General features: G+C 37.2%; 1 long non-coding RNA gene across 1 annotated transcript; it reads left to right on the top strand.

Annotated features, from left to right (window-relative positions):
- The first annotated feature begins 52,213 nt into the window (after positions 1-52,213).
- Positions 52,214-121,314, top strand: LOC137763835 (uncharacterized). The gene is made up of 3 exons (XR_011073856.1): positions 52,214-52,284; positions 55,788-55,854; positions 121,205-121,314. It is a non-coding gene; the product is annotated as an uncharacterized lncRNA (long non-coding RNA).
- Positions 121,315-144,179: the final 22,865 nt, after the last annotated feature.

Genomic DNA, 144,179 nt, shown 5'->3' on the forward strand with positions numbered 1-144,179 from the left:
CTGATGCTAAACTTTTCATAAACGATAGGGTTTGTGGTGGTTTCCTTTCAGCAACATATTTCTTGCTATGCAGGATACAATTATAAATAACTTATTATTCTGCACACGTATGTCCTTCTTTTTCTTTCTCTCCCTCCTCATTCATTCTTTCCATATCTTCAATCTACCTCCCACTCGAATGCCCCATCTCCCATGGCAGAAATACAAGCACATAGTGAGAAAAGCGCAGAATTTAATGACCTCAGAAATGTCTACGTTTAAGCTCAATTTTTAGAATCTAATTTTTAGGTTGGAGTCTCTTCTTCTAATCCACATGGAATTCAGAAAATGTCATGCCCAGAAATATTGAATACTAACCACATTTTGTTGGTGATAATAACTATGATAGCAAATAGCATGAAAATGCATTTTAATTACCAATTCTTTCCTTTAATTCATCAAAAAGGATATTAATTATAACAGCCAACATTACTTGGGTGCTTACTATGTTCCAGGCAGTGTTCTAAGTGACTGATGTGTATTATCTCATTAAATCATTGTAACAGTCCTATGAGGGATCGTTCCCACTTTATGGATGAAGAAAGGAAAACCCAGAAGAGCATTGACCTGATTGACAAGCAACAGTGCCAGAGTTGGAACAGAGACATCAACCCCCCAAAGTCTGGATTCATAAGGAATAGACTATAAGACCTCTCCACGTGACTGTGTACTGTATACAGAAAGAATCATTAATCAGGGAAAGTTAGAATGAAAGGAGCTAAGAAACCCACTAGTCTACCCTCCCCCCACATGGAGAAATGGAGGCGGCCTACAACGTCCCTGAGAGGTTGCACCCAGCTTCTGTCGAGCTGACATGTTTGAAATTCAGCTGCTATTCTATTTGGTCAGCCTGAGCCAGCTCTGGGTAGTATCAAAACAAGGTGGAAGAGGTTTCCTGGCAACTAGAACAGTAACCTTGGCCTAACAGCCCCAGTGCTCAATTTTTCTTTCCCTCAATTCACTCAGACATGTCTTCCCTTTCTTTTTCAAATATCTTCTTCTTGATTTCCACAAGATAAAAGAAGAATTAAAACTTGTTTTATGAGGCCAGAAATGAGTTACCTTTAGAATTTGATATTCAATTATTGTTATTTTTTTAAATGTTATTTTTTGAATTTCCACCCCTCCACTTCTTAACAGATATAGGCTGCATGTTTTTAAAAAGTAAATTAAAAATTGTATTCCTTTCTGCTTATCCTTTTGGAAAACGCGGGCATTCCCTTTGAGAAAAACTATTTTTCTGAAGCTCAGGTCAAGGGTTCCCATTCTAAGGTCTACTTCAGCTGGAGGGTCGTGATCCCACTTCACCGGGTTACCCCGCGGCGCCCAAGGTGAGTTAAAATGGAGTCAAACATCCAGGACAAAAGAGGCGCCTTAGTCCTGGTGCTGTTTTTCTTCCAGGTAAAATGAGAAATCAAATCCTCGCCTCTTCAGGCAGCAACTGTCCTCTCTGAACATGACGTTAACTTCCACAAACGAGCCTGGTGGTAAAGGGGGTGATTAGCTAGATAGGCCTTAACAGCTGGGCTCCCGGAGCAGGCAGCGGGGTGGGGGAGGGGCATCACCAGGCACCAGGGCTTGTAGTTCTATCGGCAGCAGCGGCGGCGGCAGCAGCAGCAGATGAGAAGCTTCTAGAGGTGGGGGCAGGGGAAAGCCCAGACTGTAAACATCTCTTGCCTGTTGCCTAGAAGCAGTGGCAGCAAACAATCCAAAGACTGCTCCCAGATTTTCAACATTTCCTTTATACACAGGGCTCTGTTTCTTTTTAAGATATGCGGCCATTTTATAAGGTCATCAGCACACATGTGACATGTTTTAATCACTTCCTAGCCACCCCCGGGGAATTGCTTACCTAAAGTGGTCAATTATTGTTTAGCAAAACCTTGTTAATGTTAGTATATTAATTCTGGGGCTTTTATAAGCCTTTTAATGACTACTCTCTATTAGGCACTCATATTAGTAAGAATCAACAGAAACTTAAAAATATACTGCTTTGTTTAGAGGGAAAATTTGACAGTTCCTTATTAATAGTTTTCTGAAACAAGCTGTGACGAAGGGCAGGAGTTATGTATTATAAATTTGTTGAAAATGTGATAACAGTAATGCTATAGACTGTCTTGCAGAAATGAACTATGAAATATCTCACACACACACACATACACAGCAAGAAAAGGGCAGGGTAGTAATAGTGGAAGATTTTAATTACCTACGCATAGGACAGGATTACATCAAGTGGAGGAAGTAGGGCTGGATCTGGTGCAAAGCTGCTTTCTAATTTAATGTGTACATCAACCTGAAAAGGGAGGAAAGAATGCCAGGTCTATGATTAAATAATATTTAGGACTCAAAGGAAAGAGAATGTGGAAAACAGTGATTAAACCTCATTAAGCATAGGATTTAATCCCAGATACAAGCTAGAGGTGTTTAGAGACAACATGGAATTTTAGGAAGACAGAAAATTAAATACAGCATATAATCATTAACTCAGAAAGAGACATGCCACCGAATTAAGGTCAGGGTAAATAGTAGGGAAATGGTTTTTAAAAACACAGCATCACCCAGAATGCCAGTCCCACTAATAAGCAGTAAATTTGTTTAGCCTTTTCCAAGATCACAGTGGAAAAGTAATGTTTCTAGAATGAAGCAGCAAAGAAAAGGCTCCCCTACCCTTTTCCAAGATCCAGAAATCTTAAATAGAAAATCAAATCCTCTATACTTGGAAGGGAACTCTAAAAGGACCCAGGGGAGAAAAGAGAGGCAAAAAAATTACCAACTCAGAAGACAAACTTCTTTTATGACATTAAAAGCACACAACCCAGCAAGGCATCCATAGGGCCATTAAGGGGATGAGTGGGAAGTCAGTGACAGACGAGGCTGCCTTTGCTGAGAGCCTGAATGAATTCTCTGCCTGAGTATTTACCAAAGAAGCTGAAGGTCACATCCCGGAAATCGGGATACATTTTCTTGAGGGGAAAAGTGAAATGTTAAAAGGATTTTATGATCACACAAGAGCAGAGAGTTGGACAATTAGAACTATTAAAAGTTGACAGGTCACAAGACCCAGATTAAGTATGTCATAGAAATCGGAGAAAAGTGCAAAGGAAACAGGAAATGCCTTCAGCAGTGTTTCTTGATAGCTTGCTCAGAGGAGACTGAAGAATTGAGCTGGGAGCTATTCTAGGACTAGGTGTTTAAAAGAAATCCTGGGAATCTTTAGAAATCCAGCCAACAATAATCTGAGTCATGGTTACAAAGCAGATAGGCCCACCCTCGTTTTGCAGTTTTTAGAAAGACATTATCTGGTGAAGAGTTAACATTAGCTTTATAAATCACAAACAATTGGTATTTTTCACAGAAATGGGGCATTTATGCACTATTCCACACAGGTTAAAAATGGAATTCACTTAACTGCGTCTACATTTCCTAAATTCTTTCTCATAATTTCATCTATAATCTGTCTGCATTAAATGCAGTAGTATGAGAGTAAATCCAAACTATCCCTAGACTCAAGGGAATGTGTATATGTGAAATGGAAAGGAAAGCTTTTGGAAATTACTGTCCGTTGTCACTTTCATCATCACCATCACTGTGCGATCATTAAACACATACTTGTGTACAATACTATAGCTAGGGAGTGGTTTGAGGGGGAGTCATTCTCTGTCTCAGGGTTTGGATCTCACACTGATTCATCTATGCTTTTGGTCATTGTCTTACCAACTATCATGGCATCGTATTATTTTTAAAAACAAACAATAAGAACAGTCCACTTTCTGAGGATGCGCTCAGAGTGGACAACTGCTCCATGCGTCAGCCTCCAGCTGTGTTTCCATGAACCCATCAAAATAATGTAAATAGTCACAGAACTGTGAAGTTAAAATCGGAAGGGCAGGTGGCATTACTTAGTGTTCATTAATCACTTAAAAACTGCATTTTCTTTTCCTCTTGCCCTTCCTCCTCTCCGTCTGCCTGCCTTTCTTTCTACCCTCCCTCCTTCCTTCCTGTCTGCAAATGTTTATTGAATCTCCTAGGCCAGACTGTAATATTTAACAATAACAACATGCAAACATGTATTACTGCCCTCAAATAATTCCCAGAGTAGTGGCAATAGTAGTGTGATAGAGGCTAAAAGAGTAAAAACCCAAAGTGTCCAGAATTATACAAGAGAGTACATAACACAGCCACGGGCTAGTCAAGGGAAAGGTGGGCTGTAGAGGAAACAAGAGGAGTTAAGTGAAGGAGAGGTGAGAAAGGATGCTGTAAACATAGAGTATATTTACAAAGGTTTAGAGAGGAGACAACACAGTGAACTGCAACATCATGTGACCAGATTATTCTCTCATTTTGTATTTTTATATTTTTTCTACCAAACTCTACTACACTAACTGCGTTTATTTATTAATTTTTAAATCAGTTTACTGTTTTTATTTTTTTTATTTTTATTTATTTATTTATTTTTGGCTGCGTTGGGTCTTCGCTGCTGTGCACGGGCTTTCTCTAGTTGTGGCGAGCGGGGGCTACTCTTTGTTGCTGTGCGCTGGCTTTCTCATTGCAGTGGCTTCTCTTGTTGCGGAGCACGGGCTCTAGGCACACGGGCTTCAGTAGTTGTGGCACACAGGCTCGGTAGTTGTGGCTCACAGGCTCTAGAGCACAGGCTCTGTAGTTGTGGCACACGGGCTTAGTTGCTCCGCGGCATGTGGGATCTTCCCGGACCAGGGATCGAACCATGTCCCCTGCATTGGCAGGCAGATTCTTAACCACTGAGCCACCAGGGAAATCCCACAGCATTTATTATTGAATTTAATTTCTTATATTTTCTTAGGAAGAAAATAGCAAAAGCAGAAAATAGAACAAAGTGAGTAGAGAGCTGAGTGATTTAGAAAAAGGATATCAAAAGTGTTCATAAATTTCAGGAATACATGTACTTTGTTTAACCTTTTCATTAATGACCAGGAGGGGTCTACTTCAAAAGTGAAATTTTGGTGGCTTACCAAGAAAATAAGGATGGTGAAGAGAGGTGGTGACATTGACATGATTGAATACATCAGGCTCTGTGGACCTAAAAAGAGCAAGAATATTTTATGCAAGAAAGAGGAAAATCACATAGCAAGGGCTACCTAGATGCATATGGAATAAAGAGAGCACAGTGGAAAATATGGACCAGGGTAATACAGTGAAGGTATGATCAACATGAAAATAATACCTCTTAATTTTTCTTAACAAGCCATCCCATTAGAAACTGGTGAAATCATTCTTGCAGAAGTACTGAAAAATCACTCTTGTAAATCACTCCCTTCTAGCTCTAAAGCTGTATTGCAGTTCAAGACCTGAACACACACCCACTCTTCCTCTTCCTGTGCCTACCGCAGAGCTCAAGCCAGGGAACTGGCTTTGCACTGATCACATTAACTTTCTCCTTTACCATCTTCATTGGAATCTACAGTCACTGTACTACTCACATTCCTCAATCTTAGTGAACGACAGCAAGCAGGACTCTCAGAAAATGCGAAGTTTTTTAGTACCCCCAAGTCTCCCTTTCCATGTTTCACATTTTGCTTAATATTTCTCTAGTTTCCCTACTACAATGTAGCAAACCCTGTGTTTTAAAGAAATACCTCTAATAATCATTTAACCATAGTGTATGGTATGCCTGGGTCACAGGGTAACCATGTTTGTAAATCAAACTTATTTCATCTCTCTTACTCAGAAAGTAGTCTCTCTACTGCAAAGAACATAGCCGGCACGCAAAAGAACAGTTTTTTTTTTTTTTTTTTCCCCTGATTTCAAAGCCTGAAGTAGGTTATACCAAATAGTAGTGAAGTTTTAAAAAATGATATATGTCAGATGATTAATTGATTGATGATTTGCAAATAAAAACATGGTCTACGTGTCACTTTGATTCTTAAGGAGGCAGTGGAGGAGTAAAATATGTCAGCTGATCAATGCATACAGATGATTAAGAACACTGAGCTGATTTCAGCAGATTGGAGCTCTGGGCCAAGAACTGCCTTTGACTTGCTTTCTGACCTCTGGCAAATCAATGAAAACTCATCTCTACGCACTTGCCGCACTTTTAAAAATAGAAATAAAAAGATTCTCTGCCTACTCACCCAAACATTTGCTGCTGCAAAATAAGAGATGAACCTTAAAAATAACCTTGCGGTAAGTACCATGTGACGGGTATCCCTTTAAAGCAGTGACATATACGGCAGAGGAGAACCCTGTAAATATCTGTGAAACAAGTATAACTTTCTGGAAACAGTACTTGAATAAATTTAAAAAGAATCTCTTGGAAGGAATGGAAACCTAAAGTCAAACTACTAGAGTAAAAATACTGGAGACATTGACACATATTTAGGCATGGTTTCTGAAGGAAAAGTTTCCATTATGAGGGACAACTTTTCACTTATTTTCAATCTCTCTTTCATACCTCTCCCTTGTTTGCACTCCTGGCGATCACTGCTGCTGATAAGGCAGGATGCAGGATGATGCTTGAGTATTTGTATGTTCATTTCTTCAAAATATGGTTTTCCAGCAAGTACCATGAGCTTTGGTCATTTAATATCTCTTCCAAATTTATACTTTCTTTACATCGACATTGGACACACTTTACTCTGATTTTATAAAGCAACAATAATTCATTTTCAGATCCTGAATGGTATGTGCACATTACAAAAAAGAAATGATGTGCTCAAAGCCTAAATGCAGTTAAAGTTGCTTTAGAAATATTTTAAAAACAATTTTATAAATTCTCCATAGTTTTTAGCATCTGGATATATATAGATAGTCCATTTCAACTTATATTCCAAATGTCAATTGTGTTTATGAAAATTCCTATATAATTTACAGATATTTCTCAGAATTCAGAGAGTAATATTAGGAAAATAATTCATAACCGTATTCTAAAAAATAGCTAGGAATAGTCTGGGAGAGATGGAAAAAATAAAAGGCCAGAGTGGACAGTAAGCCTATGAACGTGAACAAAAGTTGCTTGTATTTATTTATTTTTAATTTTTTATTTTATATTTCAGTATAGTTGATTAACAATGTTGTGTTTCAGGTGTAGAGCAGAGTGATTCAGTTATACATATACATGTGTCTATTATTTTTCAAGTTCTTTTTCCATTTAGGTTATTACAGAATATTGAGCAGAGTTCCCTGTGCTATACAGTAGGTCCTTGTTGGTTATCTATTTTAAATATGGCAGTGTGTATATGTCAATCCCAAGCTCCCAATCTATCCCTACCCTCCACCCTTCCCCCCAGTAACCATAAGTTTGTTCTCTAAGTCTGTGGCTCTGTTTCTGTTTTGTAAATATGTTCATTTGCATCGTTTTTTTTTAAAGATTCCACATATAAGTGATATCATATGATATTTGTCTTTCTCTGTCTGACTTACTTCACTTAGTATGAAAATCTCCAGGTCCATCCATGTTGCTGCAAATGGCATTATTTCATTCTTTTTAATGGCTGAGTAATATTTCATTGTTTATATATACATCTTCTTTACCCATTCATCTGTTTTGGACATTTAGGTTGCTTCCATGTCTTGGCTATTTTAAATAACACTGCAGTGAACATTGGGGTGCATGTATCCTTTCGAACCATGTTTTTCTCCAGATATATGCCAAGGAGTGAGATTGCTGGATCATATGGTAGCTCTAGTTTTAGCTTTTTAAGGAAACTCCATACTGTTCTCCATAACAGCTGTACCAATTTACACACCCACCAGTAGTGCAGGAGAGTTCCCTTTTCTCTACACCCTCTCCAGCATTTATTGTTTGTAGACTTTTTGATGATGCCCGTTCTGACTGGTGTGAGGTGATGCCTCATTGTAATTTTGATTTGCATTTCTCTAATAATTAGTGATGTTGAACATTTTTTCATGTACTTTTCATGAGGTTTTGACATACCAGTCTATATATATATATAAACATATATATAAACAAGGTCGTTTCAAGTTGCTGGTCTTTTAATTTCAAATGCATTTCCAATATCCTGCATTTGTGCTCTCCTCTTCTCACAGTTGCTGGTTTTGATATCATATTTGTGTGGATGATTTCCTACCTTTACTGTATGTTTGCCTTTACTGGTGAGTTTTTCCATTTGTAATTTTCTTGTTTCTAGTTGTACTCATTGACAGCCTACAGGAGGGCTCATGCCAATGAGTATTCCCCAGAACTACCGCTGCCAGTGTCTTTGTCCCTGCAGTGAGGCATAGCTGCCCCCTGCCTCTGCAGGAGACCCTCAAATACTAGCAGGTAGGTCTGGCCCGGGGTCTTACGAGGTCACTGCTTTTTCCCCGGGTTCTGGTATGCACGAGATCTTGTGTGTGCCCTCCAAGAGTGGAGCTTCTCTTTCCCCCCGTCCTGCGGGATTCCTGTGATCAAACCCCACTGGCCTTCAAAGCCAGGTTCTCTGGGGGGCTTCTCCTCGCATTGCCAGACCTCCAGGCTGGGGAGCCTGATGTGGGGCTCAGGACTTTCACTCCTGTGGGAGAACTTCTGTAGTATAATTATTTTCCAGTTTGTGGGTTGCCCATCTGGTGGTTATGGGATTTGATTTTATTGCTATTGAGCCCCTCCTACCCTCTTGTTGTGGCTTCTTCTTTGTCTTTGGATATAGGGTATCTTTTCTTGGTAGGTTCCAGCGTTTTTTTTGGTCAACGGTTGTTCAGAAGTTAGTTGTTATTGTGGTGTTTTCATAAGAAGAGGTGAGCTCACATTCTTCTACTCTGCCATCTTGTCTCCTCAACAGTTGATTTTAAAGTCCATTGATATCCACCTCCTTACATACACACACACGCATGCACACACACACATAGATCATTTGGGTTGCGTACTATGTTATTTTAAATTTCATTCTACTTTGTATGTGATACGGTTTTAAGAGCAGCTTTGAAATTAAGTAAAGTATATGTTGCTAATGTAGTATAGTTAAATAAATGCAGGACATACGAGTCAACTGTGTTTAGGTATAATACTTACAAGTATTTTGTAAGGCTCCATGGGATTGACTTTGTAAACCCCAAATTCAAGAAGTTACAACAAATTTTTCAAACTATTTCACTCTCTCATATTGTTAGAGAATGTTTAAAGTCCTTAAAAAATATTCTACCACATAGGAAGTTAATTTTCACATTTATCTGGTCTCAGAAAGACCCCAGTGTAAGGAAAGGTCAAGGAAGGAGGTTAAGGTAAGTTGTGGGAAAGATGGCACATTTTCTTGCTCTAGACATAGGTCTCTATTTGAGTGAATGGAGGATCTTTCTTAATTGGCCAAACCTGGATGAAGGGCACAGAATTAGCAACTGATCTCAAAAACAAGGTAGAGAATGCCATTAGATAATATCTATTAACATGGAAAGACACTTACAGTGTACTGTTAAAAAGAGAGAGGCAAATTATAAAACAATATTTACAGTGATTAATCATTCCTATGAGCAAGGAATAAAAAATAAAATACGTAGATATAAGAATGAATTCATAACGATTATCTCTAGGTTATGGAATTGTGGAAGTTTTTTTGCTTTATCTGAAATTTCTAATATTACTCAATGAACAAGTACTATTCTGCCATGAAAGAAATGGTATTTTTAACTTTTAAACAAAAAATCAATTCCTGTTTTCTGAGATATCTCAGATTTGATATTCTCTCAGATTTTGATTCATACATATTTGACATTTAGACATAAATTTTCCTTCATGTTACATGCATGTTTGCATGTAATCTATAGAGTACATAGATAACTGCATCTAGTAATTAATAACAGATTTAAGTTTATATAAAATTAACAAGACCTTTTAACCTAATTATTCAATGGTAACAAATTTTGCTGAGACTTTTAAGTTAATTTATTACATGCTAACAATAAGAATATATTTTGACTTATAAAATTAATAGGGTTGTGTAAAATTAATTGTTACTGGTTTGTTTCTCCAGTTACATGCAGAGAGTCTTAGAATCATATAATGGTTTAGGGCTGCAAGGGATCATTCAGCTTAACCCATTAATTTTATAGATAAGGATGCTGAGGTTCAAAGAGACTAAAATATTACCCAAGGTCACTCGTTTAGTTCATGGCAGTGAGTATTATGACCAAGTCTTCTGATGTTGAGTCCATCTAAGTTCACAGTGTATACAAAAGAATGTATACAGATAGAATTTACTTCTTTCTTCTGAAATTCTTTGCTTTACTGTATTTGAAATTCTGAAGTTGCCTTTATTTAATTTTAAAGTACTTAGTTTATCTCTTTAGAACTTGTCTTTTAATATTAATAAATTTAGATTTATTTGAAGCAATTTTAGGCACTCATAGTTGTAAAAATATATATTGAATGTAAAAGTATGGCTTAAAAAAGTTTTGACTTTAAATCCTGATTCCACTTTGCTGATTTGTTGAATTTTCAAGAGCAGTTTTAAATATTTCAATTTAGAGGTCAAGTAGTGTAAACTCACATGTGTCTGACAGTAATCCATATGAATGGTTCAAAAATACCTTAGTGTTACACATATACACACACGAAAGCACACACATACACACATATACATTCAGTTCATTTTGATAAAACGATATTGAGTATGAAAATCTATTTTAACTAATATTTCATATGAGGAATCATTTAAAACATTGATCACATTTAGGAAGCAACATGGCACAGAGGAAGAGCTTAGGCATCTTTGTTGTTGTTGTTGTTTTTATTTTGTTTTGGCTTTGGAGTCTTAAACACCAAAGTGGAGTTCCAATCCACCTACCAACATTCAGAGCTTGAGGTAAATTGTTCAACCTTTCTGAGCCTGTTTTCTTATCTGAAAGTAGGATTTAAAACTTTGTAGGAGTATTTTTTGAATGATAAGAAATGTTATGTAAAGCACCCAGATTACTGAAGGACACAGAAAACACTCAGTACATTGTACCTTATTTTTAAATTAGAATTTATATAAAGAATGCATGAGCAATGTCCTTTTTAAACTCCAGTTAATCTATAATTTCCTTCCATTCATACTCATCCAGTTGCTCACTGTTACCGTAATAGGTTATAGTCTCATCTTATTCCACAGCTCAGCAGACCATGAAAGAGTAGATTCCAGGGAAAACTTGCTCTTCTCTGAGGAGAATAGGAACTTTCAGAAAGAGGATACAGTATTTATTTTATTTTTCTGGGATCATCTTTTCTAAAAAATTATTATTGGAGTATAGTTGATTTACACTGCAGCGTTAGTTTCAGATGCACAGCAAAGTGATTCAGTTACACACAGACAAATATCCATTATTTTTCAGATTCTTTTCCCATATAGGCCTTTACAGTGTATTGTGTAGAGTTCCCTGTGCTAGACAGTAGGTCCTTATTAGTTATCTATTTTATATACAGTAGTGTGTCTATGTCAACCCCACAATGTATATTTTATATTTAAGAAGTTCAGTCATCTTATTCCATGCACAGAAACAACCAGATTGTAAACAGTTTCAAAAATCTCAGATTTATAAGATTTCTTAAAAATTTTTGTTACTCATCAGACCTTCACATGATTACAAACAATATATGTTACTGAGGATATAGGTGTTAACTGTCTGTATCTCTGGAAAAGAGCAAACAGCAGACCATGGAAGACACAGCATCTACCTTCAGCTATTTGAAAGGCTGTTGTGCTGTATCAGCCAGGGTTGCTAGTTGCAAGCAACAGAAATGGACTTTGAATTGTTTAAGCAGAAAAGTAAATTGTGGAGTAGTTCACAAAATCACTGGTAAGGCTATAGAGTCAGGCTTGGAAATGGGCACGAACAAAGAAGGTTTAGTAGCAGCCAGGATCCCATCCCAAATCATCCCACAAAACCAGCCCAGTAAGCACATAGTGCTGCCACCCCACTGGACATGTGATCTCATGGCTTGTATTGCTGTCACCCTGGCTCTGAACCCTGGACACCACTGATGGTCTTCTGTGCTACTGCCCCTAGAAACACAATCCTTCAAGCTCTCTTGCCACTGCTTGCTGCTACAGTGCATTGTCTTTGGTCTGTTTTTTTCTTGGGTCACTAACACCAGATTTAAAGTTGAGCTAAGGAAGACTGGGAATAAATATTTCTGCTTTTGCCTTTCCCCACCCCCACTACCAGATTCACAAATTAGTGAATTCTCTAAACAGAGGAAAGGTTCAAATGTTGGGCAGCCAAGGAAATATACAATGTATCCACTCTCTAAGTGGAAGAACAGGCAGAGTTTTTCTGAGTTGCCACAACAGAAAGCAGGACTAAGAAAGAAGATGTCAGGGGAAGGGGAGGTTTGGTGTTTGCAGATTTAAACATGATTAAGAAACTTTCCACGAAATAAAATTGTTAAAGAATGAGATAACTGCTCTAAAAAGTTGGGAACTCCCTGCTACTACTGAAATTTAAGTAAATGATATATGGCCATCAGAAAAGAGAGCTATAGAAAAAAATCCACAACGTTTCTATGATTCTGTCCTTCTGTTGAGATTGGGATTCTGCCTCAGATTATGGTTTTTTGTATATTTCCACCATATTCTGTGTTATGGTCTTGTTGCAAATATCGCTGGGGCGTGGGACAGACAGAACTCCCCACTGACCTGTGCATCTCAGTCAACTTAGTGAACTCCCAACTGATCCCAGTGAGCTGAAAAAATAGTATTTTTAATATCTGCTGTCACATGGATATGGTTGGGAAGCTGACTCTGAGGAGATAAAGATAATTATTTTTACAAACTTAACAATATATATTTCTGTGGTCAATATCTCTATCTATATATATCATATATACATACATATGTTATATGATGTGATATCCATGATACTTGATATCCGATATATGCTATATATATATATATATATATATATATACATATATGTATAATATTTTCTACTTAAAAGTAAAAGTGCTAGTGGGAGTAGATCTGCAAGTAGACAGTATAGGTTATAAATAGTAACAGTAAAGCTAATAGATTACCTACTAATATTTATACAAAAAGTACAATCATACCCCTGACTTTTAGATGTGACTGGTATTTATGAGGTTTTGTAATTACTTTTGCTTCTGAATTTTATTAATAATAATAATGGTACTGTTGATAATAATATAATTATTGTGCTGTTAACTGCTTAAGTATATCATCTAATTTAAACCTCACAGCAACACAATAAGTTTGTTATCCTCATTATCAGATGAAGGCACAGCCTCAAGGCTGTTACTTATGTTGTCGAACTTCGCAGCCCTGGCTGATGATAGAATCTGGGATGGAACCAAAGCCAGTCTGACTGTAGCAGCCCTGCTCTTAGCTACTGCCTCTCTAGTCACCGATGCTTTTGCATCTTCAATGATAAGTGTGTCCCTATTCTTCCTGCTTTTTCCTCTCAGCCACCATTAGCTGCTCTATTTCTTGATGTATAAATTCAGTATGTGCTCAGTGTATTTCTGATGTCCACCTGCTTGCATCTATGTAACAAATAAATATTCAGGTTTGTAGCGATCATTTACCTATTTGTACAGATCTCTCCCAACAGAAAACAGTGCAGTAAGCCTCCCTTTAATTTTGGGAGATCAGCTGGGCTCCAGATCCTCAGAGTGGGATGTCCTGATATTCAACACAATCCAGAGACAGGGCGGATGCAACATCTCATGAGGCTGCTGGGGTGTCAAAGTTGAACCTTAGGAATCCATGAGGAGAGGTTTTAGAGGAAATCAGGATGTTTAGTAACAGAAGACAGAACCCTTAGCAGTAGCACACGATTTTGCAAAGATTAAATGCAATTATGGTGGTTTTAAAATGAATGTTGTCTTTGGAGAAGAGCTAACACCTATCCTTCTCAAACTCTTCCAAAATATAGCAGGGGGAGGAACACTCCCAAACTCATTCTGCAAGGCCACCATCACCCTGATACCAAAACCAGACAAAGATGTCACAAAAAAAGAAAACTACAGGCCAATATCACTGATGAACATGGATGCAAAAATCCTCAACAAAATACTAGCAAACAGAATCCAACAGCATATTAAAAGGATCATACACCATGATCAAGTGTGGTTTACTCCAGGAATGCAAGGATTCTTCAATATACACAAATCAATCAATGAGATACACCATATTAACAAACTGAAGGATAAAAAGCATATGATCATCTCAATAGATTCAGAAAAAGCTTTCGACAAAATTCAACACTGATTTATGAAAAAAAACCTCCAGAAAGTAGGCATAGAGGAACTTACCTCAACATAATAAAGGCCATATATGACAAACCCACAGCCAACCTCATTCTCAATGGTGAAAAACTGAAACCATTTCCACTAAGATCAGGAACAAGACAAGGTTGCCTACTCTCACCACTATTATTCAACATAGTTTTGGAAGTTTTAGCCACAACAATCAGAGAAGCAAAAGAAATAAAAGCAATCCAAATTGGAAAAGAAGAAGTAAAGCTGTCACTGTTCACAGATGACATGATACTATACATAGAAAATCCTAACGACATTACCAGAAAACTACTAGAGCTAATCAATGAATTTGGTAAAGTAGCAGGATACAAAATTAATGCACAGAAATCTCTTGCATTCCTATATACTAACAATGAAAAATATGAAAGAGAAATTAAGGAAACACTGCCATTTACCACTGCAACAAAAAGAATAAAATACCTAGGAATAAACCTACCTAAGGAGACAAAACACCTGTATGCAGAAAACTATAAGACATTGATGAAAGAAATTAAAGATGATACAAACAGATAGAGAGATATATGATGTTCTTGGATTGGAAGAATCAACATTGTGAAAATGACTATACTACCCAAAGCAATCTACAGATTCAGTGCAATCCCTATCAAACTACCAATGGCAGTTTTCACAGGACTAGAACAAAAAATTTCACAATTTGTATGGAAATACAAAAGACCCTGAATAGCCAAAGCAATCTTAAGAAAGAAAAATGGAGCTGGAATCAGGCTCCCTGACTTCAGACTATACTACAAAGCTACAGTAATCAAGACAGTATGGTACTGGCACAAAAACAGAAATATAGATCAATGGAACAGGATAGAAAGCCCAGAGATAAACCCACGCACATATGGTCACCTTATCTTTGATAAAAGAGGCAAGAATATACAATGGAGAAAATACAGTCTCTTCAATAAGTGGTGCTGGCAAAACTGGACAGCTACATGTAAAAGAATGAAATTAGAATACTCCCTAACACCATACACAAAAATAAACTCCAAATGGATTAAAGACCTAAATGTAAGGCCAGACACTATAAAACTCTTAGAGGAAAACATAGGCAGAACACACTGTAACATAAATCACAGCAAGATCCTTTTTGACCTACCTCCTAGAGAAATGGAAATAAAAACAAAAATAAACAAATGGGATCTAATGAAACTTAAAAGCTTTTTCACAGCAAAGGAAACCATAAACAAGACGAAAAGACAACACTCAGAATGGGAGAAAATATTTGCAAATGAAGCAATGGACAAAGGATTAATCTCCAAAATTTATAAGCAGCTCATGCAACTCAATATCAAAAAAAAAACAAACAACCCAATCCAAAAATGGGCAGAAGACCTAAATTGACATTTCTCCAAAGAAGACATGCAGATGGCCAAGAGGCACATGAAAAGCTGCTCAACATCACTAATTATTAGAGAAATGCAAATCAAAACTAAAATGAGGTATTACCTCACACCAGTTAGAATGGGCATCATCAGAAAAATCTACAAACAACAAATGCTGGAGAGGGTGTGGAGAAAAGGGAATCCTCTTGCACTGTTGGGGGGAATGTAAATTGATACAGCCACTATGGAGAACAGTATGGAGGTTCCTTAAAAAACTAAAAATAGAACTACCATATGACCCAGCAATCCCCCTACTGGGCATACACCCTGAGAAAGCCATAATTCAAAAAGAGTCATGTATCACAATATTCATTGCAGCACTATTTACAATAGCCAGGACATGGAAGCAACCTAAGTGTCCATTGACAGATGAATGGATAAAGAAGATGTGGCACATATATACAATGGAATATTACTCAGCCATAAAAAGAAACGAAATTGAGTTATTTGTAGTGAGGTGGATGAACCTAGAGTCTGTCATACAGAGTAAAGTAAGTCAGAAAGAGAAAAACAAATACCGTATGCTAACACATATATATGGAATCTGAAAAAAAAGAAAATGGTTCTGAAGAACTAGGGGCAGGACAGGAATAAAGACGCAGATGTAGAGAATGGACTTGAGGACATGGGGAGGGGGAAGGGTAAGCTGGGACGAAGTGAGAGAGTGGCATGGACATATATACACTACCAAATGTAAAATAGATAGCTAGTGGGAAGCAGCCACATGGCACAGGGAGATCAGCTCGGTGCTTTGTGACCACCTAAAGGTGTTGGATAGGGAGGGTGGGAGGGAGACACGAGAGGGAAGAGATATGGGGATATATGTATATGTATAGCTGATTCACTTTGTTATAAAGCAGAAACTAACACACCATTGTAAAGCAATGATACTCCAATAAAGATGCTAAATAAATAAATAATAAAAAAATAAAATGAATGTTGTCAAGTGTCACAGGCCCCACAAGTAGGGCATGCCCTACCCATAGGATTATCTCTTTCCACCCGAAGCAAAAACATCCTCTACAACACCCATGACAGATGGTTCTTCACCTCTGCCTGAACACTTTTGGAAATGGAGAACTCTAGCTTATTTTGTATTGAATAAATAGCTTCATGTTGCTGCTGGCACTAAGTTTTTCAGGCCTAGAAATGTGAATTCATCAGCTCACCAGGGAGCTTCAGAAAACAGAACCATATGCCTGCTATTCTGGGCACCTTTCATTATCAAGGTATCTGGAAACTAAATGAATAATCAGAAGGATGCTTTCTAAACTTAGAATAATAGAAAATAAAATTACATATTATTATGAAATTTTCCCCTCAAGTCATGGAAAAAGCCTCATGAATTATTCCTGTCCAGCCACAGAGAGAGCATTTCTGATAAGTGGAATGTACAAGGTCTATCTCTCTCTCTCTCTCTTTCCGGAAGAATGCTGAATAAATTCAATCCAACTTCTCAAATAACCAGTTTTTATCAGCCACAAATCCATCACCTCATGCCAGAATTTTACTAGGGTGATAAAGAACATGCTGGTGAAGATGGGTATTAGCACATTGAATATCTGGTAGTGGCCATATTTTGCAGGTTGGTACTAGTAGTAGGAGATGCTGTTACAAAACTGGGCTCCCTAGTAGCAAGGGGGATGATGGGATCTAGAATATCAGAGACTAGGGGCAGCACTTAACTTCAGAAGCAGAGTGGACAGAATTACTTTAAGTGGAAGCAATGTAAAAGGGTACTTTACTGTAAAAGGGCAGTACCTGGAATGGCAGTTGGGGATAGGGGTGAGGGGCTGCTGACCTTCAGAAATCTATTGAGGTGGCTCATAGGACATGATGTTTCTAAAGGCAAGAAAGATGAGAACTGCCTAATACATAATTAAAAGAGATCAAGAATGAATGCGCAGAAGCCTGAGATCAGGTGTCCTCATGAAAAGTCACGATCCTTCATCAGTTTCCAGATTTATACCAGTTCTAAGACCAAAAACCTGTCAACCAAAGATGAGGCAAGATCTTCATGAAGAAGGGCCCTGAAATACTATAGCATATATTTAGAAGTGCTTTCTCCTTTTTTTCTTAAAGGGATCTATGGTCATTTACTCAAGAAACCGTACCCAGGGCACAGAGCCTGAGCTCAGCTCATGAGTGGCATGGCGTGCGGTACAAGCAGAAAAGGGACTGCTGTTGCACTGTCGGCCCTACTCAAGAATAACCTCAAGTGACAGCAGTGGAGAGTTATCCTCCCAAAGAGCAGACCTTTGAGCTATACATCTGTTCATTTTCTTCTAGTGGAATGAAACGTTGCCTGAGGTTACAGTCTCATGGGCAGTGGTGAATGACTTAACTTGCTGGTCAGGGCTGTTGAGAGGAGCAAGATTCCAAGACCAGGAAAAGGCAGTTCAAGGAAATAAGTAAGTGGCTGGACCTATGGTTAAAAGCAAAGAGTATTAGGATCTCTGTGCTACACATTAATGTTCATAAAAGACATCCACTGAGAAAGAGGCGTGGAATAACCGAGCCACAGGATGATTTGGCCAGTAGGTGTCAGCCAGCCTCTCTCCTTGCCCATTTCAGTGCTTATACAATAGGTTTATGAATAGGGTAAGCAAGCATGGGGGAAAAGATGGAAGCTATTTATGAGCCCAAGAGCACAGGCTTCTTTTCACAAGGGCTGATCTAACTACTACTACTCATAAATGTCCAACCTGCCAGTAACAGAATTCAGTATTGAATTTCCCATATGGTACCAAACAAAACACTGAAGAAAAGTTGATTACATTAGGCCCTTTATATCCTAGAAAGGGCAGTGTTCCATCATGGCCTTGACTGACATATATCTGCATATGAGTCTGTCTTCCTGCATAGAGTGCCACTACCAGAAACCTCCAAAGACTCACAGAGTATATGAGAAATTGGCATAGGGTCTATCATAATATCATCTTAAATTGGGGAACTCATTTTATGGCAAAGGAAGCATGGCATTGAACACATGACCATGAAATCCACTGGTCCTAATCACATACCATAACCTTCAGAAGCTGACTCCTGAAGGTTTTCCTGAGGGACAGCTAAGAGGTGACATCCTTCAAGGATAAGGAGGTATTCTTCAAGATATGGCATATACCTTAAACCAATGGTCATTATTTGGTACCATATACCCAATAAATAGAACATATGGGTCCATGAAACAAAGAGTGGAAACAGGAGTGGTGCTGTTTACCATTCATCCACTTAATTACTTTGGAAAATTTTGTTTCCTGTCTCTTCAATTTTAGGCTCGGTAGGTCTAAGTTTCCTGATTCCAAGGGAAGGGATGCTTCCACTGAACTTTTATGCTGTAGCTACCATCTTAACACTTTAGGCTCTTGTGCCAGTTAACTAGTATTGAAAGAAAAAAATATTATCTCTGGCAGGTATAATTGATCCTGATCATCATGAGGAAGTAGGACTAATCTTACATAATCAGGATGGGAAGGAATATATTTGACACTCAGGTCATCCACTGGAGAGCATTCGTTGTTGTGCCCATGCCCAGTTGTAATCTGAGAAGGTAACCAGATCTTAGACCCTTCAGGGTCAAATGTCTGGGTCAACCTACCAGGCAAGCCACTTAGACCAGCAGAAGAGGAAGATGATGAGTAGTAGTCTTACACTCAGGACCAACGGAGCAGTGAGAACTATAGTTTTTCTACTAACTCTTCGTATAAGCTTTCCCAGAAATTGTGACTAATCAGAAAATCTTGAGAAGCTGTACCTGAATTGAGTAAACTGAATTAAGAAGCAAGTGGATCTGAGTGTTTCAAGGTGGGGACAATAGTAAATGCTGTTGGTGACTCACTCTTCTTCATTAGCCACAGCTCCCATTCCGCATATGATATCATCTGATAGCTGCTCTGAGTGTTGGCTAATGACAACTCACAGCTGTCCCTTCAGAGACTGGTTTTTGGTCAAACAGAAGCTACCACATCCTGGACCTATGACCCACATGGGGGAGGACAAACTTTTGCCAGTGATTGACATTACTGATTTACTGAATTAGTTTTGTCAATTTGTACAAGTCAAGTAGAGGTCTTCCTTTGAAATGTCACTGGTTAGGACTATTGTCCCAGATACCTACAAGAGCTTCCTAGCTTGTTGACATTTCCATAGTACCATTCCCCTCTAGCTCATCTTGCAAACTATGTCAGATGCATCTCCCTAAACCACATTTTCATCATGTCAGCCGGCCCTTCAAGAATCTATAATGGTCGTTTAATTTTACCACATTAAGACTACTGATCACTACAGGTAAATTTAACAAATATTAGTTGAATATAGGCACTAAAGACACAAAAATGAATATGAAATGGTACTTACCTTCACATTTTCACAATCTGCTAGGGAAAAATGGACTGCTTGTGTCTTAGAGGAGGACCAAGCTTTGCCAATATTGGTATCCTAGCTCATAGAAGACAGTGCCGCCTGAGAAACTTGGGGATGGTCTCAAGAAGGAGATGACAATTGACCCTTATCTTAGAGAATGTAAGAATAAAAGTTTTTCTTATGTAAAGTTTTTCTTATGTTTTTCTTTCTTTTCTTTTCTTTCTCACTGTGGTGTTGAGAAGTGCTTTCAATGAAGAGATTCCTGTGTGAGCCTGGGTGCAGAGAAAAGGGAATGCAGTGACTTCCTGAGTGACTGGAGCAACAGCTGTCACTCTACTGCATACACACTGAAAGGCTGGGTGGCAATCATTTGTCAGGTGTGATGTAACTTGTTACTAATAATATTTATTGATACGTGCTGAGGTTTGTGACTGACTCACCTATTGAAACAAATTAGAGAGAATTCAAAGCTCTCCCTCAGTACTTTATTCCATTCTGACCTTTTGTGTAGTAAAGATTTGGGTTTGTCCCAAAGAGTAGCCTGGCCATCGTTCCTGGCTCCTGGGAAGTAATCTCTCTATTCTGTGTCACTCTATTCCTGAATGATAGGAATGTCTTTGTTATTCATGGTGGGCTTCTCAGACAAAACCTGACAGATTTATGCTAACAAGAGGATTCCTGGTAAACCCTTTGGGTCACGTGATATCTGCCCAACCTCTAGTGGAACTGAGGGTGGTTGAAGACAGAGTTTAACTATTTGGACCATCAATCAAACAATCACGCTTACATTATGAAGTCTCAATAAAAACTCTGGGTACCAAAGCATGAGTGAGCATTTTAGGTTGGCAGTACTCTCTGTGTATTATTGCTTATCGATGCCAGGAGGGTGGCACATCCTAAGAACACTGAAAGCTTTGCATTTGGGACCCTCCCCATGTGCCTCTTCCTTTGGCTGATTCTAATTTGTACCTTCCTTATAATAAGCCATAACTGTGAATACAATAGGATCCATTGAGTTCTGTAAGTCTTTCAAGTGAATTACCAAATGTGAGAGTAATTTTGGGAAACCCAATGTCAGAGGTTAGGGTTGTGTGGAATCTTCCCTCTAACTTTGTAGTTGGACCCTAACTACTTGCAATGTGTCAAAAGGCTTGGCCAGACTTGGAATCTGGAGGATTATACCTTTAATCCCATGGTTTGGCTCACTCTGGGTACTTTCTAAATTGGAACAGATGAGGATAAAGTCAGTGTGCCAACTGATAATTATACATAACCCTGGGTCATTCATGAGCATGCCATCCATCCTGTGTGTCCTGCCCAAAAAGTATGTGTGTGAGTAGATGTGGCAGAAAATGAGGTTACCAAAGTAGGTATTGTCTAAACTAGTAATTCTTATTTTATATAATAGGATTTGAAATGGACAGTCACATAGTCTGGTAAAAATCTATAATCTAGAAAATGCTGATTGTTTACTGCAAATAAAACAGTATTTGAAATCAGAGACCTACATGCTCTTTCTAGCTGTGTGGGTTTTAGCTTCTTATTTAGTAACTGACTTTGTTTCTTTATATATAAATGAGGGTAAAGTAAGGCATAATTTAGAGAATTATGCAGTTTGGATAGAAATTCACAGCATATGAAAGTGCTTTATAAAGCTTAAAATGTTGATGATGTTAGTAAATAAGAAGGGTTTTGCTCCTCTTCTTCCATCAAATAGTCATATGACAAAAATTTAACTTTCTTCATGCTTAGTTTCCTGATATGTTAAAATGATAAGATCACTTCCACTTCTCTGAGTTCATCTTAGAGGAAGATACTTTCATTATAATCTTTCTTTTAGGTATCAAAATTCTGATGTATTTTCTTTTTTTTAGAAAAGTGACTTCCTCTGAAGCCCAATATTCCTGATAGAGAGGAGCAATCGTAATGGAAAATTGATCATTAGGTTTATAACCCTCTATTTGTCAAGACAAGCGTCATAATCTGGGCCAAAAACATGCTCAGTAGTAAGAGATATATGTTGCCTAAGGGAGTGAAAAGTAATATAAAAATTTGCCAAGCAAGAACTTTCTAATTAACTATTTGGGGAAATATTAATTAACAAATTATATTCATATAATAATTATATAATTTCACACATCATTTGTTGTATTTTAAAGAAATATAAGTAATGAAATCGATACAATTTCAGTTCCTTGTTTCCTTAATTTCTTCATGGGAGCCAAATTGTTGCATTTTCAGGGAACAACACGTTGTGGTGGAGAGAGTCTGCAATTGATGATTAGTGATTCTGAGAACAAGATAAATTCATTCTTTCACTTAGCAACTCTTTATTGTAGCTGGATACTGTTTTGAGATAAAATGTCTTTCCCTCTATTTTCCCATTTCCTTTCTCCTAATTCAAACATGTGAGACACTGCTTATTGCAATGAGGAATGTTTGTGGCAGAGTGGAAAGCAGCAAAAGCAGCGTTTGTTTCTCAAACCTAAGGCCCAGGAGGGAAAGGGAGTTATAGATAGAGGCAAATGTCTTTAAGAAACTTAAAAGAGAAAGAATTCTTTCAAACTAAAAAGGGATTCCGTGTGTTGGGAGGATGAGGGGACAAGAGAGGTGTATTGGCCTGCTCTGGCTAGGGCCTGGGGTGGGAGGGGCACCCTGGCTTCCTGGTAGCCAGCAAGGCTCAGGTGGGAATAGCTGTGCGTGATCAGGGTCTCAAGTCTGTACCAAGATTCCTGTTCCCCAAGCTTGGCACAGAAACAGCAGAAGTTGGAACTGAATGGCCCATTAGGCAGGGGAAATAGATGCCTGCATGACAAACTGTAAGAACAGATACAAGATTAAAAGGCTTCCCTGCAAAAACCCCAGTATATTATCACTGAATATGATCCTGGAAGTGTGATACAACTACAGTGAAGTCCCAAGGTTATTGCTACTGGGGACTTAAGTATCACACCAGACCAGCAGGAATTGAATTTGAAATATTTTTAAATACTTCAAGAGATGCATTATTTCAAGTGCACCTGGGTCTATACTCAATATGATGAATAAAAGTGCTCAATGTTAAACATTTCAGAAGTAATCAATAAATTTAAATCCCCAAATATTTGTCCAAATCAAGTCCTTAGAAAAAAACTGATTAACTTATTTCAAATTTTCCTGTTTTATTTTTCCCTTAGCATCACTTATATTCTGCTGTATAAGAAATAGTAAAATTATCAAAATCTGGGCAGCAGTAGGGAGAAGGTGAGGAAGCCAAAGACCTAGAGAATAAATACTCTAGATGTCCCTTGAGTAAATTAAAATTAATTGGTAGCTTAAATGTTGAAGCAAAGGCTACTTTTTGGTAGAAATTGGTTTTGTGCTTTTTTTTCATTTGCATATAGGCACTGATACATTTTATGTATACAGATTTATATTTTATCATTCACTTAATGAAGATATCATCTTTCCATGCCTTTTCTTCAGTTTTTACAGGCACATGCCTACAAACTTTCTTCCAGGAAACATCAAGGCACTCACAGCCACTGTGCCAGTCCTATGACCTAGAAAGATTCTATTTTTTTAGCTTGAAGTTTCAAATAAGAGAGAGAGGGACTAAAATAGAAAGTGAATTTCAAAACTGGTATGAATACTAATATGAGATGACCTCTCTTTTTTCCCTCCCTAGACTATAATGCCTCATTTTAAAATATATTCTCTCTTTTCCAGTCCTTTATTGTTTATTGAATCCCAGCTAACTGCCAGACACTATAACATGCTCCAGGAATACAAATCTGGAAAAACCAGGATGCCTGCCCTCAAAGAATTCAAGTCTAGAGAGTGAGCAAAACTAGGTACACAACTACTTGTATCGACATAGAGCAATCTGGAAATTAATATGATAGAAATATGTTCAAACTGCTGGGGGACCCCAGAAAAGGGCATGTTTGCTTCTTCCCAGAAGAATGAGTGGCAAGAGGGCATCAGAAGGAGATTCATATGGTGGTTGTTGTCTGGGGCTGGTCCTTGAAGAATGCAATGTGGGAGTCGGTTGTGGTTATGGGGAAAAGTATTCCAGGTGTGAAAACGTGCATAGCAAAAAGGCAAGGACACAGATGTGAAGATGAACATATTTGGGGGATGTTGACGAAACAGGACATTTATGTGACCCAGAGAAAGCAGGTAGGGCAAGACAGATGAATGAGGCAATACAAGGCTGGAAAGACAGAGTCTGGGTTTAAAATTACTTTGTTTCATTTCCAACATTTATTTCTCACTGTATGTTTCCATATATTAGAGCAGTTGACAAATTTTAGGCAAAGAGGAATGCCTAGTTTAAAATTACTTAGGCCAATTTTTCTCACTTGGCATACTTCCTCTTCGGGCATTTTCCGAGGTCTGGCAAGGCAGGGACAAAATTTTCCTTAGACCTTCTTCAGTATTGATTTGGGAAAGCACCACACATTTGAAGCCTGGTCACTGTTTTGTTTTGTGTTTTATTGAAGTATAGTTAATTCCCAATGTTGTGTTCATTGCTGCTATACAGCAAAGTGACTCAGTTATGCATATATACACATGCTTTTTTCATATTCTTTTCCATTATGGTTTATCACAGGATATTGAATATAGCTCCCTGTCTATACAGTAGGACTTTGTTGTTTATCCATTCTATATATATCAGTTTGCATCTGCTAATCCTGAACTCCCAATCCATCCCTCTCCTACGCCTTCCCCCTTGGCAACCATAAGTCTATTCTCTATGTCTGTGATTCTGTTTCTGTTTCATAGGTAGGTTCATTTGTGTCATATTTTAGATTCCACATATAAGTGGTATCACGTGGTATTTGTCTTTCTCTGTCTGACTTAACTTCACTTAGTATGGTAATCTCTAGATCCGTCCATGTTGCTGCAAATGGCGTTTTTTTTTATGGCTGAGTAATATTCCATTGTACGTATGTACATTTTCTTTATCCATTCATCTGTCGATGGACATTTAGGTTGTTCCCATGTCTTGGCTACTGTGAATAGTGCTGCTATGAACATTGGGTGCATGTATCTTTTTGAATTATAGTTTTGTCTGGATATATGCTCAGGAGTGGGATTGCTGGAACATATGGTAGTTCTACTTTTAGTTTTCTGGGGAACCTCCATACTGTTCTCCATAGTGGCTGCACCAATTTACATTCCCACCAACGGTGTAGGAGGGTTCCCTTTTCTCCACACCCTCTCTAGCATTTGTTATTTGAAGACTTTTTAAGGACGACCATTCTAACCTGTGTGAGGTGGTACCTCATTGTAGTTTTGAATTGCATTTCTCTATTAATTAGCGATGTTGAGCATCTTTTCATGTGCCTATTGGCCATCTGTATTTCTTCTTTGGAAAAATGTCTATTTAGGTCTTCTGCCCATTTTTTGATTGGGTTGTGCATTTTTTTGTTGTTCAGTTGTATGAGCTGTTTGTATATTTTGGAAATTAAGCCCTTGTCAGTCACATCGTTTGCAAATATTTTCTCCCGTTGTCTTTTCACTTTGTTTATGGTTTCCTTTGCTGTGCAAAACCTCATAAGTTTGATTAGGTCCCATTTGTTTATTTTTGTTTTTATTTCTATTGCCTTGGAAGACTGAAGAAGCCTGGTCACTGTTAAAAATGACTGTCATTTATTAAATCTTATCAATTTTGTTTTGATATGGCATTTCTGTTTCTATTCTTACCAAACACACATATCCCCCTTTCCATAAACGAGGCCATCTGTAATTCAAATTTCATGGCTGAAATGGCTTTGGAAAGAATTTCCTGATATAGGAATCTCTTGCCTTTCATTCTATGCTACTCTAGCTGTTAGAAAAGACTAACAGTTATGTCTGTCTTATGTCAGAAAATTGCTTATACACACACACGTCAGTACCACACCATTTTTTTGTATTTTTCATTCCATTGAACTTGCAGTCATTCTGTCTTTACCACTGAATTGTAACCTCTGTAAAGATGAGTCTCACTTTACATTTGAGTCGGCTCCAGGGTGCCTAGAACAGCACCGGACAGACAGGGTTTCCAAAATATGTATGCTGATTGATTATTTGATCCTTACCCATTCTTCCTGTCTTTTCTTTCTTGTTTATTTTAACAAATGAATGCAAGGAAAGATAAGGAGATTTAATATGCGTCCAGGTTTGTTTAGGCAGTTTAGCTTTTTAGTTTTATTGTTTTTGTTATTCCTCCCCCAACCCTGAAAGTAAACACTTAAAAATAGAGGCTGAGAGAGATGAGCAGGTAATGGTATGAAAATGGATATAGGAGAAATTCTGGGTTCCTATTCTTCTGTCTGGGAAAAAGTCAAATAGCCTTACTTTACTTATTTATGCACATACTAACTTAAAGTTCAAGTAAAGGAAAAAGTACTGGGCTTTTCACATTCTCATTGGGATTTGAAACCCCAAAGAAATTCCCCACAACACTCAGCAGGTTTGCTGCGCCTGGCCTAGTTTGGAATGTTATTAAGTGCTTGACTCTTTCCGAGTGCTCTGCAATAATTTATAAACCGCTTTTCGCAAAATCCTAAGGGAAAGGGAAGACGTATTGTGGCTATTTTTTAACTTGCCAAAGAAGAAGGAATGTCAGAGGAAAGAGAAGGAAACTTACATTTGGGGTGCCTCCTACCTTCCCTCATTTTTTCTTCTGTGGCTTTCCATTTCCCTCTAGGTTCATGCCTTTTGAGAACATAAGTGCATATTAACGTACAAACTACACACGGGAAGGAAAAATCACCGACATGTCTCCCAATTGCTCAGAGTGGTACAGGTTTTAAGGTGGCACACCCCATCCTAGCCTTCCTTGTCATCTCTGCTCTCTGAACTACAGGCACTTAGAGACCCAGATTCTGGAACTGTGGAGTCTCTGATCCAGCCTCTCTGCACTCGCCAAGTCAAGGCCTCCAACCTCCTTTTTTTTTTCTTTTTTAACATCTTTATTGCAGTATAATTGCTTTACAATGGTGTGTTAGTTTCTCCTTTATAACAAAGTGAATCAGTTATACATATACATATGTTCCCATATCTCTTCCCTCTTGCGTCTCCCTCCCTCCCACCCTCCCTATCCCACCCGTCTAGGTGGTCACAAAGCACCAAGCTGATCTCCCTGTGCTATGCGGCTGCTTCTCACTAGCTATCTATTTCACATTTGGTAGTGTATATATGTCCATGCCACTCTCTCACCCTGTCACATCTTACCCCTCCCCCTCCCCATATCCTCAAGTCCATTCTCTAGTAGGTCTGTGTCTTTATTCCCGTCTTGCCACTAGGTTCTTCATGAACTTTTTTTTTTTCCTTAGATTCCATATATATGTGTTAGCATACTGTATTTGTTTTTCACTTTCTGACTTACTTCACTCTGTATGACAGACTCTTAACTCCATCCACCTCACTACAAATACCTCCATTTCGTTTCTTTTTATGGCTGAGTAATATTCCATTGTATATATGTGCCACATCTTTATCCATTCATCCGATGATGGACACTTAGGTTGCTTCCATGTCCTGGCTATTGTAAATAGAGCTGCAATGAACATTTTGGTACATGACTCTTTTTGAATTATGGTTTTCTCAGGGTATATGCCCAGTAGTGGGATTGCTGGGTCGTATGGTAGTTATAGTTTTAGTTTTTTAAGGAACCTCCATACTGTTCTCCATAGTGGCTGTATCAATTTACATTCCCACCAACAGTGCAAGAGTGTTCCCTTTCCTCCACACCCTCTCCAGCATTTATTGTTTCTAGATTTTTTGATGATGGCCATTCTGACCAGTGTGAGATGATATCTCATTGTAGTTTTGATTTGCATTTCTCTAATGATTAATGATGTTGAGCATTCTTTCATGTGTCTGTTGGCAATCTGTATATCTTCTTTGGAGAAATGTCTATTTAGGTCTTCTGCCCATTTTTGGATTGGGTTTTTTTTTTTTTTGTTACTGAGCTGCATGAGCTGCTTGTAAATCTTGGAGATTAATCCTTTGTCAGTTGCTTCATTTGCAAATATTTTCTCCCATTCTGAGGGTTGTCTTTTGGTCTTGTTTATGGTTTCCTTTGCTGTGCAAAAGCTTTTAAGTTGCATTAGGTCCCATTTGTTTATTTGTGTTTTTATTTCCATTTCTCTAGGAGTTGGGTCAAAAAGGATCTTGCTGTGATTTATGTCATAGAGTGTTCTGCCTATGTTTTCCTCTAAGAGTTTGATAGTGTCTGGCCTTACATTTAGGTCTTTAATCCATTTTGAGTTTATTTTTGTGTATGGTGTTAGGGAGTGTTCTAATTTCATTCTTTTACATGTAGCTGTCCAGTTTTCCCAGCACCACTTATTGAAGAGGCTGTCCTTTCTCCACTGTACATGCTTGCCTCCTTTATCAAAGATAAGGTGACCATATGTGCATGGGTTTATCTCTGGGCTTTCTATCCTGTTCCATTGATCTATGTTTCTGTTTTTGTGCCAGTACCAAACTGTCTTGATTACTGTAGCTTTATAATATAGTCTGAAGTCAGGGAGCGTGATTCCTCCAGCTCCATTTTTCGTTCTCAAGATTGCTTTGGCTATTCGGGGTCTTTTGTGTTTCCATACAAATTGTGAAATTTTTTGTTCTAGTTCTGTGAAAAATGCCAGTGGTAGTTTGATAGGGATTGCATTGAATCTGCAGATTGCTTTGGGTAGTAGAGTCATTTTCACAATGTTGATCCTTCCAATCCAAGAACATGGTATATCTCTCTATCTATTTGTATCATCTTTAATTTCTTTCATCAGTGTCTTATAATTTTCTGCATACAGGTCTTTTGTCTCCTTAGGTAGGTTTATTCCTAGATATTTTATTCTTTTTGTTGCAATGGTAAACGGGAGTGTTTTCTTAATTTCACTTTCAGATTTTTCGTCATTAGTGTATAGGAATGCAAGAGATTTCTGTGCATTAATTTTGTATCCTGCTACTTTACCAAATTCATTGATTAGGTCTAGTAGTTTTCTGGTAGCATCTTTAGGATTCTCTATGTATAGAATCATGTCATCTGCAAACAGTGACAGCTTTACTTCTTCTTTTCCAATTTGGATTCCTTTTATTTCTTTTTCTTCTCTGATTGCTGTGGCTAACACTTCCAAAACTATGTTGAATAATAGTGGTGAGAGTAGGCAACCTTGTCTTGTTCCTGATCTTAGCAGAAATGGTTTCAGTTTTTCACCATTGAGGACAATGTTGGCTGTGGGTTTGTCATATATGGCCTTTATTATGTTGAGGAAAGTTCCCTCTATGCCTACATTCTGCAGGGCTTTTATCATAAATGGGTGTTGAATTTTGTCGAAAGCTTTCTCTGCATCTATTGAGATGATCATATGGTTTTTCTCCTTCAATTTGTTAATATGATGTATCACGTTGATTGATTTGCATATATTGAAGAATCCTTGCATTCCTGGAGTAAACCACACTTGATCATGGTGTATGATCCTTTTAATATGCTGTTGGATTCTGTTTGCTAGTATTTTGTTGAGGATTTTTGCATCTATGTTCATCAGTGATATTGGCCTGTAGCTTTCTTTGTTTGTGACATCTTTGTCTGCTTTTGGTATCAGGGTGATGGTGGCCTCGTAGAATGAGTTGGGGAGTGCTCCTCCCTCTGCAATATTTTGGAAGAGTTTGAGAAGGATAGGTGTTAGCTCTTCTCTAAATATTTGATAGAATTCGCCTGTGAAGCCATCTGGTCCTGGGCTTTTGTTTGTTGGAAGGTTTTTAATCACAGTTTCAATTTCAGTGCTTGTGATTGGTCTGTTCATATTTTCTATTTCTTCCTGGTTCAGTCTCGGCAGGTTGTGCATTTCTAAGAATTTGTCCATTTCTTCCAGGTTGTCCATTTTACTGGCATAGAGTTGCTTGTAGTAATCTCTCATGATCGTTTGTATTTCTGCAGTGTCAGTTGTTACTTCTCCTTTTTCATTTCTGATTCTATTGATTTGAGTCTTCTCCCTTTTTCTCTTGATGAGTCTGGCTAATGGTTTATCTATTTTGTTTATCTTCTCAAAGAACCAGCTTTTAGTTTTATTGATCTTTGCTATTGTCTCCTTCATTTCCTTTTCATTTATTTCTTATCTGATCTTTATGATTTCTTTCCTTCTGCTAGCTTTGGGGTTTTTTTGTTCTTCTTTCTCTAATTGCTTTAGGTGCAAGGTTAGGTTGTTTATTCAAGATGTTTCCTGTTTCTTGATGTAGGCTTGTATTGCTATAAACTTCCCTCTTAGAACTGCTTTTGCTGCATCCCATAGGTTTGGGTCGTTGTGTCTCCATTGTCATTTGTTTCTAGGTATTTTTTAATTTCCCCTTTGATTTCTTCAGTGATCACTTCGTTATTAAGGAGTGTATTGTGTAGCCTCCATGTGTTTGTGTTTTTTACGTTCTTTTCCCTGTAAGTGATTTCTAATCTCATAGTGTTGTAGTCAGAAAAGATACTTGATACGATTTCAATTTTCTTAAATTTATCAAGGCTTGATTTGTGACCCAAGATATGATCTATCCTGGAGAATGTTCCGTGAGCACTTGAGAAAAATGTGTATTCTGTTGTTTTTGGGTGGAATGTCCTATAAATATCAATTAAGTCCATTTTGTTTAATGTATCATTTAAAGCTTGTGTTTCCTTATTTATTTTCATTTTGGATGATCTGTCCATTGGTGAAAGTGGGGTGTTAAAGTCCCCTGGTATGATTGTGTTACTGTCGATTTCCCCTTTTATGGCTGTTAGTATTTGCCTTATGTATTGAGGTGCTCCTATGTTGGGTGCATAAATATTTACAATTGTTATACCTTCTTCTTGGATCGATCCCTTGATCATTATATAGTGTCCTTCTTTGTCTCTTGTAATAGTCTTTATTTTAAAGTCTATTTTGTCTGATATGAGAATTGCTACTCCAGCTTTCTTTTAATTTCCATTTGCATGGAATATCTTTTTCCATCCGCTCACTTTCAGTCTGTATGTGTCCCTAGGTCTGAAGTGGATCTCTTGTAGACAGCATATATATGGGTCTTGTTTTTGTATCCATTCAGCCAGTCTGTGTCTTTTGGTGGGAGCATTTAATCCATTTACATTTAAGGTAATTATCGATATGTATGTTCCTATTCCCATTTTCTTAAATGTTTTGGGTTTGTTATTGTAGGTGTTTTCCTTCTCTTGTGTTTCTTGCCTAGAGAAGTTCCTTTAGCATTTGTTGTAAAGCTGGTTTGGTGTTGCTGAACTCTCTTAGCTTTTGCTTGTCTGTAAAGCTTTTAATTTCTCCCTCAAATCTGAATGAGATCCTTGCTGGGTAGAGTAATCTTGGTTGTAGGTTTTTCTCCTTCATCACTTTAAGTATATCCTGCCACTCCCTTCTGGCTTGCAGAGTTTCTGCTGAAAGATCAGCTGTTAACCTTATGGGGATTCCCTTGTGTGTTATTTGTTGTTTTTCCCTTGCTGCCTTTAATATGTTTTATTTATATTTAATTTTTGATAGTTTGATTAATATGTGTCTTGGCGTGTTTCTCCTTGGATTTATCCTGTATGGGACTCTCTGTGCTTCCAGGACTTGATTAACTATTTCCTTTCCCATATTAGGGAAGTTTTCAACTATAATCTCTTCAAATATTTTCTCAGTCCCTTTCTTTTTCTCTTCTTCTTCTGGGACCCCTATAATTCGAATGTTGGTGCGTTTAATGTTGTCCCAGAGGTCTCTGAGACTGTCCTCAGTTCTTTTCATTCTTTTTTCTTTATTCTGCTCTGCAGTAGTTATTTCCACTATTTTATCTTCCAGGTCACTTACTCGTTCTTCTGCCTCAGTTATTCTGCTATTGATCCCTTCTAGAGTATTTTTAATTTCATTTATTGTACTTTTTATTGTTGCTTTCTCCTCTTTAGTTCTTCTACGTCCTTGTTAAATGTTTCTTGCATTTTGTCTATTCTATTTCCAAGATTTTGGATCATCTTTACTATCATTATTCTGAATTCTTTTTCAGGTAGACTACCTATTTCCTCTTCATTTGTTAGGTCTGGTGTGTTTTGACCCTGCTCCTTCATCTGCTGTGTGTTTTTCTGTCTTCTCATTTTGCTTATCTTACTGTGTTTGGGGTCTCCTTTTTACAGGCTGCAGGTTCGTAGTTCCCGTTTTTTTTGGTATCTGTCCCCAGTGGCTAAGGTTGGTTCAGTGGGTTGTGTAGGCTTTCTGGTGGAGGGGAGTAGTGCCTGTGTTCTGGTGGATGAGGCTGGGTCTTGTCTTTCTGGTGGGCACGTCCATGTCTGGTGGTGTGTTTTGGGGTGTCTGTGGCTTTATTATGATTTTAGGCAGCCTCTCTGCTAATGAATGGGGCTGTGTTCCTGTCTTGCTAGTTGTTTGGCATAGGGTGTCCAGCACTGTAGGTTGCTGGTCGTTGAGTGAAGCTGGGTCTTGATGTTGAGATGGAGATCTCTGAGAGATTTTCACCATTTGGTATTACGTGGAGCTGGGAGGTTTCTTGTGGACCAGTGTCCTGAAGTTGTCTCTCCCATCTCAGAGGCACAGCCCTGATGCCTGGCTGGAGCACCAAGAGCCTTTCATCCACACGGCTCGGAATAAAAGGCAGAAAAAATAGAAAGAGAGAAAGAAAGAGGATAAAATAAAATAAAGCTGTTACAATAAAAAAATTATTAAGAAAAAATTTTATTAAGGAAAAAATTTTTTTTTAATTTTTTAATTTTTATAATAAAAAATAAGAAAAAAATTAATTAAGAAAAAAATAAAATTTTAATTTTGTAAAATAAAAAATAGGAAACATTTATTAAGAAAAAAATTTAATTTTTTAAAATAAAAAATAAGGAAAAAAGTATTAAAAAATTTATTAAGTAAAAACATTTTTTAAGTAAAAAAAAAAAAAAAAAAAAAAAGACGGACCGAATCCTAGGACAAATGGTGAAAGCAAAGCTATACAGACAAAATCTCACCCAGAAACATACACATATACACTCACAAAAAAAGGAAGAGGGGAAAAATTAATATTTCCTGCTCCCAAAGTCCACCTCCTTAATTTGGGATGATTCATTGTCTATGCAGTTATTCAACAGATGCAGGTACATCAAGTTGTTTGTGGAGCTTTAATCCGCTGCTTCTGAGGCTGCTGGGAGAAATTTCCCTTTCTCTTCTTTGTTCGCACAACTCCCGGGGTTCAGCTTTGGATTTGGACCCGCCTCTGCATGTAGGTCGCCTGAGGGCGTCTGTTCCCCGCTCAGACAGGACGGGGTTAAAGGAGCAGCTGCTTCGGGGGCTCTGGCTCACTCAGGCCGTGGGGAGGGAGGGGTACGGATGCGGGGTGAGCCTTCGGCGGCAGAGGCTGGCGTGACGTTGCACCAGCCCGAGACGCGCCGTGCGTTCACCTGGGGAAGTTGTCCCCGGATCACGGGAGCCTGGCCGTGGCGGGCTGCACTGGCTCCTGGGAGGGGCGGTGTGGAGAGTGACCTGTGCTCGCACACAGGCTTCTTGGTGGCGGCAGCAGCAGCCTTAGCGTCTCATGCCTGCCTCTGGGGTCCGCGCTTATAGCCGCGGCTCACGCCCGTCTCTGGAGCTCGTTTAGGCGGTGCTCTGAATCCCCTCTCCTCGCGCACCAGGAAACAAAGAGGGAAGAAAAAGTCTCTTGCCTCTTCGGCAGCTGCAGACTTTTTCCCGGACTCCCTCCCGGCTAGCTGTGGTGCACTAACCCCTTCAGGCTGTGTTCATGCCGCCAACCCCAGTCCTCTCCCTGCGATCCAACCGAAGCCCGAGCCTCAGCTCCCAGCACCCCCCGCCCCGGCGGGGGAGCAGACAGGCCTCTTGGGCTGGTGAGTGCTGCTCGGCGCCGAGCCTCTGTGCGGGAGTCTCTCCGCTTTGCCCTCCGCACCCCTGTGGCTGCGCTCTCCTCTGTGGCTCCGAAGCTTCCCCCCCTCTGCCACCCGCAGTCTCTGCCTGCGAAGGGGCTTCCTAGTGTGTGGAAACCTTTCCTCCTTCATGGCTCCCTCCCACTGGTGCAGGTCCCGTCCCTATTCTTTTGTCTATGTTTTTTCTTTTTTCTTTTGCCCTACCCAAGTACGTGGGGAGTTTCTTGCCTTTTGGGAGGTCTGACGTCTTCTGCCAGCGTTCAATGGGTGTTCTGTAGGAGCAGTTCCACGTGTAGATGCACTTCTAATGTATCTGTGGGAAGGAAGGTGATTTCCACGTCTTACTCCTCCGCCATCTTGCCCAGACCCCGACCTCCTTTTATTCTCTGGAAAATTAATGCTCCTTCCTGACCCTCCTTTGACTTCTGGCTGAAGCTGTTCCTGCTGTGTCGCCTGTCTCCTCGCATCAGCTGGGCAGAGTGCCTGAGAGTTCCTTGGGGGCTTTGCATTCCCACCTGGCTCGCCTCTTCCACCTTGATCTGGACTCGTCTGGGAGCTGACTTAGGGGACAGCTCCCTCCTGGTGAAGTGCCTGCACTCCCAAATCTCTCTGTTCCTTCTCTTCCCTTTCTCTTGGAAGCTGGCTTTCTGAAAAGCTCACATAGGACTTTAATTCTCACGCGTCTGTCACACCACTCCTTGCTTGGGAAGTTCTCATGGTCTTTCTATAAACGTATAAAATATGAAAGCCCTACGTGGCCATTTTACCTCATTCACACACTCCCCTTTATCTGAGCTTATCCCTCCATCCAGACTCACAGTTTACTTACTGACCTGTCGTATTCCCTCCCATTTTAGAACCAAAATAATCATTGGTTTTTTAAGATAGGTATATTGTTCTCTTTAATACAGAGAAGAATCATCTCTTGCTAACTAATCCCAGTGAGAATTTGCCGTGGGAACGAGGGTGTGGCATCTCAGAAACTAAAGGACAGAGCGGTAATAAAGGGGAATCACTTCCTATCCTCAGTGTTGGGGGTTTATACAGGAAACAGGAATTACCTCTGCTTTCCTTTTCTCCCTTATACTCTGTTGCTCTCAGGACATAAAATAGGCTGCTTTTGTACCTGAGCTTAGGTCTAGATTAAGGAATGCATCGCTACAGACACTGCAGGTTTCCAGGACCTTGTGGTGCAACTAGGCATGACTGGGTCATGTCATTTGGCTTCGATCTTACTAATCAACAAATAGCCTCAAAGAGCAGCACAGTTTGCAGCTCAGATTAGCACTTTGCCCCCATCTTTTCCTACTTATTAAATTACATCCTTACTGAATCACCTGTAATTTTGAAATGTTTTCATGCATGTGCATTCATTCAACTAGAAACATATTGTCAAGTACTGTGGTAGATAAAATTCGTGGTCTTAGTTTTTCACACCATTATAGTATATAATGCATACTTATCCTTTTCATGGCCTAATGGTGAGAGGGGTGTGCTTTCATTCCCCCTGACTTTTGACTTGGCCATGCTTCTTGCTTTAGACAATAGGATACAGTGGTCATGATTTAATTAGTGCTTGTACTGCTGCCACTTCCATGAAAAGAATAACCACTGTTTCTCTATCCAGTGGACCTCAGAATGTGATATATGGGGGAGGGTGTGTGTGTGTGTGTGTGTGTGTGTATACACACATATGAAATATATATATATGTGTGTGTGTGTGTATACACACATATGAAATATATATATATGTATGTGTGTGTGTATATATATATTATTCAGCCATGAGAAAGAAGGTCACCCTGCTATTTGTGAGAACATGGATGGAGTGACTATCTTTTTTTCTCTTTTTTTAAAAAAATTTAATTTTATATTGGAGTATAGTTGATTAACAACGTTGAGTTAGTTTCAGGTATACAGCAAAGTGATTCAGTTATGCATATGCATGCATCTACTCCTTTTCAAGTTCTTTTCCCATTTAGGTTATTACGGTACATTAAGCAGAGTTCCCTGTGCTCTACAGTAGGTCCTTGTTGGTTATCTGTTTTAAATGTAGCAGTGTGTATATGTCAGTCCCAAACTCCCTATCTATCCCTCCCCTGACTCTTCCCCCCATGTAACCATAAGTTCATTCTCTAAGTCTGTGAGTCTGTTTCTGTTTTGTAAATAAGTTCATTTGTATCGTTTTTTTAAGATTCCACATATAAGTGATATCATATGATATTTGTCTTTCTCTGTCTAACTTACTTCACTTGGTATGAAAATCTCCAGGTCCATCCATGTTGCTGCAAATGGCATTATTTCATTATTTTTTAAGGCTGAGTAATATTTCATTGTTTATATGTACCACATCTTCTTTATCCATCCATCGATGGACATTTAGATTGCTTCCGTGTCTTGGCTATTGTAAATAGCACTGCAGTAAAAATTACGGTGCATGTATCCTTTCGAACCATGGTTTTCTCTGGATATATGCCCAGAGGTGGGATTGTTGGATCATATGGTAGCTCTAGTTTCAGCTTTTTAAGGAACCTGCATACTGTTCTCCACGGTGCCTGCACCAATTTTCATTCCCACCAAAAGTGTAGGAGGGTTCCCTTTTCTCCACACCCTCTCCAGCACTTATTGTTTGTAGACTTTTTGATGATGGCCATTCTGACTAGTGTGAGGTGATATCTCATTGTAGTTTTTATTTGCATTTCTCTAATAATTAGTGATGTTGAGCATCTTTTCATGTGCCTCTTGGCAATCTGTATATTTTCTTTGGAGAAATATCTATTTAGGTCTTCTGCCCATTTTTTGATTAGGTTGGGTTTTTTGAGGTTTTTTTTTTTTTTGTATATTGAGCCACATGAGCTCTTTTTAAATTTTGGAGATTAATCCTTCATTGGTCGCATTGTTTGCAAATATTTTCTCCCATTCTGTGGGTTGCCTTTTCATTTTGTTTAGGGTTTCCTTTTGCTGTGCAGAAGCTTTTGAGTTTAATTAGGTTCCATTTGTTTATTTTTGCTTTTATTTTCATTACTCTAGAAGGCAGATTGAAAAAGATATTGCTGCAATTTATGTCAAAATCTGTTCTGCCTATATTTTCCTCTAAGAGTTTTTATATTATCCAGTCTTACATTTAGGTCTTTAATCCACTTTGAGTTTATTTTTGTGTATGGTGTTAGAAAGTGTTCTAATTTCATTCTTTTACATGTAGCTGTCCAGTTTTGCCAGCACCACTTATTGAAGAGACTGTATTTTCTCCATTGTATATCCTTGCCTCCTTTGTTGTAGATTAATTGACCATAGATGCCCGGGTTTATTTCTGGGCTTTCTATCCTGCTCCAATGATCTGTATTTCTGTTTTGGTGCCAGTACCATACTTTTTGATGACTGTAGCTTTGTAGTATAGTCTGAAATCAGGGAGCCTGATTCCTCCAGCTCCGTTTTTCTTTCTCAAGATTACTTTGGCTATTCGGGGTCTTTTGTGTTTCCATACAAATTTAAAAATTTTTTGTTCCAGTTCTGTGAAAAATGCTATTGGTAATTTGATAGGGATTGCATTAAATCTGTAGATTACCTTGGGTAGTACAGTCATTTGGACAATATTGATTCTTCCAGTCCAAGAATATGGTGTATCTTTCCATCTGTTTGTGTCATCTTTGATTTCTTTCATCAGCGTCTTATAGTTTTCTGCATACAGGTCTTTTGCTTCCTTAGGTAGGTTTATTCCTAGGTACCTTATTCTTTTTGTTGCAGTGGTAAATGGGAGTGTTTCCTTGATTTCTCTTTCTGATCTTTCATTGTTAGTGTATAGGAATGCAAGAGATTTCTGTGTATTAATTTCGTATCCTGCAACTTTACCAAATTCATTGATGAGCTCTAGTAGTTTTCTGGTTGTATCTTTAGGATTTTCTATGTATAGTATCATGTCATCTGTGAACACTGACAGTTTTACTTCTTCTTTTCCAATTTGGATTCGTTTTATTTCTTTTTCTTTTCTGACTGCCATGGCTAGGACTTCCAGAATTATGTTGAATAAAAGTGGTGAGAGTGGATATTCTTGTCTTGTTCCTGATCTTAGAGGAAATGCTTTCTGCTTTTCCCTCATTGACTATGATGCTAGATGTAGGTTTGTCATATATGTCCTTTATTATGTTGAGGTATGTTCTCTCAGTGCCCACTTTCTGGAGAGTTTTTATCATAAATGGGTATTGAATTTTGTCAAAAGCCTTTTCTGCATCTATTGAGATGACCATGTGGTTTTTATTCTTCAATTTGTTGATGTGGTGTATCCCACTGATTGATTTGCAGATACTGAAAAATCCTTGCATCCCTGGGATAAATCCCATTTGATCATGGTGTATGATCCTTTTATTGTATTGTTGGATTTTGTTTCCTAGTATTTTGTTGAGGGTTTTTGTGTCTATGTTCATCAGTGATATTGGCCTGTAATTTTTTTTGTGTGGTATCTTTGTCTGGTTTGGGTATCAGGGTGATGTTGGCCTCATAGAATGAGTATGGGAGTGTTGCTTCCTCTGCAATGTTTTGGAATGGTATTTCAGAAGGATAGGTATTAACTCTTCTCTAAATGTTTGGTAGAATTCACCTGTGAAGCCATCTGGTCCTGGACTTTTGTTTGTTGGAAGATTTTTAACTACAGTTTCCATTTCAGTACTTGTGATTTTTCTGTTCATATTTTCTATTTCTTCCTAGTTCACTCTTGGGAGATTGTACCTTTCTAAGAATTTGTACATTTCTTCTAGGTTGTCCATTTTATAGTAGCATATACAAGCATATAGTTGCTTGTAGTAGTCTCTCATGATCCTTTGTATTTCTGTGGTGTCCATGCTAACTTATTTTTCATTTCTAATTTTATTGATTTAAGCCCTCTCCCATTTTTTCTTGATGAGTCTGACTAAAAGTTTATCAATCGTGTTTATCTTTCCAAAGAACCAACTTTTAGTTTCATTGATCTTTTCTATTGTTTTCTTCATCTCTATTTCATTTATTTCTGCTCTGACCTTTATGATTTCTTTCCTTCTACTAACTTTGGGTTATGTTTGTTCTTCTTACTCTAGTTTCTATAGGTGTAAGAATAAGTTGTTTATTTGAGATTTTTCTTGTTTCCTGAGGTAAGATTGTATTGCTATAAACTGCCCTTTTAGACTACTTTTGCTGTGTCCCATTGGTTATGGATGGTTGTGCTTTCATCTTCATTTATCTCTAGGTATTTTTTGATATCCTCTTTGATTTCTTCAGTGATCCATTGGGTGGTTAGTAGCATATTGTGTAACCTCCATGTGTTTGTGGGTTTTTTACAGTTTTTTTCTTGTAGTTGATGTCTAATCTCATAGCACTATCATCAGAAAAGATGCTTGATATGATTTCAATTTTCTTATATTTACTGAGGCTCTCTTTGTGGTCCAGCATGTGATCAATCCTGGCGAATGTTCCATGTGCCCTTGAGAAGAATGTGTATTCTGCTGCTTTTGGATGGAATGCTCTATAAATATCAATTTAATCCATCTAGTCTAATGTGTCATTTAAGGTGTGTGTTTCCTTATTGATTCTGTGTCTGGATGATCTGTCCATTGATGAAAGTGGGATGTTAAAGTCCCCCAATATTATTGTGTTACTGTTGATTTCTCCTTTTATGGCTGTTAGCATTTGCCTTGTATACTGAGGTGCTCCTACGTTGGGTGCATAAATATTTACAATTGTTATATCTTCTTCTTGGATTGAGCCCTTGATCAGTATGTAATGTCCTTCTTTGTCTCTTGTACCAGTCTTTATTTTAAAGTCTGTTTTGTCTGATATGAGGATTCCTATTTTAGCTTTGTTTTGATTACCATGTGCATGGAATACATCATTCCATACCCTCACTTGTAGTCTGTATGCGTCCCTGGGTCTGAAGTGGGTCTCTTATAGACAGCATATATACAGGTTTTGTTTTTGTATCCATTCAGCCAGTCTATGTCTTTTGGTTGGAGAATTTAATCTGTTTACATTCAAGGTAATCATTGATATTTATGTTCCATTCTGTTAATTGTTTTGGATTTGTTTTTGTAGGTATTTTTTCTTCACTTCCTCTTTTATTCTCTTCTCTTGTGATTTGATGACTAACTTTAGTGTTGTGTTTGGATTCCTTTTTCTTTTTTGTGTGTGTATCTATTGTAGATTTTTGGTTTGTGGTTACCATGGGGTTTTGATACAGCAGTCTATATATAAACAAGATCATTTTAAGTTGCTGGTCTTTTCATCTCAAATGCATTTCCAATATCATTCATTTGTACCCTCCTCTTCTCATGATTGCTGGTTTTTGATATCATATTTGTGTGTGGATGATTTCCTAGTTTACTTTATGTTTGCCTTTACTGGTGAACTTTTCTGTTTGTAATTTTCTTGTTTCTAGTTGTGGCCTTTTCTTTTCTGCCTAGAGAACTTCCTTTAGCATTTGTTGCAAAGCTAATCTGGTGGTGATGAATTCTGTTAGCTTTTGCTTTTCTGTAAAGTGTTCGATTTCTCCACTGAATCTGAATGAGAGCCTTGCTAGGTAGAGTATTCTTGGTTGAAGGTTCTTCCCCTTCATCACTTTAAATATATTGTGCCACTCCTTCCTGGCCTGCGTAGTTCCTGCTGAGAGATCAGCTGATAACCTTATGGGAATCCCTTGTATGTTATTTGTTGCTTTTCCCTTGTTGCTTTTAATATTTTGTCTTTAATTTTTGTCAATTTGATTACTATGTGTCTTGGCATATTCCTCCTTGGGTTTATCCCTCCTGGGACTCTCTACACTTCCTGGAATTGGTTGACTGTTTCCTTTCCCATGTTAGGGAAGTTTTCAGCTATTATCTCTTCAAGTATTTTCTCAGGTCCTTTTTCTCTCTCTTCTCCTTCTGGGACCACTACAATGTGAATGTTGGCATGTTTAATGTTGTCCTAGAAGTCTCTAAGGTTTTCCTCATTTCTTTTCATTCTTTTTTTTTTATTCTGTTCCACGGCAGTGATTCCACCATTCTGTCTTCCAGCTCACTTATCTGTTCTTCAGCCTTAGTTATTCTGCTATTGATTCCTTTCAGTGTATTTTTCATTTCAGTTATTGTATTGTTCATCGCTGTTTGTTTGTTCTTTAGTTCTTCTAGATCTTTGTTAAACATTTCTTGTATCTTCTCAGTCTGTGCCTCCATTCTTTTTCTGAGATCTTGGGTCATCTTTACTATCATTCCTCTGAATTCTTTTTTTGTGTGTGTGTAGATTGCCTATCTCCACTTCACTTAGTTGTTCTTCTGGGTTTTTATCTTGTTCCTTCGTCTGGGACATATTCCTCTGCTGTCTCATTTTATCTAACTTTCTGTGATTGTGGTTTCTGTTCTGCAGGCTGTAGCGCTATAGTTTTTCTTTCTTCTGCTGTCTGCCCTTGCTGGGTGAGGCTGTAGGAGAGGCTTGTGCAGGCTTTCTGGTGGAAGGGACTGTTTCCTGCCCACTGGTGGGCAGAGCTGGGTCTTGTTCCTCTGGTGGGCAGGGCCAGGATAAGGGGTGTGTTTAGCAGGCAGCCATGTGCTCAGGAAGACTTTAAGCAGCCTGTCTGCTGATGGGTGGGTCTGTGTTCCCACCCTGTTGATTGTTTGGCCTGAGGCATCTCAGCACTGGAGCCTACTTGCTGTTGGGTGGGGCCAGATCCTGGTGAGAAAATGGCAGCCTCCAGGAGGACTCATGCCAATGAGTACTCCCCAGAACTACCACCACCTGTGTCTTTGTACCTGCAATTAGCCATAGCCACCCTCCGCAGGAGACCCTCCAATACTAGCAGGTAGGTCTGGCCAAGGCACTTCTGAGGTCGCTGCTTTTTGCCCTTGTTCCTGGTGTGCCTGAGACCTTGTGTGTACCCTACAAGAGTGGAGTTTCTATTTCCCCTATTCCTATGGGATTCCTGAGATCAAACCCCACTGGCCTTCAAAGTCAGATTCTCTGGGGGCTCCTCCTCCTGTTGCCAGACCCCCAGGCTTGAGATCCTGATGTGGGGCTCAGGACTTTCATTCCTGTGGGAGAACTTCTGTGGTATAATTATTTTCCAGTTTGTGGGTTGCCCACCCAGTAGGTGTGGGATTTGATTTTATCATGATTGCACGCATCCTACCATCTCATTGTGGTTTCTTTGTCTGTGGGTGTAAGATATCTTTTTTGGTAGGTTCCAGAATTTTTTTTGGTCAGTGGTGTTCAGCAGTTGTTATTTTGATGTTTTCTTAAGAAGAGTTGAGCTCACATCCTTCTACTCTGCCATCTTGTCAAATCCAGCCTGGAGTGAGGGCATTATGCTACATGAGATAAGTCAGACAGAGAAAGACATATACTGTATGATATCACTTATATGTGGAATCTAAAGAAGCTGAACTTATTAAAATAGAGACTAGAGTGGTGATTACCTGGGGCTGGAGGGTGGGAGGAATGGAGAGATGTTGGTCAAAGGGTACAAATGTTCATTAATAAGATGAGTAAATTCTAGGGGTATAATGTACAGCATGGTGACTAGAGTTAACAATACAGTATTATATACTTGAAAGTTGCTAAGAGAGTAGATCTTAACTCATTATTGACCGGGGGATTTTTGCAGAAACTAATGCATGTGGCTGGCGATTTGTCATGTAAATGAATATTGAAACGTGTCTGGTCAATAGCATTTGGGTAACAAAAGATGTATTAATATGTCTCTGGTCAATAGGTCAATAATTTGTTAAATGATCTCACCACCAAAAAGAAATGGTAATTATGTGATGTGATGCTACTGCTATGGTGGTAATCATTTCCCAATATATAAGTGTATCAAATCAGTACATTGTATGCCTTAAACCTACACAGTGTTATATGTCAATTATATCTCAATAAACCTGAAAAAAATTTTAAATTAAAAAAAAAATTTAAAGAATATGGTAATATGGTACAGAGATGTCCTAGCCAACCCACAGACCTGCAGATTAAAGCAGCACCCTCCCAGCTGATCCACAGATGCATAAATAAAAAATAAATATTTATTATTACAGCCACTGAGTTTTGAGATGTTTATTATGCAGTATAGCATCATTTTAGCAGTAGTTGACTAACAAAGACTAAAAGCTAGAGACGTAAGACACAAAACCAAATACGTGGATTTTAACTTCCCCAGGTTCACAGTTTATTAACAAAGATATATATATATATATATATATATATATATATATAAAACTCATAGCAATAAAGTAATTTTTCCAAGAGGTATGAAAAAGCACATGGGAACACAGAGTTTAGAATACTTAATTCTGTCAAGAAGTTGGAGGAAAGCTGTCCATAGGAGAAAACAACATTGGACCATTTGGATAAAGAAGGGATAGGAAGAGTGAAGATATTCCAGGCAGGAGAATATAGGCAGGACAGGGAGCCACTGGTTAAATTAGGCACACGCAGATCATAGAGACTCCAAGGGACCTTATCAGAGCTATAGTAAGGGGTGGTTTTGAGTATTGCTCTAAAAAGGGTGCTGAAACAGGGCAAGAATTCATAAGAAATAAAGGGTCAGTTAACAAGAGTGAGGGAGTCCTCATATAACTGGGAAAATATAAATTGATCTCATTGCTGCCAATATAGACAGGGACCTCAAGTGGGAAAAATAAATCCTTGCAGCATTGACCTTATCGACCTTGGCTGTACTGAATACATGTTGAACAATTTTTGAAGATTATCAGTTTGAAGGACTGCCAAATCATTTGGCAAGGAGAGATGCCAAGTCTTGGCCCGGCCTTGGTTCTTAGAGACTATCTAACTCAACCTTTTTATCTTATGGATGGGAAAACTATGACTCCAAAGATTGAAATTTACTCAAAGTAAAAAACCTGAAGTCAGAACCCCAGTCTGATTAATCACTCCTGACTTCTTTCCATCATACTATACTTCCTGCCATAAATTTGCTATAGCATGCAGGGAACTGGGAAGTCTGCACTAATGGAAGAATCAGAGTTGAAGCTCAAGAATATGTATCACTTAAGAAAGAAATAGGAGATTTAAGAGAACAGAGAAGTTATACATGAATGGAGACATCCGTAATATCATGGCATATTTATTAGGGATAAAAGGGGATGGGGAAGAAATTGATAGGTGCAGCTCCAAAGGAGCTAACCAGGAAGAAGCTATGGAACTAAGCTCTTACCTGGTTCTAACAGAGCAGTAGGCAGTACGATGCCTTCTAGTAAGACACACACAAAGAAGAAAACTGGACAAAATAAATGGAAACAACCTGGAAATCGTATCCTTCTGGAAAAATACAGACGATATAAGGTACTACCCTATGCTTTTCTCTTGAAAACATCCAGTATCTTCTGTAAGGTTAAGTATTTTAGTAAAGGAACCAGAGCCCTCTTCAATAGCATGATAGAATATTACCTAATCTTACAGATGGTTTTAGATCCCTTCAGAGAATCCTTGGGAACAGAGAACAGGTTTTCCCTAAGCTGTAAAATCCCCAGTGATATATATTATAGTGAGGTACACTGAATGAACAACAAATAAGCATTAACTGAGGAAAAGTGCCCCCAAGATGGGGCATATGCCTTCCTGTTGCTGTGACCGGTTCACTTCACATTGTCATAAGGTAGATTCCCTGCCTTTACCACACACGTCCAGTGGAGCTTGTGCAGGTCCTGAACCCTCATCTCTAAATGAAAGCTGAAGTTTCAATAAGTTCAGTCTGCACAAAAGCCAAGGCTAGTTCATTACAAGAGAAATGACCTTAGATTTGAGTGAGTTAAATCAAAATAGAAAATTATGAAGAACTGCTGTCAGTACACTAGAATGTTGACTTTTAAGAAAGTGGTCTTTTTCCAGAAAATAAAGTTTGAATGAAAGTGTTTATTGGTGAAAAAAAAAGTGGAGGCAAGCAGGAGTACTTAAATAATAGATATTGATCCGGAGCATACAGATCCAGGCATATCTTTAAGACTAAACTTCTGCTATGTGTTCCTTATGAGCCTGGTGAACCCCAGTAGGTAAGCTGTTATATTTTAAACTTACTTATCCCTGAAACAACCACAGAAAGGTTCACTCACATCCTCCTTTTGTCTCTAACTTTTGGCCTCAATGTTCTGTTCTAATTAAACTTTCTTCATCAGGTGTGGTTTTCTCAGCTTTATCTGATCCTTCTGTAAAAAAAAGACTCACAGGTCTACCTCAACAGGGCCAACCTTTCTGATGCTGCTCTGAATCTCTCTGTGATCATTCCACCACCAAGTCAAATTCAATGTATTCTACAAATACCAAGATGGTGGACTTTCTTGTCCCCCATGGCAGCTCCCAGCATGATTTCCTTAGAAAGGGTCCATATCCTTCTGTCCTTTACCTGACACTACCTCTTCATGGCTCTCCTTCTAGTTCATGTCTTCATGTCTTCTTGACCTCTTCTTACCCTCTGAAGGTTATTATTCTCCATCTTTGTCCTTAAATTTATTTTTCTTCTCTTTACATTTTCTTCTTGACATTCCTTGACAGTCTAATGACTTCAATTCCATGTATTTGGTAATTAGATTAATATCTTCAGACTTTTCCTCTATCCTAAGTTTTGGACCCACATTTCCAGTCATCTGCTAAATATCACTACCTGGCTATTCCACTTACACATGAAACCCGATAAGCCAAAATGGAACTTGTTTTTCTACACAAACTTTATCCTCACTGTTTCCGTCAATGTTTCATGGATTTGAAACTTCAGCACTCTGAGTGATTGTTTTTTTCCCTTGCTCCATGAACCCCACAATCCAATCCAGCCATTTTCTTAGCACTTTTTAATCTACATTTTTAATTTTTCCCTCATCCACCCTCCTCTCTCCAATCTCATTGCCTATATCCCAATTCAGGTCCTTATTATTTCTCTCAAGTTATTGCAAGAACCTCCTAATGGAAGCCTCCTTTTATACTAACTCATTTAAAATATGGTCAAAATATTTCTAAATAATATAGTTCTCTAATACTGTCATTCCTTCCTCTTCCCTCAAATCTCTCAGTGTGGCTCCTTTACGTTCCTTAGCCTAACATTTAAAGCATTAAGTCTCTCCATGAGCTCATTCCCAAGCTTATTTCCCACTAATTCTCCTCATATAACCACAAGATAAACTAAACTTAACCACTGGATTGTTATTTGTTAGGATATAAAGCTGAAAGTTGAATGTTATTATTATATTGGTCATTCTGTTATACATGTTCTATCCCATCATCTTTCTATATCCAGATACCAATAATTCAGCAGGGCCCAACTCATTTGCTTCCTTCTTTGTAAATGCTTCCCACAACTGGAAATAACTCCCACCCCAAAATACAACAGTGTTTTTCTGTCCCCCTGTTTTGTATATTTTGGCTTATCAAGTGTATCTCTCCTAGAGCATAGCTCCTAAGAGTAGAACTACTTCTAGTGAGCAATGCATTCCTCAGAGAAAATACTCCAGTGCCAATAACTCGATGTTCCTGCCAATAGCAGGAATACAGTAAATGTTTGCTTGCTTAATGTACAAATGAATAATCATAGCTAACTTTTTTTGGAGGAGTGGACACTTGCTATTTCATGGAAGTGTGACTTATTTTTTCTTAAGAAATTGGACAACAAAGACCCTGAAGTTCAAAGTGGTTAAGTAATTTGTATAAGGTCACACATTAAATGTCAAGACTAGACTCAAAATCATACTTCTAACATAGACCTCTCCTTGAGCTCCAGTTCCATATATTCAACTGCCTTCTCTACATTTCCACTTGAGTGTTTAACACTTTTTTTGTGTGGCAGCTCTAATACCTATCTCTTGTAGTCCATTCTCTTCCATTTGGTATAGACTATCATGGACTCATATCAAGACTACTGATTTTGTTTAATAACTGGTTCCTTTACCCCATACTTTTATTCAACTTGTCCTACATTTATCTTTCTAAATCACCACCTGTAATATTGCCACCATCCTGCTCCAATATTTTCAGTGGCTCCCTACTATGAAAATAAACCCCATCTTCTCTGTCTGGCAACCAACAAATTGGTCTCAGCTGTGTCTCCAATAAATTTCTCCAAATACTCTCCAACTTGTAGCCTCCATACCAAACAAACTAGTCTCTTCATTGCATTTGAATATACCATGTGTATTTTTGCCTTTTTTCAGGAATTATACACAAGGTTCTACTTCAGTGGAACGCACTTCTTATTCTGATCCACTTATTAGAACCTAAAGTGACTGTACAATTTATCTTCCAAACGGGGACCCTTTGGTGGGGTTGGGGTGAGGCAGGTAGGAAGAGAAGTGATCACTCAGGGACTGTCTCAGGTAAACCAGCATGTATAATTAACCTATTAATATCTATGTATATTTTCATATCTATATCAAATGATATCTATATCTATATCAAATCTCACCTTTCCAGAAAAGTTTTTAAACTCCTTGGGCTTAAGTAATCATTTTCCCTTTTTAGAGCACTTTGCACATACAAGTCGGAACCCAAAGATGAAGACCTGAATCCCAGCTCCTCTACTTATTAACTGTGTGATCAGGAGCAGGCCACTTAAACTCTTTGGATTTCTGTCCTCATTTGTAAATAGGACTATTGTCTTCATTTCTTTTCCTCCCTGTAGTAGGATGATACATCCACATCCTTTGCCTTGTGACTTTGCATTGCTTGCCACTGTGGGTGGAATACACTTCCTCTTTCCACTGATGTTGGCCTTGGCCATGTGACTTGATTTGGCTGATGGAAGGTTAAGAGACATGACATAAGCAGATACTTTAAGCGTGCTTCCATGGTTCTGTTTGCCTTCCTTTGTGCTCCTATGATCCACTCTGTGGTTAACATGCCCCAAGAAGCTATAACTTTATCCTGGGCCTCAGAATGAAGACAAATGAAGCTGAACCAAACCTAAATGGAAGCCTGCAGTCGAGAGTAACCCACTCAAAGCCAGGCAAGCCCACATGAGATCAGAGAACCAAAACCAACCCACAGATCAAATGTCAAGAGAAAAAAATGCTTGAGGTTATAAGCCATTGACATTAGAGGATTGTCACATAGCCTAGTTTCAGGCAAAACTGAATAATATAACCATCTTATATACTTTTATAAAATAATATATTTATGTGAAGATGATTTTAGAAATTGAAAATCACAATTCAAATGTTATTTATGATCATTGCTCCTCAGTATTATGAATTATTTTATATATATACTTCTCATCTCCACATTCTAAACTGTAAAATATTAGAGATAAGACCATTTTATATAAAAATAAAATAATTGTATATTATATAAGAAGTATATATTACATAAGAATAACAACTATGTGAGAATTATATAAGAAATATAATTATTTCATATATTTGCCAAGGTACCCTGCACAGGGTATGTCGAGCGTACTGAGAAGTGTTATACGGCTACTGTTGCTATTCTTCCTCCTAATTACGTTTGTTTGTGTCTTTGTTTTTGCTCTTTTAGATCTTTATTTTTTTATATTTTCACAAGGCAGTATAAGATATGAAAAGGGTAGATTATCAAACCAAACAGGTGGATTTGAGACCTGCCTCGATGGCACCTTGGGCAAGTTGCTTAAACCCTCAAAGCTTTAACTTCTTCGCTTATAAACCAAATAATAATAGTAGTAGTAGTAGTAGTAATACATTTCTAAATTAAAATTACAATAAATAATTTAACACAGTGATTGTCACATCTTAAAGCACCCAGTAAATAGTTTTTATTATATCATCCATATATACTCCTTTCTCCTCTCCAGAAATTTCAAAGCAGAATTCTCAGACAATCCTACATTCTCTAGACAAGTGTAATTCTCTTTATTCTAGACAGACAGACACTTAGACACACACCCCTAGAACTCACAAGATTTTCCATAATTAGGTGGGGGAAAGGTGACAGGAAAAAGACGTCTTGAAAGTTCTGTGTTCTCTCTTTGCTCTGTGGCCTTGTTCCTGATATTTCCAATGCCCTGAAATAATTCACATTTCTATTTACCTAACTAGTGCTTAATCAATCTTCTGAGTTCAAAAAAAAAAAAATCCTGGTAGAGGGCCCTTAAACAAGGAATTGAAATTGCTTTTTTATTTTTTTAAATTTATTTTATTTATTTATTTTTGGCTGTGTTGGATCTTTGTTGCTGAATACGGGCTTTCTCTAGTTGCAGCGAGGGCCGGGGCTGCTCTTTGTTGCGGTGTGCGTGCTTCTTATTGCAGTAGCTTCTCTTGTTGCAGAGCACGGGCTCTAGGCACGCGGGCCTCAGTAGTTGCAGCACGCGGGCTCAGCAGTTGTGGTGCATGGGCTTGGTTGCTCCGTGGCATGTGGGATCTTCCTGGACCAGGGAATTGAACCCGTGTCCTCTGCATTGGCAGGCAGATTCTTAACCACTGAGCCAGGGAAGTCCAAAATTGCTTTTTGACTTGTCAATCTTCCCAACTGTACTACGAGGTCTTTGAGGGCACAGGCCATGTCATTACTTTTCACCAGCCCCTAGCACAGTCTTGACACATGCTAAGTGCTTAAAGACATGAGGTAAAAGAAAAACTGGAAGAAAGGAAGGGAGGAAAGGATGGAAAGAGAGAAGCAGAGGCAAGAAAGAAAGGAGGAAAGAAATAAAAGGTTATTTTTATTTTCATTCTTCCCTGAAAAGAGTGTTCCAAGAACAAGACAGTTACTACAGCATCATCAAAACTCATCTCCACCCAAATCTACATTTTGCATCAAATCCCATGTGAGTGTGTTCTCTTCCTCTCATCAGAGTAATAGGATGTTTATTTTAAAATGTCAACTCATCATAAAACCTATTTGGGGCAAAATGGACTCCAGGGAGATTGACTGAAATTCCAATTCTTCTCCTCCTGGTTCTCTTCCTGCTTCCTGTTCATTTTAGGAAAAGGCTCTGATCTGTTAAAAAAAAAAAAAAAAAGGTTGGGGGGGAGCCTCTAGCAAGAGACACATATAGAACATGTGTTTCACCTGCTTTTTAATATTAAGTACAGGCAATTTTGAGCTTCGTTCATTTAAAATACTTACTTGTGCTTCACATTTATGGCTAGGTATTAGAGATGAGAAGCCCAGATGTGGTTAGTAATGGGGGAAAAAGATTAAAAATAGAGCCACAGAAAAAGAAAGATGATCCAACGGAAAGAAGAAATAGAAGTCATCGTCTTAGAGTAACGTTTGTTCAGAGCTCTTCAGCTGTTTTAATCCTAAACTCTAAATGCTCCCTCTGAGCATGAACAGGAGAACAATCCAAATGATTCTCAGGTATGCGCTGGTACTGAGGAGTGGGACTGGAGTGATATCCTTCTGGAATTTGATGAAATCAAGTTGAAATTAAGATACGGTTATCAAACCAGCAATTCACATCTTTGGCTAAGGGGACGTTAATCAATAACATAAAGTAATAGGCTTCACCGTTCTTAATTTGACAAGTATTAGATAAGACTTCTCTGTGCTGCCTTTCTATTCTAATTTTTTAAATAAGCATCTTCAAAACTGATTCAAAGAATTCAAAGAAAAAGGAGTAGCAAAAACAACTGGGGAATAAAGGAAGAACTCAGCAATTTTAATTGTCCACATGGGTCATAAAAATGGATTTTTCTAAGGGACAGCTATCCAGTGCATTGGCCACGAAATACACAGATATCCCTAGTGATGCTATGTCAATGTACATTAACTTCTGCTGTATAGATGGACTCAGTTCTCCTCACATACTTACTTCTCTGGTGTGTGCCTGGCAAACAGAAGACTCTCAACAAATGTTAGTAAATGAATAAATACAAGATTGAATTAGTGATCTGCTTATTTATTATTAGGGCCAGGGCTGTTGCTGAATCCACAATTTGTACTCATAGTTGATTCCTCTGATAGAGGTAAAACTTAATGAAGACAGCCTCACAGAGGAAGAGAGACAGTTCCTGCCTGCTACCTGACAAGCTAAGCCACTTGTCTAAACCAATTCTGCAGCAACAAGTGCCCAGTGGATGGGGAAGGCAGACGTACAGATGGCAGCCTGGATGCATCACGGGACGGGATTGCCACTACAGCCCATTGTTACATTTATTGCTGACAGTGTAATTAATTGGCTGACTCCTTGTTTTTCAATTGGTCACCCTCAATGGACAGCTGCACTGGGGGTTGTACTAATCGTGCCTGGGACGAGAGTATGCTCCGCGGGTGGGCCCAGCTCTGCAGCAGGGGCTTTGTGACGTCAACCCTGGACTGCTGTACAGAAGCCCGCGCTTCACTCTCCCAGGGCCCTGAACAGGCGTCCTCATGCCCAGGAAACACAGCACTTTTCTTTCTGAGTGTTCCTCTTTCTGAAGTATGATACAATGGAAACAAAACAAAACACTTCTTAGTTTCCTTTTCCAGTAAGAATTTCTTAAAAATAGACTGAAATATCAGCTTTAATACTCACTGTAGAAAAAGATTACAGTAACTTCATTAGATTTTATCCAAATTATCAAGTAAAAAGAGAAGCTAGAGTTCATGTGGAGGCATCAAAAAGCTCTTTTAACTCATCTGTGTCCAGCAATCATGTATATATTTTGATTTTTATACTGTGGGAAATTATCTTTATTTTGTGTACAGTATGATGAGGATTAAATAACACTCGTGGGATATTTTCATCAAAGAATTCTAAGGGTATTTTTACAGTGAGAAAGCCTCATATATCAAGCACAGGCTCAGCAGGTAATAACACAAGACTGGAGTCATGGCTCAGGCAACCATCTTTCCACTGGTCTCCTGCCCCTCTTTCTTCACCTGTAAAACGAGTCATTGCACTTCACTGACCTTACTTCCACCTGACTAACTTCCAGAAAGTCATGTGGCAGCTCTGTTCCCTAGGGTTTAATCTGTAAAATCAGAGAACTGAACTCAGTGAATCTCTAACATTCTGTGACCTTACCTGGATATTGAGGCAAATAGAAATTTCAATATATTCCTCAAATTAATAAAAATATGTGCATATACCTTATAAGGGCATGCATTAACTAAAAATGCAAGTAATTCTTGACTTCTTTTTTAATCACAAATATCAGTGTCCATGATTTGACAGCTTGCTTATGAAAAAGTCCCTTACATGTTCCTTTTTCTGTTTTGCTAATTTTCCATTCTGTATTCCAAGGCAGACCAATAATTGTAATGAAATCAGGTTAAACATTGATCTTCCACCCTGACATTGCATTAACTTTTCTAATAAACATCTTCACTGTGTCAACCAGCACTGTGTTTACATATTGAGCCCAGCAACCAATTGTCTTGCTTCTTTTAGATGCTTTTGAATTCTGGAAGGAATCTTATCTGAAAGACTAGAATCGTGCATCTTCCGTGCCTTTCAATTTTGTATTTCAGATTAACTGCTCCTTTTCCTCCACGTTCTGAAGGCCTTCTAAGAAATTTCCTTCCCAGTTCATCTGGTAAGTGCCTGCTCTGGCTGTTACTCTTTAGTGAATTCATGTCTTTTCTCCTATGTTTCTTGTGCCACCCTTGTTATCTGGAGTCAGGATTCTGAGCTCTGACCTCCCTCCTTGTCCTGCTGCCTAGGAGAATTGAAGGCAGACCCTCAGACCTCTAATATTCTAGATTTTTGAAGATCCAGCTTTGGCTGGGTTGAGGCCAGGATTGGGGTGGAAATAAGCACTGAATTTTTTTAAATTTACAGCCTTCTGAAAATTAACTATTTCTGTTCAGATTCAGGGGCTGAGTAAAAGTATTAACCAGTAGATGTGCCTAAAGATCCCTGATCAAATACTCTATTTTTAATGTTGTGAAGAATACATGCTTAGGGAATACTTTTCCTAGCAAATTGAGCCAATGCTGCTTGCTTCACTAGAACTACAGGCAAAAGATGATTACCAGAGAGGCTGGGGAGAAATTGACCCATGATGTGAAGCAAAGCCTTCATTCATGAATGATTTCTTGTCTCTGAATGTGGAAGAAATAGATCATAAAGTGTGGGGCTGGGATTCTAAAGGATATTTAATACCTCATTCCTGGAGATATGGTCTAAAATTTAAAGACTGTGATCACTGGTCAGGTGAGAAAAGATGCTCCAAGATTCCCCTTATTTTAATATTTATTTATTAATTTATTTATTTGGCTGCACCGTGTCCTGGTTGCAACATGCGGGATCTTTGTTGCTGTGTGCAGGATCTTTTAGTTGCAGCATGAGGGATTCTTTAGTTGCAGCATGCGGGATCTTTTAGTTGCAGCATGCGGGCTCTTAGTTGCAGCATGCGATATCTAGTTCCCTGACCAGGGATCGAACCCGGGCCCCCTGCATTGGAGTGCATAGTCTCAACCACTGGACCACCAGGGAAGTCCCTTCCCTTATTTTAACAAGAGTATCTAAGAATATCTGCCAATATCATGGATCTCTGGGAAAACATCCTATCCAGACCCACAGAATCAGATCAACCAACCACAAATCAGAGTAGCTATAATGAAAAATTCATTAGACTAACTCTCACCACTTGCCAAGAGGGTATTTACACCAGGCACTGTACTAAGTGCTTAACATATCTCATGTGTGACCCTCATAAAGCTCTGTCAGGTACACATGGTTATTCCTATTTTATGGACAGGAAAGAAAGACTCCGATGGACTAAATAACTTCTCCAAAGTCACACATCTACCACACTTACCAGGATTAAGCCCAAATCTGCACGACTCCAAAAGTTCCTAGCCATTCTATGCTCCTGCAGAATAGCCACGCCAGTAGAGAGCAGAGGAGAATAGGGGCGCAGACACAATGGGAGCCTTATCATAGCGTCCCATATAGGCAGAGGTTCCTTATTCCAAGCGAGCTTTGCTCCTACCCTCATAGCACCTTGCATAGACTTATGTCAGTACTTGCAATTCATGGTATTGTGGTTTGTAATTTGGGGGCTGGAGAGAGAGAAAAATGAAAGAATGGATTTCTAAATATTGGCTCTCTCATTTTATTAGCTTGCCTTGAACAAGTTACTGAATCTCTCTCATCCTAATATTTTAACTACAAATGGGAATAAAACTACTCCTCAGTGTGTGCTTTTAAAAAGATAATAAAATCGAAGGACTTTAGACTAATCCCTTTGCACGTGTAGGCACTTCTTTAATGACCCCCTTCTTACATTTCAATCTTGCCCAATGTCCCATGACCTCTTCAGAGTAGGGACCATATAATATCCACATGCATGTCTCCAGATAAAATGCTTAGCACATAGTTGGTGCTCAGTGACTTAAAATGATTGGTATATATTGAGAATTAGTTTGTTTGCAACTCTAAGAGCTGTTGTAAAACTTTAGGTTTTACTGTATATATTTATTGATTTTTTAAAATATGCATTCTTCGCATTCTCCCTTATATATTATGGTCATTCTCTTGGGCTCTCTAGAAGAGAGCGTTTTCCAGCTTTCTTTGAGTCTCAAGTCAAGAGAATTAGAACACCCTATAAAAATAACACAGGCATCTCTGACAAAGGACCTGCTTCCGCCAATAGGTTGATTTTGCATTTCACAACTAATTTCACATATCAGTTTATACTAAATCATTTATTCATCCATTCATTCACTAAACACCCATCCATTGATGTCTATATTATCCTAGTGATAACAATGTAAATAGGACTAATCTCTGCCCTGGAAATGTTTATAATTTAGTGATATGAAACACATATGAACAAATCATTTAAAATTGAGTATAGTAATTTCTACAACATATATGAAAAAAGGATTATGAGAGAAAAGGGCACATGGTAACACCTTCAAACTTTGTTTCACTTCTGTTACTGAAAGTTACTTTTTCATCCCAGAATTACATTTCTATTCTTCCCCCTGCCCCCATATTTTTCAGTAAACTTTTGATAATCTTCTCTTTTTAAAATAACTTATATGTTATTTTAAGGATTTTTTCCCTTCTTTTTGTGCTTTTTCTCTTTAAATAACATAGAAAATTTGGCTTTTATCAAGTATCACTAAACTCTTCTATTTTTCTTTGCACATTAGGTATGCAACTGCACTGTGAAGAGATGCTTTCCAAAATTGTGTCTCCTTTACTTTCAAATACCTAAAATGAAAAAATCTGTATCCTGTATGAGGATATTTTATTTAACTAGGATACATATATTAGTCATGTATTTATCTTAAATTCCCTTTGCCATCGTCAGCCTAATATGTTTACTTCTATACTGGACTTTACCAGTTTCACACACTGGTCAACTATTTCCATCACATATATATTTATATATCAACTGCTGCATAGAAACTTACCCCAAAACTTAGGGACTTAACATTCTCTCACCATTCTGTGAGTAGATTGGACTCAGTTGGATGGTTTATCCACATGACGTCAACTAGGGCTATAGTCATATGGGGGCTTGAATGGGCTACAATATCCAAGGTTGCTCCCTCACATGGCTGGCAGCTGTTGCTAGCTGTTGGCTGAGAACTGCTGGCAAGTAGGTCTCTTAAGTTTTCCTCCATATGACCTCTCAATGTGTCTGGTTTCTGAAAGGGAGTACCCTAACTGTGACATTTCAAGGGTAGAGAAGCAGAAACTGATGGTCTCTTAATGCCTCCTTTTCTGCACTCTGTTGATCAAAAGCCATCCCAGATTCAAGGGGTGGAGAAATAAATGCTCCTCTTAACATGATATGTGGTTCATGGAGAGGAGGGAGTGGTTGGTCATTTTAAGATTGACTGTTATATCTATATACTAGTTAGCTTCTAGTATTTTCTTCAAAAATGATTCCCTTCTCCATTTTCCTTCTGTACATTTTCCTTCTATATGTGAGAATTTAAAATCAGTGATCTCTTTCTCTGTACTAACCTAAACATGTAGTTGATTGTGTTTGTTTTATGTCTTTGATGAATATATTATGTTTTACATTTAGAATTCTAAGCTCTAACTCCCTCTTTATCTTCTGCTCTGGAATTAAAGAGAAGCCTTCAGACCTGAAATATACCAAAGGCTGCAATGTATGGGAGGTGGACGGTGAGATTTTCTTGTAAGTATTACTTTTCTTTTTCAGTTCATATATTTTGAATTCTTAAAAAAATGGATATAAAATGCTTTATTACATTTCTATTATAATCTCAATTATAAAAATAAATACCCAAACTCTAACAAATTTGGCTAAGTAAAATATAACACTAATGCACAGGAGGTGAGGAGAAGGAGTACATTCTGGACTTCCCTTCTCTTTAACTGTTTTGAAGGAGAACACTGACTGAAAGTCTGAGTGACCCAAGCATGGACTTCATTGGAGTAAACCAGTGAGCAAGATGTATAAAAAAATGCTATCAAGATAATCAGATAAAATTATTAAAGAGGAAAGAAGATATTTTGTATCTCATTTGCACAGAGAAACATCTTAAATAAGCCCTCTGAAGCCTGAGAACCCCTAGGTGAGGAGAATATGCATTATTCCAGATCAGAACTAAAGATTCAAGCAAGGAGGATGACCTCATGTGGCTTTCCTGTCTAGAGATATGTAAAAACAAATGTTACAACTATGAATTTGACATTAATCATGGGGAAATTTAACAAATGAAAATTACACATTACTGATGGATCTCTTTGTAAAACTTGTTGGATTTCCATGCCATTTTTTCATTCACTGATCATACAGTAAGGATACTGGGTCATTAATTATAGGCATACACAACAAGAGGTGTTTCTACTGTGTAGGTTCTTTCATGCTTTTTTTTTTTTCCTAATGGGTAAATTATACCTGGATATTATTTAAATTGAAAATCTGTGTTAGTGTATTGAAGCAACATTATGTCTGTTACCAGTATGGTAGTTATAATTAGAATTTTGTTACAAGTGGACAAGAAGGAAGTATACATTATCATTATATTTAGACATGCAACCTATACAATAAGAAAGACAGTGATGATGGTAACTACATACTTCTTAGCATTGATTTCTTATTTGCTGCAAGGAGGGAAATCTAGAGGGGACTTAGAGATGGAAGCTGGGAGATAAGAAGCCCACACAGTAAAAGATGAGATCTTGATATGAGGAGACTGGTCATTCAGCATTTGCTTTTACTAGACTATTTTAGAAAAGACATGATGATACTACTGGTGGGAACAAATATAGCATAGTAATTTAGGGCACTGGTTCTGAAGACTACCAAATCACTTACTAACTCTCAATGCCTCTTTGAATGTCTATAAGATGGAGATAAAAATTCGGACCTCAAATTTTACATGATGTAAGGCGTATGAACAAAAATTGCCAAGATATTTGCTATTTTTAAATAAGAACTGTAGAATCACAAATGCTTCTGTGTAACATATCCACTTTAAAGAGGGAAAATCTTGAAAAAAGCCAGAGGAGAGGAAGAAAAATAAACCTTCCTTACAAAGGAACAAGAGTAAGAATATATAGCAAATTACTTCAGAAACCATGCAGGCAAGAAGAGAGTTGGGTAATTTTTTTTTTTTAATTTAAAATGTTGAAAGAAAAAAATCACTAACCTAAAATTCTATATCCAGTAAACTTATTTCCCAAAAGTGAAGGAAAAGTAACATCTTTCCCAAACAAACAAAAATTGAGGTAATTCCTCTCCAGCAGAAGAATAGTGCTTACCTCATATTGTATGGGAACCTGAGGGAGTTGACATGTATTGGAAGATGTGTTAGAAGACTATTTTAGGAGAAAGAGAGTGATATAGGCAAGAATCTCAACTCTACATAAAGAAAGGATAAAAGTCAGAGAAGAAATAATGAAGGTAAAATAATTTTTTTTCTCAATTGAGCTACAAAAAACTTTATTAAAGTAATAACAGTAATAATGTTTTGGGTAATTATAGCCTGTAAATAAATAAAAACAGCAATATCACAAGGAATGGGAGGGAGGAATTGTGAATACCCTAAGTTACTCGTACTATACTTGAAACAGTAGTGTTATTTGAAAGTGGAATTAGATTGGTTAAAAACCAATATACAGATATGCTAATAGAGGAGAGAAAATGGAATCATATATAATGCTCAATTAAAACAAGAAAAAGGCAGAAAAAGAGAGGAAAAGAAGAAAAAAAGAATGAATGTAACAAATAGAAAATAATTATAATCATGGCAAATATTTATGCAACTATATCAGTATTACTTTAAATGTGAATGGTCTAATAACACCAATTAGAAGACAGATTTAGAATATATAAAAAATAACCTATTTACCATCACATCAAAAAGAATAAAATACGTAGGAATAAGGCTACCTAAGAAGGCAAAAGACCTATACTCAGAAAACTATAAGGTACTGATAAAACAATAAAAGATGACACAAATGAGAGATATACCATGTTCTAGGATTGAACTATACTACCCAAAGCAATCTACAGATTCAATGCAATCCCTATCAAATTACCAATGGCATTTTTCACAGAATTAGAACAAAAATTTTTTACAATTTATGGAAACACAAAAGACCACGAATGGCCAAAGCAATCTTGAGAAAGAAAAACAGCTGGAGGATTCAGGCTCCCTGACTTCAGACTATACTACAAAGCTACAGACATCAAAACAGTATGGTACTGGAACAAAAAAACAGAAATATAGATCAGGGGAACAGGATAGAAAGCCCAGAGATAAACCCATGAACTATGGTCACCTAATCTATGATAAAGGAGGCAAGAATATACAACTGAGAAGACAGTCTCTTCAATAAGTGATTCTGGGAAAACTGGACAGCTACATGTAAATGAATGAAATTAGAAGATTCCCTGACACCATACACAAAAATAAACTCAAAATGGATTAAAGACCTAAATGTAAGACCGGATACTGTAAAACTCTTAGAGGAAAACATAGGCAGAACACTCTTTGACATAAATCACAGCAAGATCTATATCCAGTAAACTTATTTTCCAAAAAAAAGTAAAAACAAAAATAAAGGGAACCTAATTAAACTCAAAAGTTTTTGCACAGCAAAGGAGACCATAAACAAAACAAAAGGACAACCCTTGGAATGGGAGAAAATATTTGCAAATGAAGCAACCGACCAGGGATTAATCTCCAAAATATACAAACAAACAGCTCATGCAGCTCAATATAAAAAAACAAACAAACAACCCAATCCAAAAATGGACAGGAGATCTAAATAGACATTTCTCCAAAGACATACAGATGGCCAAAAAGCACATGAAAAGATGCTCAACATCACTAATTATCAGAGAAATACAAGTTAAAACTACAATGTGGTTATTTCCTCACACAGGTCCGAATGGCTATTATCAAAATATCTACAAACAATAAATGTGGGAGGGTGTGGAGAAAAAGGAACACTCTTGCACTGTTGGTGGGAATGTAAATTGATACAGCCACTATGGAGAACAGTATGGAGGTTCCTTAAAAAACTAAAGATAGAGCTAGCATTTGATCCAGCAATTTCACTCTTGGGCATATATCCAGAGAAAACCGTAATTTGAAAAGATACATGCACCCCAATGTTCATTGCAGCACTATTTACAGTAGCCAGGACATGGAAGCAACCTAAATGTCCACCAACAGAGGAATGGATAAAGAAGATGTGGTACATATATACAATGGAATATTACTCAGCAATAAAAAAGAATGAAATAATGCCATTTGCAGCAACATGGATGGACATAGAGATTCTCATACTAAGTGAAGTAACTCAGACAGAGAAAGACAAATATGATATTGCTTATATGTGGAATCTCAAAAAAAAAGAAAGGTACAAATGAACTTATCTACAAAGCAGAAATAGAGTTACACATGTAGAAAACAAACTTATGTTTACCAGGGGATAAGGGGAGGGAGGGATAAATTGGGAGATTGGGATTGACATATACACACTACTATATATAAAATAGATAGCTAATAAGGATCAACTATACAGCACAGGGAAGTCTACGCAAATCTCTGTAATGACCTATATGGGAAAAGAATCTAAAGAAAGAGTTGATATATGTATATGTATAACTGATTCACTTTGCTGTACAGCAGAAACTAACACAACATTGTAAATCAACTATACTCCAATTAAAAAAAAAAGTCCCACCTGTATGTCTTTACAAGAAACACACTTTAAATATAAGCACTCATGTAAATTAAAAGGAATGAAGAATGGTACATCATCTTAACACTACTAAAGAGAAAGCTGGATTATCTGTTTTAATTTCAGACAAAGCAAATCTCAGAGCAAGAAAAGTTATCAAGGATAAAGAGGAACACTACATACCGATAAAAGGATCATCTCCAAGAAGATATAACAATTTTTACTGTGTATGCACCTAACAACAGAACATCAAAATATGAGGGAAAACTAATAGAACTGAAAGTAGAAATACACAAATCCACTATTGTAATTGGAGACTTCATCACCTCTCAGTAATTGATAAGATACCACAGGCAGAGAAACCAATAAGAACACTGTTGATCTAAACAACACTATCAGTAAATTTGATCTAACTGACATTCATAGAAAACTCTACCCAGTAAGAGCAGAATACACATTTTTGTCAAGCTCACATGGATCAGTAAGATAGACCACAGTCTAGGCCGTGAAATGCACCTTATTAAAGTTAAAGGCATAAGACTCATACAAAGTATGTTCTCAGATGACAATAGAATTATAAATCAATAACAAAAAAATCCTCAAACATTGGAGATTAAATAAACATATTTCTAAATAACACATGGATCAGAAAATCTCTAGAGGAATTAAAAAACATTTTGAACTAAATGAAAATAAAAAATACAACTTATCAAAATGTATGGGATTCAGTGAAAGTAATGTTTAGAGGGAAATTTATAACATCAAATGCATATATCAGAAAAGAAGAATGATTTAAAATCAATAATATAAACTTTCACATTAGAAAACTAGAGAAAGAAGAGAAATTTAACCTAAAGCAAGCATAAGAAAAGAAACCATAAAAATAAAAACAAACTATTGAAATATTAAAGAAAAACATTAGATAAAACCAATCAACCCCAAATCTGAAAAGGTTAATAGAATTGATAAAACTCTAGCCAGGCTAACAAAGAAAAAAGGAGAAAAGATGCAAATTATCACTATTAGAAATGAAAGAGAAATCACTAGTGATCTCATGGACAATAAAAGGATAACATGAATATTATGAACAATTCTATGCCCATAAATTTAATAACTTAATGAAATGAACTAATTCCTTGACAACACAAACTACCAAAACCCACACAAGAAAAAGCAAATAATATAAATATTTCTATTAAGTAAATTGAATAGTTAATAATATTTCAAAAAAGATAACACCAGTCCTAGATTGTTTCACTGGCGAGCTGTAATAAACATTTAAGGAGGAAATGATTCAATTCTCCACAATCTTTTCAAGAAAATAGAAGGAGAGCAAACATTTCCTAAATCATTCTGTGAGGCCAACATTACCCTAATACCAAAACCAGATAAACACATTATAAGAAAGGAAAACCACTGAATGATATCTCTCATGAACATAGATGCAAAAATCCTCAACAAAATGCTAGAAAATTGAATCCAACAATGTATAAAAAACTAAGTACTATGACCGAATGGGATTTATTTTGGGTATGCAAGGCTGGTTCAACACTCAAAAATCAGTCAGTACAATCCACTATATCAATAGGCTTAAGAAAAATCATATGATTATCTTAATTGTTGCAGAAAAAGCATTTGACAAAAATCTAACATCCATTCATGATTAAAAAAAAACCCTCAGCAAACTGGAAATAGAGAGGAACTTTCTCAGTTTGATAAAGACCATTTATAGAAAAACTAGTATCGTACTTAAAGGTGAAAAACTGGATGCCTTCCCACTGAGATCAGGAACAAGACAAAGCTGTCCTTTCTCACTACTCCTATTCAACATTGTAGTGGAAGTTGCAACTGGTGCAATAAGATAAGAAAGTGAAATAAAGTTTTATAGATTGAAAAGTATGTAATAAAATTGTCTTTGTTCATAGATGGCATAATTGTCTATGTAGAAAGTCTCAAAGAATCTACAAAAAAATTCCTGGAATTAATGAGTATAGAAAGGTCACAGGATACACGGTCAAGATACAAAAGTTAATTGCTTTTCTATATTCTAAAAATGAACATTTAAAATTATATATATGAAAGAAAGTACTAATTACTAGTATCAGGAACAAATAGATGGATTTCTTTTACAGATTTTATTATAAAAGATAGAAACATGCAATAAACAACTTTGTTCTATATCTATTCAACAAATTGAAATTGAAACTAAAATCTTCCAATAATATCAAAGAACTGTAAGAACCAGACAAATTTATAGTGATTTCTTTCAAATATTTTAAGAAAAATAACAACTATCCATACAGGCTAGTCCAGAGAAATAAAAATTAAAAAAAAAAAAACAGTTCACAAGTCACTTTTTAAGGCTGATGAAATCTTGATACCAAATGATTAGTTCATTTTTAAGAATGAAAATTTACAAACCAATATCTTTCATGAACAATGCAAAACCTGAAAAAAAATGAGCAAATCAAATTCAAATATATATTAAAATATTATATTACAACAGTTATATTTATTCCAAAAAGCAAGTTTGTTTTAGCATTCTAAAATTAAAATAATTAACTGCATTAACAGAATAAAGAAGAAAACTCATATGATGATCTCAATAGCAGCAAAAGAAGCATTTGAAATAATTAAACACCAAAATTAAAATACCTCAGAAAACTATAATTAGAAGAAAACTTACTTATGTGATACAGAGTATTTATAAAATTATATCTACAGCAAACCTTGTATTAATGCTATATAGTATTAAAAGTTTTCCCCCTGAGACTAGGATGAGATAACATGTACACTATCACCCCTTATATTCTCCTCATGTTGAAGGTCCCTACTAGTATAATAAAGGCAAAAACAAAACAAGAGAAAAAAGGAAGGGAGGGAGGAAAGAAGGAAAGGAGGGAAGAGGGGAGGGAGGAAGAGAAGAAGGAAAGAAAGGAAATGCTCAAGAATGGAAAATGAAGAAATAAAACTCATTCACAGTTTACATGATAGTACATTTAGAAAATCTAAAATGATATATAGCTAAATGATTAAATAAGAGACTTTAGCAATGCCTTTGCACAGAAGGACAATATAAAAAAATCAAAGGTATTTATATGTACTGTACCACCAGTTAGAAAATGAAACTAAAAATTGACATTTGAAATAGTATCAAAAACTCAAACAACAAAGAAATAGGACAAAATATGTAAAATTTCTCAACACATAAATCAATAAAATATTTTGAGAAGTATTAAAATGACCTAGAAAACTGAGAGGTTATGTCAAGTTTTTGGATTGGAAGACAGTATTTATAGGTTTCAATTTTCTGCAAACTGATTTCCCTATTTTATGCAAACCTGTAAAAATTCCAACAGATACTTTGTTTTTGTAAAAATGGACAATCGGTTTTAATGTTAGTGGAAATGTAAAGAGCCACAAATAGCCAAATTTTGAAGAACAAAGTTCGAAGTCTTACACTGCTACCTTAATTGAAGGAATGTGGTATTGACATTTAGACAATTAAACCAATGGAGCAAAAAAAAATCCAGAAACAGATTTTCACCTACACCAACACTTGACTAGGGCAAAGATGACACAGCACTGTGGAGAAAGGATGGACTCTTCAATAAATAATTCTGGGTTACCTGCATGTTCAGAAGAAAAAATGATTCTTGCACAATTCACACCACCCACAAAAATCACTTCTAGTTGGATTATAGATATAAATTTATGAGAGAAAATATAGCTTCTGGAAGATAAGAAAATAGCTTTATAATTTATTAGAAGCCAAAGATTTCTTTGACAGAACACAAAATGTAGTATTAGAAAATTATTGATAAATTGTATTACATTAGAATTTTATGGATTACATAAAATTATTTTAAAAATTACATAAAAATTAAAAAGCTCAGTTCATTAAAGACACTATTCATTCAAAGGCAAGTAAATAAGGGGGAGAAAATATTTGCAATACATACAACTGATAAAGGATTTATGTCAAGAATATTTTTTAAAACCTTACAAATTAATAAGAAAAGGACAACACAGTAAAAAGAAATAGGCAAGACTTGAAGAGTCCTCTCATTAAATAAGTTATTGAAATGTCTGTTAATCCCATGAGAAGGTGTTCTTCCTCATTAGTCATCAGGAAAATACAATTTAAAGCCACAATGTATTGATGATGTTCTGTTTATTGATGTGGATGGTGATTACAAATGTGTGTTCATTTTGTGAAAATTCATCAAACTGTACATTTATGATTTGTGCACTTTTATATGTATATCATATTTCAATAGAAATGTTTCTTTCTACGAGAGATAAGTGGATGTGGTAATAAGGGGAATTTGGCTGGTAGAAGGCAGAAGAAAAAAGTCTGAATGGTACTTAACCTCATATTTTCCACACTATTCCCTTTTCTCATCCTTACTCTTTTCTCTTTAACACACAGTCTATATTGGCAGTGCTTCAGTAGAAGTGTCAGCTATGGCAATTAAGATCAGGATTAAAGAAGCAGAATGGAGTTTACTTCCCCCTCCCCACCCATTTCCTCACATTTTAATTCTATGTTCCCTTCTGCATAATTAATACTACAGCAGAAGGAGTTGGAGGATTACAAGTGGGAGCTTAAAGTGGAAGCACCAAACTTTTCTTTTATTCTATCCAAACCTCATCAATTATTCTTGCTGCTAGATGAACACTGGGAAAGATAAGAAGCAGGATTTTGGTTTGGGGAGTCACAGGCCGTTACAGGATCCATTGACGTGAAGGGGAAAAGTTAGAAAATACCTGGTAGTGGCAGTAAGGAAATGAAACACCTGCGGACACATCTGTGTTGTACGTAATGGAAACAGGATAGCCCAACAGTGAAGATCATGGGCACCGGAGACAAATAGACTGGTGTGTGAATTCTGCCTCACACATTTACTATGTGATTTTGGACAAGTTACTTATTCTCCCTAAGCCTCAGTTTTCTCATCTGTAGTTTGTATGAAATACCAATGCCTATTTCATAAGATTGTTGTGATGGTCAAATAAAAATTATTCACAGAAAATGCTTAATGGTGCCTGTTGCAGAATAGGCACTCAGTACATGTTAACTAGGATGACGATGATATTGGTGTTTTAGAAACCTGCATCAACAGTCTTCCATTTTATGACCTTTTTAAGTTAGCTTAGCTCTAAGGCCAGCAATGTCTTCTTGGTTAAAGATAACTCAGTCTCATCTAATAGAGGTCTCTTCAGCAGAACTATACATTCATGAGGTTCATAAAGTATGACCTGTTCTAGGTATCCAGTAATAAGACAATTCCACTGATGGTAACTAATATTTCACCATTTAACACATCAAAAAGGCTTTATCAAAAGCCTGCCCTGATTCCTTGCATCATTGATATGCTGTAGTACTTCTTCTAAACTTTAATTTCTTAGGCAACTAGTATTGAGCACCTATTATCTACCAGGTACTCTATTAAGCCTTGATAATTCAGAGTTAAAAGATAAATTCGGTGTTCTCTGGTAAGACAGATAAACTAAGACATGAATGCAATATTGGATGATAATGTCTTATGACAGACAAAAGTACACAGGAAGAATATCCAAAATCAAGTAGCTGAATTGGGCAGAAGAATATTAAAGAAGGATGCCTGGAAAATGTGATGGCCAAGCTGAGTTTTAACAGATGAACAGGAATTAGCCAAACTAGAACAAGGGGAGAGATCTTTCTAGGGAGCTTGTGTGGAGGCAAAGTGGCATGAGAGAACAGGTTGCATCTGGGAAACGCAAGTATTTCAACAAAGCCTCCTACTTGCATTTTGAATAATGGATGCTTAAATTTTTTCAAATTTAATATTTTACATCCAAAGTATGATATGTCCATTTGTAGAGTTAAAACTGCATATGCTCTTATTGACCCATCATCAATAAAAGAGAGAATTGATAGCGCATACATGATTTATCAGACCAACTAAATTCCATTGTGAACAGGAAGTGGAATGTTTTTAAACCTTACTTTTGCATTTTGCCTGGTAACCACACTCCTAATCAGTTGAGATATCCTGGGAGGCTAGGTGAGGAATATTTAGATTGCACTTTAGGAAATGCAGCAATTAGCTCTTAGGCCCAGTCTGTCAAAGTGGTATCATATTAAACTTTTAATTCTGTCCCCAGCAAAAATGATACCACTGGGAGGGAGAGTTAAGGAGCAGACCTAGGGCCAAGTTATTTCTGTCATTATTTTGTTCTGTGACTCTGATGCATTTTCAGAAAGAACAAAACAGAAATTTCATCCTGGGAAACTTTGAGTGATTTTAGGTACAAAAACCATAGACTACAGCCTGTATTATCCTATGCATTCAAGGATTCTGTGAAACCCACCCAGAAAATAATAAACTTTATTCCATTCAAACACCATTCAGCTGGAGTAATTGTTACCTGTTTTTCAAATCTAAGCACCTGAATCCTAAGTGTAATTTTTAGTGTGAGTTTATGCAATTTAAAAACTCTCCTTATAAATACCTACTTTTTAAACCCTTTTTTTTTAATCAGGATTTTTTTTCTTAAATCCTCAAAATTACATGAGAATGAATAATTCCACAACACAAAATACAAATTATAAAAACTACATACAACTTATTAGGAGTGATAGATTTTCAAAAATTAATTGGCTGTATTTTCAAGAACTAGGAATAGTATATGCAGAGTGATTCTGCATTAACTTCCAGGCCATCCACATTAGGGAGCTGTATTCTAAACCAGTTTTGTCTGAATGTTTACATTCTGAGTCTATATGTGTGTACCATGCCAATCTATAGTGAACGTTGCCTAATTTCAGTCTCTCTGGCAGAAAGATCTCAAACTTCAGATTTCACCAACAGTATTTCTATAGTTCTATGCCTGGTCCATGTCATCCTGAAATGTAAGGTGTACTTTATTTCAATATGCTCTGCAAAATGCCAACCATAGCTGCTTATTTCCTGGGGATGACATCTCTTGTGCATTTTCTAATCTGCTCTATGGCGTTGAGTATGTGTTCACATAAGCACCTGGATTTTTGGCAGAGAGACGGTACCAGATTGGCAATATAGCACCTGAAAATAGCTCCTCACTGTCAAAAATTTTGGATTCCATGATGCTTCGTCTGTAACACTATCAAAGATACACTTTCACTACCATCTCTTCTTACTCCAAACTCTACCATGTAATAGTTCAAAAGTTTAATGTCTAAACTTTCATGCCTGCTCAGCAGAATTCACTACACCTGTATAAACTCTGTATTTACTAATCGAAGATAAAACAGTTAAAATACCATATCTCAGAAGAAAATTACATAAACCAATAATAACTTGTAATTTGCAAAGTTGCTCAAATTAGAAGAAATAAAATAGGTATGTTATAAATCAAATATGTCATTTTGTATAGTTTACTTCAGCAAATTTGAGAAATATGAATGTACGTGAATAAGGATGCTGATTTTTTTATTCCATTAGCAAAATCTGTGACTTATATTATCCTTGCCCTAATCTACATTTGGACCGTCAAAACATACTTCTGATCTGATCACACACCCTACTGAGGACAGATGGAGACAATGATATTTTTATGAGTTTGTAGACAGAGAAAGGAAGGTGTTTGTTTTATTTTGTTTTAAAATGGAAAGGAGGCCTTTTAACACTGCAAATCCCTTCAGCCTAGTGAGGATAATTTGCATTGTTTACTTTTATTGGCCTCATCAATAGACCCAACTGTATTTCTGTTTAGCCCCTTTATTTTTCTTACTCACTTTCACCTTCCTGATCCGGTCCTTACTGATTTCATTTAGGTTTTTAACAATTACCTTATCTCTGTGATTAAAAAACTAATAAGAATTTCTAAGTGAAAACTGTATAGTGTTAAAATCAATTATTAAAAAGATATACAATTAACATTTGTATCTCCAGTAAGACAATTTTAAGTATGCACGATGATAGCTGTGATCTACATAACCAAATCATAAGATTCATCACTTTAAGGCCCTCTGCAAAATGTAAATGTGTTAACAGTTTACTTATATGTTCTCTATTTTTCTATGATTCTGTTTTTGGGGGATACATACTTCATACTGCTTAAATCCTGCATGTGTGGACATAAACCAGAATAAAAGGAGGGAATGGCAATAACTTTAGATAGCTGATCCTTTAGTCTAGAGCAAAAGGCCACTTTCATGTCTTTTCACTAAGGGAGCAAGAGCTAGTCCACGAAAACTGCTCCGTAGCCATCCTCCCACCCTGAGCATGAAATACTAAGGTAGGTTCAGGGAATGATCAGAACATGTCATTATTTTGCTTTCAAATCACAAATTTTGCCACTTTATAGCCACAGAGGCAATCAGTACAGCTGAGCATAACTTCAGGAAGGCTGGCATAAAGCATTTAAAAAATCACTTTCTAGTCTGTATTAAATTCTATGAGAACACTTATGAAGAAACAGGAAGTAACTTTCCATCCTTCCTCAAGAACTGGCTCATGAGAAAAGGTAAAATATACAACTTGGGGTGTTCTAAAAATCTTTATACTCTGGCCAAACAATAAATAAATCACCTTCCTGGTAATATAATTTTCACTTTAGGGTTTCTTTAACTCTTTAGAGCCTCTTATTAACAGCACACTTTCTTCAGTTTTCTTTTTTCTTAATTTTCCATGACTAGTGTGTTTATTATCTTAATTTTCTATGACTAGTCTGCTTATTCTAACTCCAAGTTTATAGAACAAACCAACAAAAATCTTGGGATAAATCTCTGAAACAAGGCCCTCTTTACACTAGGGACCAAGTCTCTCTGACTAATTTTGGGATTACTGATGGCCACACACCCACTTCTCTATCCAACCCCAGCTCTTGGTCTTTCCAGTCCTACACACAGGCATGTGCACACCCTGGCCTGCTTGTTTAAGCTCCATTCACACCTATGGCAACAGTTACTTCAAGGCCAAGGGGTGTGGTGCACACTGGACCAGTTCTTGAAGAAAGGGGTCCCATGGGACCTGGAAGATGGCTTGGGCAACTTGAGCATAAAAGTCCAGGGTCCTATGTAGTGAAATGTGATCAAGAAAGCAGTGCTCACAGCAAAGGAAACCATAAACAAAATGAAAAGACAACCTATGGAATGGGAGAAAATATTTGCAAACAATGCAATGGACAAGGGCTTAATTTCCAAAATATACAAACAGCTCATGCAACTGAACAACAACAAACAAACCACCCAATTGAAAACTGGGCAGAAGACCTAAGTAGACATTTCTCCAAAGAAGACATACAGGCCAACAGGCACATGAAAAGATGCTCAACATCGCTAATTATTAGAGAAATGCAAATTAAAACTACAATGAGGTACCACCTCACACAGGTCAGAATGGCCGTCATTAAAAAGTCTACAAATAACAAGTGCTGGAGAGGGTGTGGAGAAAAGGGAACCCTCCTACGCTGTTGGTGGGAATGTGAGTTGGTGCAGCCACTGTGGAAAACAGTATGGAGGTTCCTCAGAAAACTAAAAATAGAATTACCATATCATCCCACTCCTGGGCATATATCCAGACAAAACTATAATTCAAAAAGATACATGCACCCCTATGTTCATGGCAGCACTATTCACAATGGCCAAGACATGGAAACAACTAAATGTCCATCAATAGAGGAATGGATAAAGAAGATGTGGTACATATATAATGGAATATTACTCGGCCATAAAAATGAACAAAATAATGCCATTTGCAGCAACATGGATGGACCTAGAGATTATCATACTAAGTGAAGTAAGTCAGAGAAAGATACCATATGATATCACTTATATGTGGAGTCTAAACTATGACACAAATGAGCCTATCTATGAAACAGAAACAGACACACGGACATAGAGAACAGACGTGGTTGCCAAGGGGGAGGAGGAGGGGGGAAGTTTGGGGGGGGGAGCTTGGAGTGGGAGGTTGGTGTTAGCAGATGTAAGCTTCTATATATAGAATGGATTACAACGTCCTACTGTATAGCACAGGGGACTATATTCAATATCCCATGATAAACCATAATGGAAAAGAATATTAAAAAAAGAATGTAGATATATGTATAACGGAATCACTTTGCTGTACAGCAGAAATTAACACATTGTAAATCAACTATACTTCAATTAAAAAAAAAAAAAAGTGAAAATACACACAAAGAAAGCTGTGCTCAGGTGTGAGTGAGCACATCCCCTTGACCTCATGCACTCTGATCCCATCGATGAGGTCAGCAGAGAGGCAGGGTAAGGACCTCTAAGTGCAGGGCTCAGAGCTGGGCCCAGTGTCCCGGGTCACAAGGTAATACTGGGGAGAAGCCTGATGGATACTCTACATGTTAGAGAATAATCAATATTATAAATAGGATTATTCCTAGCTATGAAGGACAACACTAGGCAGCCCATGTTTAATTATAAATGTGGAGTCGGAAAGGCAAATATGCGTTTCATAAGCAATCATAAGCTAAAGAAAAAAATTTAATAAGACAGTCCAAGAAAAAAGTGATACTTTCATGACAATGAAGATGCTTTGAGAATTTTAAGCTAGTATTCACTCATTCTGTGAATATTTTGTAGGTTAACTATTATGTCTCAAATGCTGTACTAGGTGCTAGAGATAGAGCAATGAATGAATGTGACAAAGTTCCTGTCCTCATGCAGTTTTCATTCTAGTGGGAGAGACAAACATTAAAAATGTATTTAAAAAGCAATCATGTGTATTATTGAAGTAATTAGAAATATCGATAAGTTCAAAAAATAATCGGTGGAAGATGAGCATTCCAGGCAGGGACAAAGTCAGTGCACAGGTTCTTTGGCGGGAAATGGCTTTTCATGTAACAGTAAGAGAGGAGGTTGGAGGCAAGTATATTCAGTACCTTGGAGACTAAGGTTATGGGTTTTATTCCAGGAAGCATAAGAAGTCATTACACGATTTTAGGCAGGAAAGTTCCACCATGTGATTCACATTTTTGAGATGATGGCTCAGGCTGTGAGGGGAGAGTGGCAGGGAGACTGGAGGCTATAGTATCATCTGTGAGGGATGAGAGTCAAGAATGTCATCATAGAGAAGAGAGCACAACAATTTATTCAAGAGTCTTACTAAGACAACATAGCATGTTTTTGGATGTTGCCATTTGAGTACCAGATCTTAAAACTCCGCATGAGCATTTCAGAATTGTGTTCGTGCGCTGTTTGTGCGCGTACAATGTGCTTGTAGGAAGAAAGGCCAAGAACAAGTTAGCCTTCCTTCTCAGCCTCTGCCAATATGGCTTGTCAGCTGGAGAAGTGACAGGATTAGAGGGGTAGGACGGAGTGAGCTGAGCGGATTTAAACCAAGCCTCTAGGTACAGAGTTTCTATGATCGCACTTTCAAACCCACCTAAAATAGCTGCGTTGGGACACAGATTTCAGCCAAATAAACAGACAAAGCTAGGATGAGAAGAACAGAACACAAGGTCAAATGTGCAAATGGTTTCAGGTCTAGCTGATCCCAAGGTCCCTTAATTTTTTATGCTCCAACACCTGTTCCTCCCACCATCTCTTTTTATTCATTTTCCTGCCATTTTTTTCTGAATCTGTGATGTTACCTGTTCTAGCTTGGTCCAGCCTGGGTCACTGCTTCAATTTCACTGGACTCCAGCTATTTGCAAAGCACTATAGCTTTTCCATGAAATCCCTACCTGGGCCTTCTCTTTTCCTTTTCTTCAATTTGAATGCAGACATTTCTGTTAAACTGTTTGTTAATTCAATTAGAGGTAGTGAAAGAAGCCCAGGGAACAAACTACAAGCTGCCTTGTTTCAGCAAAGTCTCCTAATAGCGTTCTCAACTCTAGAAAACTGTCAGCTTCAACTGACGGTGCTACGAGGACACGTACAAAAGAGTAACGCTAGAGCAGCTGAGAATGTGACAGTGAAAAAATACACTATTTCCAGTCACTGAGAAAAATAATTATTAATGTGTACCCCATAGCCACTGTCGACAGTATTATGTACTGTATGAGGATGCAGCAGTAAATGATCTGGTGTCTGCTCTCATCCCATTTGCCCTGAGAACACAGCCTCATTAATTCCAGAAGGCCCCATTAAAAAGGTGGCAATGCTCTGTAACCTTGTTTCCTCACCCATTAACCACAATGCCCTGACCACAAGATGGCCTTTTTCATGTAGGATTACATGACACCACTCTGACTTGCCCAAACATAGCTCGCGTAGTATAATAAGAAACCACTGGCTTTGGCCAAATGAGGCTTAGCCGTCTCCAGCCTGAGTGACACTCCTTCTTGTCACTAGGGAGTAATGATCTAGTTGGGGAACCAAAAAAAAAAAAAAAAGTACTTCCATGAAATACTCACTGAACAATTCCAGGCAACATAAAAATAAGATCTCTTTGTCCATTAATTTAGGCTACGAGAAGGACGTCTCAAGTGAACTCTTATTCTTTCTAGGCTCATCACACGCTGCTAATCAAGTTGAAACAGTTCAAAGACTGTTTCATTCCTTAGGTCAAGTCCCCATTTTTTTCCCTTGAGGAAAGTCTAGAAAGATGCTGTTAGTAAAGCTCTCAGGACAGCTGGAGACCAGACCTCCATTACTCATTGTGCTGCTCTTCCAAACACAACCTTGATTCACCGTGGATAAGTGAACACAGAGGCAGCCAGCTTAGGGAGTGAAACTTTGAAATTAGATATGATCATTGCCAATAAATCTATTTTGGCAACTTAACCTCTAATATAACCCTCTCACAAAGACAGATGCTATAGATAGAGATGTAAAGAGAGGCATAGATATAGATGCATAGATATGGCTTAGATACAGATATAGTGCCTACCACACATACAAAGCTCTGAAGCTCCAACAGGGAATAGAAGAGGCACACTTCCTGCCCATTCTGTGAGGGGAAACCGGCATTAAGTAAATAAACATACAATTAAGTATATAATATTATGTGCCTTGAAGAAGAAATACAGGTGCTTTGAAAATGTATAACGGTGTTTTGATCTAGTCTTGGGGACCTGAATTAGCTGTTAGGATTGAGTTCCAATACCAATGAATGAACTTCTCATTACTCACCTGGAATTATTCTGCCTCTCTGCCTGGCAATGACTCCTCTAGCCTACACACTGGCTACAGAGGAGCTCTGCCAGGCTTCTGTAGGACTCTCACACTTCATCTTCTGAGCAACTGGGGGAGACTGGTCACCAGAGGGAATATAATCAGGACTGTCAGCCTCATACCTCACCTTATCAGTTTACCTGACTCAGCAGAAGCAGCCCAAATCTCGCAAGTTATTCATCATTATAAGGACACTTGTCCCTCTCTGGCTGTGTACATTCCCTAAAATCTGACCCAGTCTTCCTCTCCTCTGCACCTCCCTAAATCCATGGCTGGTGCCTTCCAGAACTGAGTCTGTCATCAGCTAAGCTCTGTATCTGCAGCCTCTGCTGAGCATTCACACTTCCGTACTCTCATTGAAACTTGACCCTCCCTAAGGTCACAGCTTCCTCTGAAGCTTTCTCAAGTGGCATCTCTTTTCTCTCCAACACCTCATGTCTTGCTGGGCCTTGCTCTTTATTGCTCATTCCTGGATGATCCCTGATAAAAACATGCTTACACGCTTACACACACACACACACACACTCTGAAAATCCCACCTCTCAGTTTATTCCACACGCTAATAGCACTTATATATTGATTACTCTTTGCCAGGCATTGATCTGATTTAATCCTTACAACAAAGCTGTGAGTTATGTGTATTGCTTTCCTTATTTTACAGATGCATTTGAGGTAACTGGGATGTTAAGTTAGCCGTCCACAGTCAGAGAGCTAGAAAATATGAGAGCCAGGATTTGAACACTGGCAGTTGGGCTCCAGAGTCCATTCTCTTAATAACTGTGTCATATTGCCTCCCGTCACTTGGTGCCATTATCTTCCGTCTTTCCAGCCACTGCCTCTCATTCGGTGAAGATTTTAACTCTTAGCTCACTGTTTTTTTTTTTCCCTTGCATTATTAGTCCTGTCATCAGTCTTGCTGATTGCAATAGATATGGGAAAGATCCCTTCAGTACCCCTTGATGCCATCCCCTCTACCATGCACCTCTTTGAGTGCCCACTAGATTTTGTCATTACCACTAATTGCCCCATCTTCCCAATCTGTTTCAAATGTCCCACAGTGTAATCACTACCTCTCATCTTTCCACTTCAAAGTTCTAGGACCTCCACTCCCACAATTTTTCTACCACACCACTTCCCTACTTTCTTCTTATTTGCTTGGATTCCATGCATTATTATAACAATTGCTCCCTTGAATACACCCTCTATTTCCTTGCCCCTTTCTTTCTCAATCTTTCTTGCTTGACACAATTCTAATCCCAGTTGAATCTAGTTCTTCACCTACGCTTACAAGCCTGTCAAGCTGAACCTGAAGAAAAAATGTAGTTGGGCTTACTTTAAATGAAGGCAAACCTCAACACTGTCTAGTAGTTCTACATTTTACTAATCAGTTCTCTCTACCAGTTCAAGATAACGATTTCATTGACTTTCCTTCCTCCACAAACCTGAAATATCACCTACTTCATCCTGCATAGGTGATAATCTTGCCTCTTGTTTCCTGAACAGTAAGAATCCATAAAAATAGACCATCCTCACCCTCCTACCTGCAAACCTCCAACCTGTTTGCATCCCTGCACACTACTCTGCCTCTATTCCTTTCAAAAGGGATGGCAATCTAAGCCCACTTCCAACCACATTTTTTTTCTATTTCACAATATAATTGACTCTCAATATCAATTAGAAATCCAACTATATATCCTAAAAATTTAGACAAAACCAAATGAACCTATATCCAATGTTTTTTTTAAATTTTCATCTGTTACTGTTTTCCTCTCAAGATGTATCCCAGTAGTTTTATTCTCCCCAAAGTAACTGTGCACCTATCAGCACAATTGATTGCAGAAATAAGTAATAGACGTAACATCTTCACTTTCTTATTGGATTCCCATAATGAATTCTGCATTCCTCAGCATATTGAGTTTTTAAATTATTAATCATATACATAGTCCAAAACTACATCCATAACATACGACATATAATATAGAGAAAGCAAACTATTCCCTGGTTTCCAACGTTTCTGGTGGCAAGACAAACCAGAAGAGGAAAGCTTGAGCTGTCTGCACATGTCACCCAAGATTAAAAGATGAAAAGAATATTTAAAAGGTAAGGGATCTTATGCAAACTTTTATGCATATTTACCTTCTGGATAGTTTGCTATGATCAATAACAAATAATTTCTTTCATTTTTCCATCCCATTCTTATAAAAGGAAGCATTAGTTAAGTTCTTCTAGAATGATGGTCCATGGCTATTTAAATTAATATTAACACCAGTGTGTGATCAGACCACCCAAGATGGCTTTTTGCTTTCTCTCGGTACATCCCCTGCCCAACCTGCACCTACACCCCACTCACAGGACTGACCTCTCCCCTTAATTGTAGGGCCTAATCAGTTAATGCCTACATACTTGTCCCCCGGCCCCAGCCAATGATTGTTTTAGTCTTTAGATCAGAATGATAGTTTAACAAAGGGAAGACTTCCGCCCCATGAAGGAACTTAGCCTGAGGGGCTAGGAGGGCCATGCCCCTCTGCTGGTTTCCCTGGTAACTAATGAGCCAACCTGAGGTAATTCCCCGTATAACTGGAAATCTCCCCTTCCCTCTGGGAGGGAAGACTGCTGCTGCGTCCTGCCTGCCATCCACCTGTCCAAGGAGGGTTGCCCCCTTTCGTGCCAGATGCGTGAGATCTCCCTTCTGTCTAATAAGGTCAGTATCCTCATAGCCATGTGAAAATCTATGTTTTCTGAGCCTTCATAACGCTTTTTTTCTCACCTAAGCAGCATTCTTCACCACTTCTGCCTCTTAAATTTCAGCCTGTCCTTCAAGACCCAGCTAAGACCCACTATCTCCATGTTAGCTTCCCATTTGCATCCCTTGTTTCCCTCTCCTCTGTGCTTCTGTGACACCCATGGCCTGTACCACAAAGATGAGCACATGTCCACCAAACTTATTCAAAAGCTCATTCAACCATTTTGGTTCCTCCAATTATTCATTCCTAAGAGGCAGGAACTATATTTTATACAGATTTCATAGCACTTGCTCAATAATGAATACATAGCTGGAATTTATAGATAGACACCTAGGATGTTTATAAACCCTCTCTGTGCTGATTTATGTTTCCTAAAAAGTATACATTTAAATAAGTTAGTATAAAAACATTTATCTATTGTTTAATATAATTTCAGTATGTTATTACACATGAGTATGTAATATAAAACAAATTTATAGTCTTTATTTAAAGGATCTTTCTGGAACTCTCAAAAGAATCTAATAAGCACTTAAAGTGATACTTTTTCTTCTCTTTTTCTTTCTGTATTAAAGATCTTAGCAGTATCCTGGATTCAGTACTAAGAGCAAAAGCTAAGGGAGGTATTTATTATGTGGCCTCCAGATAACAGAAAATGTACTGCACTGAAAACTTATGATTTACTTTGCATCTTAGACAAAGCCAGACAGGTAAGATTTTCTCTATCATTGTGCCTAGCACAGGCCTGGGGGTGTAAGTGCTCAATAACTTCTTGTTAATTGATTGAATTTTTGATAATTCACTCAATAGAAGAGTCCATTTCTGAAATATGCTCATAATATCTTCAGGAATTAGATCTAGGTGATCACTTTGAGAAGTGATGTGATTAATGGGAAAGTGATATTCTAATTTCCCATTTTTAGATTTGACTATTACCTTGAGAGGTAGCAGGTCAAGAGTCTTGCTGCCACACTTCCAGTAATTTTCCTTGGGTGGCAAAAAGTTTTAGAGCTGGAAACAGTTTTAGAAGCCATGTATTCTAACTTATTCACTCTTCGGATGAGGATGCAGACCCAGAGAAAACATAGATCAGGTCATATAGAGAATCCAAGGCAGGAATCAAGCTCTCTTAATCAGCAACTACCTTATCTTCATATAAATAATGAAGGATGGCAAAATACCATCAAATCCTGGAACTGAATACCACTTACAGATGGTTCATTATTCTTTGCTTTAGCACTTCCAATAATTGGCAAACAGCTCTTTCTACAATGGAATGCCTCTAAAAATCAGAAATGTTCTTTGAAAGAGTAATTCTCAGTGTCTTATATTAAGTTAAAATTTGCCTTTCCACAACTCTGTAGCAATAGTCCTAGCCTTGCATTCTCGAACAGAAACAACAATCCACTCTCCCTTCCATGGGGCAGATGTTTCTAAACAACACATGTGACTTAAGTTTCCCTCTTCTCGAGTTCTTCTAAACTTTCTTTGTATGGCATGGCCTTCCTCTGTTCTGACAAGAATCTTAGAATTTTGCCCTTGGACTTGTTAGAATGATTTCAGTTAAAGGTGATCAAAGAACAAACAAACAAAATACAACAACTCAATTTGGCTTAAAGAATAACTAAAAACTCCAGCCTCAGGGCAATTTAGGCATAGTTTGGTCAGAGCTCTGAGTCCATTTTCCATTGCTTTGCTCTTCTCTGCCTTTATCTCTGTGTTTGTGAACTTTCTTCTCAGACTGATGACTGCCCTCATAGTTGTTGGATGCCTGCCAGCAGCAATTAGTGCTGCCTGATGCCTCATTCAGTAGGAAGGGCAGGTTGCTTCCCGTTAACTGCTGGGAAAAAGAAAACACTGAGATTTACATCAATTGGCCACCCCTGAACCAATCCCTAAAATCAGGCAAATGCCACACACTGATAAGCTTAGGCCTGGATTAATTAAACCAATTACAGTGCAAAGGAAGATGGAATTTTCCTGATTGGCCTTCGTTGGACATTGCCTACCCTTGAAGCTGGAGTGAGGTCAAGCCCACTCAAACTTTACTGCTGGTATCAACAGGGCAGGTGGAATGGACATTGAGGAAATAGCCATATCTTGCATCTGTAACTGTATGTGATACTCAAGATGAGTCTGACCAGAGTCCAAGTTCAGTGAAATATTCGAAATCAGTCTTATTGCCACTCCCCTCATTTGGAAACTGTTCCTCTATTAATACAGTCTTAGCTTGAATTCACTTTTGTTTAAGCAGGTACAACTTTTGGATTTTGTGGTTAACAAAAGGACCTAGAGTTTCATTTTGCTTTGTATTGCTTTTGAGATGAACTTTAAAAATCTCTTAGGTAACTGATTGTCAAAGCCAAAACTTTACCTGCATTTCTGTTGCTAAATCTCAAAGTCCAGATTTTTATGTGTTGTTCTAAGGCATTTTTGAATTCTGTTTCTATCAGTCAATATATGAACTTCCTCCTTCCAGACTGATGTCTCTTCAATCAGATTAGATTTAAAAATGAGACCAAGACAACGCCAAGGACAAAGCCATGAAACACAGCCTGAGAAATCTCCCTGCAAGCTAACCCCAAATTACTAATTACACACAGTGTTCAACCAGCTACATATCCACCTACCCCTACTGACATATTTCTATACCACTCCACAAGGACATTCTGAGTGATTTCATCAAAATCCTCACTTAGATACAAATAGTGCAACCTCCCAACCTCCTGAAATCTCCCAGGTAACTCAACCTATGGAAAACTAATGGATCCTACAGGTAGTTTCATTATTTTCTAAATACTCACAATTCCTTGTTAGAGTAATCCATTCTAGAATGCTATTAAAGATCAACACTGCTGATCTAATAGTTTCTAGAATCTACCGTTTTACCTTTGAGAGAATTGGTATGACATTCACTCAGATCACATCTCCTGGCAACACTCCCTTCCTCCATGATTTCTGTAGATTGCTGGCAACCATTCTGCGATTACATCTGTAAGCCCTTTCAAAACTTTGGGATGTAATTTATCTATGGCTACAAGCTAGAATTCATTTAAAATGTCTGGGTGACTTGATAATCTATTTTTTTCTGGGACTGCAGTTCACTTTTAATGGTGTTTTTCTTTTCATTCTAGTTTGATAATAACTTTTCCATAATGACAAGGACAGATGCAAAATAGGAGTGGAATGATTCTGCCTCCTGTCTCTATTTGCTAGCATCTCACCATCTTTTCTAAGCAGTGGGAAGATCTATTGTATATTCATAATTATGATTCCTAGCCTTTACATAAATCCTCTTCATTGGGAACACTCTTCTTGTTCTCAACCTTCTTGTTATCTTTTATTCTTCCATCAGACCTTAGAAATAATCTCCTTGAGAGGGCTTCATTGATCCTCCAAACCTAAACTAAGTACCTCTCCTACATCTTACATTCCCTCAGGATAGCCTTCTGTGAAATTTAGCACACTATATTGTAATTGCCTGTTATCGTATCTGCATTCCCCATTTAACAATAAGACATTAGAAGGCAAGGCCTTTACCTTATTTTTTTTTTCTGCAGAGATTTTTAGTGCTTAGCACTTAAGAGGTACTTAATATTAACGATTATTAAATTAATTGAAAATGTAAAGGTCCTTGTTAATGTTAGCGTTTTTCCAATTCTTATATTTTTTCCCAAGACTTCTTTTATGGCCATGTCACCATGAACAAGATTCCTTGGTGATCAAAACTAAATCCAGTGTAACAATTTATTCAGAGCTTTTCCCAATAAAAGGGTACTTGTTGGGCCTCTAAGGTGTTTATCAAAATAATATTTCTTATGAAAAAAGAAAGGAAAAAATCTAGTATCCATACCTAGTCAATCAGAAAGCCATGACTCATTATAAATTCCTTTTTGAGGCATGTGAAGTGTATCCTTACAAATGGGAACATATGAAAACAAAAATGAGGTAACCATTTCTGCAAAGACAAAAACGAAACAAATCTCCTGGTTTAGAATTTTTTAAAACACTTTTCAGACATTAAGACAAATTTAATATTTGAAAGCTTGAAAAATACATTTTTTAATCAAATGCTCTTGGTAAATTTTACAGTCTTTAGTTTTCCTATTTTACCGAGGGTATTTCTTACTGATACACTTTTCTTACAACAATAAACCTCCTTAGCTTATCCAAATTGTCACCTGTTCTCTAGTTTATAAAATTTTAAAGCTAACGGTATAATAAACTCAAATAATGATATTTCATATTTATAAGTGCATCCTGGGATTAATAAATAATGAAAACACAGTCAGTTTCTATTAAAAGTGTAGGGTGCGAGTGTTTAAGAAGTTATCTACCAACAGGAAAGTGGAATAGTCCTGATTTCCTCTGATTTTAAAATTTAAGTAGATTTCAGCCAGATCGGTTCTCGAACAATTGACAAAAATATCCTGTTTGGTTACTTTTTTTTTTTTTTTTTTTTTTCTGTTCAACACTGGCATACAGCAATTGTCTTGATCTATTGCCACAGATCACTTGCTCCAGTATCTTTTCAAACTATCTTGGGCTATGTCTACATGCTTGATGACAACTTGCCTGACTATACTAATCAGTCAAAGGCCATTTACAAGCAACTACAATTGACTGAGACCCAGAAGTATGTTTCTCTGATTGGGGTTAAGAGAGAAAAATTGTTGCTGATTAGTACAATTGAAAGTTATTGTACAAACTATTCTGCAACAATTCTTTAGCCAAGTGTAATGAGTGATTCCAAAAGAGAAGACAAATAAGTTGTCTTTAATTTTTTAAGTATTACTAATATATTTACAATTCATTTTGTACCTCGTGCTAATACAACCATGAATTATCTGGACAATCTGGGGCAAATCAACCTCTCTAGGTCTCAATTTTTCCATATAAAACATTAGGCTCTCCAAAAGTTGCAATTTACGAACTTTGTAGTAGGGAGTCCTTGAGTTATTTTTAATATGTCAACAAACTCTTAGGAACCTTGTACTTAACCACAATGGAGATTTACAAGCCCAGTATAGTTTCTGATACATTAAAACCACTCCATAATTAATGAATTCAGGAATGAATAGGAGAATGAATGAAAAAAGTAAACGAATGAATAAAAAAATTAGAACATTGGCTTTTGTCTACATCAACCCTGTAGTCTATTGTTAATTTTTTGCTGATCTGATGTCCAATTATATATGCCTTTGACTGTGGAAAAGTGAATTGAGTTCTTCTTAAGTTTGAGGAATAAAATATTTTTAATACCCAAAGTTGTGGGTATTAATAATAAAAAATGATCCTTGGTAGCAATAATATTAGAAACTACTGAAAGAGAGGAAATATTTCCACCTATACAAGTACTGTTAATCCTTTTCATTGTCTCTATTACACCTATGAATTCTTAAACCTTTTCACAGGGATCTTTGTCTATTACTTTCATCACCCTGTGACTTTGATCCTATTTGTAACTCCCGCTTAGCCTAAAATCTCAACTGATCCTTGAAGAAAATCAATAAAAAAATTATTTACATACTAGTTACAACTAATATAAGCTCAATGTTACTTCATTTAAAGCAACATTTTCCTCAACAGTTCATTCATTCATAATGATAGAATCCGAAAGCGAGGCATAATTCTTCCCTCCACGACAAGAGATTCTAATTAAATGAGAAAAAGGTAGAAAGTTTTCTATCCCTCTTTTACTTAGGTCAAATTATTTGACATTCTTTTTATGTAAATGAAAAATTAACACTTTTTTCTTGTATTTTGAAGTTATAAATTTTTAAAAATTAGTGCTCTTTGTTCTAACTTGTCCCTAGATATGTTCCTGAATCCATAACTCTACACACTCTTTATTTTTATTATAGCTGAGTGGGTAATAGGCTCCAATTTTGTTGTAATTTACCTACATTCGCTGTCAAAGGCCTTCATTAAACTGTTTTCTGTTTTGTTTTTTTTCTTTGACTCATAGAATTTATTTCCTTGTGTGTCTGATATTTTTTACTACATTCTAGACATTGTATTTGAAAAATTATTTGGGAAATATTTTGAAGACTACAATAATGGTACTTTCCTCCAAGGAGAGCTTGTGTTTGCTTGGGGGTACTGCCAGTTCAAGTCCAGAGATTGCATAAAAACTCATGACCTGGGCTGTGACTTACTACAGGCTGTGTTATTCCAATGAATCTCACCCTGAGGTGTGGCACTTCGACACTTCAGCTCACTGTAGAGAGAGTCTCTTGTTTGACTCTGAATTTTATCAGAGATCTAAGCTTTGCTTTTGAGTGCTTTATTTCCTAAGCATCTTATAACAAAGGTTTTCACATTCCGGGAAAATTCAAATGCAGTTGGAGCAAAAGACACTTCTATTAACAAGATTTTGCACTAAATGAACAAATAGTACAATACCCATTTAGAAACAAAGGTTTTTGTATGTTATCTGATCTTAAGTACATGCCTTTGGTGTATATTTGTACAAACTTATAAACTGATTTTTTAATTTTCGTACAAGTGAATTGACTAATATCCTAGTCAGTTCAGGCTGCTATAACAGGTTGTCTATGTACCATAGACTGGGTAGCTTATAAATAACAGAAATTTGTTTCTCACAGTTCTGGAGACTGGAGGTCCAAGATCAAGTTGTCAGTATGGTCAGGTTCTGGTGAGAACCCCCTTGTGGATTGCAGACTGCTGACTTCTTGTATCCTCACATGGGCAAAAGAGAACTAGAAAGCTTTCTGGGGTCTCTTTCATAAAGAACTTATCCCATTCATGAGGGCTCCACTCTCATGCCCTTACTCCCTGCAAAGCCCCACCTCCCAATACCATCATATTGAGGGTTAGGATTTCAACATGTGAATTTGGGAGGGTACAAAAACATTTAGTCCATAACACCTAGGATAGTTGTCCTGTTTTAAGAATCTGAGTGCCGTGAAATTTAAGCTCTGAGCAGTTCTAAATCCTGTTTAAAATAATTTTAAAAATTATTTGTGTTTAGAACTTCATGCACTATAATAGACTAAAAAAAGACTATCCAACATAATCCTGTTTTCTTAGTTTATAATTAAAAGTGAGAATTTAGTGTCCTGTCAAAAAATATTAATTTAGCCCTTAAAGTAAATCAAAATAGCATGAATGAGATTGACACAACCTTATCATCTCTGTTTTCTATTGTCTAGCACTCTGAGCCAGATTGATCAGTGCACTGACCTCAGTTGTGAAACTTAAATCTTTGCAGGTCAATTTACCTTTAAGAATGAAGTTGAAAAATACTAGTTTTCATTCATAATCTCAGAGTAGAAGCAGAGATAAAATTCAAGTACAAAAGAAAATCCAATCAATAATGAACATCAAGTCAACAAACTGTAAACACGTGATAGGCAATATGGAGTTTTCATCCTAAAAATTATTTGGTTCCATTGCCTTTGTTTCATTCTTCTGAGGGTGAAAGTAGAGTTGTAGAACAGTCCAACAAAAACCCAGATCCACAGTTTAGTCAATCTTCCTAAACAGTAGTATTAAATTCCTTCACTATATGGCCCAAACTGAGAGTAGCCTTTGGAAAAATTCCAAAATAATAAAAGCCTTCCTACTAGAACCTAAGCAGCACATTTTCTGTGATAAGCAGCAATAGGGTGGACTCCTTCTAAACAGCTTAATGAGATAAAATTATACCATAATATTCACTCATTTAAAGTTCAATGGTTTTTTAGTTTATTTACTGAGTTATGCAATCATCACTATAATCTAATTTTAGGATATTTCCATTACCTCAAAAAGAAATCTATACCCATTAGCATTCACTTCCCATTTCAACCCCAGACAACCACTAATCTGCTTTCTGTCTTTATAGAATTGCCTCCCCACTGCCAACCTCCCCACCGCCAACTCCAGACAACCACTAATCTGCTTTTTGTCTTTATAGAATTGCCTAGTCTAGACATTTCATGTAAATGGGATCATGCCCTCTACGGTCTTTTATGACTGGCTTTCTTTACTTAGCATACTGTTTTCAGGTTCATTCACATAGTAGCAGTTATCAGTACTCCATTCCTTTTCATTGCCTAATAACATTCCACTGAAGAGATATGCCACATTTTGTTTATTCCTTCAGCAGTTGTTGGAAATTTGGGTTGTTTCCCCTTTTTGGCTATTATGCCTAATGCTGCTGTGAACATCTGTGTACAACTTTTGATGTAGACATATGTTTCTTATGAGTAAATACTTAAGAGTGGATTTGTAGATCATATGGTAACTCTACATTTAACATTTTGAGGAATTGCCACACTGTTTTCCAATGTAGCTGCACCAGTTAACATTCCCACCAGCAATGTTTGAGGGTTTCAATTTCTTCACATCCTCACCAAATTTTTACTGTCAGTTTTGTTTTTTTTTTTCTACAGCTATTATAGTGAGTTGTGAAGTGGTATCTCACTGTGACTTTGATTTGCATTCCTGTGATGACTAATAATGCTGAACATCTTTAATGTACTTATTAGATGTTCCTGTATCTTTTTGGATATTTTCGAATCCTTTTTTGTTAATGAGTTTTATATATTCTGGATACAGGTCTCATCAAAAACAGGATTTGCAAATATTTTCTTTTCAATTTTTTGATGATGTCATTTGAAGCACAAAAATCTAAAATTTTGATGCTATTCAGTTAATCACTTTTTCATTTTTTTGCTTGTGCTTTTCATCTCATAGCTTAAAAAATCATTGTATAATCCAAAGTTACAAAGATTTATTCATGTGTTTTCTTCTACAAACTTTATAATTTTGGCTCTTACATTTAGGTCTTTGACCCATTTTGCGTTAAATTTTGTGTATAATGTGAATTAAGCATTCAGATTCAATATTTTGCATCTTGATATCTAGTTGTCCCACCACTATTGATTGAAAAGACTTCTCCTTCCCCATTGAATTGCCTTGGCATCTTTGTTAGAATCAATTGACCACAGATGTAAGTGTTAGTTTCTGGACCCTCATTTCTATTTCATTGATCTATATGTCTATGATAGTACCACACCTTTTGATTACTGTAGCTTTGTAAATAAGTTTTAGAACTGTGTTCTACAACTTTTTTCTTCCGTTTCAAGATTGCCTTGGTTAGTTTTGGTCTGTTGAATTTACATGTGGATTTCAGAATCAGCTGATGGACTCCTTTAGAGCAACATTTATGTGTTAGCTCACATAAATTCAATTTCAGTGCCATACCTTTTTCAAAATATTTTCTAATCAAATGTTTCATTTATTCAACCTCCACCTTTCCACTGGCCTCTTCTTATTCTCCTAACTTCCATAACTAATCATGCTTAGTTATCCCCATTCTTGAAAAAAGATCATTTCTTGACATTGTCTCACTCTTCACAGTCCAAATTCTTCAAAGAGCAGTCTCTAGTTTTACTTTTAAGTCTCTCTTAAAGCTGTATGAAGAAAAGTTATCAACGACATTCTAACTGCCAAGCAGAACAGCACATTTTCAATCCTTATTGCAACATTTTATAGCAACGACCCTTATATTTTTCACCCTTTTCTCATTTGTTTTTATGATACTACCATAGTCTCCTCTTATCTAGTTCTATTTCCTCTTGTCTATGTTTATTTTGCTCAACTCGTGCTTCTACTCCTTACATGTTGTTTTTACCCAGGATTTTTTCCTCAGCTTTCACGTTTTCTCATTTTGTAAAATTTTACCAATCTCTAAACTCTAATCACAGACTCCCTTTTACAGGTTTTATTTATCTTCACATGGTTATTCAATATGTGTCTCAAAAATGCAAAGTTGAACTCAATATCTTTCTTGTCAAAACTTGTTCCTCATTCTTCCTTCCATATATCAATAAATAAGCTACCTAAATTTAAAAATGAAGGATTTTGAAGTCATTTCTAACTCTTCCCCCTGCCCTTTCTCACATGTAAATGGTAAACTTGTCTTGTAAATTGTATCTCTAAAATTTGTCTCTCATTCATCCACTCCTCTTTATTCTCTGACTCAGCTCAATTCCTCATGATTTTTTTCTTTGGACTCCAATAAAAACTTGCATGCTATCTTTCATGGTTCCAACAATTTTGCTGTAAAATATAGAACTTATCACATCACTCCTATTCTTAAAAATCCTTCACTGACTTCCCATTACGTGGAGAGTAACTGAATCTACTTAGTTTGGTGTTAATGATGCTGCAAAACTCAGTCCCAGCTTAATTTTTCAATCTTATGCCCAATGACACAATTGCTCCTTTAACAATCCCTACCTTCTCTCTGTTGTCTTATTTCCCAAATATACCACCAAATACACACACAGCTGTTTTAGCCATAAAAGACTTGCTCACTGTAAACCTCACACATTGCTCATATGTTTATATGAAAGGGAAGCAGGAGAGGGAAGAGAAGAAAGCCAAGCAAGCGTATAATCTCAGACAAAGACCTGTAGAGCATAGCTTCAGCCTGATCCTACAGAGGAACTCTGAAGTTACACTTCTCAGATGTCTAAGGCAAGGAAACTAAGCTGTCATACTCCTGTATCTGTCAGCCACTGGGCAAGGGCTCTACAAAAAGGGACTAAATTCCCAGAGACTTCTAGATTTCTGCATGTGTGGACAAAGAACCTCAGTAGAGAAAGTGGAGTTCCTATAGTAGAGGTATATTTCAAACTTGCCAGATTTTAGTCAAAATAGCTTTTGTACTTGCTTACTTCTCTTGGTTCTTATTTTCCCTTCAATTTTGGCCTGTTCTTATCAACTCTTCTGGGAATATAAAAATAATTTTAATATTTAATGTCTTTTTTAGTTGTCTACAATGAGAGGCTTGGTTCTAATAACCTAATACATTTTTTTTTGTAATTTTAAGCCCCGTTTTTATTCTCAATTTTCACTATCTTTTATTTGAAGTGTTTCTTTTATATTTTGTATATTGTTGAATGATGTTTTTCTAATTCATTCTAAAGATCTGTTTTGTCAGTGAATTTAACACATTTACATTTATTACAACTGTTGCTAGCACTCATTTCTACCTTCATATTTTATTGATTTCTTTCTATTACACATTTTCTATACATTAATTCTCCTTTCATGCCTTCCATTGGACATATCAAGTTTCTTCTTATTGTATAGAAGTTGACATTGCATTCAATTTCTTATGTTGGTTACCAGGAAAATGACATATGTCTGCATTAATTTTTTTACTTTCTACCCATTTGTTATGCCTATCAATGTCTATATCATCTAAAGTCTCTCATGACATGCTCTCCTCACTCCCACCACCATGTTTGTATTTTTTACATTTTTAACTCTGAGATTTATGGATCTTTTATGGATTTTAGGTTTGTTTTAGCAACAAGAAAACTTACTAAGTTATTTCCTCACCTCTATATTCCATAGAGAGTAGATCTTCCTAGGTTTATTTGACAACTCACTGGTACACTTCTGAAAAAGTTTTCAAAAGAGCCATTTGCTTAATGAAACTTGAGTTGTTTGTCTAAGAATATGTAAGTATATTTCCTTTACATTTAAACTACTGTTAGTTGAATATGGTAGTCTAGATTTAAAGTTCTTTTATTCTGACTCTTTAACAATGTTACTCCTCTTATCCACAAAACAAAATGTTATATGCATTTTGCATATAAGATTTTCATTGAGAAGTATGTTACTGTCCATTTCTTGTGTCTTTTTAAATAATCTGCTCTTTCTATTGGGAGCTTTAAGAGACGTCTTTGATGTTTTAAAATTCACTCTAATATGTTTGTATTTTTTGTTGTCCTAAAGCTGTGGTACTATGAAACTTGTCAATGTTTACTATGAAACTTGTCAATGTTTATCTCTCTTTAATTCTTAGAAATTCTAGGTCATTATTTCTTCAAATATATCCTCCCTGCCATTTTTTTTTCCAATTGGTTTTCTGGAAAACCTTTAATGTGGAAGTTAACACTTGCACACCCTTCCTTCACATCCCTAATTTGTTTTACTATTCTTTTTCTTTGTCCCTTCCTGATAACTTTTTTGAATTCCTCAACTTAATCTTTAAAGTCACTCATTTGTTAACCAGTTGTACTCATTCTCATGTTTTAACCCTTCTACTGAGTACTTTATTTTATTTTTTTATTTAAAACGTTATTCTGCTTCTCTTTTCCAACATTCTCCTTTATCTCTTTGAGAATGCTGATTATGCTTGTGTTATACTTAATTTTTCATTTATATTAAGTTTTTGGTCCACTAACTCTCCATTATGTGGTATTAGGTGGAGGGATTCACCTCAGGTTTGAGATTTTCTAACTACAATCTGAGCTGAACCACTCTTTGCATATCTCTCCCCACAGTCAACAACTCCACTCTTGGGGGATCCTCCTTTCCTCCTGTCTGGTCCTGACAGGGATAGTGGGGAAGAGGGGATTCTCAGGAGGCAGCCAAAATGCCTGAGAATCTGTTGTTATTCACCTTCTACCCCAGCTAAGCACGAGTTCCATTCTGCTATTTTCCCACCATCTGTCACTGGTGCTGGGCTGGTGGTACTATTTATTTATTTTTCTTACTGTAGACAATAATCCATGCAGTGCAATGTGAGAAAAGGTAGGAATTACAACTTAAAATTCCTCCTCAAAATTCTGTTGTCCTTCTACCAAGCTCTTTTCATATCTAGGTTGTCTTTCCATATATGAAAAGTAATCAGCTTATGTCTTCATCAGAATTCTCAGTCTGTTAATTTTAGTTTCTCAGAATCAACCATACCATCACTTCTTTAACACCTACAGAATTATATCTAGGGAAAATAATCTAGCAATATCCATTCATTTATCAAAAACTGGGGAAGGTTTTCCAATTATTCTATATTTTACCCTTATAACAAAGATCAACTTTGCCGCTGTATCTCCCTCTTCAACACTCCATTTTTGGCTATCTATTACAAACTAATTCAGTTCCACAAGATTCTATGTAACTAGCACAGTGCATTGGGCAAAAGTGTGTATTATGATCCCAGACTTCTAAGAGAACTTGCTATTTTGCTGGAGAGGTCAATTTATCAAGACATATAAATCTCTGAGGAATAACAAAGTTGTCGAAGTTGTAAGTTAAATAGTCCTGAACTTAATATGATGAAACCCCTCAGTATTACACATTCAGGTAATAAGTAGACAAGAAATAAGTAAAGAGCTTAACCAATGCATCCTATGAATACATAGGAGCAGATAAGTGAGGAAGATAGAGTACCATGAGTCTTCTAGCATCTCAATATCACACAAGTGCTGTGAAGTAGTTCATGGTTTAGCAGTATCTTCCCTGAAAGAGAAGAACAACCTTAACACTGACCTTGAACTGCTTTCTAATTCTCCAGAGTACATTATAAAATGTACTTAAATAAGTTGAAAATTGCTTCTCTATCTCTCAGGAAGATTAATACAGATAAAGTATTCCTTTTAAATCAGATTTATTTATATACATTTACAAATGCCCATTTTTAAATCATCCCAGAAAATTTTACCTTTTACCTTTTACCTTGATAATCCCTATGTCATGGCAGAGCTGTATCTGTTGATATTGACAGTAATTAACTTGAAGAACTGTTGTAAATTACCTCTCCCATTCAGAAGTCTGTAACACCTCTAAAATGAGATTGTTTTCCTCCTACATGCAGCGTTATTTCTTTTAGCTCCTCAATACTTTAAATCCATCTATTTGGCCACTGAAGACCTTCCAGGATTAAATGAACAAACAATTTGGTGAAGACTTCTGGGAAATTACAACAAAAGACAAATCATAGTAGGTGGTTGCAACAGCAGAAACGCTCTTTTAAGAAAAGACTTTCAGGGACTTCCCTGGTGGCACAGTGGTTAAGAATCCACCTGCCAATGCAGGGGACACGAGTTCAAGCCCTGGTCCAGCAAGATCCCATATGCCGCGGAGCAACTAAGCTCCTGCACCACAACTTACTTACTTACTTGGTGAGCCTGCACTCTAGAGCCTGTGAGCCACAACTACTGAGCCCGTGAGCCACAACTACTGAAGCCCACGTGCCTAGAGTCCGTGCTCCACAACAAGAGAAGCCACTGCAATGAGAAGCCCACACACTGCAACGAAGAATAGCCCCTGCTCACCACAATTAGAGAAAGCCCACGCGCAGCAACAAAGACCCAACGCAGCCCAAAATAAATAAATAAATAAATTTATATTTTAAAAAAAAAGAAAGAAAGAAAAGGCTTTCTGCAGACTCTAAGAGTCAGAATCTCCTACCGGTTTTGCAAATAGCAGCTCTGGTTGCAAATCAAAGGCCCGACTGTAGGTACACAGAGCTCAGCTCAGGTGGTAACTGGCACAAAGGGTCAGCCCTAAATGAAACTGTGAAGTGAAATTCATTTCAGTGCACACAGTGGTATCTTCCTCCTTCACCTCTCTTCCTCTGAAAACTTTCTCAATGCTTGAAGCTTTCCCGTTCTCTGACTACACAAACTCATTTAATCATGTATTCATTCAATGAACAAGTTGTAAGAGTCAAGTGCCAGATACTAGACTTATTAAGACACTTAAGGCATAAAGTATAAACTTAATAACTCATAGTGTAATGGGGAGAAAGATACAAAATAACTGATATGATAAATACAATACTTAGAGTTCGATACTATGCATAAACATGAGTCAGAAGAAAGATATCAACTTCACTTAGAAGATTCAGAGAAGGTTTTAAATGGGAAAAGACACTTAAACCAGGTATTGAACCATTAGGTATGGGAGAAAGAGTATTCCATGGAAATTAACTGAATGTTCAAAACAGAAAAAGTTATAGCAAACTGCTTCACGTTGAGGTGTGAAATTGCTAGGATAAAAGGCAAAATTTTAGGTCTAAGGAATAAATCCCTAAAATATGAACTTATGGAACCTGATAAGTTAGGAATATTATTTGGCTTTGCAGGGAAACCTGTCTAGAAACCCAGGCAAATGATCATCATCAGTCTTCACAGTTTGTGCGTCTGTCTCTCCCTCATCTCCATCTCTCTGTTTTTCTATCTTTATCTCTATCTCCATTTTAGAACATAATCACATACACACACTCTCACTCACACACATTCACACAAGCATAGTAATCAACACCTGAAATGGACACAGTACTATAGATTATGTCATTCTACCAGGTTGAAAAGAGTGGTCAGACCATCTGTTTGCCACCATGCTGACAGAAAAAAGTCTAATCAGATTGTTTTCCTGCTTTGATTCTTGGACAGAGTTAGGGAAAGGCCAGGAAAATCTAGAGAAGAAATGTTTTGAGCAGCCTGAAAATAGCAGGCATGACTGAACACTCTCAGTAAATCCTAAGATGCTGAGAATCGGGGTCTGTGGCTTCTCTCATTTAGGGCCCTGTTACGCAAACATGTCCCCTCCCAGCAGCTATCCAGAAATGTTCCCTCACACCAGGTCTGGGCTGCTTTTAAGATTTTTAACAACTACTGTCACATGTACCAGTTTATACTTTGTTATAACTTCCTCTCTGTTTTGCTGTTAAAGACGCATAAGCTAATGGTATGATTTTGCAAGTCTTTTTCTTTCTATGTACAGCCATATTTTATCATCTCCTCTGAAGACTATATCCTTTATGAGGTTCTGGTTAATGCACTCATCATTGGCTGGTTCATTGTGGATCTTAAAAAACACAGAAAAATAGTCCAACTACAGAGTGTTTAGTATAAAAGTAAGCGAATCACTTCTTTATTTCACTGCAACGTTTAGCAGTTTGTATTGAGCCACATGTGCTTTGATAGAAATTTGCTGACCTGTGCATTAGGCAGATAGACCAAAAGACAATCCATTTGCACTGGAAACTAAATTGCTTATGCCGCTGAATCAAGAGTAAGTTCAGAACATATCACTGTGCAAGACAACCAGATATCAAGGAGTCTGCTAGTTTTTCATTTAAAAACATATGGTGTATATTTCCCACATTAGCAAGTATCAATCTTAAAAAATCATTTAATGGTTAATTAGCATTCCATCATATGCTGTTCATACTTATTTATATACATTATATAAATAAATATATTGGGCATATGTGTGTTATTGTCCGTTATTTTTTATAGGCAAAATAAACAATGTTTTGTATTTAGTAGGTATTCAGTTAGTGTAGATCAATTGCAAAAATGGTTACAATAATGATGTTTTACCACAAGAGGGGATAAGCCAGTGGATTTAATTATTGGTATTGCAAAACTTCAATTTTATACTGATAATTTTCTTTTACTAAATGTTCAATTCAAAATGACTCCATTAGGAACTGTTACCTGATGCTGTTATTCAGAATTGTGGAACTGAGACTGAAATGTAAATTTCATAATATTTTTCCTAATAAGGTCTTAATGGGGTTAAGGGTTGATAAATATTAGATCTCACAGTAATGCACCATTCCACAATGTAGAATATTCAGCAGTATCCATAACAACCATGATTCTTTAAAAATATTTTAATTGCAACATTCTTTGGAATTGTTGATGGTTTATTGTGACAAAATGAAGACAACTTAAGGAAGACTATTTATTGATAAATGGGTTTCTAACCAAGATGATGGAGAATAAGCTTTATATTCTGCTTTTCTGACAAGGCAATGGTTGTATCTGAAAGGAAAAAAGATGCAAGATATTGCTTCTATGCTATCTATTTGAGGAAAAGAATTATGTCAAGCATATGAAATAAAAAGAATGTCACCTTCAGGCCCCAAACCACTGAATCTAGGAAACCTTAAATTTAAATATACATATATTGATCAATTAGCCAGAAAACAAAACACTATAAAAAATCAAAATCATTTCAAATTAGAAAAAAAAAAATTCCGTTGTAAAGAATTCATGAAAAAAGTTTACTTTGGGAAGAATAACACCAAAATCTGTGCTAAATGTAATTGCTTGATGTAAACTTTATCAACATTTTTCCCTGATTAATAAGAATTCCCCAAAACTATCTTGGTAAATGATTTTTATTTCTATATAAAAATTTATTTTCAGTTTCTAGGAAGTAAATTTGCTTCAGACAATTTCATTATTATTGGTACAGCCATAAGATAGAAACTTCATTTTACATGGTCCCTTGAGTATTCATTTTAGCATATAGTTCACATTTCACCTTTTGTGGCCAACTGGCTAGATGTTATCAGTCCTGCTTCCTCCCCTGGCACATAGGAAGACTCTGTTGCACAAACTTCCTTGCATTCAGGGTAAGGTTGTGTTCCTGCCTCCTGTTGGAAGAACATGAGTGGGAGTATTCTATACCTCTTCCAGGGCTGACCAAGATCTCCTCTCACTCACTCTTTGCTTGTTGCCAGTTCAAAGCAGAGAAACCTATGGAGAACTTTGAAGAAGGCCTAGAAGACAGCAGTGCCACAGATGGAAAGGGCTAGGATCCTTTAATCATCATGCAAAAGGCCACACATCAAATATCCAAACTGTGATATAATCCAGAAATAAACACTTACTTCATTAAGTTACTGAGATTTGGGGGTTCTTATGGCAGCTAGCACTGATCATCCCTGAATAACAAACCTGCCCTTAAAAGTTTTTCTGTTGACATTACTGGTTTTGTGTTTAAGTGTTAGGTTTGGTAGTTTGAGGAGCATTTTGTGCCGATTGTTCTCTGCAGGAATTTAGGAGATTTTATTATTGAGTTCAAAAGAAATAACTAAAATAATAAATGGGTTGCTCACACCATATTATTAACTGAACTACCTTGTACTCAACCAAAGACGCTGCGTATTTATTCCTCCTGAGTATCAGTTCTCTAAACTACCTCAAGACTTGAATATTCTGAAATATGTTGCTTCATTCAGTTCACAGCTAAGTGATGCTAGTACTCACTAGTGCTTTGATTACTCATCAAAGCCAGCAGCTTTACGGAATAGAGAGAACTGCTTTCCTTTTTTTTTTTTTCAAATGGTCAAATACTGTATAAAAGAGAACTGTAAATATTTTGGAATTGGAGTGAACCTTAAAGACTATAGAATTATGACACTTTTCAGATAAGCAAACTGTGCTTTATGAAAGGTTAAGAGATTTGAATAAGGACTCAGAGCTGGTTGGCAGCGGAGCTGAGATTAGGACTATCATCTCCTGAATGCTCAATTACATCCTACCTGCAACTGTTTTTTGACAGCAGTGTCAATCACAGGACTTCCAACACCCACAATCCATTCTAAGGGATACCGGCCAGCCCACAGACAAATCTTGTTCAATTTGACTCACTGGCACTACACTCCTTTCCTATTCATCCCAGCTGAGTAGTCAAAGGGTGGACCCCAACACAAGAACAGCCAATCTATATATTGACCAGCAATTTAGATTGAGATCTGGTATATAAAGATGAAGTGGGCCATGGTCTTTGGAATCTGAATAGGCAAACATGGAGAGCTTCAGTCAGCAAATGTGAATAGTCTATATAAAGAGAGAGAGAGAATGAAGTAAGTGGAGGTCATGTTGGGATCATGACGAGGCCAAGTTATAGGGGGGAATTTATACTTGGAGATACTTGAAATTCCACCAGAGGGAGATGCTAGAACCAGCTGATTGCCAGAGCTCCCTACATTCCTAATGTCTACCTTGACCCATTCTAGTACCAGTCAATAAACCCTCTGTATCTCACGGTGACCTAGATGAGAAACTGTCTTTACAACTGAAAAAAAAAAAAAGTTATATATGAATGAGAAACACTTAAATACACCCTTCAACTAAATGCTTGTGAAAAAATATATAATTCTATGTGGAAATAAATCACAAAATAAAATAGCAAAATAAACATTTACATTTTTAAATTTAACACATAGCAAAAATATAAACAAAATTTAAGGGCATACAAATTGAGTATGAATATTTACTAAAATCATATCACAAAAAAGGTAAATAACTTTACTGTGTAAAGAGAACATACATATGGATAAGAAAAATACTAATGCTGCAATTGAGATAATATGAAAAGATAATGGACTAATAGTTCATAAAAGATATAGAAAAAGCTGACTAGCATATGAAAATATGCTTTAATCTCACTAATAAGGAAATGAGAAATAAGTCAATTAGGAAATATTTTTACTTATAAAATTATCAAATATTTATCAAATGTTAATAATATGCTAATAGTGGTTTGGTGAGAAATGTGATCTCAACACACTCCCAATGCATTCGTGAATTGAGAGAATCATTCTGGAAAACCATTAGGCAGCACACAGCTAAAGTCTTCAAAATGCTTTTTCACACTGACCCAATAATACATGATTAGAAATGTAAACATAGATTTATATCAACATTATATTAGCATTTATCATATTTTAGTGTACTTGTTTGCGTTTATAGGCTATCCTCCTCGTTTATTCACTTTGGTACCTCCAAAGCCCAACACAGTGCCTGGCATAGGGTACCTGACACATAAAATGCGTTTGATAACAATTTGTTGAAAGAACAAATAAAGAGGAGGGAAGACAGTTGCCACAGTACTATTTGAAACAATAAAGAATTAGGAAAAAAAAGTATCCTATGAATGGTTCAATAATTTATAGTACACAAAATATATAAGCATCAAAATTATGTTTTATGAAGTTCTTAATACAATAAATTACTTAAAAGTAAAGGGTAATGAAAAGGTAAAATATAGCACTTTATGTATCATATGCTCTCAACTATGCTAAAACGTGAATGTTTATATGAAGAGGAATAGAAATGTACTAATATATAAATACTGGTCAAATTTTGGTCAAATATTATAAATAATGGTCAAATATAGGTGAGAGTCTTCTGGATGACTTTTATTTTCTTCTTTATGCTTCTCAATATTTTCCAGTTTTTTATACTATTATATATTACTTTCTTAATTAGAACGTAGCTATAAAATTTATTTTTAAACTGCCTGTAAGGCAGTGCCAGCCCTATTCAACCAATTTAACAGAATGTTCACACTGGCAATTTTTCTGTGAATATTTGGTAAGTGCTAATTGGTGATGATGGTCATTAATTTTTTTTTTTTTTGGTATGTTCAAAATGACAGACTTTAAAATTGCAGGGACTTTCAGCACAGCTTAAAGGGCAGAGAAGACATTATCAGGTGATACTTCAGAGCAGCTTTAAGACTAGTGTAGGAAGAAAGGGTTAAAATGGCTTTTTTATTTATTAAGATAGAATATGTAGAATACATGACAAAGTGTAGCACACAGCATACATTTAATACATATCAATCCTGTTTCCTTATTTGCCCTCTTGCTAATCAATTTAGTTACAGCTTGATCCAAGACTCTCACTGGTCTCATTGACCTCCTTCCCATACCTCCCACCCTTCTACCTCCCAAATACCAAGTCTTGTACAACGATATGTATATAAGGCAGTGCCACATCTATTCAACCAATTTAACAGAATGCTCAGAATTGTAGTCTTTCTGTGACTTATTGATTGATTATGCTAATTGATAATGATAGTTATTAAAATGGCCTTTTCTTGGTATGTATGTCAGTATGCTCAAAATGAGAGACAAAAATATTCCACGGACTTTCAGCACAGAGGGAAATAATATATCCCTCCAGAACCGGGCACTGGGAACTCTGGAAGACGATTGGTTAGAATCACGGAGCTCAGATTTAGATTGTGGATATTATCCTTCAACATGGTACCTCTGTAGGAACCTGCATTTCCCTTACCATTATGTGTGTGTCCTTTTGCAAATTAGCTGCTACCCATAGTGTTCAGCTTTTTAGCTATGTGGGTGTGATACATCACTCCAATTATCCCACCCCTATATATTTGACTACATTTCTTCTGCATAATCTGTTCCTTTGTTTCCAAGGCATCTAACTTCATCTACTCACAGATTTATACTTAGTTGAATGTACCATTACTTTTCTCCTGTTGTGTGTCAGATATTCCACGTGAATGTCTATAAATAATCTCTGTTCGATAGACTTCTTTTAGAAAGAAAATGTCTTATTTCTTCCTAATGCATTAATGGAAAAAATAATCATGATTAATGACACAGTTGTCCCAAATATTCAACATGCCAGTGGTATCTGATGCCATCTGTGTCTATTCACCCAACTTGAAGCATGTAACCATGACCAGTTGCCTTACCTTCATCATTCTAGATTGCACCCTTGATTGAAATTCAGTACAAAATGACAGTTGTTTTATCAATATGGAAAAAAACACAAATAAGCACTAGAATATTATTCATCATGGATGACGTTGTCATCATGCCACCTCTATCTACTTCCCATTCTATCTGCCCATCCCCATAAATTTGACTGTTCATGTTGTCACTTGTATACATTTGCACTGTTTAGCATACAAAATTTCTTTCCTTCTTACAATATTTTAGCTATGGTATATTGTCTTCTTGGTAAATGGTAAGTGTTATTATTTTAAAATCGTGATAAAAGTCTACAAATTTCTTCTCCTGGCTTTGCGTACAGCATAGCCTTTATCCTTTTGTTTCTCTCTCTCTGGGTTCCCTCCATTCCCTTCCATTACCACATCTTTTATTACCTGGCTTGAGAAGTTGAAGTGACATCACTGAGATCCTTGGCTTAGAAGAAATGGCAGTACCCATTGCATACTTCTTCATTAGTACAAGGAAGAAGGGTATATGTGCCCCTAGGGGAAGGCCCTCAGCACCAACTCACAGAACACTTCAATTCCTTAACCCTAATCCTGTAACCCCAGTTAACTATATCCCAAATGCTTGCCATTGTTCAAAATAAAGATACTCCAAAGGGAGTGTACAGACAAGGGAGAAATGCCTATGTAGCCAAGAAGGAGGGAAAAATCCTCCTAGAGTCCTATCATCAAGAGCTTCCTGTCTATCAAGAGTGGTAGGTGTCACTGCCAGAATCCCTCACGTACAAAGGAAACTTCCACATGTAGTTGGGTCATCACATATGCAATATATCCTACTAGAAAAATTGTAAGGCATGGTTCATGAGTATCCTCAACATAAAACTCCTACTTAGTCAAAGCTTAAATAACCCATAAATAGGCATATTCGGCTCTCCCTGAAGCATTTCTCAGCTGTTGTTATGACTCCTTGAGCATGAGAAGAATTGTTTCCCCTAGGTTGAGTTCTGGGAGGGTTAAGTATCTATCCACTGATTTATTGTGGCTTATATCAGAAGACTGAACTTTTGGTAGATTATATTCAACTAGACACTGCCTGCTGAAAATTTAACAGCCAAGCAATAGATTGGTCTGTAGTCAAGGCCTTAGAAAAGTGAGTGGTGGCCTTGTAGAGATGCAAGCCACTTAATCAATAAATAAAACTCTAGAAAGCCCAACAGGAGACAGCTGGCACCTTGACATTCTATTTTGATAGTAGTTTCATTAAATTTTGGAAAATGCATACTTGACTTAAGCATTAGTTGTTGAGAGTTGAATGAAAGAGGCAAACACACTATGTTTGCTTTGTGCTAAAAAAGTATGTCTGGTGAAATACCTGATTCTGTAACAATAACCGCGGTGTACACCCAGATGTGAAAATGAGTAGTTAGGTTTATAGGTTAATGATAAATATGTGCAGAGAAATTAGGAGCTTAGTTAGATACTCAGCCCACACATCACTTTTCTTTTAACTAACAGGGCACTTGTTGAAACTCCTGCAAGCATGTTTCCTTGAGTTCCTATTGAAAATAATTTGGTTCATTTTCTAATTTACTTTTCTCACAAGTCAGAGGAAATTTACCTTGCTAAGGAAATCATACTTACCGTGCTAAAAAAATACAATATACAGGATAAACTGAATAATCACCTATTCTTTAGTAAAGGAGAGAGCTTTACTAAATAGGATTGAACCAATGTACTTTTCAACCAAACATTATATTTATAATATTAAGAATATGAATACGCATGAAATCTATAGGTAGCTAAAGATTGTCCACAGTTGCTAATATGTTTTGACAGGACTATAAGTTTGCTCTTCCTTGACAAGAGTTAGGGGTAGTCATGAAGTACAAACTGTGGGTTGGCTACTTAATATGTTGTACAAAGAAAAATAGAAAGCAGAACAATCTCATTGAATCATGATGAAAAAGCATAGATTAAGCGTATTTATTCCTTAGAAATGTGCTAGTTCTCAAAAACACTTTAAAAAACTGAAAATAAAGCTAATTCTAATTATTCATTTGAATGAAGAAGGATTAATAGTTAAGGTAAATTTTAACAGTTAGTAGATATGCATAATTATGTATGTCTTGTATTGACTTCTATATGCTCTTATGAATGCAGACAAGAACGTGCAGAGTTCATTTCTCTTGCTGAATAACATTGATTACACAGTTACTGGTATTTTTATATTATCTCACTTTCATATTAAAAATCAGTGTATTTTTCCTTTTTTTATCATAAAAATAACACATACAAGTGAAAGTAGTTAGAATATATATACAATATGAGTACAGTTGTTTATCATCACGCTAAATTCTTATTTTTGCACCAGGATCTCTTAGAATGAGAATATTCCTGAGTTACATAAGGGTTAAAAGATGGAAATACTCTAAAAAATCTCTCTTCCCCCCCCCCCTTTCTCTCTGAAGTAATCAGAAAACTTATCACCTGTCAAAATAAACATGTAAGGTTAGAAAGGATAGCATTGACAAATGGTATACATTTCTTTTTCTGGACTAAACAACTTTAAAGACATACTTAAATTCTTGGCCATTATTCAATTCACCTTGGTACTGACTTATTCTCATATAAAAGGACCTACTTGACAGTTGCACAATTGTGTAAAAACATTAAAACTGCTACTACTACGAATAGCTAATATTTGAAAATGTAGCCTATGTCAGGTACTGTGTTACGTACTCTACATACGTCTTGTTTACTCAGCCAAACACACTATGAGGCGGCACTCTTATTATCCCCAATTTGTATATGAAAATATTTAAAATATAGAGTCTAAATAACTATCACAATGTTACTCTACAGAATCTAGTTAGAATCTAGTCTTGGAAATTCACACAGTCCAAGGGACTCCAGGATCACACTTTCAACTACTGTGCTATCATGTGGTAGATAAAATATGCTGCAGATACAATATTTAAATGTAAATAAGCATTCACTTAAGGAATAAGCTGCACTGAAGTTGTTTTCGGATATGATGAAATTAAGAATGATGAGACCTAGGACTTCCCTGGCAGTCCAGTGGTTAAGACTCCGCACTTCCACTACAGGGAGCAGAGGTTCAATCCCTGGTCGGGAAACTATGATCCCTGTGCAGCAAGGCCAAAAAAAAAAAAAAAAAAAAAGGAATAATGAGACCTCAAATCATGGAATCTTAGAGTATTAGGGGCTAGAGAGGTAACCAAGACCAACAAAGTTTTACTGATTCTCTGTCATGGGTCAGACATTGTCCTAGGAGTGGTAGTGATTAAAACAAAGTTCTGCTCTCATGAATCTAATACTGTAGTTAGAAAACAAGTAAGTAGAATGGATGATTTCAGGGAGTGATCATGGTTATGGGGAAAAGTAAAATAAAGATAAATTACAATGACAAGGGAGAGTTCCTTTGGCTTGAGTAAGGCCTCTCTTAGAAGGTGACATTTAAGTTGATGCTAAATAACAAGCAGGAGTCAGCAGCGGGAGCATTAGGGGCCACAGCCAGTGCAAAGGTCTGAAACTGGGAAGGAGTCTGGCGTGTTCCTAGAGAAGAAAGATGGCCAGTATGGTGGGAACACATGGAACAACAGGGAAGAAGAGGGCAAAAGGTAGTAGGCAGTGACTGTGTCGTTTAGGGCCTTGGAGGCAATGGAAAAGAACTTGAATTTTATACTTTCATACTAAGTAAGAAGATACTAGAATGGGTTTAGGCAGAAAATGCACAACATGATTTTGTTTTTAAAAATATCTCTCTGGCTGCTCTTTAGAGGGTGGATTAGAGTGACAAAAAGAGTAGAAGCAGAAAGACCAGATAGAAGTTTACTGATGCAGTTGGTGTGAGTGATGGTGGTGTCTTGGCCTGGGGAAGGAAAGTGGAAAGAGCAGAACATGCGGTAAAAGTTGAGTCAGTAGGATTTGCTTCCTTAAATTGAGTTACGAGGGTCTCCACATTATCTTCACCCACTGACTCGGTCTGAACCTCTAAGGAAATGCAGAATAGATTTAATCCCTTCAAGTATGGAAAAGCAGTACACATGACCTTCCTGAAATCTCCTTTCCGTATTGAAGAGCCCTCCAACTATCTTCTGATATCTTTTTAATACTCCTGAGTAACCTGAACACCTTCTACTGGTTACTTCTTGTTTGACAATGCCTCCTTTAAAAAGTGGTGCCAGCACTGACAGAAGCATCTTTTGGGTGTTTCCTGACCACTGTAGAGGACAGTAAGGCTACTTCCTCCCGATGTACTGCATTTCTTTTAACAGATCCTAATGCACATGAATTGCATGCATAGTGAAGAAAAGAGGTGAGGGATATAGCTTGAAGAGTCAGAACCAGGACGATCACTTGTCATCCTGTTGTTGCAGAATACCTGTGAAACTGATTCCCGGAAGGTAAAGGGAACAGAGCTGGGGAGATGATGGTTTTCTCGGCAGATTATCATCTTAAGAGAAGGTGCTAAACTGATAATTAAATGAAGCTGATGTTAAAAAGATCTGCTGGGTGTGGGGTACAGTGAGGAGAGCAGAGAGAGAAGCAGGATAGGAAAGAGAGCAAAGCAAGTTAATCGTGAGAAAGCATTCTGAGGTTTTCTGTTCAAGGAACAGGGTGAGTGAAGTGGAAATTTCAGGTGAACAGAGAACAATGTTTTTAAGTTGGAAGCAACGGTAAACATGATTTTTGGAGTAAAGTTCTCTGGGCTCTTTAACGACGTTAATTGGTTTGACTCCTTGTTTTGCTTCAGTCACAAATAATATTACGTGAACCAAATTTTAATCAATCACTACAAAGGAGGTGTCTTAACTCTGTTTCAGCTAACTTGTTTCCTTATCAGTTCTTTCTGTACCAGGGTGCCACAGGACATACAATAAGTCTATTAACTTTGCAGCCGTCTTAGAATGTGAGAATTTGTGCCATATTAGAACTGTCTCCCAAATGCCAGATCTGATTTTCCATCTTTGTTACATTTTGTTTTTGTTATTCCATGCAGAATATTGTCCTATTCTGTGAATGAGCATCTGAAATTAGGGGAACACCATGAGATGGTGGAGAAGGACATTTTGAAGAGGAAATTAACTTAATCCTTAAGAGGAAATGTGCCATATTCAATGAATGAAAATACGTCATTCCATTTATCCTCCTCATTCAGAAAGGGGGACATTATGCACACAGTTCTCTTCTCAATAAGAAAAGGGATGAGAAGGAAAAATAAAATCATAACAGTTAATATTAAACTCTCGTATTTCTTATAATTCATGTTGAGAATGTTGAGTTGGAGGTAGAAATAAATAGGAAGGCCACAAACAGGGCTTCCAAAACAGTCCTCTTTTGAGACCAAATAATCCTTTTGATATTCACAATCTAGATTGTAGAATACAATCCAAGAACCAAAAGACATATCACTAACAAGAACCAAACAATAGCAGAATCTCGTTTTTAAAATGTTTTCTAGGATTACTGAGGATTTTACAGAAATTAATGCATTCATTTTTACAGCTTCCTGAAGAGTAAATTTAAACAAAAAAGAATAGTTATAAAGGCTAGTATCTATTAAGAGCTTACTATGTGCTAACCTCTGTGCCTAGTGAATTGCCCTGTTGCCTTACAGACCACCGTAATCCATCCTTAATCCACCACTTAATCCACCGTAATCAGACCTAAAGAGACAATATTTCAAAACATTTATATCAAAAAAACATCATCTAAAGTCCTTGATAGGATACCCACGTACCACATTTCATTGGACTTCCTGAATAACCAATGCATCTATTTGTTAAATTCTACAGCTTTACCATGCCACATCAATTCAATGTCTGTAAGGAGACTTTATTATTGGCTAAAGCCTTACAGATGTTAAAGGGTAAAACTAGGCTCTTATATAAGGGAAAAAAACATTGAGCTTAATGTAGTTAAATATTCAAAGTATTTTTGGCAAAGCTCTGTCCCAAAGGTTGAGTCGGAAACTAGTTGAGATTTACAAAATAAAGAGTAGTTAAAGACTTTTGTTGGGACTTCCCTGGCGGTCCAATGCAGGGGATGCGGGTTCCATCAATCCCTGGTGGGGGAACTAAGATCCTGCATGCATGCCGCATGGTGCGGCCAAAAATATAAATAAATAAAATAAAAATAAAGACTTTTGTTATTTAACCTGAACGGGGACAATTTTTATTTAACCTTTTATAAATTAACTGGAGGGAGCTCGTGAGTTACAGATAACACTAAGCTCTTCTAGTTAGTGATGAAAGATGGGAGTATGTTGTAGCAAGATAACGTGAGACTGTGAGATGGCATAAAAATGGTAGCCAAGCTCCTATGGGAGCAATTGCAAAGCAATGCATTAGCCATCAGTTACATCCTTTTAAAAATACTAGACCTGAGTATATGTGCACAATAGTCAAGACATTGGAACATGGTTAAAAAAGTAAAATCAAAGAGCAAATATTATTTTACCCATTTATAAAGTAAGACCTATCCTTTACTGAAATGGTATACAAGGCAATAAGTAAATATTGTTCTACTGAAAATAAAGTCAATGTGTTACTTGGTAGTAGGATATGTGGTTTCCAGTCCTGGCTCAATTGCTTATTCTTTTACTCAATAAATCATTCATTTAGTCATTCATTCAAAGCAAGATTTATTAAGTATTTATTATGAGTCAGATACTCTGCTGGGTATAAGGAAATGATGTGTAGATGATGAAATTACATTCCCTAAACTGAAAGATCTCATAATCTAATAGGGGAGATACACAAAATAGCAAACAATTATAGTGGTATATTAAGTGATTAAACATAAATTTATGTACAAGATGAAATTATTTCAGATGAGGGTAGGAAAGGTTTTGCTAGTAGTTCAGTGTGGTCAAAATTTAAGGTGGAAGCAGACTGGAATAGTGTTGATAAAACTGAGATAAAGCAGGGAAGAGCTGGATTATGAACAACCTACTGTGCTAGGCTAAAGTGTTTGCTTATTTGTTCTAACAACTGTAAGGCAAGCAAGTCAGAAAAATGTAAGGAGAGATGGGTGAAAGGCAATTGTTAAATTTATGTTTCAAATAGATCAATAATGTTATGGAGACTAAATTGGATGAAATTGAAGTCTGGAGACAGGAAATATTAGGATACTACTGAAAAATCGGGGTAAGAAATAAGAAAGACTGTTTATGGTGATGAAGAGAAAATTGGTGGATTTGACGACCTATTGGAATGGGAGGTATGTAAGGAAGGAGTCAAGGATGAACCACATATTTCTGGATTGGGCAACTGGGTAGATAATGAATATAATACTCATCAAAATAAGAAGAGTAGATTTGTTATAAATAATTTGGAGACCTATTAAATTTGAAGAGCCTTTGTGACCTCCAAGAAAAGAAGTGCAATAAATATTTGAGTGTACACAAAAACCTGGACATAAAATAGATATCTATCCTGCAGAGACAGGTTTTACAGTTCTCAAAATGTACACGATAGTTGTAGCCAGGAGTCTGCATAAGAATGAGAATAGAAGATTGTCTGGTGATGGAACCTTAAGAGTCCTCAACACTCTACCAACAATAGCACCATAATATAGATACAAATGTGTTTATACACACATTTTTCAATTCCACATTGGAAATTCATACAAAGTATGTTCTCAGATCATTATGGAACTAAAGAAGCAGTCAATAACAGAAAGATACATAGACGGCTTCCCTGGTGGCGCAGTGGTTGAGAGTCTGCCTGCCAATGCAGGGGACACGGGTTCGAGTCCTGGTCTGGGAAGATCCCACATGCCGCAGAGCAACTAGGCCCGTGGGCCACAACAGCTGAGCCTGTGCATCTGGAGCCTGTGCTCCGCAACAAGAGAGGCATGATAGTGAGAGGCCCGTGCACCACGATGAAGAGTGGCCCCCACTTGCCGCAACTAGAGAAAGCCCTCGCACAGAAACGGAGACCCAACACAGCCAAAAATTAAATAAATAAATAATAAAATTTAAAAAAAAAAAGAAAAGAAAAGAAAGATACATAGAAAATTCTAAAGTATTTGGAAATTAAACAATATAATTCTATGTAACACATGAGTCAAAGAAGAAATCTCAAGAGAAATTAGAATATATTTTGAAATGACTGAAAATGAAAACACAACATAGCAAAATTTGCAGGATGCAGCTAAAACAATACTTACAGGGAACTTTATAGTATTAAATGCTATATTAGAAAAGTAGAAAGTTCTCAGTCAGTAATCTAAGTTTCCACTTTAAGAAAGTAGAAAAAAAGAGGAGCATACTAACCACAAATTAAGCAGAAGGAAGTAAATATTAAAGTTAATAGCAGAAATCAATGAAATTAAAAACAAAAAATAGAAAAAAGAACAATGAAAACAAAAATTAATACTGTAAAAATCAATAAAACTGATAAACCTGTAACCAGACTTTTAAAGGGAAAAAAGAGAGAGAAAATAGAAATTACAAATATCAGAAGTAAAAGAGGTGATATTATTACAGACTCCATAGACCTTAAAAGAGAATACTAGAAAAATCTATATGCACACATTCAAAAACATAGATAAAATAGGCCAATTTCTTTAAAGACACCAACTATCAAAACTCACTTGAGAAGAAATAGATAACCTTTTCTACTGAAGTTTAAAATCTTAAGAAAAAGAAAAGAGCAAGATCCAGAACATGCTTTCACCACTGAATTCTACTAAACATTTAAGGAACAAATAATTACAATTCTATACAATCTCTTCCAGAAAATAGGAGATAACAACTCACAACTCATTTTGTGAGGCAAGCATACCCTAATTCCTGAACCAAACAGGCATAACAGGAAAAGAAAACTGTAGACCAATAAATCTTATAAATACAGGCATTAGCAAATTAAATCCAATAATATATAAAAAGGATAATATATCATGGCCAAGTAGGTGCTTTTTCCAGGAATGTAAACCTGGTACAATATTTAAAAATCAAACACCATAATTCACCGTATTAAGAGACTAAAGGAAAAAATACATATGATTATCTTTATACATGGAGAAAAAGGTTTTAATAAACTTCAACATCCATTTGTGATAAAAGTCTCAGCTAACTAGGAACAGGGAACATTCTTAACCTGAAAAAGGCTATCTCGAAAAAAAAAAAAGTTACCATGATACATATGAAAAACTTAATGTATTCTTCTTAAGATCTGGAACAAGGTAAGGATGTCTTCTCTCATCACGCCTATTCAATAACACACTGGAAGTCTTAGCCAGTACAAAAAGGCAAGGAAAAGAAACAAAAGATATCCAGCCTGAAAAGATGAAATAAAATCTGTCTCTTTTTGTAGATAACTTCTCAAAGAATCTATACAAAAACTCCTAGTAAACGAGCTTAGAAAAATTGCAGGACACAAGTTCAATATACAAAAAATCAACTTTATTTCTGTATGCTTGCAATGAATTTGAAATTTTTCAAAATACCATTTACAGTAGCACTGAAAAAATAAAATTTTAGATAGAAATCTAAAAACATAATCTCAAGGTCTGTATGCTAAAAATCATAAACACTGATGAAAGAAATCATAGACCTAAGTAAGTGGAGAAATATACTGTATTCATGTGTTAGAACACTGAATACTATTCTATTTAATTTAATCCACAGACTTAACACAATACAAATGAAAATTGTAGTAGACTTTTTGTAGATACCAACAAGTTGATTCTAAAGAAACTAGAATAGCTAAACAATTCTGGAAAAGAAGAACTAAATTCTGGGAATCACACTATCCAATTTCAGGACTTACTATAAAGTTACATTAATCAAGAAAGTATGATATTGGTGAAGGATAGTCATATAGATCAATGGAACAAAACAGAGAGCCCAGAAACAGGCCCTCACAAATAGTTAATTGATTTGTGACAAATATGTAAAGGCAATTCAATTGAGAAAGATTAGTCTTTTCAATAAATGGTGCTAGAATAGTTGGATATCAACAGGAAATCCATACCTCACATCTTGCACAAAAATTAATGCAAAACATATCATTGGCCTAAATGTAAATATAAAACTTTAAAACTTCTGAAAGAAAATATAAGATCTGAATGACCTTGGTTTTGTTGATAGAGCTTTTAGATATACCACTAATAGCACAATTTGTAAATGAAAATATTGATAAATTGAATTTTATCTAATTAAAATCTTTTGCTCTGCTAAATATACTGTTAAAAGAATGAAAGGGAGAAAACATTTGCAAATCACATTTCTGACAAAGAACTTGTGTTTAGACTATAAAACAAATTCTCCAAACACAACAGTAATAAAACAAACAGCCCAATAAAACAAATTGGCAAAAGATCTGAACAGGCACCTCACCAAAGAGAATATGCGAATGGCAAATAAGCAGTTAATTAAGGAAATGCAAATTTAAAACTATGTGATACCACCCATTCTTATTAAAAAGGAAAATAGCACTACCAAGTTCTGACAAAGATGTATAACAACTGGAGTGCTCATACATTGCTGGTGGAAATTTAAAATGAACTATCACTTTAAAAGACAATGTGGCAGTTTTCTTATAAAGTTAAACATGTATATACCATATGACCCAGCAATCTCACTTCTAGGTATTAACTTAAAAGAAATAGAAACTGTTTCACACAAAAACCTGTATATAGATATTTTTAGCAGCTTTTTGCATTATAGCAGATTTTGAAAGACATAATCATCCGTATGTCTTTCAAATGGTAAATGGATAAACAAAATGTGGTACATCCATACAATGGAATACTGCTCAGCAATAAAAGGGAACAAACATGCAACATAGATGAATCATAAATTCATTTTACCAAGTGAAAGATACCAGACCCCAAAGACTATAAACTGAATGATTCCATTTATACGACACACTGGATAAAGCAAAAATACAGATACAGAAAAGAAGTAAGTTGGGAATGGGGAAGGTACTGCATATTAGTTAAAAAGAGACAACAAGAGAATTTGGGGGTGATGGAACTCTTCTGTAAGAAAACGTGGTGTCAGATACCTGACTCTATGTCACACAGGGAACTCTACTCAATACTCTGTAATGACCTATGTGGGAAAAGAATCTTAAAAAGAGTAGACATATGTATATATATATAGCTGATTCACTTTGTTGTACAGCAGAAACTAACACAGCATTGTAAATCAACTATACTCCAATAAAAATTAATTAAAAAGAAATAGAGAACAGTAGCATGAACACTGGAGTGCTGGAGTCATAGCCGTCAGTATGGACGCCTGGATTTTATTTAAGATAGATGCATAAAGAAGCATATATTAGATGGGCAGATGATTGATAAATAGATAAACAGTGACATATGTTTATGCCTGGATTTGTATACATATACACATTTCCTAGCTCTATTGACAAGAAGTATTAGAAGCAATGACATCCCTGTGGCCGTGAGAACAACTGGTATCCAGATGTTTTGGTTTCTAACTATTATTCTTCAATAAAAGCAACCAGAGATTCTTGATGAAGTGGTTGTTTCCAGGGCTGGGGCAGGGAAGACACAAGAGGAACCTGAAGCATCTTGTGGTACCAGGAAGAAAAAAAAAGTATGAAAAAATAATTTTTTTTTAGAATGAGGGTATATCCTCCCTTTGGCTCTTATTGCTGAGACAAAAACTTGAGTAAGAAAATAAACAACAATAGTACTGGATTCTAACTCATAAAATAAAAGAAATATCCATGAGTTCATACTAATATAAATAAAAATGTGAATAAGTGAGATAAAAGGTATAATGCTTCCTTATAAAAATTACAAGTAATAAATGAGGAAAATTCAAAATCACCATTAGAAGAGCATGGTACTAATTATGCAGGCAGGATTCACCTATGGATGAGAAAAGTCATGGTGAAAATTTAAACAGGGTATTTGCAGATTCTCAAAGCAGCTTCCTCCATATGTTTATTCATCAAAAAGGGGAAAACAATAAACTTACAATGAAGAAACTGGCACACACTTTAACCAAATGATCAAAGTTATCATCAAGATGAATGTATTTCAACATCATTAACCTGATTTGATGCCCTGAGAAGGGAACATCATCCCTGCAGCTTTCTTCCCAAGAATGCATAACCTTGATCTAATTATGAAGACATATTTGAGAAACACAAATAAAAGGATATTCTGCATACGAATCCACCAGTACCTTTTAAATATGAAGATCATGAAAGACAAGGTCACCAAGTAAAAGAGAAACTAAGGAGACATGACATCTAAGTGTATTGTGGGACCTTGGATTGGATCCTGGAACACAAAAGGGACATTAATAGAAGGGCTAGTAAGGACTAGTGAAATCTGAGTAAAATGGGTAGTTTAATTACTAGTATTATACCAAAGTTCATTTTTTACTTTGATAAATACATTATGATTTTGTATGATGTTTACTAAAGGGGAATCGAGGCAATAGATAACAGGAACCTCTGTCATACTTTTGCAACTCTTGTGTAAGTCTAAGATTATCTCAAAAGTAAAAGTTAGAAAGAATTGAGGATATTGAGCAATGGGAACTCTTATACACTGATGTTCATCATCAGTATAAAATATAAATTGTTACAAATACTTTGAAACACCACTTAGCCTCTTCTCAAAATAATCCTATACATGCCCTATTTTGTAATAAGTCCACTTCTAGGGATATATCATACAGAGATGTATACATATGCGCTCCCAAAATATATACGATAATGTGCATGGTAACATTATTTAAAATAGCAAAAAGCTGGAGACAGGCCCAATGTCTATCAATAGTAGAATGGATACATTTTCATACATTCATACAGTGAAATACTACACTGCAATGAAACTGAACAGACTACTGTTAAATTAAACAACATGGATGAATCTCATATGGGTAATGTTGAGTGAAAGAAGCTAAACACAAAAGAACATGTACTGCATGATTTCATTTACATGAAATTCAAAACTAGACAAACTAATCTACGGTGTTCCAGGTCAGGATAGTGGCGCCCATAGAGGAGAACAAAGGGTCTCATGATTGGGAGGGGATACAAAGAATGCTTCTAGGATGCTGGTAATCTTCCAATTCTAGAGCTGGATAGTTGTATGAATGTATTCATTTTGTAAAATTCATCAAGCTGTACATGTGAAGTCTCTGTATTTTTCTACATGCATATTATAAATTTTAATACAAGTAAAGTTTGGTTTTTTTAAGACAAATGATTCCTTGTCTGCTATACTGTGAATTGACCTGAAGGATGCCAGAATGGAAGCAGGGTGATCAGTTAGATAATTCCACATTATAAAATATTAACATATTTCATTTACAATGCTTTTATAAAAAGGAGAAAGATAAAATAGTGGATCACAATAGCATATAAATGATGAGAGATGATCTGAAAGTGTTCTGAAGTCCTAATGTTCTTTGGGAGTAGATTAAGATTGATTAACCTTTGTTAAGCATGGATGTTAAAATTTCAAGAATAATTCCTAAAGGAATAAAAGTAGATTTTATTCTTCTAAAGAAGTAGAGAAAATGGATTGAGAAAACCAACAATCCTCAATCAATCAAGAAAAAAATGCATAGAAAAGTGAGACAATTAGGAAACACAAAGTAAGGGGGTAGAAACAAATCCAAATATCAGCAACCATAACCGAATGAACTGACTTCCTTTCACAAAAGAGGATTTTCAGCTTGGGAATAAATCCAACCTTACGCTGTTTTCAAAGAGACACACCTAAAATATAAGCTGTTAAAAGGTTGAAAGTAAAAGGATGCAAAGAAATATTCTAAGCAAAGATCAAGTAAAATAAAGCAAGGGTATCTATAGTAATTTTATGTCAAAGGAAGAATTAGTAGAGTTAAAAAAGGGGGGCTCACAATTTAATGATAAAAGTTTTAACACAGAAGATTGATGTACTCAAAACTTGTAGCACCTTATAGAACAGCTTAAAAATTACAAAACAAAAACATACCAGAACTACAGAGAGAAGTCGATACCCCACTATCAAAGTGGGAGATTTCAACACACCTCTCCACGTTATTCTTAGGTAAAGTAGATGGAAAACTTGGTGAAGATAAAGAATACAACAATCTTGATCTAGAGGACTTATATAGAACCCTAGGTCTAATAACTAAAGAATTTCCATCCTTCTTGGATACACATGAGCCACATTTTAAAAGCGGGGCAGGGGCAAATACTAGGCAATCCTCTATTAAATTTCAAAGAATACGTGTCATCAGAATATCTACTCTGACTACAATGAAAATTTCCAAAGCAGAACAGATATATTTTAAAACATACATTTAAAAATTTTTTTAAAAAGTTGTAAAAATTCATTGATCAAAATGAAATCATAACTGAAATGATAATTTTGAACTGAACAATAATGAAAGTACTTCATATCAAAACTTAGAGATGCAGTGCAAGTAGAAATTTGGGGGAAATTTTTGTCTTAAATGCTCTAAATGCATGAGGCTAAAATTAATTAGCCAAAAAAAACAAAAAAACAAAAAACAAAAAACTATTTGAAAAAGTAAGAACAACAGAATATAACCAGATCAGTTATGAGCAGAAGTAGGTCATGAGAGAGGAGTCTCAATAAAGATAGATTTTGCTATTATTTTCATTATTTGTAAAAAAAAAAAAAAAATGCTGAGTATCTATAGAATTGCCAATTACTGAAGAGAAGTCAAAGATATGAAAACCTGTTCCTGCCTTCAAGTAAGATTATACAAATCACAGTGAAAAATAAAGATTAGCCAGCAGGAGCAGAAATTTGTGACAAAGCCTGAGAGTGGCAGCTCAGTTGGGATTTTGGGGGCTGATGAGACAGGGCAGCCCTAACCAGCATCTCTTCAGGCTGAGAAGATCAACTCCTGGCCTCCAGAGATGGGTGCAGGAGAAAGGTGTGTGTCCTTAAGGGAGATTCCGGCTTCAGATAAAGAAGAATGTGGAAGGAGCTTTCTAAGAAGAGACTGAGGGTGTGGGAAGCTTTGTTTACCGTGTTACAGAGGTACCAGAGGAAGGGAAGAAGGAGGGAGTAAAGAAGTGGGAGAATGAATCTGGGAAGAACCACATGACAGTCCTAGAATGAGTAGGCGTGAGAGGAACAGGCAACAGAGACTTTCATAATGACTTTGGACAAGAAAAAGAGAATGTGAGGCGTGAGGCATTTTCCCTTCTGAAGATTCTAAATGAAACTCGGGAGGAATGTTGTATTAGTGCTTCTGCAGGCTAAAGCTTCTAAATTGCTGTAAGCTTGGTGATTCTGGCAAAATGCAGCCTTTGGCCAAAGTTCTAATGAAACACTTTTAAGAAATGATTAAGGCCTTTCTGAAGTTCTTCTGGCAAAAAGCAGCAAGTCATAGGAGGCCAGTGACAGTTAAAATTAGACACATCAGAAATAATCCACTGTGCTTCATGGCTGATGGTTAAATTGGTTTCTAGGAACCTTTCCCGGCGTGGATCTCTGGCAACAGTTGAGTCTGGCCTCATTTAATGGAGCCAGGTTGAATTGTGCCAAAACTTAACACTTGTGTGGCCCAAGTTGAAGTAGTTCTTGAACTTCCTTAGTTTTTGTTTTTTTTTTTTAACTCTCTCTGTATAAAATTGTGAAAATGATACAGGGATCTTGAGATGATTACTGATAATGTAAAAAATTGCCTAGCACAGTAGGCATCTGCCACATCGTAGGTAGCTCATAAATGGTATCTCATCATTATTATTGTCACTTATTCCAGATCACCACTGTATCTACAAGTTACAAGCATACCTAAGTGCTTTTAAAATCACCAGTCCTTTATCACACAGGTACATGACAACCTCTACCTCCTGGCCAGAGTCCACCAGATCAGTGATTTTACTTGCTTTGCTTCCTCCTGTTGACCAGTTCCAGCTTCCTCTTCAAAGTTGCCTCATGTTGTCCACATTGATACTGCCTACCATCTCCCCCAGGGGATGTGGGTAGGGATAGTAGGAGAGCAGAAAGCCTTTTATGCTGTCCTTTATATGCTTGCTCTCATTCTTTAATGCTGCTCTCTGCTTTCCTCTCTTTTATCCTGCTCTTGATTCATTCATTTATCAAACGGTTATTGAGTGTCTAGGTACTAGGTTGGACGCTAGCGATACAAAGTTGACAAAGGCACAGTCATGCCCTGAAGGATATTACAGTCCAGTGGGAGAAACAGATGTGAGCAGATACCCACAGTGCAATTAGATAAATGGTAATGGGAGGGCTTCCATGGTACTCTGGGAGCACGAATGATGAGGCATCTCATTCTTCTGGGACAGATGAAGTTTCACAGAGGTATCTGAGCATCTTTTAAAAAGATGATTAAGGGGCTACCAGTCCATGAGGTGGCAGTGAGGATGGGGAAGGAAGAGAGAGAGGAAAAGACAGAGTCACTACAGACCAAGGGGTTGGGGGTGTGTGTGTGTGTGGTGGAGCAGGGATGGGGGTGGATTCCAGCAGAGAAAACCTGGATATTAGCTTAGCTGCAAGATTTTAAGGGGAGGCTTAGGAAAAACAAAAAAAGAACAAAATGAAATTCAGGGGCAAATGAAATAATATTTCTCAAAGATGCTTTGCATGGACTAAAGAAAAAAAAATTTTTTTCCACAAATGCCTAAGATTGCTCAAGGCAAGAGCATACGCCATCCCTGTAATTCCTACTGAAAAGATGAAATCTTTGAGATTCATGTCATACTTTATAGAGATATTGCAGTAAACAAAATTATCGAGACAACTTTAAGCATGATCCAGAGAAGAAGGATTAGTTTAGTTTGATGTGATCACAGTCTCTCTTGTCTTTCATCCACCTTCTTGTGGTGCAGTTCAGAAGGCATCACTGCCCTCTCTCCTCCTCGTAAGAGTGACCTTGCAATAGGAAGAAAGGACGATGACGGCTATGGCAACCCAGTATCTGCATTTGCATCTCGAATGCCCTTATATGCATTCCCAGATTGGGAAAAAATTAAAATAAAAAAAGCTCTCAGCGCCTCTTCTGCCTCAACAAAAAAGTAACATTATAACAAAGCAAGCCCAACCCAGTGAAGACAACCAGCAAAAATGCAACCTTTTGACTTTGGCTTTAACTCACCATCCCAAGACCAATGGGTTATACGGGAGGTACTGTCGGGAAAAGCTTCCCTCATGAGTTATTAGGAACATAACCACGTTTTAGGATAAAGTAGAGAAAAAAATGTTCTGGGAGTGTGTAAGTGCAGGAGTATGTTAACTGTGATGAAAAATGGACAAACCAAGTACATTTTTGACAACTCTGCCAGGTTCCTTCCTTGACCCTAGGTTCTCCCTCCAGCTCTTAAAACATACATATTTCCTAACAGTTTCTATCATTTCCTCATTCCTGAGGGAACAGATCTAGAAGAGGTGGACTTTTCCTTAAGTCCCAAAACTCTTTAGAGCACCTTGGTAAGTCAGACCAAATAGGAGAGGAAGGCAGAATACATTTGTTTATGATTTTCTCACAAATATTTACAGGTCAAACACTCTAATACTGCTGAGGGGTATCGTGTGGGCATAGATAGTTTGGATTTGTTTCATCTTAGGTAAAGACTGGTGTCAGCAATTTTAGTGAATATCAGAAATGTATCAAACTAGCACAACATTGTAAATCAACTATACTTCAATATAAGAGAAAAATTTTAAAAAAAGAAATATGTCTGTTTCTAGATATGGTACAGGCCATGCACATACCACATCTCCTTGTCCTGTGGAGCTTTATTCTTTTTTTTAAATTGAGATGTAATTGACATGCAACATTGTATTAGTTTAAGGTATACGACATATTGATTTGATATTTGCATATATTGCAAAATGATCACCACAATAAGTCTAGTTAACATCTAGTTAACCTATGTTACAGGCCATGCACACACATCTCCCTGTCCTGTGGCTTTTTATTCTAACGCTGATGTTGAGACAGTCACCAATTTAAAATTTAAATTTTAAAGAGTTAGGACAACAAGGTACCACAGATAACTATCTAATGTGCAAAAGCCCTCACTTCTATGTTGAAACGGAAATTAAGAGAGGTTGAACTATTTGGTTACCTTAACTTGGTATCTCATATCAAGGAACAGTAAATGGTTTAATGTTAATGCTGTGTGAATTACAAGAGTTTCAGAACATTTAAAGAGAGGAGAAGAAGACATTTTAATTACTGTGAAGTTACTCATGAACACAGAACAAATATTTTCTTACTATTTTGTAAATAACACTGAACCCTTTTTATCTCCATCAGCCCCAACCACTGTGGTACCATTTTGCATGCAGACCAGTCAGGCTGAGGAGCATTAAATTTAATTTGTGCAAAAGTTGAAGGTGGAAGAGCGTGAAATTAACTTGACGCATTTTTACAGCATTTTCTATCTTCTAGCTTCCCTCAGCCTTTCCAATCCAGAACGATTTGGTTGGCTGTGTCAGGATCTCCTCATCCCTGGAGCTTCCCTCTCCTCTCTGTTCATTGAGATTTGAGGGCATCTGTGTATGTGTAGCTTATTCTTCCTTAGTCCACAGGCAACCCAGCTGAAGGAAATGCTGATTTATTTGGCTTGTTATTTACGTTGGCAGAGCTTCAGTCTGTGCTCAGGGTTCACTCATCTTGGTGACTCATCTCTTTCAGGAGTATGTGTGTGTGAAAACAGCCAAAGATGAGTCAACTCATTCAAGAAATCATTCAGCATGGCCCAAATGGTTTGCAAACATTTTGAAAGAAAATGAAAACTTTTATAAGACTGTATAGTACATAGCAACTTAGCAATCGGTTGCTAGTATAACACCTATAAACTCGAGAGGTTATTACAGACACACCTCAACCGATGGGGATAAAGCTGCGATATCCCATATTGTATCAGTAAAGGAAGCACTTCTACATAACTTTAAAAACACATAGAATAAGAACTGATTGAAGACAATTATGTTTAGAAAGAGAGAGGCAGATGGAAATGAGATTGCGGGTTGCCTACTGTAGATTTCATTTAGTGACTAATTGTTAAGTGTTACAAGAAATGCCTGCACCACGCAGTATAAGCACTCCTCTCATTATTAAAAATCTAGGAAGATGTTCTATCAATTCTGTTCAACTCCTGATATGAACATTCAAATAGTACATATTATTCAAATAACATGGTTGTGCAGAGATTCTGAAGTTTTATCAGGAGAGTTTTGTGAAGGAATGTATTTGCAAATTACAAATGAAGATGGATAATACAAACAAAAAAGAAATGTATAAACACCACAGACTGCAAATTCTACCTTATTCCATTATGCCCTTATTATTTAAAAGGTAATGATCAAAGCATATTTTGTGCATATTTATAGAAATAACCATGTAGTAATTTTTTAAAGGTGCCTATTTAAAATTTCTTCTGCTCATGAAAATGTGCCTTTTCCAGAGCTGGCCCATTATCCTTAATAGAACCTCTTCTACCACATTAAATAATTTATCTCTTTTTCAAGAGAAACTAGGTGTTTCTCACCCCACACAGGACTTGTACTTCATTTGCCAATATCCAACACAAAACTAGATCATCTACATTAATTAATTCTGTCCGCTATACATGGATATTTCCATGGGTGCTGGGCTCTGATAGTGCAGGTTTTATGAAGCATCACACATTTATATTTGATAAATAGAAACACAAAAATGCACATTGACTCATACCTTGATCCTATGAAATATAAATAAAGGTCTTCCTATTTCTGAAAGGAATATAGAAAGAAATAATTAAAATGATTCAGAGGCTTTCAAGGAAAGGGGACAAATAATAAACCCGTAATTTAAGAAAATATAATTAGCTTTCCTTTTATTTGAAACAATAAAAACACCGAAGAGATGGAGAGAAAAAGTGGAAGTGAGAGAACCTTTGTGTGTTGGGAAAGAAGGCGTAGATTTGTTTGTCCTTTCCAAAAATGTTTTAATACTCACAGAAACCCATAAGATAGGGATTTTCATCCTCATTGCACAAATGAGAAAACTGAAGATCTGAGAAATTGTTACTTGATGAAAGTTATACCAACAGGATGTAATGGAACTAAGATTGAACCCAGTTGTAACAAACTCAGAACTTAATTCTTGTAAGTTAAACCAAAGTATTTCAGAGAAGGTGATGTCTGTGCTGAATTCTGAAGAAAGAATTGAGCCTTTTTTATGAACAGGTGAACATTGGAGAAGAATATTTTAGACAAAGTGTGAGTATTCATAATAACAGCCATCATTTAAAGCATTTACTATGTGTCAGATTCTTAATGTACAAGTGCATAACTATCAAATTAACATAACTTATATGGTTCTCATAATGATCTAATGAAGTAGGTGATACTACATTCAACCTAAAGAAGAAAAGATGGAGCCCAGGAAAGTTTTGAGTAACCTACCAAATGTCTGACATGTCAGAGCCTGGTTTGAAACTAAGATCCAAGCATCTCTAAAGTCTCTGTTCTTTCCAAAGTCTTAGGATCACTGGTGCAGCTGGATCAGAGTCAGGGGGGAAGGAAAGTGGTGGGATTGAGCCTGGTGAATTGAACAGACACAGGTCACAAAAAGCTGTGTAAGCCAAGTGAGAGTGTTTACAGCTTATTCTTAGTTGACAAGAAGCCTTTGAGAGATATTAAATGAGGAAATGACATGATCATATTGTAGCTTTAAGGTCATTCTGGGTAAGGGGTGAAGTGTAGAGACTCAATCAAATTGGGAAGCAGAGAGAACAATTAGTAAACTAGCTAAGTAACCCAAAGCAATATATAATGCCCATCCGGTTAACTAACCATGGAATTGGAGTAGACAAGGATGATTCTACACATATCAAAAAGGTGAAAATGACAAGATATAGAGACCAATAGATTTCCTTGCTAAGAACAGAGTCTATAATGATTCCCAGGTCTCTGATTAGGTTACTTAATAAATCAAAGACATACTAGGAACTAACTCTACAGTCATGGGGAGGCAAATAAACAACATCTAACAAAGATCCAGTTATCAGGCTAGGTTTAAAATTCATGGTAAAGTTTTGTTGTGGTAAAGATTAGAAAATGCTACCATTAGAATAAATTTGGAGAGCACATGAAAAAACGATTTGGATTTTAAACTATGCGATGGGTGATTTCTGTATTTGAAAGCATTTTATTTGTTTTCATGTTTAATTTTGCCTACCCCACATTCCTAAAATGTAAACGTCTTGAGGGCAGGGATTTTATAATTCTTGTTACCACTCTAAATCCCACACATAGAATAGTCCCCAGTACAGAGGAAGGGCTCAATAAATATGTATGCACTGGATGACAGCCCGTTGAATATGACTGAGATCCTGATGACAGGAACCCTCATAGTTTACATAGCATCTTCAGCTAAGTATTCATGCGGTACTTTGCTTCCTGCCCTGTCAAATCAATGAAATCGGGGTCATTTCTGACATTCTGAGAGAACAGAAATGAGAAATGTAATGACCAAACTCCCTGAACTCTGGCTCTACCTTCTTCCTCCAAATAATGAGCACCAAATTAATTTCCAGATTGGACACTCTTAAAATTCCCTAGAAAATCAATAATGCAAAGTGATAAGACTAAGTGTAGATGATTGATTTATCCATTGATTTTTCTTTTAATATTTCTGGCAAGAGATGGTCACTTCAAGGCCAGCGATGACTACCTCAACTCTTACTCCTTCCCCTAACCTTCAGTCTCCTCATTGCTGCATTTCACCTTGAGGACTACCCAGTATTGCTACAGAAAGGTCTCAAACCTTCCAGTGCAGTCATCTCTAATGGGGGAGAACTGAGGGTAAAGGTAAGGTCAGAAACACTGAGTCTAGGATATGCCTGCAAGGAAGAAGAGTCAGTGAACAGGAACAAGCTCAGAGACAGAAAATCCAAACAAGGTTATCAACCCAAAGTCAGAACAGCATAGAGAGAGTCAGATGTTGGTTCAGAGGCAAGAATTGCAAGAGAGAAGCAGATCCTGGAAGGAAAGGGAGGATTATATTCACCTGACTCAGAGCCTTCCCCTTTCTTTTACTCAGGTCCATTTCCATAGGGAACTTCTGGAAAAGCTTTTCATTCTGTGCATGCCCTTTCTCTTTTTTATTCTGTGGTTTTCCTTATTCTGTGCCTGATCTTTGATAGTCCTCTAAGGTTTCTTCTCACCCCTTGCATGCCCCCCCTGGAAAACCTTATACTCTTAACAGTTTTAGGTATTCTCATAATGTTAATTATATTAAAGTGCTTCTTTCTCTCTGTTTTTGTTGTTGTTGTTTGGTGGTTTTTTTTGGCTGTGCTATGAGACATGCTGGATCTTAGTTCCCCGATGAGGGATCCAACACATGCCCTGTGCCTTGGGAGCACAGAGTCTTAACCACTGGCCCGCCAGGGAAGTCCCTCTTTCTCTCTTGAATCCCTGTTTCATAGTATTAACTGCATACAAAACATCTCCATTTGGAACACTTCAAATTCACCAATATTTTTTAAAAAATATTTTCCACCTCTGTTTTTAAACACATCCCCATCGTTACTCCCTGCATCTGAGTGGTCCTCACCTTGGGTTCGGATGACTGCCATGCATTCTCATCTGGAAATTCTTCCTTCAATCTCTTCCACTTCAAAATCTAACTTATACCTAACTTTGAATTAAAGAGAACTCAAATTCCATTTTTATCACATTATTCCTCTGACTTAAAAGGAAAAAGCTTAATTACCTTTCCAATATAACAAAGTTTCTTAACCTATCTTGTACAGGAACTCATGTTTTTCTGAGTTCTCAAAAGCACTAACTAGGGACTGTATCATCACTAGACCCAATCCTAGGTCCTGCACTTCGAGATCCCACTTGGCCCTCCTCTGACTATGTCTTCCCAGCAATTCCCTGCCCTCTACCCCCAACAAGAAATCCATAGGGCAGGACAGTTACCGGTGGAGAGCTTTTCATTCCCTAATCTGCACTACGCTCCAGATACCTGTGACCCTGATGGTTCCTTCCCAAATAGCCTAGGGCTTGCTTCTGGGGCCTGTGTGGCCCTCTTCCCTGAATCTGTCCTCCTGATGGAGTCATGAAGCAAATTTGTCCAAGTCTAGGTCCAAAGAGTGGCCAAGGAATAGGTGTTTACAGAGGGTGTAAATAAAGTTGAAACATGTATGCTCAAGTGCACCAGGTTTCACAGTGAGGGATGGAGCTAGGAGTAGGAAGAGAAGGGGTATGAGCTCTAGGCTCACTACTCTCCTGTTCTGAGCTAAAACACTAAGGGTGTTGTAGTAGTTTTCAATTGCTGCATAAGCCAATTACCACAAACTTACCAACTTAAAACAACACCAATTTATTATCTCCCGGTTCTGCAGGTCATAAGTCCAAGTGGACTCAGATGGATTCTCTGCTTAGGGTTTCCTAAGGCCAAAGCTATAGTGTTGGCTGGGCTAGGGTGTTACAGAGGATCTGGGGAAGGATATGCTTCCAAGCTCACTCAGGTTTTAGCAGAATTCAGTTCGCCATGGTTGTAGGACTGAGGTCCCAATTCCTTTCTGACTGTCATTCAGGGGCCTTTCAGCTCCTTAAGGCCCTCTGCATTCCTCCTCACATGGCCCCTCCATCTTCAGACCAGCAACAGCTCATGGAGTTTTCATCTCTCTGACTTTCTCTTCAGCCAGCAGACGGAGAAAGTTCTGTGCCTTTAATGGCTCATGTGATTTCTTTGGCCCACCAAGAAAATCCAGGATAATAGCCCTATTTTAAGGTCATCTGTGCCCTACAAACTTACATGACGAGTGACGTCTCATCATATTTACAGATTATGGGGATCACGGCCAGACACGTTTGGGAGCTATATTAGTGCCCAGGCTGCTGAAGCAAAGTACCATAGACTGGGGACTTAAACAATAGAAATGTATTTTCTCATAGTTCTGGAGGCTGAAAGTCTGAGGTCAAGGTGTCAGCAGGGTTGGTTTCTTTGAAGGCCTCTCTCAGTGACTTGGAGATGATTGCCCTCTGCCTGTGTCTTCACATAATCTTCTCTGCATACATGTCTGTGTCCTCATTGCCTCTTCTTACAAAAACACCAATCATACTGGATTAGGGTCCACCCATATGACCTCATTTTAACTTAATTAACTCTTTAAAGATACCATCTCCAAGTACAGTTACATTCTGAGATACTGGGGGTTAGGACTTCAACACATGAATTTTGGGGGAACACAATTCAGCTCATACTAGGGACAACTTTAAGAAATCTGCCTACCACAAGAATTAGAAATGTGAACCCAGCCTTGAAGGTTTCTATGAGGGCATATTTGTCAATGCAGGAAGATAGAACATATTCTATTTAACAGTTTTCCAACTTTACTATTATAAGTATTTAGATATATGGTATGTAGGTCTTCAATTGTATTCCTGTTCCAACTTTGCAGATCTGGTGGATGTGCCTGGACAGAGAGGTGAGGAATCTGAGAGGAAATGAACAGAGCTGGAGGCTGCCTTTCAATGAAAAGTAACTGTGGTGGCAGCTGCCACATTGGAGTCTATGAGGTGAAGTCTAAGGCTCTACTGATGTAGCTAAGCCTATGATCAGGGAATAAAGCTTATTTTCCTTAACCTGTCATTACTATGCATACAGATGGTCCATCAGGCATTCTTTGCTCATCCCTGTAAGATGCAATACCATGCTCCATGCCTCCTTCCCCTCTCCCAGCCTCTACTCCATATCACGCCCACACACACTCTGACTGCTTTGTTCCTTCCTGCATAGCCCGAGACTGTCCAACTGTCTTAGTCCATTCGGGCTGCTATAATGGGTGGTTTATAAACCATGAAGACTAGGTGGCTTATCAACAACAAAACTTTATTTCTCATAGTTCTAGAGGCTGGAAAGTCCAAAATCAAGGTGCCGGCAGATTCAGTGTTTGTTGAGGGGCTGCTTTCTAGCTAATAGACAGCTATCTTTTCTGTGTCATACCTGGCAGAAGAGGCCAGAGAGCTCTCTGGGGGTGTTTTAAACAGGTACTAATTGCATCCATGAGGGCTCTGCCTTCCAAAGCTACCACCACCAAGCACCACCACATTGGAGGTTAGGTTTCAACGTGTATTTGGGAGACACAAACAATTCCAAGATGACACCAAAAATCTACTTCCTGTACTACTCCTTTCAACTTCCAAGGCATGTGCTTGCCTGTCTCAGTCATTTGGAACTTAGCATTTATAATTTTATACAACTTTTTAAACTTTTTAATGTCATGAAGAAAATACAAGATCTCTTCTAGATTGTGATCTTGTTGAATTCAAGTACCATGGCTTACATATCCCCCCTAGTGTAGAGGGAATGCACCAAACTTGGTAAATACACAGATGAAATGAATTAAGATTATTTTCCTAGTGTTTGTTCCTTATGGATGCTGCATGACAAATAATTTGGTGTTAAAATAAGTTTGGACAGATTTTACAAGGTTAAAACATGTTTCTTAAAGACATCTCAGAGTCTTTAATATACTACTGCATATGGTTAATATCTAAAGGAGAGATAGTCATGAAGACTTTACCAAATTTATTGACCTTTCATTTCAAGAGCATGTTATGCAACTGGTGTTCCTGAATATATACTTTTTAAAAGGCTGGCTTAAGAATTATTCCTCACCCAACTCTCTTTCTAAATATATAATATTATTTATATGCATCATATAAAAGAATTCCACATATCTACATGTATTCAAAAGTCTTTATCCTGACCATCCCCACATCAACTACGGGCAATTGTTCAGGTTATATGAAAACTCCTATCTGATATGAAAATTTCCTGCTCACTCAAGGTCTTCAGGGATATAAGTTCAGGTCTTTCCCACAAAGTTTAGTGATGAGCTGAACTTCATGTCCTTTGAGGAAAGATCCAGAGTAAGCAGCTTTGTATCAAAATATAAAATATTAAGATTCCAGTTATTAACTGGAATGTGTTAAGGAGGGAGAACATGGAATCTTTGGCTCTGGAGAGCACTTAACATTTCATTACTATAAATGGTTTTGACATCTGTGAGGTTGAACTTATCAGGCTCTCTTAGGTTGTAAGCACCGTTCAGATGGACACAGTAGCTTTATTAAGTTTCACAGAGTTTCTTAAGAGTATATTGTCTAAAAATGTTGATGACAGCAATGAACAGGATGATTTTCCCTCACAGACATGCTGTGAAAATTAATAACAGACAGTCTAATAAATACTTTGAGCTCCTTTGGGGAAAACCAAATAAAAATTAAAGTACTTTCATATAATAATGCCTTTGTCAACATACCTAAGCACTTGTATATTAGATGATTTTAAAACATAGGGAGGCATTAACCTCTTTGAAATGCAGATGGATAAAGTTTAGGATCGGCATGAGTGTCTGAACATTAAGAAGCTGGGTCCAGCGGGTGAACCCTTGACTAAATAGTCCTGATTTTCATTGTTTACAAATATCAAAGGGATCAAAGTTTTAGGATGTAACCTCTAGAGTCAAAGAGAACTGGCAATCCCAAAACCATTCCCCTATTATCTTAGCTGACCTGCAGGGAACTATGTTGTGGAAAACTTTATCTAATTTGTAATAATGCCGTGGGACTGAATTTTCCATTAGTACTCTCATATATTCTATTTTCCTCAAATACTTTCACTTTTTTTTCTAATTGAATTTCTCGCTTTTGAAGCCAGAGTTTCTTTTATCAATACTGTTATTAACATTTGCATTCCTATTTTTAACTCCCATTTCGAGGCATGCCTTGAAAACATTTTGTTGAAAGCAGTTATTTGCCATGTTTAGAGCACTGTAGTTCAGCAAAATTGAAAAATACCTCTACTGCATTAGTAACATAAGAACAAAAATGTATTTTATCACTTTGAGTATGTAAACACACAGAGAACAGCAAATCAAATAATGGAACTAAGAGGAGACATAGTCTAATGGACTCAGCAGAGAATTAAGAGCCAAAAATATCTGAGCTCCAACCTTGGCTCCAATACAGGGTCCTATGTCCTTGGGTATGTTCCTTTGTCTTCATGGAATGAAAAAGAACTTAAAAAAAAGAGCAAAAAATAGAAAAACAGAAAACCTCACTGTAGTATAAATAGGGGAAAGTGGTCAGAAACATGACAGTTATTTCAGTACTATCTAAAGCAAGATTTTCACCTTAGCCATGACTGTTTTATTTCCATCAGATTCTGTCACAAACATGATACTGTTTCTGTTTATGCCACTTTAATTCTAATTGTTTTGTCTCTGTACCCTTTGAACTTGGATACTTCCTGGCCATAAGTAAGTCATTTGAAAGCCCTAAATCAAACAGCCTTACCCTTCATTCTTGTTACAAGGGTATGCAGTTATATAAGTCTTTAAAGACACAACTAGATCAGGAACCAGAGTACGCATACTTTGTGGTCTCAAGTTTCCCTAAGGGTTTAACCAGGTTGAACATATTCTATTACATGCAATCACCATCTGTGCTGTTTGGCCAGGAAATAGAACGCATGGCACCTCACCAGCAACTTGTATCAACTTTTCATTTTAATTAGTCAGAGACCATTTGTGTGAGGGCTTACACATCACCTCATGAAAAACAGTGATCTCCTCACATCAGCAAACATCCCAAAACACAACCTGAATGCAATACCATGTGCTGCTCCTCTGATTTTTCCAGCATCTTACAAAGTATTTGATATATAAAGGGCCAAATAAGTATTTGTTAAACTGACCTGAATGAGTTGAAGTTTCTCTTCTTAACTGTACAATTAATAATATTTCCCCCAGGTACCACTTAGGGAAAAATGAATGGGTAAGAACCAGGATTCAGTTCCTTTGCTGTGCATTTTCATCACTGTGGCTGTTGCTGCTACATCCCATCATCCCCGCAACCACGGATGGACTGGACCACAGCCTGGATTCTACCCCAGGGGACTCCTTCTCCGGATGCTGTATCTTGGTCTCCTAGACAAACTGCAATGGGAGTCACCTCTTCTTCTAACTCTTCCCACTCCTCCTCAAGGCCTGACTTACACAGGAAGTGCTCCGTCTCTCTTCCCACAGTGGGCTTCTCAGAATTTCTTCGGGCAGCAGTGGAAATCTTCCCTCAACTACCCCAACCTTTCTCTACCTTGTGAGCTAACACTACCAACCCTTCGCCATCCCCCACGCTAAATGGCCAGACTGCCCCCTCCACCAGAGTCCTCCTGCAGCCACTTCGATTCTCTTTGCTGTGAGGCTCACTGCCGTGTGAAAGATATACTTTCAGTAAACCACTCAGCTACTGCCCTGAAAGTATCCTCTTATCTGAGTTTTTGCGTAAAGTCACCACCACATCTCTGGAAGATAAAATATGTGCATACTTCCAAATTAAATTCTTTTTAAAATTCATGAGGTTCTTGAGGTTCTATATATAAACTGGAACTATTAGGGAATAGACTTTCTTCCCAGAATATTCCTTTGTTGGACCTCTTTCCTTCCCTGCATCACCCAAATGAGACAAAGGCAAAATGTAGCTGTCTCCCACAAAGCTTAATTTTATCAAATGTGCAAGTGGAAAGCCCCACATAAACTTCCTTTCCCAGACAGAAAGGTGAGTGCGATACACAGTACTTTTAACAGGAAGTAAGTCTGTTTGGGGGTTAACTGCTATGCACAGAAAATGAAAAAGTGAGGGTTCTCCAGCCAAAACAATTCCTTAGCCTTTGGCCAAGTCTATCTCTCAGTGTATGTAAGGTATGGGGAGATGGGAGAGAGGTTGCCATCTGGCACAGAAATTTTCCCCATCTAGCTCTGCTATTAGGTGCTGGCTTGGGTGATCATAAGTTGAAGGTAGAGGAAACAAGAGCAGACAGGACCTGTAAACTTAGTGGGTAAAGGGGAATGAATTAAGAAAGACAGCATTTCACTTGGAAAAACATTGATATGATGGACTTCATAAGTCCACTTTGGAAGAGCTTTGACATTTTTCCTTACACTCCACACTCTGACAAGTGAAGTCCTGTTTTATTTTCAGGCTGGGACCTCAGAAGAAAATAAAGCCTGCAATGCTCACAAGCTGTTAAGCCCATGTTGTGGACTGAATGTCTGCATGGCCCCCAAATTCATATGTTGAAATTCTAATCCCCCAATATAATGGTATTAGGAGGTGGAGCCTATGGAAGGTGACAAGGTCAGGAGGGTGGAGCCCTCATGAATGGGATTAGTGCCCTGATAAAAGAAGCCCAAGAGAGCTCTCCCACTCCTTCTGCCATGTGAGGACACAGTAAAAAGACTATGAATAGGAACTGAGCTCTCACCAGATACAGACTCTGCCGGCATCTTGCTCTTGGACTTCTCAGCCTCCAGAACTGTGAGAAATAAATGCTGTTGTTTAAACCACTCAGTCTGTGGTGTTTTTGTTATAGCAGCCCAAACATACTAAGACAGTATATATGGACCAAGAGAAAGATCTAGAGCCAAAAGGAAGTAGAAATTTGAAACCACTTACTCAGTGCCATGTAAAACATTCAAAACAAAGAGTGACATAAAACTAGAGATCTGACAAAAATTAGCAATGGACACTAATCACAGTAGGATAGGCCACTGAAATACTGTGCAAGGTTTCAAGTAGATTACAAGAAAGTATATCAGAGACTTGGAAAGGCACAGAAATGGCAACAAAATGATAAATAGTATCAATGTTTATAACTGCGAAGGGGGTGTGATTAGCTTTATGTTCATTAGGAAAAAAGAGATTAGAAGGGATAATTACTGAGGTGTCTAAAACTCCGCTGCATATTGAGAAGGGAGAGACAGGAAATGGCTCAAAAGCAAAAGAGGACATGAGCAGAAAGGAACAAAGAACTGTGCATTGAAGAGAATTCAGAAGCAATGTATTTATAGAGTAATTACTGCCGCCTGCAGAAAAGGCTACCGATATCAGACAGGCAGTACCCTAACCCTGGGTGTATTTTTACAGTGAGTTAAATGAGTGCTTTTCGGGGTGGGGAGGGGCTCTACAAGGCGCACGACCTGCGCGGAGGGATTGAGTTTGTCAGGGCAACGTGGCTGCTTTCCTTCCTGAAATGCGAGCTGCTCTCTCTCATTAAGTTAACACACTGATCTGGCAGAGCCACATCCTGGAATCCTAAAAACATCAGCTTCCATCTAAACTTTTCATTTCTTATGTGCTTAATTTGGCTTAGTCAGCTTGATGGCAAGTTTGCAATATTATAAATATGCATATGGCCTGGTATCTGCCACCCGCCGTCTGATCCTGACTTATTTGCCTATGGGAAGAAGCATAAGCCAGATAGGATGTGCAGCTGGGCAAACCTCCAGGTCTGGAATTAGGGTTCAGTCTTGCTAAACATCAGATAATGTTGAGTGCTTATCTAAACTGGTCAGTCCCATAGAGCCTCTGACCTTCTTCCAATCACCTGACTAGTTCTTATCCTCTGGAGGGAGCGTAGAAATTCAAAAAAATGACCTATACAAATCAGTTTTACCATGCTTTGGTCTATTATTGTTATGAAATATTTTGACACCCAACTGTCTCATGGTTTAGGGGCAAACCCATATTTGTTCTTCTTTATGGGGATGTATATAGGTTACACTCTCCCTGAACACTGAAAGCTGTTAAATCCAGAAAACAGCCTTAACACAGTGGATGATTGAGCCACCTCTGTCCATCCACTGAGTGGAAGTTCAGTCTCACGGAAAGAATTTTTCTGCCTCCTTCCAAACTAATTCAACCTTTGTGTTTCCTTAAGACATTGCTCTGTTAAATCTCTCCTCCCTTCTAAAACATCAATCTCTTTCTTTCCCTTCAACCTGTAAGTATGCTCAAATATCTCCCCACCAAAAATGTCCTCTCTAGTTATAACTGTATGCCATCCCTTTATAAATTTTCTCTGTGGGGGGGGGGAAAGAAAAAAAAGGCACAGACTCATGGGCTCTGCTTCTCCACAGCCCCCAGACCCCATTAACTCCCAAGCCTCAGCAAGTTGGCTTCTGGCCTCACCATTACAGTAAAACTGCTTCGGTAAAGGTCACTAATGGCCTCCTGATAGCCAAACACCAAGAGCATTTTCAGTGTGGCGTTTACACTCTGCTTCAAGCTCTTGTCTTTGGCTTCAAAGATGTCAGGGCCTCCTCGTTGTCCTTCCAACTGCTCTGTTTGCTCCTCTTTTTTTTTTGTTTTTCTTCCCCCCGTGGATTCCTCTCGCTCTATGTACTCTTTCAAGTTGGTGTTTCCAAGATGATCTCATTATTTTTGTTTCTTTTCACTCTATTATTTACCCTGAACTTCCCTATCTAATTATCACCCACATTTCTGAACCTCCCAAATCTGTATTTCCATTCCAAATCTTTGCTTGAGTTCTAAAACCTCATATGAAACTGTCTACAAATACATTGTCTGACTGTCCCTCACATACCCCAAGCTTATTACATGCATGACTGTAACTCATTGACCTTCAATCCCTTTGCCTATCTGCCAACCTCCTCCTCTTCCCATTTTACCGCTGTGAATGAAAACTCATAAATGGAGAGATAATCTTAGATTTTTCTTTTTTCTTCAATATCCACATCCAATTGGTCAACAGTTTTATACATTCTACTTCAAAAAAAAAAAAAGGTGTTTTTTTTTTTAGATTCACTTTCCATCTCTCAGCTTCATAGCCTTAGTTCCTGCTTCAAGAATATTTCACTCAGCCTACTGAAATAGCAACCTCATTGATATTTCAGACTCTAATCTATCCATTAGCAAAGTTTTCTATAAATCAAATCTGATTACATTACTGTCCTGCTTAAACTGGGCCATTTACTGTATCACCCCCAGAAAAAGTGCTCGAAAGTCTGCTTCCATATTCAATCTCATCCCCTGCCATTACCTCCTGTGCTCCATCCAACCTGTCCTGAGCCTTTTAATGTCCTTGAGGACAATACATTCTCTTGTGCTTGATGACACTGCAAAGGTCCTCCTCTGCTTAAATACCTTTTCTCCCACTCCAATTATTTACCTGGAAAACCTTTCCTTATACTTCAAGGCTTGGTTGAAGCATCATCTGTGGCCCATCTTCCTTGATCCTCCCCACCCAGCACCAAAATTAGGCATACTTTGAACTACCACACCCCAAAAGCACTTTGTAAAAGTCTCTATTACAGCACAATAATTGCTCAGTGACACCAACAGACAGTTTTGTTAAGTGTTTCCCAGGAGTGGGATGTTCAAGTTCCCATGGTACCAGTGGTTGGGAAAGAACTTAGGTGGTTTCTTCTACCACTAAAAGTCAAGAAGAAGGTGGGAGTGAATGACTTTGTCCAAGCTAGCCGTAAAAATTCCCATGAATTCAAGCCACTAGAAAAAAGTTTTTAATCTACTCTCCCCCTCCGAAAAGTGCAAAGAATTCAAGTTTTTGAGCAAATGCTTACTAACCAACCCCAGAAGGTAGTTTAGAGGTGTCTAGATCTGAATTTTCTCAGAGAAGTTTAATAGTAGCAACACATGTGGTATATGTAGCATTTTTTTCTAACTGTTTCCATCTTTATCTTGGCATATATTTTCAAAAATCTAGCCAGCAGATATGAGAATATACTGAGATTTCATTTAGCATATGAAGAAACCAAGGACTCAAGATGTTAGGCAATTTTCTCAGAATTATACAGTGTGTCACCAACTGATTGATATCCAGTCTCCCAAATCTATGTTTCATGTTCTAGAAACCTGAACGTGCTCTCTTCTCTCTAAAGGGTCTTCCTTTCTCATGTCATTTCTTTCATTAATGCATATATTCATTTTTTACACAAAGATTTTATTAAGAGCTATGATAAGATAGAAGTAATAATCAATTTAGAGTCAGGAGGCCTGACCTTGAGTTCCTCTTAGACTCATGTAAATATGCAAAGTCAGCAGAGCATAATGAAAAGAGGACTTGGATTTGGAAGATCTGGGCTTGATCCTAGCCTGACTGCTTTCCAGCTAGGTGAGCTTGAGCAAGCCAACTCACTTCTCTGAACCTCAACTCCTTAATCAACAAAGTTGGAATAACAATACTTATGCGGATCACTCTTATGAGACACAGAACGTGAAACCACTTTGTAAAGTAAAAATGCTATGCAGGGATATTCCCAGCCTTTTACTGAGTATTTACTATGTGCAATGTGATGCTCTAAGTCTTTTACTAAGATGGGCTCATCTGAATTTTCACAGTGATTCTATGAAGTAGACACTATTGTTATTCATACTTTATAGACGAGAAATGAAAGGCATGCAGGAGTTCAGTAATTTTCCAAAATCACACAGATAAGAAATGGAGCTAGGATTGAACCCAGGCAGTGAAATGCCCACGCTCATCTCCAAACCACTTAGTGATGCTGGCTCGCCAGCTAACATACTGAGTACTTTCATGTTTTAGGATCTTAGTGCATATGAACTCAATTGCCCTTTATATGTATTATCTCCCTCAGTCCCCTCTACAACCTCATAATTTTATCCAGAGGGGGTAAATAAATATAACAAAGGTCCATGCATGCTCCCTGAGTCTATTCTGACCACATCAGCCAGAGCGAGTCCTCTTTGTTCAAAACCCACTAATGCTTCCCAGTTCATACAATGTACAGTCCAAAACCTTTGCTATGGCCTAGAAGACCCTATAAGGTTCAGCCTTTCATGGTGCTCCTACCACTCCCCTCATTCCTCCCTTCCAGCCAAGCTGCTCTCTTTGCTGTTGCTGAAAAATGTCAGACGTGCTCCTGCTTCAGGGCCATTGTCTCGACTGTTTCCTCTGCTTGGAATGTTCTTACCCAGATAATCACAAGGCTCATTTCCTCACTTTATTCAGGTCTCTGCTCAAAAAATAACCTATCAGAGGCTCCTTGGACTATTCTAAGATGGGAACTACCAGCCCCTTCAGTCACTCTCAAACTCATTACCCTGGTTTTATTTTTCTTTATGGCACCCATCATCAGTGGCATCCTCTTATGGCACCTAATAGATTTTATATATATATTTTTTATTATCTGCTTCCCTCCTGCCATATACACATAAACACCCTTAAATTCTCCCTCAACAAACACACACACATACACACACAGTGGAATACTAGCTGCTTACCAAAAGTTCAGGTTTTGTTTTCTGCTATTACCCGCCAGTACCTAGAACTGCGCCTGACATCTAGCAAAAACCTCAAAACCCATAAGTTTTGTCAATAAGTGTGAATAAATGATTCTATGAAAAGGCAAACGAGTCTTGTTAAAGACTCCTCAGAAACAGCTGATAGTGACAGGAAAATCTTGGATATTTTTTATTCCATTTCTTTAGAACCTTTTGGAGCTGCAAACACAGTCTTCTGTTATAAACTAAGGTTGAGTAAATATTACCAAATAAATATATAAATTTAGTTCCCTTCCACGGAAGTGCCTCCCTTTTGGTTCCAGCCAGATAGTGGCTTACTTTACTGTCAGTGGCAAATAAAGGATTAAAATTCACCTGATCCTAGCCAATTGTGGACTAGGAAGTAAAGCTGAGTCAAGTGCAAAAGGATTTTTTTTCATTTCTGCTCTATTTTATGAGAAGTTTTTGTTTAATGAGAAATTACAATGCAGTCATGTTACCAAAATACCTCATGCATCATTTTTAATCCAGGAGAAGGTAAGCCCTAATTAACCTATTATGGTTCCCTTTCTTTTTCTCTGATACCATTTATCTACCCGGCTGTTTCATAGTGCCCTGCAGCAAGTGAGGTGGGAAAGTAGGTGTCTCAAGAAAATTCTAGCAAAGCAAAGCATGGGTGGAGGGGAGAGGAAATCTCTTGAGAGGAAGTGTTTATACAAGTTTTAGAAGGGCTGTGAATAGGACAGAGGTAGAGACGTTAAGTTTTTTACTGGTTCTAGTTACCAGTGTCCACTATATTCAACAACCCTGAAACGAAATATAGTGATGTTATCACCACTACATCGAAGAACTGCTCAGAAACCAGGGAACTGGAACATAAATCTCCATCATTCCCTGGTTAGGTTATGTACCTCAATTTCTTTTTTTCTATGAGGCATTAGGAGTCAGTGGAATAAGCGTGGGCTTTAGAATCAGACAAAATTCGTTTTGAATTTTGGATCTACTACATATTAGCTGTGTGATGTCAGTATGTTACCTAACCTTCCTGAGCCTGTTTCTGCCCATCTAAAATTGCATTTATAATACCTACTCACTAGGACTTGTGCGAAAATTCAGTTAAATTACTGTGTAGTAAGTAGCACACCCAAGTGGTCTTGGGGCATGAAAGTTTATGACTACCTCTCTTTGTCTTAATAGAAAAACACAATAAATACTTGTAGCTAATTCTTATAAAGTATCCAATGATAAAAATATCACTTTATCATTTTCTTTTTGAAGTGAAGATTTCAAATATTTCTCCAGAAATGTCTAGGGATTTGGGAATCCAGGGACTCTAATAAAAAGGCCTAAGGGCCAAACAAGAAGGTTAGGGATGAATGAGAACTCCTGCATTTACTTTCTATACATCGAGTAAAGCATTTAAGATCCAATGGACGATGGATGTCCTTGCAGCGTCCATCCCTTAAATCTCGTCAGAAAAGAAGAGCTGCTCAAATCTTTAGCTTGTAGGAGGAGATATAAGATAAAATGCAAGAAGACCTTTGGTATAAAGAGGAGCCGAAAACAGGATTTGCCCCTAGGGAACGTCAGCTCTCCTCTGACTCTCTTCACTCACACACACAAAAAAATGCTGAGAAATTTCAAAGACACTGGGTTAAAAGAAAACTTTAAAACATCCGGGATACCTACAAAGCAATCCCTATTCTGCCCTGAGTTATGTAGAGAGCAGCTTGGATCTTCGCATACCTAATACAGGGTCAGAGCCCAGCCATTCCCCGGATTGTCATGAATCTTTTATGAAGGCTAAGCGTGGCTTCAGTCCACTGCCATTTGGGGGTAGGAGCTGGAACCCCAAATTTAGCCCTGTGTCTTGATCATGTCTCAAGGGGGTGGGAGCACTTGAATGAGTTCCTTTGATTGCCCAGGTTGATATTCACAGAATTCAATAGTGAAATTGGTACCAAGAGCTAGCAAAAATACAAACTCTGACTCTATGAGAAAAAAAAAAAAAAAATGGGCGTAATTATAATAGGAAGAACAACAACATACTATGAAGCTGTATGAAATATTTTCTTAAAAATCATGCCATGGTCCTTTTGGAAGGGAAATAGAGCTAAATATTAGTAACATGTTTAGTTTTTTGTTGAATTTATTTAATTTAAAATGTTTGAAGCCACCAAAATAAAGTTGGGGGCTGATTTTAAAGAAATTTATGTATTTTTAATTTTCTATTTTAAATATCTATTTCTCCACACTGCTTACTTTCTGTAATTTAAGGGCTTGATTTATGAAAATCACTTAACTCTACAAGTACCCAAAGTATTAATGATATCATGGAGGTATCTTAAGAATGCATCCAGCAGGATGAATGCTAATGCACCTTAAAAGATTTTTTAAAAGCTTAGTGAGTTTCTGTATATCAAGTGTATCTGAGCAACTTCTATCTTCACAAAGAACGAAGTTAGGATTAGAGGTTACATTAGGCAAGAATAAGACATTGCAATAATTATAATAATATTTTACTATCATACAGTATCTAGCTCATTTGACTATTTTTTTTTACACACAGTTCATTTTATTGTTTCTATATACCAACAACCCTGTGAAGTGAAATTCTCTTTTATACAGATGAGGAAATCGGAGCTCAGAGAATTGAAGGTTCTTTGCCAAGGAACCTGGCTGGAAGAAAGTAAAGCCAGGACCAGAAGTCAATTCCTCTCGGCTCTGAGAGTAGTGGTCTAGACCAGTGGACAATGAAGATGGACCCAGTACCCAATCTACATTATTTGAAAGATTTTTTTTTTAATTATTGTGCCCCGAGTCCATGGATCTCTTATCCGAGAATTTTTCTTTCTTGCTTTCTACTATAAAAGTAACATACTTTTCAAATGTAATTTTGCAATTCAGGGAGAAAAGTAAAAATGTTTACTGGCAGGGAATTTGGTAAGACTGTTTTAAGATCATTATGTAAACATCTTATAGCATGTAACATTTTTAGCTTTATTGGACTTTTATATTTAAAATAACTTAATAACTATTTTATGCAATACTTTAAAAATATACATTCAGTATATTTCTACACAGAGGGTGGGTATTTTCTGTTTTTTTAAAGGTTACCCCTGAGTCCAGAATGAAAAGTTCTACAACTTTTCTCAAGGTCACTTATGCTAGGAAGGGCCTTAATTTTTTCATTTCATTCTAAATAAACAGAATAGTAAAATACAAGAAATTTCATTTTTTAGTTTGTGTTAACTGGGGAAGGGACATCTGTTTGTCTTGTAGTCTTGTGCTTTAGGAATCAAAATTATAAACATGCAGACTTTTTTCCAGAACTTATAAATTTCCTTCGTATTTCGCAGAAGCCTACTCACATGCAGATAAACAAAATCAGATTTTACCTAACTAGAAAACCAAGTATTCCATAAAGAATTAAGAAAATGTACAGTCTGTAGGATCCAGGCCTGCCATCTGTTTTCCTTTCAACTTTTTGGTAGCTAGGAAGCAGGGGGATTTTAAGAAGTAATATTTCCTTTCAGATATTTAATTTGGGGGGTGGGAGGCACATACAGCTGACCTCCATCATTGCACCCAGGGTCCACACAAAGTGATTTGTATAAATGTTAACCTCCCCTTCCTGACCTCTCCTGTATAGGAAATTAGAGAGGTCAGAAGTGGTAAGTCAGAGCTCCAGGGCTGTTATCAAGAAGGAAAACTCTACTGAAAAATGAAGAAGGAAAGGAAAAAAAAATCACTAGAAAACTATGTGAGGATCTATTTCAAAATACTGTACTAGATAAAGATCAGGACTCAAAATAAGAAGGAGGTATCCTCAACACTGCCACTCAAGAACTTTTTAATAATTGGTATATTGGCTGTCTTGATAATTAGTGAACATCCTAGGTTTTCACCCACTCTTGGAGTGCCTACTATGAGTCAAGCACTCTGCCAGGTGCTGACAATGAGATGGCTCACTGTCTTTCCTCAAGAAGCTGACAGTCCATATGCAATATTATAAGTGCTGTGCTAGAGATTGGATGGAGGAAGGGCTCTTAATCCAGCCTCAGGAGAGAGGGAAGATTGATCATTGGATTACTAGCTCCATATCAACTAAGGCCATGTCTCCATAACTTCTACACCCTCACTCAAAACCAACCACTATACATACCCCTAATAGATTCCCAATGAATTTGATGACAATCTCTGCTGAGACTTATAGAATGAGCAAGAGTTATACAGGTTATGAGAAAAGAAATGACTTTTCCAGCATGTCCAAGAGTAGAGGCTCTAGGGTAACAGAAGTTCTAAGAATTGAAAGGCAAGTTTTAGATATGGCTGAAAAACTAAGTGTTGGTGGATGATGATGAGCCAGGAGGCCAGACGGATATGCAAGAGCATACCTTGAAGATTTTTGTAGGCCATGTTAAAAAAAATATAAATATTTTACAGAGGAACATCAAAGTTCTTACTTTAAGAGGTTGAATAAACCAACAATCACAGTAAAATGTATGCTTAGGTTACTGCTACAAGAACGCAGAGGAGAGGCCATATAATCAAAGTTGGCTGTCCAAGAAGCCTTGCCAAAAATGTCACGCGTGAGCTTTGGATGAGCAAAGTGAAGAGAGATCATATTCTAGGGGGAAAAAACCGCACATCTGAAGACATGGAGGTGTAAAGTAGCATGGTGTTTAAACAAACCAATATGCCTAGAGTTATGGGTGATGAAACTAGAGGAATGAAAGTGACCAGACCATGCTGGTTTCTGTGTGCTAAGCTAAATTGTTGAACTTGACCCTGAAAGGAACGGAGAAACACTGAAAGACTTGAAGCAAGAGAATTACATGAGTAGATTTCCATTTTACTAAGATCTATACATGGTGTGGTTGAAAAGTAAGAAAACCAGTGAAAATGGTTCTCAGAGGGAAATTACCACCCTAGAAGGCAGTCTGAAAATTTGGGGAAGTTTTTATTGTCACAGTATTAGGAGGCATTATGAGCATTTAGAAGACAAAAGGACAGGATGCTGGAGGTCTCCCAATGCCAGCAGCTCTGAACAAGGAAGATTGTTCCTGTACCACTCACTACTTCCTAACGTCCCATTGGACAATCAAGTATGTGAAAAATCTTTTCCTAATTTTCTGAATTAGAATCTAACACCATTTTACATATTAAAACAAAGTGGTTTTCACTGTTTTAATGTATAGTGAATTTTGCATGAAGGCGGGTACCATATAAACTGAGGTAAAATTTTATTTTGTTTTCTTTGGGACTTTATCAAGAGTTGTTCACCATTTCAGAGAAAAAAAAAAAAAGCATCATGGAAACACTGTTTGTTACCGATGTAGCACACCTGAATTATAGCAGTTGTAGTGACTATGCTTCCACGGGCCCAAGCTTCCAGACCTGAGCTTTGACATCTTTTCTCTCACAACAGCCTTCTCTATGGCCCAGCCCCAGTTCCAGCCACAAGTCCTGCTAATGGTACCTCACCAGGCTCCAACCCTCCTGTAAGGAGTGGTCTTAAAGAAGATCTAGAAGTCATGAGAGACAATGTAATAGTTGAATTGGAAAGAAAATTGGATTTGAACAGTGGCTCTCCAACTCCAGTGTACTTGTATGTGAGGATGAGAATTACCCCGGGAGCTGAATTTAAAAGGCAGACTCTCAAGCTCTACCCTCTGAGAATCTGGGTCAGCTCAAGGAGTAAGGCCAAAGAGTTTGAATTTTTAACAAGGTCCCCAGGGGACACTTGCAGACGTTAAGGCCTTGGAACAGCTTGGAGAACCACTACACGGGATGATGTCTAAGATCTCCTCTAAGCCTAATGTTCTCTGACCCGCTGAAGACTATGGCAATGGGAATGAAGGGCTTCTATCCATTCCCTGACTAGGAACACCAAAACTCTAAGCACCACCATCCTGACCTTGGCTCCAACATAAGTGACCACATGAGTCACATGTGTGTTAGTGACCACCTAACATATGCTCTAAGCAACTGACAAAGTAACCACCTTGTCATTATGTACACAAAGTACCACCTTTAGTATTCACACACATCTATGAAAAGGTAAGTGTTTAAAAAAGACTCAAAATGTGTAATGTACATCATAGCAGGTGTATAAGAAATAAAGTTTTGCCAAACTGTACTAAAATTTACTCCATAACAAGAGCAGTGCATTTTCTCCATGGCTGCCATAGATTTCATGGATCCTGAGAAACCCGGCCATTTTTAGAAATCCCATGAAATTTACCTTTCCACTCAAATCCACATGAAATCAAAATTTTTCCCTACGAGTCCCCTTAAAATTGGCACATTTCCTCAGAAGACCCCATGAAATTATAAAGAATATTGCAGATTCTTTGCTCCTGGCCCTTGTTGCACATCTTAAAGAGACAGGTTAGATTACAGAATTATTTCATTTTTCTGATAAAAAGATGAAGTTGACCCAATTTTTTCCTTAAATAATCATTGTTACCCATTTTTCTAATCATTCTTTAAAAACAGAATGTATCTTTACTTTGAAGGAGTAAGCATTTCTGGAAAATCACCTGAAGTTAGGAAGTTATGAATTAAGGGACTATCCAGTTGTTTTCACATTCACAAACTATGCAATATTCAAGTCAAAATAATATTGTCCCCAAAGCAAAAGGTCTCATCTCATTGTAATATACAAATTTACAATGGCAAACAACATCTTTTATAAAGTTCTACTTCATCGGATATTGTGAGAATCAAATGAGATCATGAATGTACAAGTACAGATGGTAATGTGCTTTAGAAATATAGAATGGGAAAGTGGGATAGTTTTAGAATTAATGAGAAAAAATTTATTATTATAATAAATGAAAATATAGACATTTCTGCCAAAAGTAGCACATGTATTCCAATTAATACAAAATGAATACTCAGCCTTTTTTGTTCACAAAGAAAAATTGAATGTGAAAAATATTAAAAGGGGACCACGGCAACACAAAGCAAAATTGCAACAGATAGATGGTTTTAAGTTATGACTATTTACGTGTTATGAAAATGAAAGGAACACACATATTTCATATTCCTATAGTAATCATAAAATCTTACCCTCCTGGTTTTACCTAGATCTTTATTCCCTCTGGTTGTTAAGCAAAACAAGCTCTCAGTTCAAGTTGGTAAGGCCGCACTTAAAATGTCATTTCCTGAATGCGAGCCAGTATTCCATTCAAAGGAGGAAGTTTTGCTGCAGACGTACCCTTCTAAATGGTAATCGATCTAACAGAAATTCTAAGCTGCCCTCGTACTTTGACTTTGAATCATGTGAATATTTAATCTTTTATTAGATTCATCATCCAACAATCACAAATCCAGAAGGATGCTGGGGATGACCACAAAAATCAGTATAATGAAGAGAGTTACTCCAAGATGTCAGCCAGAAATTTTAACAATATATCTAACTACCACACAAAACAGACAGATGCAACTACAGAGAGGGAAAAAGTCATTTAACTTGTTCTGATATTTGGAATTCTGATTTTGATCCAGATGCGAGAGACTGGGCTGTCCTGGTAAAAACATCAGTGTAGAAAGAAAAGCACTTCTGGCTCTCTACCAACATTGATTGGATTCCTCTTTAGGTTAATCAATCTGCAGCTGAATTAACTTTCTTTCTGTTGTGATAACCTTTCAGGTTTTCTGCCAACACACAGCAGATGGAATCTGGGGTTGAAAAGCAGAGGAATGGGATTCTAATCCTAACTTTGCTATTAAATAGTGATGTGACCTTGTGTGCCTCAGTTAACCTCTTTGAGCTTCATTTTCCTTATCTGTAAAATGGGGACAGTAATCCCTCATCTGACAACTTTTCAGAGTTTTAGTAAAGCTCATAGCACATTTTTAATGGAAAAGAGCTGTGCACTTGTAAAAGCATTTCTCAGAAGGAAATTCAGTGAACAGGGGACCTCCAGGAGCACCCTTCTGAAGCCATAGCCAAGGGATACCCCTCAAGTACTTTCCACATTCAGGATGTTTGGACTGAGCAGAGGAGACATGTATATCTGTCAGCAAACCACTCTTTGTGCCTTGGATTTCTAATCTACAAACAACCTGGGTAATGAAATTGAAACTGACGTTTTTCATGTTATAATGTGTTCTGAACATTGAGTGCTTAAAACAAACAAACACACCTTTGGTCAAATGTCAATAATCCAGAGCTTTTCACCTGTTGATAAATTAGTTTAGTCCTTGGCTCTCTGTTTAATGAACTCATGTGGTAAGTTATATTACTTTCCTTACTTTATTGATGATGAAACTAAAATGCAGAGATGTGGTTGACTGTCCTAGGGTCCTCAGTTAGGAAGTAATGGAGCAGGGCCTTGAATCCAAGCAGTCAGTCACCTGTTGCATGAGGCCCTTGTCTCTGTTTCCATTGATACTTTAAAGTGGCTTCTAAAAAGCTTTGTTAACAAAAAGGGTTGTCTGTAATTTTTTTTTTATTATTATTAACAGACAATTTGGGGGTAGAGAGTGGAATTTAGGATTGGTTAAGGAAAACTTATGTAAAGGTAAAGCAAAAATACTAATTTACAAAATGCAGTTTACTATTTTTTACTTTTATTAAAAAAATAAGAATAAACCAGTAGTGTTAGAAATTATCACACTAAGAAATTTTTGTGATTGGTCAAAAGTGAAATTGCTACTATTATGTGTTTTCCATGTTCCCTTGCCTAGACAAAGCAAACACACAACAACAACAAAACTCACACGCTGCCCTGAAGGTCCCAATGCTCACATGTAGAAACTCCAGGCTCTAAGAATTGAGGTGAAATGGAGTGTGGACTGTGAACTGAATGGCTTAGAGAAATGTCACTCATCCTGTTGCCAGGGACAACTGGTGTTTCTTCAAAGCTATAAGACTACAGTTGACCCTTGAACAACTTGGGGATTAGGAACACCAATCCTCCACACAGCTGAAAAATGCCATCTAATTTAGTCAGCCATCCATATCCAAGATCCCAATTCAACCAACCATCCATCATGTAGTACTGCTGTATTTACTACTGAAAAAAATCCACATAAGTGGATCAGTGCATATAAGTGGATCAAACCTGTGCTGTTCAAGTGTCAACTATATTTATATTTGACAACACGTTTAAGTAAAGTGATTGCCTGGCTGAGGTGTCCTGAAATCTGTCTGTCACACAGTCTCCACGACTCACAACTTTTCCCAAAATTGATAAGCTTTATAAACGGAGCATAAATATTGCACAAATAATACTCAATTCATCTGAAGTATCATAGGATTTCATATGTGGAATTTTAAAAATATTAAATAGTAGGAAAAGAGCTGGCTACTATACTTCAACTAAATGGTTATATTTCTTTCTTTATAACATTATCAATATCCTGGGATTTTTCTGCACCATAAAAATACATTTGTTAATTTATCTACTCACTAATTTTACAGCTATTTAATGAACCCCTGCTCTGTAACAGACACTAAGCCTGGTTCTGAAAATTCAGATATGACCACGATCCCCTCCCTCTGCCATGCTCAAGGTTGTTTCAGGGTAGTGTAGTAGAAGTCAGCCATCAGGCAATTGAAATACGATGTGTAATTAGAACATTGCTTGCTGCTATACCAGTTGCCTCAGGAGTGGATTAGCAAGAATTGTTGCCTTTCCTATGGCCTAAGATGTAGCTGGGCTTAAATCAGCATGCTGATACCACACCTAAGAAGGCTAGCAACTGGGCAAAAATACATCTAGAGGCTGTAGGATGGTGGGGGGGGGGGTTCATCAGGAAGGAGCTGAGGAGAGGTCAGAAGTCAAGCTAGAGTGGATCCTTGTGTCACAAAATTGAGGACGCTCCTGAAGTGTCCACATGGGAACCCCAAAGAAGTGCAATCATTTGGGTACTTTGCCCCGCAGATGGTGTCTATGACCAGTTGAAGATTGGGTTGGGGGTGGGTAAGAGCAGTGACTGACAAGGGTCTACAGCAGGAGCCATTAAAGAAACAGAACCAACCTCCTGTGTCAAATCCCTCCCACCTGTTTCAACACAAAACCAAATGGAAATCGGAGTTGAGTAGATAAGCTCCACTCCTGACTCAAGCTATTAGTCAAACCAGGGCTGGAGAGACGGGAGTGTTACCCTGGATATGAGGTTATAATTTTAAATTTGACGGGACTGATCTTTTTTATAACACCTGAAAGTGATCAGACAACCATGGGATTTACCTGAGATGTTACTGAATGCGAAAACCATTTGAAGGGGGTCATATGAGAAATAAGAAAACTGTCTCTTCTTTGTAACTCTGGGGGAGTTAGGACTATTCAAAATCATAGCTATAAGTGTGATAAATAAGATAGACGTGTCAACAAGGATATGGTGAGGGCACTTAAAGGGGACAAACTGACGTAATACTGAGATGCTAAAGGGGTCTCAGAAATGTTTATAGTTACGAGCAGACTCTCACCTCTGTTAGCTTCTATAAGCCTCTCTTTTTTTCTTTTGTGAAGTTACTTTGTGAAGTCAAAGTCATTGAGTCATGTTTATTTTGGTCTTAACTCTAGATCACTGGCTTTTAAAAATAGTAAAGGCCTTGCTTTGCACAATGCATAGTCAAGTCCATTCTTTATTTATTTATTTTTAATAAGTGAGCTCTACTTTGGAACATGGTGATTTCATTCCTTTAACTGGCTGACTCACCTTAAAGCATCTTGAGGACGGAGAAGTTTATTCTTAGGTTGTAAAGAGAAACATGAGTGCCTGATGGAAGCACAGATTTCAAAAACCGTATCATTTGCGTTACTTGTATTACTCAGGTAGGGAACGAGGAAGAGAAGCAGAACATGAGAATAATAAGTACAAGCCATTCTGAGGAGCACCAGAGCCAGGCCTTCACCTGACTTCCCGTGGGGACGCTGCAGTCTCATTCGCGCTACGATGGAAGCTGGCACCAAGGAGAGGGATGCTAGTCCTGCCTCACTGTTCACCACCAGGTGCGACTGAGCCGCTCACACCTCCACTCACCCTCCCCTCCCTGGCCTGTTGCAGAGCGTGCTTTAAAGAGAGAGGTCCAGGAACTGAAACAAAGAAGTTTCCTTGTTTCTTCTTTAGGTTCTTCTGCCTGATTTTATCCTCGGCCCCTTTTGTCTCATACCATGTATACTAAGACTATAAGAAATGAAATGGGGTGGGGGGAGGGGGGTGTTCCCTGGTGGCGCAGCGGTTGAGAATCTGCCTGCCAATGCAGGGGACACGGGTTCGAGCCCTGGTCTGGGAAGATCCCACATGCCACGGAGCAACTGGGCCCGTGAGCCACAACTACTGAACCTGCGCGTCTGGAGCCTGTGCTCCGCAACAAGAGAGGCTGCGACAGTGAGAGGCCCGCGCACCGCGATGAAGAGTGGCCCCTGCTCTCCACAACTAGAGAAAGCCCTCGCACAGAAATGAAGACCCAACACAGCCAAAAATAAATTAAATAATTAATTAAAAAAAAAAAAGAAATGAAATGCAAACCCTCTGGAACTAGAGTATTTTAAGGGAATAGACTCTCAAACCAAAAGCAGCCATTTTATTCAGGAAGCTTGTAACATGCTTTTCTCTGACAATGCTTTTACTTTTATATAATTAAGAGATTTAAAAACCTGGAAAACGTGAATGGTTTATGCTCATATGTATGCCCATATATACACAGCACTCACAATGAATGATGTGTTATTCTGTGCAACCAACCAAAAAGTATTCCTTTTCAGTTTAATCATTTTCATCTTTACTTGGCTGCAAAGCCCGGCCCAAGCTGTACACTGAATGTTCGAAAGCGACTTTATGCTACAATTATTTAAACTGAAAAGAAAGACTTTTCAAGTGGGAATAATAAAATTATCTAGTTTCACGAACTGACACCTATTCCACCAATAAAGTGCTGTTACATTTTTGAGCATCTACTGAAAATTATTACTTGTAATTTAGGAAACTGCTATCATTTAGCACTTGGTTATATGGACTAGTAATGATTTTTCTTCATCACAGATAATTAAAATTTAGTACAAATTAGATTATATAATCATGTAGCCCCTTTTTCTAAAATTATTACATTTCAACAGTATAATTTAAATGCACAATGTGAATAATATACAAATATTTGAAATGCAATATAAAGAAAGTAAATGTAAGATACAAACGAGGTACATTTTCATATAACTGTTATCAGATTTATTAAGTGAAAACCAACCTGGTTTTAAAGTTTGCACACTTATAGCTTATAAGCCTTTAAGCCTTCTTATATTCTTGCTCTTCGGTTTTGTTTTGCTTTGATTTTCTTGGCAAAAATTTAAAAAAACCGTAGTGACTCTTGCATCTCTATTTATATGTATGGGAAAAAGTGACTCAATTGACTTTAATTGTTAAGTTTAATCACTTAACCGGTATACATTAAGAGAAAACAACTTCAGTAATAAAGATCAACAACAACAAAAAAGAAACTTCACGTTAGATGTAGTTTTGCACTTTGGAAAGTAGATGGGAATTTCCTAAAAAGTTAAACATACATTTACTATATGACTCAGCAAATCTACTCCTAAGTATCTGCCCCGTCCCCCAAAAGAAAAGTGTATGTCCTCACAAAGACTAATGTTAATGCTCATAGCAGCATTATTCAAAATTTAAAAATAATATAGACAATTTAAAAATCCATCAACAGTTGAATGGCAAAACAAACTGTGGTATATCCACATGATGGAATACTACTCAACAGTGGAAATGGAATGAATTAGTGAATACATGCAATATGAAACCTCAGAAACATTACACTAAGTGAAAGAACTTTTACACAAATGACTACTTACAGTATGATTACATTTATATGAAATTTCTAAAAATAGCAAAACTGTAGAGACAGAGAACAGATCAACGTTTACCTGGGGCTGGTGATAAGAGTGAGGATTGGCTAAACTGGGCATTAGGGAAATTCTGGGAATGATGAAAATGTTGTAAAACTAGATTGTGTTGCTGATTGAACAACTTTAAATTTAATAAAACTCTACCAAACTGTACACATAAAATCAGTGGATTTTATGGTAAATTACATATAGAAAGTGCTTTTAAAAATCAAGGCTTGGACTTCCCTGGTGGCGCAGTGGTTAAGAATCCGCCTGCCAATGCAGGGGACATGGGTTCGATCCCTGGTCCAGGAAGATCTCACATGCCGTGGAGCAACTAAGCCCATGCTCCACAGCGACTGAGCCTGCACTCTAGAGCCCGCCAGCCACAACTACTGAGCCTGCATGCCACAGCTACTGAAGCCCGTGCGCCCAGAGCCCCTGCTCTGCAACA

This window comes from Eschrichtius robustus, chromosome 4 (assembly GCF_028021215.1).
Source record: "Eschrichtius robustus isolate mEscRob2 chromosome 4, mEscRob2.pri, whole genome shotgun sequence".
Classification (NCBI taxonomy): Eukaryota; Metazoa; Chordata; class Mammalia; order Artiodactyla; family Eschrichtiidae; genus Eschrichtius; species Eschrichtius robustus.